Source organism: Lampetra planeri, chromosome 58 (assembly GCF_965212315.1).
Source record: "Lampetra planeri chromosome 58, kcLamPlan1.2.h2, whole genome shotgun sequence".
NCBI classification, from domain to species: domain Eukaryota; kingdom Metazoa; phylum Chordata; class Hyperoartia; order Petromyzontiformes; family Petromyzontidae; genus Lampetra; species Lampetra planeri.
The window spans coordinates 4,184,311-4,323,577 of NC_136164.1; the positions used below are offsets into that span (position 1 = coordinate 4,184,311).

Sequence of the window (139,267 nt, forward strand, 5' to 3'; positions counted from 1 at the left end):
TTTACACTATGAGACCTTCTTTACCAGTGGCAAAATATAGTAATAGGTTTTTACCCTTTCAACTGGTACAAAAACTGACACCTTTATACAAGGCATCATGTTTGCAATAACCACAACACAAGCAGTCAAAATGCAAACAAAAAGAAACAACTCTGATAATGATATGCACTGTCCTTGAAGTTGATTGGTCCACACCCGAGACAGCTTTTCTTAGAGCCTAGTCTCCATTGGTGTTGGTCCAGATGACGCCAAAAGGTGTACAACTCAAAAACAGCGCACTATCAGAGTATTGAGAGCTCGGGGTAAGCATTTACACTATGAGACCTTCTTTACCAGTGGCAAAATATAGCAATAGGTTTTTACCCTTTCAACTGGTACAAAAACTGACACCTTTATACAAGGCATCATGCTTTCTTCCGCACCGTACGTAGCCAACCGTACGGGGGGAGGGACAAGAAACGAAACACACAAAGCAGTTCTATAGAAATTCGTTTTCGATCTGATGATTTAAAAGTGCACAGCCCCCTAATAGCACCAGCCGATCTCCAGTATGGGGCCGTTCGTAAATGACGTCACGCACCTAGGGGGGGGGGGGGGTCAGACATTTGTGACGATGTGTGACGAGGGGGCGGGGTTGAGAAATGTGACGTCACGTAAAAATGTGCAACTTTGAATAAATATAGACAACACGTTCTACTTAATTAAATAGACTTTTTAATAAATGTTTTCTCCTACAACATCAGAGTGCAGCGCCACATTAAATACGCACTACAATGACAATAGTTTAACGCGATTTTGGAAGATTTTTTACCCCCCCCCTTCGTCACAAAAAGTCAGACCCCCCAAATATGACGTCACAAAGCTCTGCCCCCCCTCCCAAAAAAAAACATGCTTCAAATCGCTTTAAACTATGATGGGACTTTTTAGGATGAACACTATACTACTATATCTTGACGTAAAGCTTTCGTGACTGCAGGAATTCATATTCTTTGGTTCTTTCGGTAAAGTGCCGTAGATAGGTTCAAAGAACATAACAAAAAACTACGACGTTTCGATAGCAAAGCAAGCCGTCGAAACGATACACTACATTATACACTACACGACGAAACAACACACTGCAATATAACTGTCAAACCACACGGTTTACCCCGTATTCGTGTACATGTAAATTGAGATTTCAGGTCCATGTGGCGGCGTGCAGCCGTTTCATGATGGAACTTTGTAGGATGAACGTTGATATTTAGAAGGGCACCACGGGGTGACCAATACGGTCTGAATGGGTCTGTAATAAGGTAGGGCCACTGATAAGGGGCTGACAGCTGATTCCATCGTCACACCCCCAAGGCAATCTAGAGCCGTGCCCTGGCTGTGACGGTCCCACCTGATGATGGAGACTTGTGTTGCCTCCGAAACGTCGTGATTTTTAAATCCTTTATATTAAGTTCACTTGCGCGCTTGCTTAGGACCGTGCAAATCTTTTGGGCGTTGTTTAACCCCCTTCCCGTGATCCAATCGAGCTGACATTTTCCACACAGACTCGTTGTGCGTGACAATTAATGTTCGTGAAATTTTTTTCTCCAAAATTTTACACTTTTAAGACAAAAATATTATATTTAATGACCAATTTCTTAATGCTGCCATGCAACCATCTGACCCATAGGTGGCAGCCATCTCAAGCCAGAGGACGAGAGGACTCTAGCCGTCACGCATATAAAAGATTTATAGTGAAAAACGTTGTTTTTCCGGGTTATACTTGTTATTGTTTTATTTTTATTAATTTTAATTTCATTTTTTACCTACGTGACTTTACCGAAAGAACTAAGAGTGTGGGGGGGGGGGGGTTCTGACATGTGGCCGCTAACAAAACAAAACTCGGGCATCTCCCCCCCCAACTGCTCACTCCACGTTCCTCCTTCCCGCACCGATCGTTGAGAGTTCCCAAACCGAGCGGGCCTCTTGTTGAGAAATGATTTCGTGTTTGGTTTGTTGTCCTTCCCCACACCCACCCCACCCGCACCTCCGATTAGCACGGTTGGCTACGTACGGTGCGAAAGAAGTTCAACATCCGTACGTACCCCAGAGGAGAGGAGGTGGGGGGGGGGGGTCGTGGCCAACACCATGTCCGGCCGCCTTTGCCTCCCCCGTAACGATGTTTACACACCACACCAAGTCATCATTTAGGGCTGAGTCGACCTAGGGGAGGCCCACTACAGGTTCAATTATTCGCCATTTGTGGTCATGGGTGGGAATTCAACTCGAGCCGCCTGATTCGCAGTGCGCCAACCACGACACCACTGCTGCCCATTTCACCTGTGGATATACACCAGGTGCTCATTTAAGGCTGAATCGATCTAGAGGAGACCGGTTCAGACAATCACTGGGCGTGAGCTGGGTACACGCACGCACATTTATGTGTGGATCAGCGTTCACGCAGCTGAAACAAGCTGGCAGGCCACGACATTAAATGAGCCTCAGCTTGGACTGCAGCTGAAACAAGCTAGCAAGCCTCTACATTAAGGGAGCCTCAGCTTGCAATGCAGCTGAAACAAGCTGGCAAGCCTCTACATTAAGGGAGCCTCAGCTTGCAATGCAGCTGAAACAAGCTGGCAAGCCACTGCATTAAGGGAGCCTCAGCTTGCAATGCAGCTGAAACAAGCTGGCAAGCCTCTACATTAAGGGAGCCTCAGCTTGCAATGCAGTTGAAACAAGCTGGCAAGCCACTACATTACGGAAGCCTCAGCTCGCAATGCAGTTGAAACAAGCCGGCAAGCCACTACATTACGGGAGCCTCAGCTTGCAATGCAGTTGAAACAAGCCGGCAAGCCACTACATTACGGAAGCCTCAGCTCGCAATGCAGTTGAAACAAGCCGGCAAGCCACTACATTACGGGAGCCTCAGCTCGCAATGCAGCTGAAACAAGCTGGCAAGCCACGACATTAAGGAAGCCTCAGCTCGCAATGCAGTTGAAACAAGCCGGCAAGCCACTACATTACGGGAGCCTCAGCTCGCAATGCAGCTGAAACAAGCTGGCAAGCCACGACATTAAGGGAGCCTCCTCTGCACAAGGACGTGTGATCGCGTGTCGCGCATCGTACTGCGCGCGTATTTTGGCTACGGTGAGTCTGCCTGTACACGGGTGTGTTGCGATGTCTCTCTGTCTCAGTACTGCGTAGCGTGAGTTGACTGCGCACACACACAGGCTACAGACACTCCCACGCGAACACAAAGACAAAGATTGCCCAGCACCAGCCTTCAACGGGACTGTCGGGGCAAGTGCTGCTAGCGAGCACCGAAGAAGCCGTCCATAAATGACGTCACGCGATTTTGGACGATTTTTGACCCCCCCTCCCCTCGTCACACGGCGTCACAAAAAGTCAGACCCCCCCTCAAATATGACGTCTCAAAGCTCTGCCCCCCCCTCCCCAAACCATATTTCCATTTTGAAAATTAAACATGCTTCAAATCGCTTTAAACTATCGTCATTGTAGTGCGTATTTAATGTGGCGCTGCATTCTGATGTTGTAGGAGTGTTGTTATAACAATTAGTGTTGTTATAACAATCCTATATTTATTTAAAGTTGCGCATTTTTACGTGATGTCACATTTCTCAACCCCTCCCCCCCTCGTCACAAATCATCACAAATGTCTGACCTCCCCCCCCGCTAGGTGCGTGACGTCATCTATGCCTCCGAAACGTCGTGATTTTTATTTTATTTTACTTTCATTAATTAAATTTTTTTACCTACGTGACTTTAACCGAAAAAACCTAAGAATATGGCCCCAAAGAACCCATGAGCGTCGTGACCTAAGCGCGCGTTCCAACACCCACCCACCCACCGATGGGTGCGTTCTAACGGCGCCTGGAAATCAAGCCGAGTGTTCGCTCCTAGAGGAACGCTTCCTCGAGACGATTCGCCGCCAATGTCCCCCAAATGAAAAACGACACCGATCCGTGCGACGCTGCTGGTGACGAGCAGCTGGACATCTGTGACAACTACTGGACATCTGTGAACACTACCGGACATCTGTGAAAAATAAGATTCATAGCTCATCGTTTTTCTCCGGGGTAAATAAACATTCTGATCGCTGAGTCGTGCGAGAACGTTTTGGCCGATAACAACCTTCATACATAGAGGAGCGGCAGCGCTTGAGCAAAGTTGCTGTCGGCTGATCGCCACGTGGTTACTGCTGCTGCCTTCCCTGACCCTCTGTGGTTCAATCCACCACGAGGTTCCGAGTCTTCATCTCTCTCTGTCTCGCTACGAGAGCGATGAACGACCTCTGTGCCACGCCGCGTTACGAGTTGACAACATGCTCTCGTCGTCGATATTATTACAAAGAGGAGAGCCAGGGAAATCCCCCAAGGGCTCCCCCCATCAATTTGCATTCTGGATGTAAACTACTATTCAAACTAACTTTTTGTTACTCTTTGGTTCTTTGGGTAAAGTCACGTAGGTATAAAATAAAATACATCACGACGTGTCGTGATTTTATTTTCGAATTTTTTTCTTGCTGTGGGTTTCCCACCTGATGACGATTGCTTGTGTTGCAATCGAAACGTCGTGATTGAATTTATTTTATTTGATACCTACGTGACTTTACCGAAAGAACTTCAACTCTAGATTCAAATCTAGATTATATTTTTGTTATTTTATTTTAGCAGGTAAGGGCCCCACCACTGAGCCACGTCGCACTTTTTCAGAAGCGACCTGGCTGCCACGAAAAATAGCTCGAGGTAGTGGGCTTATTATCACGTGGACATTGATAGCAGCAGCCACATACTCTAAACGCGTGACGTCCATTCTAAATTTGGAAGGAAAAAACAGAGGACCCGGAGAAAAATCCTCACCACCACGGGAAGAGAGAGAGAGAGAGACGCCAACTCCAAATATAACAGCAGGCATCGTCAGGGTTGGGATCGAACCCACGACCTCCTGTATACCAGGCGAGGTAGTTAACATCTCCTAGCCACCGTGATGATGATAAGAGAGAGAGACACGCAAACTCCAAATATACAGCAGGCATCGTCAGGGTCGGGATCGAACCCACGACCTCCTGCACACCAGGCGAGGTAGTTAACATCTCCTAGGCACCGTAATGATGATAAGAGAGAGAGACACGCAAACTCCAAATATACAGCAGGCATCGTCAGGGTCGGGATCGAACCCACGACCTCCTGCAGACCTGGGAAGGCAGTTAACATATCACCACAGTGGATGTACAAACAGACGGACGGACGGGCACGTGAAGGCATTTGTAGTTCGCGTGTAAAGTCTCGTCAGACGCAATGGACGGACAGATGGACAGAGGGACCGGTGGTGCAGGTAGCGTCCATCGCAATGCACGGTGATGGCACGGAGCAGCCAATCAGCAGCCAGAATAAAACGCCACGTTCAAATGGCACTGGAAAAAAACGGCTGCGAGGCGCCAAGTCCCCCCATGAGTTGGGAGCAACTCAAAAATTATTCTTGGTAGGACGACCCCTGTGGTGTCCTGTCCGACCCGTGGGCCCCGCCTGGCCAGTGGGCCACGGTTGCAGCGTTGCCGCCTGAACAGCTGACATCTCCACCAACGTGGGATTCACGCGTCCGGTGTGAGCCCTGTGCGGTGGGGATCGAAATGCGGGCCACGTGGAGAACCGCTTTTGCGGTTTTACCGTAAAAAAAATAAGAATTCGCTTTTCCAACAAGCGTGTCAATCCTTTTGGCGTCATCTGGTCCAACACCATGTGAGACTAGGCTCTAAGAAAAGCTGTCTCGGGTGTGGACCAATCAATTTCAAGGACAGTGCATACATGATCAGAGTTGTGTTTTTTGTTTGCATTCCGACCGCAGGTATTGTGGTCAATGCAAACATGACTCCTTGTCGAAAAACGGTGTCAGTTTTGTTGCCAGATAAAAGGGTAAAAAAACCAATTATCATATTTTGCTACTGGAAAAAGGAGGTTCCAATGGCGTGTCAATCCCTTCGGACAATTCCTTCACAATCTTTAGAATCGCCCCGAGACGTAACACGTCGTAAAGGCTCAGCACACTGCGAATTCTCTCTGCCGGAAGGGCCCTCTGCTAGAGGGAGCTCCAGAGAGCCCCCCCTCTACCCCCCGCCCCCACCTACTCACCCGCCCCCCCGTCCAGGAGAGGGCGTTGTCAATCTGTACCCTGGGCTGACCTCACCGCGAGATTTGTCGCGCGAGCGATGGTGGTGGTGGTGGGGTAGGGGGCTCAAGCCGCTGGGATTGCTGAGTTGCATCGTATGACATTCATAGGCGCGGCCGCCTATGAATGTCAGAATCAGGAATGTTATTAATTTATACGCTGCAGGAGGAATCTGATGAGCTATCAAGCTCTCCCCACCACAGAATGTCCAGTAAGAGGGGGACCGGGTTCAGAACGTTACAAGGGTGTCACGGTGGCTAGGAGATGTTAACTACCTCGCCTGGTATGCGGAAGGTCGTGGATTTGAAACCGACCCTGACGCCTGCTGCTGTATATTTGGAGTTTGCGTGTCTCTCTCTCTCTCATCATCATCACAGTGGCTAGGAGATGTTAACTACCTCGCCTGGTGTACAGGTCGTGGATTCGATCCCGACCCTGACACCTGCTGTATATTTGGAGTTTGCGTGTCTTTCTCTCTCATCATCAACACGGTGGCTAGGAGATGTTAACTACCTCGCCTGGTATGCAGGAGGCCGTGGATTTGACACCGATCCTGACGCATGCTGTATATTTGTAGTTTGCGTGTCTCTCTCTCATTGTCAACACATTATCAACACAAAGACAGAGGTGCGGTGTTTACGATGCGGTCGATGGTTTGGGAAACAAATCACGTAAAATAATATACGAATAAAACTAAACACAAAATTTGTTTCGGTATCATATCATGTAAAGCCCACGGGGCTATGAGCTTCTTCAATTTTCAGAAGTGACCTGGCTATCAGAAATGATAGCTCAACGAAGTGGGTCATCATCGCGTGGACAGTTATCGCAGCAAAATCATCTAAATACGCTAAACGCACGATTCTAAACGGGGAGGAAAAAAATCGCAGGACCCGGAAAATTTGTATACGGTACGTTGAACTTCTTTCGCACCGTACGTAGCCAGCGGTGCTAATCGGAATGTACTAATTAGCTAAGAACGTCAGTGTTAGTCGTGTGGTGGAGGCGGCTAATTGCCGAGCCGTGATCAAATTACCATGTCGCAAAAAATTTTACCCAAAGTAACAGTGAACCCATTCGCGATGTACCGGTGAACGCGTATGCAAAGTAACTGAACTCATACGCAAAGTGACAGCGAACCGGTCATATAAAAGTAGGCATGGAAATGACACAAGTTCAATGTTAAACACAGTACTGTCACGGCGAGGAAAAAAAACACGTGATGTGTGTAAGTCTCCCACACTTCACGATCATTGCAATGGCAGCTCTGATTAGCACTGTCGGCGACGTGCGGTGCGAAAGAAGTTCAACGCACGCACTGTACACACACGTGGTCTATAGGGTGTTGATACGGAACGTTTTGCCGGCACCGCTGCTGCTGCTGCCTCCGTTAAGGGACACTCGGGACCCGGGATAGGGCGGATGAGACAGGGCATCTAACATTACCGTGAGGTTTCTGCGTAAGGCGAGAAAACAGATATTTCTGTTTTGTAATTAACAAAAAAAAATCATCAGGTAAGGGCCCACCACTGAGCGATATTTCTATTTGTTTGCAGAAGCGACCTGGTCATCACAAATGACAGCTCAACGAAACGGCGGCTTATGATCATCATCATCGTGTGGAAATTGATAGCAGCAAGCAAATACTCTGAACGCGTGACGTCGCTTCTAAATGTGGAGGGAAAAAAACCGGAGGACCCGGAGAGAAAAATCCACGCGACCACGGAGAGAGAGAGACACCGCAAACTCAAAATATACAGCAGCAGGCGTCAGAGTCGGGATTAAAACCCATACGCGAACCCACAACCTCCTCCTGTAAATCAGGCAAAAGGCAGACATCTCACTTCGCCGTGGCCGGGAAACAAACTCGGGGTGGTGGTGCTGCTGGTAGTGGGAGGGGGGTCAGAATCAGAATCGTAAATATTTCTATAGATTTCGATTTAAAGCTTTCGTGACTGCAGGGATTCCTCTTCTTGGTTCTTTCGGTAAAGTCACGTAGAAGGGAAATAATAAAATAATAAAAATAAAACATAATGAAATAATTCTCACGACGAACCAAGAAGATATTTCTATAGACTGAAGGAATCCGATGAGCTACAAAGCCCCGTGCTTTTTCCCCCCACACAGATGTGGGTCGTGACCGCCGCCTCTCCCCGCAACAATCGGCACGCGCGTGGCCTCGCAACGCGATCCCCCACCACCCCCCAACCACCACCACCACCACGACCACGACGACTCCGTATCTCGAGACTCACGAGTGCGTGAAGGAGGAGGAGGCGGAGGACGCGTCCACCGTCGAATCCGCGAGTATTCTGAGCTGTGCTGGGCTGGCCATCGCTGCGCTCACCACACCATAGCAGTGGGCAGGCCGGACGCGCACTCACTCGCTCCCTCGCTCGCTCGCTCGCTCGCCCACACAGCGAACACCGATGAACCTGACCAAACTAATCTCTGTCTTCTCGATCACCGCGCGTAATCGCCACCGCGTGCAACAGCAGCAGCAGCAGTCCCGTCGGATGAACGCGCAGCGCACAGCTCTGGTGTCAGTCTGTCGTTCCCCCTCCTACCCGAGCGGGCGAGCCAGCCCAACGCTCCTGCGTGGATTTCCGCCCATTCGTAAGCTCCCCTTATTTTGGTTGACAAGGGGTAAGTGTGTGTGTGTGTGTGGGGAGGGGGGGGGCATCTTAATATTATTTTTTTTCCCGTAAAAAAAAAAAAACCTCCCACCAACAATCCCCAAGCCCCACTTCCCCCCGTACTTACTGGGCGTCCAAATAGTCGTCCGACTTCCTTCCTAAGCCCAGGCGGAGGCGGGCCGAGCCCGCGGGAGGCAGAGCCAGCACGAGGCTGCCCAGGAGCGACGTGCCGCCGTTCCGAACGCCGCGCGAGCCGGCGTCCTCCGTCAGGACGGTGGCAGCCGTGCGCATGGTCGTGGGGGGTGGCTCCCCACTCCACCCCAACTCCACCCCAACTCCACCCAACCCACTCACTCACTTAACCACTCCACGACCTTCCTCCCCCCCCCGCCGCCGCACAGATGATAGGAGATCTGAGCGAGGGTTCTCGGACCGTCGGCCTCACGTGCGATGGAGAGCCATTGACGATCGTCCGCTCGGGGTAGCGGTCAGCAGCATATCCCGGTAGCGGCTGAACCACCGTGGGATGGCACGCTTGCTCGCGTAAAGTGGAATAAGAACTAAACGAAACTATATCAACAACAATAACAACAACAACAAAATCCGGAGCTCTTCGCCGAAGTTTCGCTGCTCTCAATCGCTTTCGTGGGAGATGGAAGAAAAAATTCCCACGGCCAGTGGCGTCGGCTCGGAGTGTAAATTCTCGCCGGTCCGCTTTGGGCGGCGGCGGCGGAGCGAGCGACCGCCCGGCTCCTCGGCACGCGGAGAGGCGAGCGGAGGGCCCCGAAGTTCGCGGCCAAAATAATGACAGCTGCAAAAAAAGGGGGCTCGCTGCGGCAGCCCCCCCCCCACACAACCACCCACCCACACCCCCCCACACCCACCCACCCACCACTACCCCCACAGCTTGTTGTGCCCGCCCCACGCTCATCAGCCTAGTGCCCTACGCTTCGCCTCGGCTCAGCGTGACCTCTGGAAATTGATAGCAGTCAGCGGCGCGGTTGTGAAGGGTGGTGGCGGTGGTGTTGGTGGTGATGGTGGCGGCGGTGGTGGTGATGGTGGCGGTGGTGATTGTGGTGGCGGTGGCTGTTTTCTGCATTACGGAGTTCGCGTTTTGTCAACCGGAATGTAATGACGACGGCAACAGCAGCGAGAGCAAAAAAACAAACGTCGCTCGGAACGAGATCCGCTGAGCAGCGGCAATGCAGGGCTGTTGGTCGTCCGTTTTTAATCGCGATGGGACGGTGAGAGAAGAGGGGACGGGGAGAGAAAGAGAGGAGGGAGAGATCTGGCGAGAGCGGTCAGGAGGGGAGTGAGGGGGGGGGAGACGGAGAGGGAGGGTCGGGCGAGGGAGCAGGGGGTGGTGGATCGTGCAGTGTGGAGATCCAGAGATTCCAACGAGAGATCAGTTCACCCCCCACACCATACCAACCCCATCACCCCCCCCCAACACTGTCAACCCGACTCACTGCACTCTCCCTCCACCACCACCGTCCCCCACCCACCCACCCACCCCCATACAAAGACAAAGATCCCCCGTATAGCCTGCAACAGACTGTTAGGGCAAGTGCTGTTAGCGAGTAGCAGCACCTATGAAGGCCGGCTACGGCACACGAGGGGGGTGGGTGGCCAGCACCACGCCCGACCGCCTTTGTCTTCCCAGTGGCGATGTTCACACACCGCACCGGGTACTCATTTGAGGCTGAGTCGACCTAGGGGAGGCCCAGGACCGGTTTTAGATAATCGTCACTGGGTGTTGGGGGGGCCGTGAACGGGAATCGAACTCGGTTCTCTGCCGGGTTCGGAGGACAACGTAGCGCTAACCGATATCCCACCGCTCCCACCAACCCCCCTCCACCCAGTGCTGAATGAAGCTGGTGCCGGGGCCTGTAGCATGATGTCATAAAGGGTCCCTGAATTGAAAAAAAACACGTAAATATTAAAACACGTGATTTTTTACTTGCATAGCAAAGTAATTGTATTTTTCATTTGCTATACAGGCCAGATAATACGACAAAATCGCTAACCTTAAACACCCGGTTGTTCGTAAAAGTCGAAGGCGGTATAGTACTATAGTAATAGAGCAAGTGCAGAATTACTGAACCGGAGTTGATAGCTTGAAAGCATTTAGCGCGGGGACTCTTTAAAGTGCGGGGCCCGTAGCTACTACAAATGTAGTAGCTACTACAAATGTAGTAGCTACTACAAATGTAGTAGCTACACATGCAGCTACTACACGTGCAGCTACTACATGTGTGGTAGCTACTACTTGTGTAGCTACTACACATGTAGCTACTACACGTGTAGCTACTGCACATGTAGCTACTACACATGCAGCTACTACACATGCAGCTACTACACATGTAGCTACTACACATACAGCTACTACGTGTGGTAGCTACTACTTGTGTAGCTACTACTTATGTAGCTACTACACATGTAGCTACTTTTGCTACGAGGATAATCGGGCACTGCCACCAGCGCACCCCAACCACCATCTACCCCCCCACCACCACCGCACCACCACCACCTACAGTCCATCCCTCCCACAAAGTGCCTGGAATACCAAAGTCGTGACCCGCCTGTATACGGGGCACAAACGCACGCTGGAAACGCACGCGTCACTCATTTGCCCCGCCACTCCGGCCGGCTGACGCCGAGAGAGGTTAGAGAGTGAGTGGATCGTGGGAGCGAGGCTGTAATGTATTGCACGCATGTTGGATTTCTTTCGTACCGTACGTAATCCGAAATGCTGATCCGAGGCGCGGGGGGGGGAAGGGGCCGTCCATAAATGACGTCACGCGATTTTGGACGATTTTTGACCCCCCCCCCCTCTTGTCACACGGCGTCACAAAAAGTCAGACCCCCCCCTCAAATATGACGTCACAACGCTCTGCCCCCCCCCAAATAAACATGCTTCAAATCGCTTTAAATTATTGTCATTGTAGTGCGTATTTAATGTGGCGCTGCATTCTGATGTTGTAGGAGAAAACATTTATTAAAAAGTCTATTTAATTAAGTGGAACGTGTTGTCTATATTTATTTAAAGTTGCGCATTTTTATGTGACGTCACATTTCTCAAGCCCGCCCCTCGTCACACATCGTCACAAATGCCTGACCCCCCCCCCCCCCCCTAGGTGCGTGACGTCATTTATGGACTGCCCCAAAGACAACAAAATAAACAACAACAACAACAAAAGCAGTTCCAAAGAAATGAGTTTTCCATCTAGGTGCTTTAAAAGTGCATAGCTCCCAGCGGTTAACTAATATCGCATGGAAGAGCGTTCCAGACGGCCGCAGAAATCGCATCCGAAAGCGCGCCGCGCGGTGCGGTGACCGTACTTTGTTCGACGGCTTAGCCAAAAGCCACCGCCGCTGCCGATGTTTGCTAGCCGCTGCTGCTGCGAGGGTGACCGGCGTGAAAGCCTCAACCCCCAAATTAACAACATTGTGGGAGATGTTGGCTGTCCGGGGCCGCGCTGAGTCACGGAGCGAAGGGGAGCGGACGTGGAGGTGGGTGGGGGGGAAGAGCGCTTCGCACGAGAACGCAGCGAGAGACGCAAATAGCAAGCGGCACGTCGCGAACAATTTGTGGCGTTGCACACAAAGACAGCAATTCCCCCGTGTAGGCTCAACAGGCTGTTGGGGCAAGTGCTGTGAGCGAGTAGCACCTGTGAAGGCCGGAGCGGTACAACGAGGGGGTGGGTTTGCCAGCACCACGCCCGACCGTCTTTGTCTCCCCAGTGGCGATGTTTACAACGCCGCACCGGGTACTCCTTTGAGGCTGAGCCGACCTAGGGGAGGCCCAGGACCGGTTCAGATAATCGTCACTGGTGGTGTTCATTCTAGATTTGAAGCTTTCGTGACTGCAAGGATTCATACTCTTAGGTTTTTTCGGTAAAGTCACGTAGGCAAAAATAAAAAGAAATAAATAAAAATAATAGAAATAATTATTTTATTTGTATTATTATTTCTATTGTTTATCTACGTGACTTTACTGGTGGTGTTGGCCGTGAGCGGGAATCGAACCCGGGTAGCCGGGTTCGTAGCGCAGCGTAGCGCTAACTGCTAGACCACCGCTCCCCACCACACACACGCGCACACAGTAGGGGGCAGTGGAATAGGCGGGCAGAAGAGAGGGGGGGGTGGTGTGTGACCGGGCAGGGCATTTACTTCCGTAAAATGACGACTGCATTTGTCACCAACTTCTCAGACGTCAAAGCAGCATTTGGCTCGTTAGTCAATTGCCCGTGAGTTCATGGCCAAATGGTGCGGACTGTATTTTTGCTCACCACGGCTCTGTTTGAGTGGGTCACGGGGGCTGACACTATTCAGAGCAATGAGTCGGGACGGCTGCGATGCTGGAGTTTGATGCTGGGTTTCGGCCGCCCGTGGTTCATGAACAATAACAATCATGCCCTTTGTCTACCCAGGATAGCTTTACTGAGGCTCATAAAAATACACATTTTACTGGTAGGAACCTCCTGGTTACACCAGCCCACAAGGGATTATTGTGTCCGTCGTGCAGGTTGGGGCTGGGTGGGGAGGGAGGGGCTGGGTGGGGAGGGGCTGGGTGGGGAGGGTGGGGCTGGGTGGGGGTGGGAGGGGTGGGCTGGGTGGGGAGGGGCTGGTCACTCCATGGTGCCCTTATAAAACTCAACGTTTAACCTGCTCACGCCGGCTTTTGCCCGCCCTCACAGTCGGGCATATTTGCGGAATACACCACGCCGCCGTTGACCCTAGCCATTGACCGAGCAACCCAACGTTCCTACCAGCTCCCTCCGCAGGAATGTTTGGCAGTAGGGGACGTCATTGGGATGTTTGTCCAATTGGATTAATGAAAGTTTGGCTCCATTTCGGCAGCAAACCAGAGTACCCAGAGGGTCTAACACCGAAGGCTCTGTGCGGTGGTGAGATGTTAACGACCTCGCCTGGTATACAAGGAGCTCGTGGGTTCGATACCAAACCGGACGTCTGTATTTTTGGAGTTTGCATGCTCTCCCCGTGGTCGCGTGGAATTTTTCCCTGGGTCCTTTGGGTTTCCCCCCTCCACATTTAGAAACAACGTGCGTTTAGAGTTGTTTTGGCTGCTAAAAATGTCCACACGATGATAAGCCACTTCGTGGAGCAATCATTTGTGATGGCCGCTTCTGAAAAAGAACTACGCGGCTCAGTGGCAGGCCTTACTTGGTTGGCTTAAAAAATAGTTACAAAAATAAAAACGACTTGCCGCAATTGCCATCATACTCACCGCCCTGCAGGGTTATCAAGTGTGGCGAGCTACAGTAAATATTAACTTCGCAAGAGGGCAGTCGTTTTACACGATACGAAATAAAAACTTGAGCTCGATTGACGTGTGGCTGTACACTCTCTGCAGATTATGCAACAGGCGTGGGCCTGAGTGTGGGTGGAGGCCTCATCAAAGTAGTAACCTCAGAAGCAACCCTGTGGCATCATCATCATCATCTTCTTACAGTTAGGTTTTTTCGGTAAAGTCACGTAGGTAAAAAGAAATAATAAAAATGATAAAAATGATAATAGAAATAAAATAATAAATCACGACGTTTCGGAGGCAACACACGTCTCCGTCATCAGGTGGGACCGTCACAGCTAGATTTGCTGTATCAAGTGAGGAAAAAATCCAAGAGGCAAGTTCTTAAATACAAGTTAAGTGGGAGGGGGGGAGGGACTTATCTGAATGTGAATGGAACAGTGGGGGGGCGGAGCTTGGAGTTGCGGCCGATTGTTTGCTGGCAACTAAAAAATACAAATAGCAGTACTGTTAAACGCTGGGGATGTCAACACTCGGTAAAATAGAAAAGTACCTGTCAAAAAATAAGGTACAAATATGCGTAGTTAAATATTTTTTACATGGTTAATAGCATCTTTCCAATGATTACTCAGTTTGTACCCATAATCACGGTTGAAGTTATGTCTGTGTTTGTATATCTGGATGGCCTCGTGTACAAACCTTTGATGGCAGCCAGAAGGTTTGCAGAGCACCTTGGTCTCGGAAAAGACAATATCATGAGAAGCTTCAAATCTAGAATCTTCTTACAGGGCTGCTCGTTGCCACAGGGTGGTGCGCTGCTTACTCACCAGGAATTTCAATCGGAGTATCTCCATCTAACGATGAAGAAATGAAAGAGGGTGTTTTTTCGTCGTTGTTTTGGCTCGACGTGCCCCATCAAGACTGATGCTAACAGCTGTAGAATGGTATTGGGATGCAGACTATGAAGGGATTAGTTGTGTTTGTTTAAAATATCAACTCGGAGCAAGCTGAACCCTGCGCCGTGTGTCACCGCTGATCAAGGTCAAGAAGCCATCATTGGGCGAAGCTGCTGATGCCAACGCATGGAACTAGATGATGTTTAACGCGGATTTCAGACGCTCTTCAACGCAGCGCTGAGCTGAAACGACGATACGATTGAGATAGTTTTTTTTGGGTCAGATCGCATCGTGAGTACAATGTGTGTTGTACACCCTCCGCCACCTGACACGGCCAGTTATTTTTTGAAAGTTTACTTTTGTTTTACCAGGTAAGGCTCACTGAGCTATGTAGCTCTTTTTTAGAAGCGGCCTGACCACAAATGATGGCTCATCGAATTGGCTTATCGTCACGTAGGGAATGTATAGCAGCCAAATAGTCTAAATGCACGTTGATTCTAAATGTGGAGAGGAAAACCGGAGCACCCAGAGAAAAAAAAAATCCATGCGGCCACGGAGGGAGAGAGAGTCACGCAAACTCCAAATATACAGCAGGCATCAGGGTTGGGATCGAACCCACCACCTCCTGTATACCGGGCGAGGTAGTTAACATCTCCTAGCCACCGTGATGATGATGAGAGAGACACGCAACTCCAAATATACAGCAGGAGGCGTCAGGGTTGGGATCGAACCCACGACCGCCTGTATACCCGGCGTGGTAGTTAACTTTTCGCCACCGTGGCACCCTAATCAGGTTAATCAAGTTGTTACGTGCCGAGCAAATGTGGCCAATTTATTACAGCTTCAGCAGCACCATCGGTTTACAGAATTATAAAAACATCCTTCAGTCTTGAGCCTTAAATAGGTGGCGTGATGGCGTGGTCGTTACGCGCTTGCACGCGTGACATTTTATTTTGTTTGGCCGTGTCGGGTGGTGGGGGGCTCTAAAGGAGATGAACATTTGTTCAGATCATCACGCGACCTAACCCAAAAAGATCACTTACGAATCAAACGTGGTCGAGAATTTGAGCAAAAGTCAATGTTAAAAGTCATGCAATTTGTCAGCTGCTGTGGAGTTATGCTGGGATAAAGGGTTGTGATGTGTGGAATTGGATAATTATGCATTTTAAGAATTTGGCAGCACAACTTTTTCTCCTGTATGTAAGGGAAAAAAATCCACGAGTTATGAATTTGTCAATATCTCAGTTAATCCGCAAATCAGATACATCGCATGCTGATATTCGTGTCTGCTGTACATTAACATTATTTTTTTGGTGTCACCTTTGATCCCAATCGCAATTATGGCAACGGGTTATTTATTTATTTCTAATTCAACTTACAATTTTTTTTTTTTCACAAATCAACAGCACTCGCTCCAATAAACAAAATATTAACGTGAATTGGAAACGAACAGGATACCGCGTGTTTCTCACACGGCTCGCGCGAGATGGCAATCGTGGGTGAGTGCTGCCACCTTCTGGCCTAACCAACTTACTGGCAAAGTTGTCACTAAACTAAACTATAATACTGGTAGGAACCTCCTGGTTACACCAGCCCACAGGGGATTATTGTGTCCGTCCGTCCGTCGTGAAGGGAGGGGCACACAGACACACTGATACACAGACAGACATACTGACAAACTGACACACACATACATACTGACACACACAGACACACACACACTGACACACACACATAAATACTGACACACAGACACATAGACACACTAACACAGACACACTAACACAGAGACACAACAACAACAACCGCCATTCGCCACTAAGTGGCGGTGACGTCACCACGACGCTTGTGCCAGGCCATGTGCACCTTGAGGCTACCACGTGAAGTGTCGAACGCCCTTTGGCAGGAGGTCACGTGGCAGACCCAGGTGCCACGGGTCGACTGACTGAGATGACCGAGATGACTGGCTGATGCACCACCTGTGCCCCCTACTGTGCCAACTTGCCACCCGGCACACAGACACACACACAGACACACACACAGACACACGTGGGTGAGTTCCCTACAGACGCCACCAACCCCCACCACCAACCCCACCACCACCACCAACCCCACCACCAAAGCTATTCACCGCGTAACGTTATTCACGGACGACGGTTGGTGGTCGTTGGTGGTGGTGGTTGTTGTTCGTGGTTGATGGTTGTTGTTGTTGGTGATTGTTGTTGGTTGTTATTAGTTGTGGTTGATGGTTGTTGTTGTTGGTTGTTGGTGATTGTTGTTGGTGGTTATTAGTGCTGGTTGTTGTTGTTCGTGGTTGATGGTTATTGTTGTTGTTGTTGGTGATTGTTGTTGGTGGTTGTTGTAGTAAGTGGTGGTGGTGGTTATTGCTAGTGGTGGCGGTTGGTAGTGGTAGTTGGTAGTTGTTGGTGGTGGTTGGTCGTTGTCGTTGACTGTTGGTGATTGGTGGAAGTTTGTAGGTGGTGGTGGTGGGGGGTGGGGGGGGGGTTGCCCGTTGCCATAGCGACTCGCCCGTGAACACAACCCCAGTCGCATGCAACAACCCCCACCACGCACAACCCCCTCAGGCGGACCGCCTCTGCTGCCGTTGCCTAGGCCACGGCTGATACAACAACGCTCACTCCAACCACAACCACCACCACAACCACCACCACCACTACCACGGCTCCTGGAGAAGAAGTTGTTCAGGTGGGAAGCTGCTTGCTGATGCTGGCTACTCGCTAACAGCACTTGCCCCTAATAGTCTGTAAGGCTGTATGGGGGATCTTTGTCTTTGTGTGTGCTACTCGCTAACAGCACTTGCCCCTAACAGTCTGTAAGGCTGTATGGGGGATCTTTGTCTTTGTGTGCTACTCGCTCACAGCACTTTCCCCTAACAGCCTGTAAGGCTGTAGGGGAATCTTTGTCTTTGTGTGTGCTACTCGCTAACAACACTTGCCCCTAACAGTCTGTAAGACTGTATAGGGGATCTTTGTCTTTGTGTGGTGCTACTCGCTAACAGCACTTGCCCCTAACAGCCTGTAAGGCTGTAGGGGAATCTTTGTCTTGTGTGTGCTACTCGCTCACAGCACTTGCCCCTAACAGTCTGTGAGGCTGTAGGGGGATCTTTGTCTTTGTGTGCTACTCGCTCACAGCACTTGCCCCTAACAGTCTGTGAGGCTGTAGGGGGATCTTTGTCTTTGTGTGCTACTCGCTCACAGCACTTGCCCCAACAATCTAGCTAAGACTCTACATTAGCCCTAGCTAGTACTCTACATTAGCCCTAGCTAAGACTCTACATCAGCCCTAGCTAAGACTCTACATTAGCCCTAGCTAAGACTCTACATTAGCCCTAGCTAAGCCTCTACATTAGCCCTAGCTAGGACTCTACATTAGCCCTAGCTAAGACTCTACATCAGCCCTAGCTAAGCCTCTACATTAGCCCTAGCTAGGACTCTACATTAGCCCTAGCTAAGACTCTACATCAGCCCTAGCTAAGACTCTACATCAGCCCTAGCTAAGACTCTACATTAGCCCTAGCTAAGACTCTACATTAGCCCTAGCTAAGCCTCTACATTAGCCCTAGCTAGGACTCTACATTAGCCCTAGCTAAGACTCTACATCAGCCCTAGCTAAGCCTCTACATTAGCCCTAGCTAGGACTCTACATTAGCCCTAGCTAAGACTCTACATTAGCCCTAGCTAAGACTCTACATCAGCCCTAGCTAGGACTCTACATCAGCCCTAGCTAGGACTCTACATCAGCCCTAGCTAAGACTCTACATCAGCCCTAGCTAGGACTCTACATTAGCCCTAGCTAAGACTCTACATCAGCCCTAGCTAGGACTCTACATCAGCCCTAGCTAGGACTCTACATTAGCCCTAGCTAAGACTCTACATCAGCCCTAGCTAAGACTCTACATTAGCCCTAGCTAAGACTCTACATCAGCCCTAGCTAAGACTCTACATTAGCCCTAGCTAAGACTCTACATCAGCCCTAGCTAAGACTCTACATCAGCCCTAGCTAAGACTCTACATTAGCCCTAGCTAAGACTCTACATCAGCCCTAGCTAAGCCTCTACATTAGCCCTAGCTAAGACTCTTCATTAGCCCTAGCTAAGCCTCTACATTAGCCCTAGCTAAGACTCTACATTAGCCCTAGCTAAGACTCTACATTAGCCCTAGCTATGACTCTACATCAGCCCTAGCTAGGACTCTACATTAGCCCTAGCTAAGACTCTACATTAGCCCTAGCTAAGCCTCTACATTAGCCCTAGCTAGGACTCTACATTAGCCCTAGCTAAGACTCTACATTAGCCCTAGCTAAGACTCTACATTAGCCTTAGCTAAGCCTCTACATTAGCCCTAGCTAGTACTCTACATTAGCCCTAGCTAGTACTCTACATTCGCCCTAGCTAGGACTCTACATTAGCCCTAGCTAAGACTCTTCATTAGCCCTAGCTAAGCCTCTACATTAGCCCTAGCTAAGACTCTACATTAGCCCTAGCTAAGACTCTACATTAGCCCTAGCTAAGACTCTACATTAGCCCTAGCTAAGACTCTACATTAGCCCTAGCTAAGCCTCTACATTAGCCCTAGCTAAGACTCTACATCAGCCCTAGCTAGTACTCTACATTAGCCCTAGCTAAGCCTCTACATTAGCCCTAGCTAAGACTCTACATTAGCCCTAGCTAAGACTCTACATCAGCCCTAGCTAAGACTCTACATTAGCCCTAGCTAGTACTCTACATTAGCCCTAGCTAAGACTCTACATCAGCCCTAGCTAAGACTCTACATCAGCCCTAGCTAAGACTCTACATTAGCCCTAGCTAAGACTCTACATCAGCCCTAGCTAAGACTCTACATCAGCCCTAGCTAAGACTCTACATTAGCCCTAGCTAAGACTCTACACCAGGGGTGGGCAAACTTTTTCACTCGAGGGCCACAATGGGTTCTAAAATTTGACAGAGGGGCCGGGCCAGGAACAGATGGATGGAGTGTTTGTGTGAACTAATATAAATGAATTACACAAAGTGCGCCATCTAATGGGAAAATGGGGGCATTACAGGAGGAAGGTAAAATTTAATTTAATAATAATATTTCGCCAAGTTCGGCGGGCTGGATTAAAAAGCCCAACGGGTCGTATACGGCCCGCGGGCCGTACTTTGCCCATGTCTGCTCTACACTCTACATTAGCGCGCGTGCCAGGCTAGGTGCACCTCGACGCCAAGCGCCCTGGAGCGCGTTCGTAAGTCTCACTTTGTTGTTGTTGTTTGTTTGTCAATGTTTTGAAGACATCAACCGGTCGACAACACCCCCCCCTCCGCCCCCGAAACAAGCACGTAAGGCGAGAACGATGGAGGACAGCTCCGGCGACGCCCGCCTGGCGTTCCTCGAGGCGTACACCCTCAAGACGTTCCGCATCAAGGCGGACCGGTGGCAGAAGTGCGTGGCCGTCGAGGACTGCCGGCGTCTCCTCCTCGACTTCCTCGACAACCGAGGAGCCGACCACTCGCCCCTGCTGGTCATCTCGCTCACGCCCGCGGGGATACTGCAGCCCTCGTTGGGATTCCCACCGCCGTCGGGGGCAGCGGCCAAGACGGCTGGGGCCAGCAGCGCTGCGAAGGCGGTCTTCTTCGCCAAGAAGTCGGCGGACACGTCCGGTGGTGGCGGTGGTGTCTTACCACCCATCTCCGCCGAGACGATCCGCAAGGCGCTGCTGTGCGGAGACCTCAGCTACGCGCCGCTGGAGCAGTTTGCCGCCCTGGTGGAGGAGGTGAGGGGCGAAACGTCGTCCGCTACGTCCGCTCCGCGCGGATCGTTCGGCGTCGATTGTGGTTTTTTTGTGCTACTTGCGGGTTTGGTTTTCGCGTCGTTGTTAACTCTTTTATTAGTAAACACCCCCCTACCCACAAATTCAGACCCGGTTGGTCACCCCCCGTGCCCCTTTAAACATCGCAACGTTCATCCTGCAAAGTGCCCATCACAAGCGAGAATCACAAATATAAATGTTTTTTGCCATATTGAAATGGTTGTAGTACTCCGTATGAATCTGGAAACTGAATTTCCCTGTACAAGAATGCGTGTAAACCGTGTGGCTTGACAGGTTTGAGTTCGACGGTTAAAGCCCCCCTCCCCATCTCTCTTACCCCCCCCCCCCCCACGGCGTGATACCTTACCCCGTATTCTTGTACAGGGAAATTGAGTTTCAGGTCCATACGGCGTGCAGCCGTTTCATGATGGGACTTTGTAGGATGAACGCTAAGATTTATAGGGGGCACGGGGCGACCAATAATGTCTGAATTGGTCTGTAATAAGATAGGCACTGACAAGGGGTTGACAGGTTTCATATACACTACACTATACACTACTATACACTATACTACCACAACGTGTCAACCCACACGGTTTAACCCCGTAGTCTTGTACAGGAGAATTGAGCCGTCAGTTCCATACGGCGTACAGCCGTTTCAATACGGGCAAAAAAATAATAATTGTGTCTATTTGTTTGTGTTTCTCCCTTGTGATGGCACTTTGTAGGATGAACGTTGAGATGTATAACGGGCACGGGGTGACCAATAAGGTCCGGTTTGGTCTGTAATAAGGTAGGGGCACTGATAAGGGGTTGACAGGTTTGCGTAACGAGGATAAATAACAACAAAAAAGTTAACGAGGTAGTCTGGGGTGTGGATATAACTCCCCGAGGGCCTGTAGGTGGTTTTTTTGTTCCACTGAAAGTTGGCGGAGTCCGCTTACTGGTTGCCTTGGACCACCCTCACCGCCGAATTCATTTTGTGGGGGTGTTTGGGGAGAGGTCACCGGGTGAAGGTGGCAGCACCTTGAATGTGCCTATCGCTCCAATGCCACCGCCGGCCGAAAGACGTCCGCGCCTCTGATTAGTACGGTGCGAAATAAGTCAAACGCGGTACTAACTGGAGATGCCACTGTAGCTACTCCGAAGCCACTGGAGCTATTCGGAAGCTAATGGAGTTATGCACTCGTGACCCAATTCAGTTCGGAAAAGCGGACCGATTTTGATTGATTGATTGCGTACAAATACCATTGGAACCTCATTTGCCAGTAAAAAAAAAGATAATTGGTTTTTTACCCTTCTATCTGGCAACAAAACTGACACCTTTTTTTACAAGGAGTCATGTTTGCATAGACCACAATACCTGCAGTCATAATGCAAACAAAAAACATAACTCTGATAATATATGCACTGTCCTTGAAGTTGATTGGTCCACACCCGAGACAGCTTTCCTTAGAGCCTAGTCTCACATGGGTTGGACCAGATAAGAAGGGTAAAAAACCAATTATCATGCGTACAAATAGATTGTGCGAGTACTTTATGTCTATACACTGCTGTTATTGTGGTGATTGTTGGTCATGTAGATCTCACCAGAATGGGTCACAGTGCTTGGTGTATTGGCCAGCAATGCACTCGAATGACCTTTGGAGAGGGCCCTCTAGATGGCATTTAATATCACGGTTTAAAAAGAAAAAGTAAGGTTTTTGCTGTCCTCTGCCGAACAATATCTCCTGCAGGTATTTTGTCCGCTCAACTTGCTTTTAAGGGATTACATCTTGAATCATTGCCTCACTTGATGCAGCTAATCTGGCTGTGACGGTCCCACCTGATGACGGAGACTTGTGTTGCCTCCGAAACGTCGTGATTTTTATTTTATTTTATTTTTATTAATTTTGATGTTTTACCTACGTGACTTTACCGAAAAAACCTAAGAATATGGGAGAAATGTGCAACAGCTGATGTAAAGAGATAGAATTGTGTGATCGTCAGCCCGATGTCTGCAGCTGTAGCCATTATCTGCGTGGGTGTCACATGTCATTAAAATAGTAATGCACATTTACATATGAATCAGCTCTATCAGCCCAATTGTTTCGTCTGCCACCAGTAACACTTTTGATGCATCGTATTAACTTACTGGCTACATTATTTGTGCACTTGGTCCCTTTGATGAACATACAGCCGTGTTGAATGGCTAAAGTATTAAGTTGGCACCCACATAAAGTTTGCCAGTTTAGCAAACGCACAGAACCGTTTCTTTTTCCCCTGCATGTCTCCATCCGTTCACCGAATCAACATCTTCCTATTGGCTCGACGATACATTTGTTAGAGTATACCCCCTCCACCACCCACAAACCTGGTGTTCTCCACCCTTGTGACTGTGACCGTGTTTTGTGGCGGCGGAGCGAGAGGCTAGCTTTCGGGTTGAGCCGCGCGTTGTCCGGGCACGGCGGTCCGGCGTTTGCCTCCGCGTGCTGGTTCTTTCCTCGTTCGATCTCCTGAAGCTCCCAAGCGAGTGGCAACGAAACATTCGGACCTCGTGCCGGAGAGGCTCAACGGCGGCGCAACCGCGACAACCGCATCCCCAGGAGTAAATCTCCGACGTCGGCGCGCGCAGGTGATCGTGCCGATCCTGGGCAACGAGAAGAATCACGGAGGGTGGCCGGCGGTGGTGGCGCAGGACCTGCGGCGGCACCTGGGCAGCCTGCAGAGCAGCGTGTTCGTCGTGTCGGGGCAGGTCAAGGGCAAGACGCTGCTGCCCATCCCGGCCGGTGCCGAGCGTGTGGTTGACGCCGACCGTCCGCTCAAAGAGTGAGTTTCGGATAAAAACAAAAAACCAGCAACGTGCTTAAGTAATGCCCGAGCAACTCAGAGTTGCATGCGTCACTTCTCGTCTCAACCGTTCCAGTGCCCTGCTTTTTGGACTTTAGTTTGTTGTCCTTCCACCCACCTCCGATTGAGCACGGTTGGCTACGTACGGTGCGAAAAAAGTTCAACATACATACATACATACGACTGTACACTGCATTACTATACACTACTCCAGACTCCGATTACTACGGTTGGCTACGTACGGTGCGAAAGAAGTTTAACGTGCTCACGTACATACGGGTGAGTCAGCGGTAGAGCAATCCTGGTTGGGGGTTTGACTCAGCCAATCATCCTTCTGGGGTCGATAAAGTGAGTGCCGCTTTGTGGGGGACTCGCTCCCGTCATAGGAATGTGCTCACAGGGCTGTGAGCAGGGGATGTGAGCACCAATGCCTCATTTGAGCAGGATTACACTTTGGCTTGACTAACTTGAGGCCCTTATACCCTGTTCAGTTCCAGGTTCAACGCCTCCCTCCGTCGATCAGAGCGTTGAGGCTGAGATGCTGGGTTTTGAACACGACGTGATTAAAGCGGCTTTTTCAAAGTGCAGCCGGGAATATTGGCTTAGCTCGGTCACCGACGATTGCATAGAAAAGAACCTCATCATAATGAAGTGGTCTTTTTCACTTAATTACGGATAGATTTCACCACTGATAATGCAAACATATTCTGTTTGACGGCCGCAACGTTGTTGTAAAAATAGCAGGCCATATTTGTTGGCGTCACGATTCATATTTTTCCAACCATGAAAAGTACTGCACTTGCAAATGTACTATTAACATGATGCCAAATAGTAACATTACCCCCTCCCAGTGCCACGTTATCCTAGTAGCAAAAGTAGCAAATGCTACGGGCCCCGCACTTTCAAGGGCCTCGCGCTAAATGCTTTCAAGCTATCAACTCCGGTTCGGTGATTCTGCACTTGCTCTATTACTATAGTACTATAACACCGTCAACTTTTATGAACGACCGGGTGTTTAAGGTGAGCGATTTGTCGTATTATCCGGCTGTATAGCAAATGAAAAAATACAATTACTTTACTGTGCAAGTTAAACATTTGTGTTTTAATATTTACGTTTTTTTTTTATTTACGGCCCCTTTATAACATCATGCTACAGGCCCCGCACTAGGTTAATCCGGCACTGCCCCCTCCTGTGCAACGACTGCAGAATGTAAACTCCGGTGAAACATAACTCCCTTTGCGTTAGCCTTGCTAGCCATTCCCCATTCAATCCATTTATCATCATCATCGTCATTATTTACCGTCATCAATTTTGCTTTCACCGATTTCACGCATCATCACAGATTCACCCATTGGTCCCTCTCATCTATTTCATTCATATGTTGTTGTACCGCTGTTAATTCTTCGTAAAGCGCCTTGGTTTAGGCGCCATATCAATGCCGTTCAGATAAGATAAGAATGGCGCGAACACCAAGCGTGCTGAACGATTGCCATTTGTTGAACCTTAGCCAGCCAAGTTTGTAAAAAAAATCACACGGCGGGTCACGGGCGGTGCCGCGTGCGCAGTGAGGACAGCGTGGACCGCTCAGTGGTGCACGCCATCGAGTCGGTGGTCATCGAGTGGAGCCACCAGATCCAGGAGGTGCTGAAGAAGGACTCATCCAGGCCTCTGATGGAGGGACTCAACCCCAACCCCAGCGCCGAGCTGGAGTTCTGGCAAAGCAGGCGAGTCCAGCGCTCGCCGCGTGATTGCTAGCGAATGTAAAGGGGTGAAGGAGCCGCCCTGCAATTCCCTGCTTATGCCACTGCTGCCGGAAGGGCAGAGTTCGCAACTGGGTACCCGATACCCGTATCCTACCCGATACCTGGCTACCCGTACCCGGCCGGGTACGGGTACGGGTAGCCGTTTGCGACCCTGGTGCGGCCGGATACGGGTACGGGTAGGCCGTGAGTCACTGGTGATTAACTGTTTGTCACTCATTTCGGGTAGGGTACGGGTACGGGTAGGGAACGGCTACCCGTACCCGGCCGGGTACGGGTACAGGTACCCATTTGCGACCCTGGTGCGGCCGGGTACGGGTACGGGTAAGGAATCAAAACCCGTTTGCGACCTCTGCGGAAGGACCTCCACAACCGTGAAAAAACCTTCACGGTAAAATGAACGTCCGCTTGCCGACTGCACTCCACCAGATACGCGGACCTGGAGTGCATCCACGAGCAGCTGCAGTCCCGGCGCGTGTGCTCCATGGGCGACCTCTTGGAGAAGACACAAAGCACCTACTTCCCGGCCTTCAAGGCCATGATACAGGACGTGGTCACAGGTGGGAGTCCTGGGTTACATGTAGCCGCGGTGGCGAGATGTTAACTACCTCGCCTGTTATACAGGAGGTCGTGGGTTTGATCCCGACTCTGATGCCTGCTGTGTATTTGAAGTTTGCTGTCTCTCTCTCTCTCTCCGTGGTCACGTGGATTTTTCTTGGGGTCTTCCGGTTTTCCTTCCATATTTAGAATCACTGTGTTTCGAATATTTGGCTGCTGTAAATGTCTACATGATGATAAGCCATCTTCTTGGTTCTTTCGGTAAAGTCACGTAGAAGGGAAATAATAAAATAATAAAAATAAAACATAATAAAATAATTCTCACGACGTTTCGGCCACAACGGAAGCAGCCGTCCTCAGGTGAAGACCAGGTCTGTCGGGGAGACAGCGTCAACCCTAACCCTAACCCGCTGTCTCCCCGACAGACCTGGTCGTCACCTGAGGACGGCTGTTTGCGTTGTGGCCGAAACGTCATGAGAATTATTTCATTATGTTTTATTTTTATTATTTTATTACTTCCCTTCTACGTGACTTTACCGAAAGAACCAAGAAGATGAATCCCTGCAGTCACGAAAGCTTTAAATCGAGATGGATAAGCCACTTCGTTGAGCTATAATTTGTTACGGCCAGGTCGCTGGGCCTTACCTGGTAAAATAAAAACGACAGTTTATCGTTTTGAAAGTTTTCTTCTCCTCCTGCCCACAGCTCTGGAGGAGGCGCGCAACATCAACAGCAACCTGAAGCCACTGAAGCGCACGATGGAGGATGTGGAGGGTGCCGAGCTGAACGAGGCCGGGCCACTGCTGGCTCCGCTGTTGCGCGTCGTCGCCCTCGTGTGGCGCAACTCACGTTTCTACCGCACGCCCGAGCGCATCGTGGTGCTGCTGCAGGAGATCTGCAACCTCCTCATCCAGCAGGTGGGGCGTGGGGACGTGGGGCAGGACCCTCCCCACAACCCCCCACCCCTCCACCGCGGATATTACTGCGTTCCTTCAGGGGAGGCAACGGTTGTTTCCGCCGGCGAACGTTTGCTGCGTTAGGCTTCATGGGTGTAGGGGTTGATCTTTTTGTTTCTTTCGGTAAAGTCACGTAGAAGGGAAATAATAAAGTAATAAAAATAAACATAATGAAATACAGACAGACCTGTTCTTCACCTGAGGACGGCTGCTTGCATTGTGGCCGAAACGTCGTGAGAATTATTTTATTATGTTTTATTGTTATTATTTTATTATTTCCCTTCTACGTGACTTTACCGAAAGAACCAAGAAGATGAATCCCTGCAGTCACGAAAGCTTTAAATCGAAATTTAGGGTAGGGGTTGGTTTTGGGGCGCCACGGTGGCGAGATGTTTACTACCTCGCCTGGCATGCAAGGAGGTCGCGGGTTCCATCCAGACCCTGACGCCTGCTGTATATTTGAAGTTTGCGTGTCTCTCTCCCCGCGGTCGCGTGTGTTTCGAGTACTTGCCTGCAATGGCATTTCCACGCAAATAAGCCACTTCGTTGGCCTATCACTTGCGACAGGCAGATCGCTGCTGAAAAAGAGCTATACGGCTCAGCAGGCCCTACCTGTTTTATTTTTATTATTTTATTACTTCCCTTCTACGTGACTTTACCGAAAGAACCAAGAAGATGAGGCCCTACCTGGTAAAATAAAAAGTAGTTTATAGCTTTAGCTTAAGCGGTGAACGGCGCAGAGGGTGACGTACCAGCAGGGGCCTTACCTGGTGAAACGAAAAACAACAACAACAAGATATCACTGCGCGCAGGCCCGCACGTTCATCAACGCTGAGGAGGTGCTGAAGGGCGAGGCGGAGGAGAACCTGGCCCGAGTGCGCGAGGCCCTCTCCATCCTGCGCCTCTTCCGCTCCGTCTACGAGGAGGAGAGGGCGGCCCTGCCCTCCCTGCGCAAGGGCAGCGATGACGGTGGCGACGACGACGATGGCGGCGGCGACGACGGCTGGGATTTCCCGCCCAACGCCGTCTTCTCACGCCTCGACCGCTTCACGGAGAGAGTCACCGACGTGGAGGTGAGATTCCAACCTTCCCGTCCTCTCCACCGCCCCCGACTTCTCCCGGTGGCGGTGAGAGCCGAGCGCCCAAATCCACGGCGCAAGTGAGCGGATGCCTGGGGTGGGTCCTGGCAGTCGCCGTGTCGTTATTGTGGGGGTAGTTGGGGCTACAGGCGGCGGTGATGGTGGTAGTAGTTGGTAACGGGAAACATCTGTAGCTGCGGACTTGCCTCCTCCACAACAGATCGGCGTCTGTTGTGGAGGAGGCTCGTGAAGGACGCTACTGGGCAGCTGGATGCAATGGTGTGTGTACGTATGTTGAACTTCTTTCGCGCCGTACGTAGCCAACCGTGCGGGGGAAGGACAACCAGCTAAACATAAAAAGCCGTTGATTTTGTGGTTGTGGCGGTCGTGTTGGCGAGAGTGAGCATGGTGGTATGTGTGGGGGAGTGGTAGTGTAACGGTTTATGGCGCTGCCCTACGAACCCGGCTACCTGAGTACCATTCCCACTCGCGGCCAACACCAAGTGACCATTATCTGAACCGGTCCTGGGCCTCCCCAAGGTCAACTCAGCCTCAAATGAGTACCTGGTGCGGAGTGTAAATATCGCCACTGGGGAGACAAAGGCGGCCGGGCGTGGTGCTGGCCATCCACCCTCTCGTGTGCCGTGCAGGCCTTCATAGGTGCGACTCGCTAACAGCACTTGCCCCAACAGTCTTTGTCTTGGTGGTATGCGTGCGGATGTGTCGATGGTGCACCCACCCCGTCCATTTCCCCGCCACCCTGACAGGAGCTGCTGGTGACGGCCGTGGACATGTTCAAGCTGGAGAAGATTGAGATCGGGGGCCTCCGTGGCCGAGTGTTGAGCCAGCGCGTCTGCGACATCCACCAGCAGTTCCAGGAGCTGTTTGGGCAGTTTGCCGAGAAAACTTACGACTCTTTGGACGTGACAAACCAGGTTTGCGAATCCGTGGTGGTAGGGAGATGTTAACTACCTCGCCTGGCATGCAGGAGGTCGTGGGTTCGATCCTGACCCTGACGCCTGCTGCTGTATATTTGGAGTTTGCGTGTCTCTCTCATCATCATCATGGTGGTTTAGGAGATGTTAACTACCTCGCCTGGTATGCAGGAGGTCGTGGGTTCGATCCTGACTCTGACGCCTGCTGCTGTATATTTGGAGTTTGCGTGTCTCTCTCATCATCATCACGGTGGTTTAGGAGATGTTAACTACCTCGCCTGGTATGCGGGAGGTCGTGGGTTCGATCCCGACCCTGGCGCCTGCTGCTGTATATTTGGAGTTTGCGTGTCTCTCTCTCTCATCATCATCACGGTGGCTTAGGAGATGTTAACTACCTCGCCTGGTATGCAGGAGGTCGTGGGTTCTATCCTGACTCTGACGCCTGCTGCTGTATATTTGGAGTTTGCGTGTCTCTCTCATCATCATCACGGTGGTTTAGGAGATGTTAACTACCTCGCCTGGTATGCGGGAGGTCGTGGGTTCGATCCCGACCCTGGCGCCTGCTGCTGTATATTTGGAGTTTGCGTGTCTCTCTCTCTCATCATCATCACGGTGGTTAGGAGATGTTAACTACCTCACCTGGTGTACAGGAGGTCGTGGATTTGACACCGACCCTGACGCATGCTGTATATTTGGAGTTTGCGTGTATCTCTCTCTCATCATCAATATGGTGACTAGGATATGTTAACTACCTCGCCTGGTATGCGGGAGGCCGTGGATTCGATCCCGACGTGGACACCAGCTGTATATTTGGAGTTTGCGTGTCTCTCTTTCTCATCATCATCACCATCACGGTGGCTAGGAGATGTTAACTACCTCGCCTGGTATGCAGGAGGTCGTGGGTTCGATCCTGACCCTGACGCCTGCTGCTGTATATTTGGAGTTTGCGTGTTCTTCTTGTGGTCACGTGCACTTTTCTCTGGGTCCTCCAGTCTTTTTCCCTATACATTTTAGAAAGAACACGCATTTTAGAGTTTTTGGCTGCTATAAATTGTCACGTGATAAGCCACTTGGTTGAGCTATCGTTTGTGGCCAGGCCGCTTCTGAAAAAGAGCTATAAAGCTCAGTGGGCCTTACCTGGTGAAATAAAAAAAAGTTTTAAGTTTAATTCTGGTATTGTTTGTGAGACTTAACGGCGAGCTGAAACGTATGTATGTTGAAGTTCTTTCGCACCGTACGTAGCCAACCATGCTAATCTGAGGTGCGGGGGAAGGACAACAAACTAAACACAAAAAATCAGTTCTAAGGAAATGAGTTTTCAATCGAGATAATTTAAAAGTGCACAGCTCCTAGTGACTTCCTGATATCAGAAGGAAGAGTGTTCCAGACGGCCGCAGAAGTGCATATGAAATGATCGCAAATGGCGTGCTAAACAACGCCTGTGCACGTGACGATTTAATTTACTTAGCCGTACCGAGGGTGGTGGAGGGGTCTTCACACAAACCTGGCCCCACCCTTTGGCCGTGACAACCTACGTGTTTTCAGTTAGACCAGTGTTCTTCACTAATTTTCAGAGGGGGTGGGGGGGGTGGGGCACTTTTGCCGATAAGACATCATCGGTGTGTGCGGGCCACCACACATTTGAAACCATTGGGGGTTTGACAGCACGACCACGATGATGATAGGGGGCATAATGCACGGGCATGATATGACTTTAAACCCCCCGCCCACCTCCTACGCATTTCACAAGTAGTACTAATCCCATATCTGCATTTCCCATAAATATGCTAAATTCCTCTTGATATGCAAATTATTTTGTCAAGGCACTCTTCCCCCTCCAACCCAGCTTAAATAGACGCTCCAAGCCTGGGGTGTTTCATTCAGACTCTGTCTTCTCGACAGACCTGTTCTTCACCTGAGGACGGCTGCTTGCGTTGTGGCCGAAACGTCGTGAGAATTATCCATTCTACGTGACTTTACCGAAAGAACCGAGAAGATGATAGGGGGCGTTTTCACATTTGTGTATAGTTGGGGGTGTCGCACTAAAGGCCACCAGAGAGCCGTCAGTGGCCCGCGGACCTTGCAACGAAGGACCCTGTGTTAGATGTTGTCTCTGACCACGCTGTCCTTGCGCAGGAGTTTGAAAAGGACGTACGGAACTTCAAGATTCAGGTTGAAGACAGCGACCGGCAGCTCGGAGCGATTTTCTGCCAAGCTTTCGCCGACGCGCTGAGCGTGGAGCACGCCTTCAAGGTATCTGGCGCACACGCAGCGCCCCGTTTGTCGATCCGCTGCTGGATGGCGAGGGCCTCTGCGCGCCGTGCGCCTGTGACCTCTCACCATGACCTCCAGGAGCTCTCTTTGGGCAGATTGCCGACAAAAACCCTACGGCAGCTCGGACGTCAAACGAGACGTACATTTTATTTCATGCCACCCTCCCCCGCCCGCCTGCTCTGATGAGTCCGGTGTGCCTGCTGGTACCGTCGATGCCCATGCTACTGCCGCCCGGAAGGGCAGAATGTTGCAATGTACGATGTGATGATGAAAAATGACACGTGAAAAAAATACATTTCATGTCAAGTACTTTGACCTTGGGCGTTGTTTCCCCGTGCAGCTCATGGACATGTTCGGCTCTCTGCTGGAGAGGCCTCTGATTGCGGACGACGCCAACGTGCACCTGCCGCGCCTCGTGACCATGTTCGACCACGACCTGGACAGCGCCAAGGTCATCTACAACCGACACATCGCCACGGAGAAGGACCTGGGTGCGTGCTCCTTGCTCTGCCTGGCGGGCCTTGTGTGCCTCGCCGGCCTCAACAGGCGCTCGCTAACAGCGCTCGTAAAACACAGTTTACGTTTGCGCGATCCTGAGAGACGGCAACAGCTTGGTGTCGTTCCATCCAGCAGTGGATTGAGGCGACAGAGAGCACTTGCCCCGGCCGGTCCGTAACAGCTGTGAGGGTGATATTTGTCTTTCGTTGCGTCCGTGCCCTCTGATGCGCTCCAGTCTTTCTCTCGCTGCTGTTCAGTCACTGCCTTGTTTCTCTTTGAACGCTGCCACCGTGGTCGTCGCTCTGGTGAACCTTCGCGCCTTTATAACTCCCGGCCACACTGCGTTCAGCCACCACGCGGCGGGACAAAACGCATCTCCTGCTGCCTCGTTTCTCTTAACTGCTCGAATTTGCAACTCCCTCCCGTCCGTTATCCCTTATCCCCCAAGTGTCCCTAACCTTTCTGCGGTCAAGAAACGCGTTGGTTCTCGCCCGCTACACAACGATTAGCGCTCTAAGTTTCTCGCCACTTTGCGTCTTGGACGGAGCACGAGCGAGCGCGCAGCCGTAGCGGATGGCGCCCGTCACGCAGTGCGATCTATCTTCATTGTGTGCATTTGGGTTTTTGCCTTGTGGGTTGTATTTTTGTGTTTTCCTTCAATTAGAAATGAAATCAACACACTCGTGAATAACAATGGCCCTTCCTCACAGCACAGAGAGAGAGGGCTGGAGTGAATAGGAGTTGTTTAAAGTACTTAATACACCTCAAGACAAAGACAAAGATCCCCGTATAGCCTTGAACAGACGGTTGGGGCAAGTGCTGTTCGCGAGTGGCACCTATGAAAGCTGGCACGGCACACGAGCGGGTGGGTGACCAGCACCACGCCCGGCCGCCTTTGTCTCTATGGTGGCGATGTTTGCGCACTGCACCAGGTACTAATTTTAGGCTGAGTCGACCTAGGGAAGGCCCAGGACTGGTTCAGATAATCGTCACTTGCTTTTGGCCGTGAGCGGGAATGGAACTCTGGTTCATAGGGCAGCGCGCTTACAGCTCGGGGCCTTTATATACCTCGGAACTGTATACACACACACACTCAGATATATATTAAAAAAAAGTTGACTTCTATTTTATTGTAGCGTGTCCCTCGCGAAACGAAACGTGATCGAATGAACCCCTCCGACGTTGCGCACGCAGGCCGGCCGCCCGTCAGTAAGAACATGCCCTACGTGGCGGGAGGCCTGCGTTGGGCCCAGCTGCTGGAAGGGAGGATCGAGGTTCCCTACAGGAATTTCAAGCACTTCTCCCACCGGTACGTCACCCTCTGCTCCAGTTCACAGCCTAAACGAAAACTTTCGATTTAAAGCTTTCGTGACTGCAGGGATTCATCTTCTTGGTTCTTTCGGTAAAGTCACGTAGAAGGGAAATAATAAAATAATAAAAATTAAACATAATAAATGTATTTTATTCCCTTCTACGTGACTTTACCGAAAGAACCAAGAAGATAAACGAAAGCTGTAAACTATTTTTTTTATTTTACCAGGTAAGGCCCGCTGAGCCGTATAGCTCTTCTTCAGAAGCGACACGGCTATCACAAATGATAGCTCATCGAAGTGGCTTATCATCACGTGGAAATGTATGGCAGCCGAATAATCTAAAAGCACGTTCATTCTAAACATAGAGGGAAAAACCAAGGGACCCGCTGAAAAATCCACGTGACCACGGGGAGAGAGAGAAAGAGATGTGCGTGGCGGCGGTTGCCGCTGTCCATTTAGCCCCACCACACACGTGGCCTTCAAATCGGCTAACCGTGGGTGTACCCATTTCAACGCCTAAAGTGCCTTGCAGAAATGCGCTTTTTAAAGTCTTAGGTTGTTTATTAGCAGGAGATCATCATGCTTGGGTATAAAGGTAAAGGTGCAGCCCTGCAATTGCTTGATCACGCCACTGCTGAGTGACGGGCGTCCACTGCGAGGGAACTCTAGAGGGTGTGTGACCCACTCGTTCTGCTGCGCTGGCCAAATGACTTGGAGGGAGGTGAGAGTTACCCACGCTTTACCCCACCACACGTAACTTGCCGACTGGCTGACGGCGGCGAGCCCATTTCTACCGCTGGGTGGACAGAAGCAGCGCTGCGGTGGGGTGGGTGGGGGGGGTGCGATATAAGAAAAATGCTTCCAACCCCTCCTCCATCGTATCAAGTGCCGCACCAGGGTATGGAATCTACTGGACATCTGTGAAACTGCTGAAAGTCTTTTGAAAAAGAGTGTCATGGCTCACCGGATCCCTCCAGTATAAACGAATATTCTGAAAAAAATGTATATTTTGAAAAAATTCTGAGATGGAATCGAACCGGTGGCACTCTGGGCAGCTGGTCCCCCCCCCACCCCCCCCCCCACCCCCCCCACCCCCCCCCCCCCACCCCCCCCCACCCCCCACCCCCCCCCGCCCCCCCCCCCGTCACTGGATGTAAGTCTGACTTGCGGTTCGCTGCCTTGTGCCCCGTTACGCCGGTGCCGGTGCAGGTGCATGGAGACGGTCGAGGCGCACAGCATGATGCAGAAGTACGAGGAGATGATCGAGCTGCTCAATAGGTGAGAGGTGAAATGGGCGTCAACGGCCATGCGGGCCACTTTTTTGTGCCTTGGCAGCGGAGGTGGAGAACAAACCGGGAGGAATGGCCGTGTATTGAGATTACTCAACTATGAACTTTTTTTTCTACTTGAGAAGTGAAACTGGTCACAAATTATACAGCTCCGTGAAGTGGCTTATTTCTAGATTTGAAGTTTTCGTGACTGCAAGGATCCATGCTCTTTGGTTCTGTCGGTAAAGTCACGTAGGTGAAAAATAAAAATAATAAAATGAAAACAACTAAATTAAATCACGACGTTTCGGAGGCAACACAAGCCTCCGTCATCAGGTGGAACCGTCACAGCAAAATTTGATTTAATTTATTTTAATTTTTTACCTACGTGACTTTACCGAAAAAACCAAACAGTATGAATCCTTGCAGTCACGAAAACTTCAAATCTAGAATTGACCATTTCACCTCGTCCACTCTGTGTTCAACCACCACCACCAACACCACCGCCACCACCACCACCGCCACCGCCACCACCACCACCACCACCGCCACCACCGCCACCGCCACCACCACCGCCACCACCACCACCACCACGGACGCCACCTTGTAGGTCACCCTGACATCTCTTTCTGCGTCGTTCATTCCACTTCTCCCCTTTTTAAATTCCCTCTCCCATTGTCTCTGTTGCTCAGTCAAAACGATTTACACCTTCAACGGTGCTGTTTGCGGCCTTGCGTTTTTTTTTCTTTCCCCGCCTTCGGGCCTGCCATCGGCAAAAACTGTCATCTCGAAACTGAGCGTGCTCGCTCGATTCCCGTTCCGTCGCTTGCCCTTCCGATGTTGGCACGGTACGCCCCCCGCTGTGCAGCTGTTGAGCCGAAGGAGTTTCGAGCCGATGGTGTCTGTCCGCGCGCGCGACTCAGGTACAAGGAGCGCCTCTTTGCCGAGTGGGCCCAGTCCGTGGGCGAGAGGTCGGAATTCAACCTGTCCCAGCCGCTCATCTGCCGGGACCCCGAGACTCGCCTCATATCGGTCAACTTCAACCCTCAGGCATGTGATCCCACACCAGCATGATTGAAAAGAAAATGAGCAAACAAGCGATCGATCTGCCAAGCCAGGCCGTTAAGGGAGCCTCCGTTTTGTGAGTGGGGGGGGGGCACCCTCAGTGGCAGCCGTCTCTGCGCAGTACAAGGCGAACGCAGCTGCGGGAATTAATTGGCAAGTAGGGAGCAATGTTGCCATGTGGCTTTGCCCGATTAAGTAATCTTTTAGGTCATAATTGATCACATTCGGCAAATTATGGCTCGTTCCGAGCTGGTGTCTTCCGCTTGGAAGCAGGCGGTGCGGGGTACTTCATCGTTAACCAGGGCGGCCGCTTGGGCTCGAACCCGCGAGCCTCTACCGGCAGGGCGGCAGGAACGCGACCGCTGGGGTCGCGTCGCCGCCCCTCGCAGAGTGTTGTTGAGGCCCTGCCTCCATTCCGCAGCATAAACAAATGGTGCTTTTTCTGGAAGATTTTTATCGTTTTTGTAGGGGATGTTTCAATTTGCGTACAGTCAATTTTAAATGTATCTTGTAATTTTATTGTTTGTTGCGGTTGCACCCGAATCAAGAGCCGAATGGCTCACAGGGTTATTCCAAATAACTGAAACGGAAAAACTGAAACTGTGTGCCTCCACAGCTGGTGGCCGTGCTGCGGGAGGTGCGGTACCTGGAGTTGTTGGCCCGTGGCGGTGGCGGCGGCGGTGGCGGCGGCGGCGGCGCTGGCAGCGCCGGTGGTAGTTTGGCAGGGGAGCAAGATTTTGGCGGACTCAAGTCGGTGCCGGAGGAGGCGCAGAGACTGTACGCGGGGCGGGAGGATTTGCGGCGGTGAGTGGCGGCCCGATGCCTGTCCAGCGACAGCAAAGAGAAAGATCCCCCGTGTAGCCTCGTCAGACTGTTGGGGAAAGTGTTGTCCGCGAGCGGCACCTATGAAGGCCGGCACGGCACACGAGTTGAGATGTGTGGTTAGCAGCATCATGCCCGGCCGCCTTTGTCTCCCGAGTGGCGATGTTTACACACTGCACGAGGTACTCACTTGAGGCTGAGTCTACCTAACGGGCGAGTCAGGAACGGTTCAGATAATCGTGACTTGTGGTGGCCGTGAGCTGGAAATTGAACCTGGGTTTGCCAGGTTCTTCATGCAGCCCTCTAACTGCTGCACTACCGCTCCCTGCAACAGCATCGAATAGTCAACAAAAAGTCAAATGAGTATGGAGGCGGTGCCCGTCTCAGAACCAGTGGTGGCAATTCCACATTCCTGTGGTAGGGCGAGTCTACCCACAGGACAACCACTGTTCACCTCCCCACAGAGCGGGACTCATTTTGGAGGGACGATGAACTGGCGACCTTCAGACTATGAGCCGCTCGATCTACGGCTGAGCGGCCAGGCTGGTTAGCTGTAGAGCGGTCGTGGTGATCGGTGGGCGCGTCGATTTGCGGATCAATTTGCAGATATTTGGGGCAGCGCTAGAGGATAAAAGTGACCTCGAGGAAATAATGATGCCAATTATATTAACCTGGAAAAGCATCACCGGCGCACATGGTCCAGTTTTCAGGAGGTTCTGTCACTTGCAACCCAGGGGTTTCCACTTTGATTTTCCGGTGTGCCAGTTGAAGAAATTAGCGAGTTCATGAAACAACCCCCACCTCTTTCCATCCATTAGGATACACGGATGCACCGCATTTAGCCGCGGGTGGTGGGGTAAATTGTGGGTAACTGCCACATATTCTTCCGTTGGGATGCCTGGTCAACGTGGAAGAGGAGGCCAAAACACCCTCCAGCAAGCCTCTCTCGTGGCGGTCTTTCCGCCAGTAGTGGTGGCGGAAGGTCCACCACTGGTCAGCGTGGAAGAGTAGGCCAAAACACCCTCCAGCAAGCCTCTCTCGTGGCTTGCCGTAGTGGAGATCCTTCCTCCAGCAGCGGTGCGCGCAAGCACTTGCAGGGCCGCACCTTTACTCTGCCACGTTGGGACGCTCGGGGTGCAGGTGCGTGGAGAGCCTGGAGCTGACGGTCGGCTGGTACAACAAGGTGCTGCGCTCCGTGCTGGAGGTGGAGCTGCCTCTCGTTGCCGGGCAGCTCCAGGAGATGGACGACAAGTTGGAGCTGGCAGAGGGCATGCTCTGCTGGAAGAGTGAAGGTGCGGCGCCGGTCACGTTTGCGTTCCAGTCGCCGAGTAGGGGTGGCTGTGTGACGCAGGTGTTCATGAGCGCCGCGGTGGCGAGATGTTAACTACCTCGCCTGGAGGTCGTGGGTTCGATCCCAACCCTGACGCCTGCTCCATATTTGGAGTTTGCTTATTCTCTCTCCCCGTGGTCGTGTGGATTATTCTACGGTTCCTCCGGTTTTTCCCCTCCACATTTGGAAAGATACGTTGAGAGTATTTGCCTGCTATTAAAGTTTCACGTGATAAACCACTCTGTTGGGGCCATCATTTGCGGGCAGGTGGCTTCTGAAATAGTGCTACATAGCTCAGTGGGCCTTTCGTTGTGAAACAGAAATAGTAAAAAACCAATTTTGTTTATACTCTTTGGTTCTTTCGGTAAAGTCACGTAGTTGGAAATAAAATGAAACAAATCACGACGTTTCGATCGCAACGCAAGCAATCGTCATCAGGTGGGACAACTGCAGCAAGAAACAACTGCTGAAGAAGGCGAGAGAGCTGCCGTGGCACGAGGTTATGTAGACTGTATAGGTAGGGGAAATAGTCGGTATTTTAAATCACGGTTTCGGCCGCCCGTGATCAAACTGACGCCGCTCCTGTTGCTACGTGTCCACGCGCCGCCAGGCGTGTGGGAGTACATCCAGACGACGCGCGACCTCGTCAAGGGCCTGGAGAGTCGCACGCAGAGGGCCAAGGAGAACGTGGAGGTGGCTTGCGGCCTCATGAAGGCCTGGGTGTCGCCCGTCTTCGAGCGCAAGGAAGGCAAGAGGGAGACGCTCCTCAATCTGGACGATCGCAAGGAGCGGCTGGAGAAACGGTACCAGTCGCTGCGGGACTCGGGCCACAAGATTCACGAGCTCCTCAAGGTACGCGGGTTAACCGAAACTCAAGTGCAGCTTTTTTTTGTTATATTTTACCATGTAAGGCCCCGCTGAGCTAATCAGCAGAACCCCTGTTATCTACCACTGCTGTTAATGACTGATCGCTTAACAACGGGCCTCCATAGAGGCAGTGTATAGTAGCGTAGTGTATAGTAGTGTCGTGTATAGTAATGTAGTGTATAGTAGTGGATAGTGTAGTGTATAGTAGTGTAGTGTATAGCGTAGTGTAAAATGTAGTGTATAGTAGTGTAGTGTATAGTGTAGTGTATAGTAGTGCATAGTGTAGTGTATAGTAGTGTAGTGTATAGTGTAGTGTATAGTAGTGTATAGTGTAGTGTATAGTAGTGTAGTGTATAGCGTAGTGTAAAATGTAGTGTATAGTAGCGTAGTGTATAGTAGTGTCGTGTATAGTAATGTAGTGTATAGTAGTGGATAGTGTAGTGTATAGTAGTGTAGTGTATAGCGTAGTGTAAAATGTAGTGTATAGTAGTGTAGTGTATAGTGTAGTGTATAGTAGTGCATAGTGTAGTGTATAGTAGTGTAGTGTATAGTGTAGTGTATAGTAGTGTATAGTGTAGTGTATAGTAGTGTAGTGTATAGCGTAGTGTAAAATGTAGTGTATAGTAGTGTAGTGTATAGTGTAGTGTATAGTGGTGTTGTGCCTCCATAGAGCCCAATGTCTTTGCTTATTGACCATTGCCCTATTAACAGCTGGTTGTTGTCGGTACAGTAAATATTAATTGATGCATTGATTAACTATGTTTCTTTTAATGTTATGTGTTTACAATGTTGTTAGTATCATTATGTATTCATATCTATTTAAATTTAAAGTTTATTTTTTGGTTGATAAAGTGTAACTTTTGATGCTATCGGAACGAATTAATCCTTTGACGTGTATTTCCTATACTCGCTTAACGACCAAATCACCAAACGACCGGTTTCGTGGAGCCAATTACCGTCGTTAAGAGGGGTTCTATTGTGTGTATATAGAGAGCTCGTTTTTAGAAGCGTCCTGGCCATCACGAATGATAGCTCAACGAAGTGGCTTATCGTCGCGTGGGAATTTACAGCGGTAAAAAATACTCTCGAACGCACGTCGATTCTAAATGTGGAGGGAAAAACCCGGAGAAAAATCCACGCGACCAAGAGGAGAGAGAGAGAGACACGCAAACTCCAAATATACATGCGTCAGGGTTGGGTTCGAACCGACGACCTCCTGCACGCCAGGCGAGGCAGATAACAATGCTCAACGCATTAATTCAGCGTTTCGCTACATGCGGCCATTTATTTGGGCTTGGAGAAAGTGATTCGAAAACTGGGAGGGCCGCAAATTCAAATCGTGCCGTTCGTTCCACGGAGGCCGATGAAACGGATTCCTCCTTGCGCGAAGTCAACAGCCATGGGAATGTGGAATTCTCTCTGTGGGCTAAAGGCCGCGAATTAGGCCGGCGATTTTCCCACCTCCCGTGGAGTCCTGCGGAGCGCGCCGCTAAACGCCGATGTAGAGCGAGCGACGCCCGCCAACGGGACACACGGGTTTAACGGTGCCCTCCCGCTGCCCGGCCGTCGTGCCCGCGGGGGCCGCTGTCTCTCAGGAGAACCTGGAGCTGCTGCAAGCGGACGCGAGCTCGGAGGAGTGGCAGGCGTACGTGGAGTACGTGGACGAGATGGTGGTGGATGGGTTCTTCACGGCCATAGAGTGCTCGCTCAAGTTCCTCATCGAGAACATGGGTGAGAGAGACTGAAGCTATTCAACTATTGTTTCAAGTCACCAGTTAAGGCCCGCAGAGCTGGCCTCAAGCGATAGCTCAACGAAGTGGCTTGTCACGTGGAAATTTACTGCAGCCAGATACTCCAAACGTGTGATGTTGATTCTAAATGTGGAGGGAAAAACCGGAGGACCCGGAGAAAATCCACGCGACCACGGGGGTAGAGAGAGAAAGACACGCAAACTCCACATATACAGCACCAGGCGTCAGAGTCGGGATCAAACCCATGATCTCCTGTATACCAGGCGAGGTAGTTAACAGTTTAACACGTAGGCTTTCGCGACCAATATTATTCATAATAAACATTTTTGGGTTTAAAGTAGTGAACTATGTCTTTTTTCAACGTGACATTTTTTTGCTGATTGACCGTGTTGGGCGGTGGAGGGTTAAGACACATTTATAAATAACGCGATCTAACCCAAGAACGTTTATTATGAGGTAGTTAACATCTCGATTTGAAGCTTTCGTGACTGCAAGGATTCATACTCTTAGTTCTTTCGGTAAAGTCACGTAGATTTGCTGCATCAAGGCTTGATGCAGCTAATCTGGCTGTGATGGTCCCACCTGATGACGGAGACTTGTGTTGCCTCCGAAACGTCGTGATTTTCATTGTTGTATTATATTATTTTTTATTTCATTTTTTACCTACGTGACTTTACCGAAAGAACTAAGAGTATACTTAACATCTCACCACCGTGGTGCCCAATATATTGCACGACGATGTAGCATCACCACGTGGCGGTAGGCGGATTGACCCTTTTGTAAACGTTGCCACTTGTAAACGTTGTCGCGCAGATGCCCGGACGTGCGGCGCTCCGCTCTTCAAGGTGCGGCTGGAGCTGGTGGCGCCCGAGCTGGTGTTCAGCCCGTCGTTGGACGAGCAGGACAGCGGCGACGGCCTCGCGGACCTGGTGGAGGCGCTGGTGAACGACGTGTACCGCGTCTCGTCGCTGGTGCCGCGCCTCGCCGCGCACAGCAGCTTCCCGCACTACCAGGTGCGAGCAGCGTGGGGCGTCGCGCCGAAGACGTGTCCCCCTTTCCCCCACCCCCCTCCCCCGCCGCAGCGCACAAGCCCCGTCCGGCACCAGGGGCTTGAGCGGGCAATTGCGGTGCTGTGCCTTTATCTGTTTGTTTCTTCTTGCTACGCTCAGCACAGTGTTCGCTTGCTCTTGAAGAGAGAGAGCGACGCAAAGGAAGCGTAAGCAAGCGAGAAGGCAGCCATGCAGTGAGCAGGTGCCAACGATTGCCCGCCCAAGCTCTGCTATCCTGGATTATTAAGATGTTATCGGCAAATTAATGAGTGTTTACGCGAGCACCTCCGATTGGCTCGGTTGGCTACGTACCGTGCAAAATAAGTTCAACATACGTGCATACATGTGGGAGGAAACCGGCTCACCCGGAGAAAACACACACGTGCGAGGGGGAAACGCTCTATGACATATGGACAGAAGTTGGGCGTCCACACTTTTGGCCGTACCGCCTTGTCCTGGCGAGCCGCGGCAAGGCGCCTCCTCGACGCCCACCCGTGGGGGGAAGGGAGTTTCACGACCCTCGTGCGGCGATCCACCAACCCTCACCGCTGTCACCAAAGCGGCGTAAGCCACCGCCGCCGCTGCCCCGGTTGACGATGGGGGTGGGGGGCCTCTGCCTTTGTCGTCGACAGGCGGACATGGAGGACATGGTCGACCTTGCTGACATGCGGGACGAGCTGATGCGGCGCGTGCGCACCGCGGCGGCCCGCTGCCTGGAGTACCGCGCGACGCTGGCGACGTACGCGCACCTCTGGGCCGACGACCGGCACGAATACCTGCGCCAGTTCCTGCTCTACGGCCACGCGCTCACCCCCGAGGAGGTGGAGATGCTCGCCACGGCACACACGTGAGTCGACGAGGGTTTGGCGGCGGGCGGGCGGGATCGTTTACGCGCCGGGGCGACCGTCGCTCGGCCAGGTGCGACGGGAGCGACGATTCGCGCGCAGGTCCACGGACGGCGGTGCGTGGACCTGCGCGTGTAACAATATTGCGTCACCTCTCGACGTTTAAACACTCGGCCCTCCGCTGTGTGCGGATCAACCAAAGCTCACTTGAAGGGACTTCGGAGGTAGCTCTGTTGTCATCCGCTTCCGTGGGCCGCTGCCCTGCGAAAGATCCGGTTGGAACCCACGTCTCGAGACACCAGACTGACATCTTGCACGGGAGGCGGCACGGTAGAAACACTACGCGATGACGACGGACGACGACGCTGAGGAATTGTTGCCGCCGTGGCGCCCCCCCCCCTCTTCCCCGCCCCCCGCCACTCGCGCGGCAGGACGGCGGATGACGACGAGGGGCACGCAGCGGGCGTGATGGAGCAGCCCCCGACGCTGGCGCAGTTCCGCGAGCAGGTGGACAGCTACGAGCGGCTGCACGAGGAGGCGTCGCGGCTCGAGCCGTCCACCACGGCGGAGGGGTGGCTGCGCGTGGACGCCCGCCCCTTCAAGGCGTCGCTGCTCAACATCATCAAGCGCTGGAGCCTCATGTTCAAGCAGCACCTGGTCGACCACGTCACCAACAGGTGGGTGGAGACGTTGCTTGGCTGTGGCCCCCCGGTGGCCTTGAGTTTGGCGGTGGCGGTGGTGGTAGCGGCGATATGTGTTTGTACGGGGATCGGTAGGGCAGCGGTTATCGTGCTACGAACCCGGCGGCACGGGTTCGATTGCCGCTCACGGCCAACGCCGGCGATGATTATCTGAACCGGTCCTCGGCCTCTCCTAGGTCGACTCAGCCTCAAATGAGTACCTGGTGCGGTGTGTAAACATTGCCACAGGGGAGACAAAGGCGGCCGGGCGTGGTGTTGACCACCCACCCGCTCGTGTGCCATGTCGGCCTTCATAGGTGCTCGCTAACATCACTTGCCCCAACAGTCTGTTAAGGCTACTCGGGGGATCTTTGTATGTTGAACTTCTTTCGCACCGTATGTAGCCAACCGTGCAAATCAGAAATTCAGAGGCGGGACAACAAACTTAACACCAAAAAGCAGTTCGAAAGAAATTCGTTTTAAATCTAGATGATTTAAAAGTGCACAACTCCAGTGGCTTCTCCAGTACGTATGTTGAACTTGTTCTTCTCCGTACGTAGCCGACCGCGCTAATCGGCGGTGCGGGAGAACCTGCGTTGGAATCCGGGGTTGGACCGGCCAACCGGAACGAGACTGGGTTCTCGAACGCTGCCTACTACCCCCCCCCACCCCTTCTCGTCGCAGCCTCCTGGGCCTGGAGCAGTTTGTGCAGGAGAAGGAGGAGGGCCTGGGCCAGAAGATAAAGGAGGGCGACTACCACGCCTTGGTGGACGTCATGGGCCACCTGATGGCCGTCAAGGAGCGGCAGGCGAGCACGGACGCAATGTTCGAGCCGCTCAAGGAGACCATCGAACTCCTCAAGTCGTACGACCAGGAGCTTCCAGACGACGTCTACAGGCAGCTCGAGGTATCGGAAGCGGAATATTTATTTAGACCGCGTGAGGAATCCGGTGAGCTATGAAGCTCTTTCTCACAGGTGTCCAGTCGGGGCCTAGGGGTCAGAGCGTCAATAACGGCAATATCAGCGCCGATAGACCCGTGGCCGTGGTGTGGCGCTTAACGCTTTCCCTTTCCGAGACTGTCCTCTGAATCTGGGAACGTGCGAGCGGTTCAGCGTAGTGGCGTCGTTGTTTTTAAAGACATTATGCTCACCGCAGAGAACTGTAGCGACACGACCGCGCTCTATGATAGCTGGCGCAAATTTGTGCCCCCGCGCCCTCACGCATGGCCTTGTGGGAGCCTCGGTACCAATAAAGTTATTGTACTTTTTCTTTCGATTCCGTTCCGACGACGTACAAATTCGTCGACGTACTTATACGACGACGTACGAATCAGAATAAAAAACTGATGACGTACGTGCACGTACACGTACGTCGTCGGAATGGGAAATAGGGTTCATCGTGCACCCAGCGGTTTTGTGTTCCCGGTGACGGATGCGCGTCGCGTTATATAGTTGTGCATCTGGCAGTTTTTGTTTTACGAGCTCCCAGAGGAGTCCGGAGTGCAGTCCTCGGCCACCGAGGAGATTAATTGGTAGGCGACAGAGGGGCGACACTTCGCAGCACATCAGCTGAGGTGCCCCAGGCTGCTCTGCAAGTTTCCGTAGCCACTAACAACGACCACTTCCCCACCGCTCTCTCTGTGTCTCCCTCCCTCTGCGTGTGCGTGCGTACCGCGCGTCGGCCGCAGGAGCTGCCGGAGAAGTGGACGAACCTGAAGAAGGGCGCGGTGGCCATGAAGCAGCAGGTGGCGCCGCTGCAGGCCGCCGAGGTGGCCGTGCTGCGCAGGAAGTGCGCCGCCTTCGACGTGGAGCAGCACCGCTTCCGCGAGCGCTTCCGAGCGAAGGCGCCGTTCTGGTGAGCGATGGAGGGGGGGGGGTGGATTCTTCGTCCTAATACTGAAACTAAACTTTTTATTTTACTGGGTAAGTATACTCTTAGTTTTTTCGGTAAAGTCACGTAGGTAAAAAAAGGGAAATTTAAATTAATAAAAATAAAATAATAAAAATCACGACGTTTCGGAGGCAACACAAGTCTCCGTCATCAGGTGGGACCGTCACAGCCAGATTTGCTGCATCAAGTGAGGCAGGGATTCCAAGATGCAAGTTCTTAAATACAAGTTAAGGGGGAGGAGGGGGGAGGAGCTTATCAGAATGTGGTAGCCAATGAATGGAACGTATTGGGAGGGGGGGCGGGGCTAAAAGAGAGGCGACCTGGCCGTCACAAATGATAGCTCAACTAAGCGGCTCGTCACAGCATGGACATTTATAGCGGAGGCCAAATACTTTTCGATTTAAAGCTTTCGTGACTGCAGGGATTCATCTTCTTGGTTCTTTCGGTAAAGTCACGTAGAAGGGAAATAATAAAATAATAAAAATAAAACATAAAAAAATAAAATGTTATTATTTTTATTATTTCATTATTTCCCTTCTACGTGACTTTACCGAAAGAACCAAGAAGAGGCCAAATACTCTAAACGATTCTAAATGTGGAATGAAAAACCGGAGGACCCGGAGAAAAAATCCACACGACCCTACGGGGCAAAACATGCAACCTCCAAATATACAGCAGTCGTTCATGGCCGGGATCGAACCAACGACTTCTTGTATACCAGGCGAGGGAGTTAACATCTTGCCACCGCGTTACTTCTGAGTCGGAGATTGAGCGCTGTCGAGCACGCGAAACGCAAACTTGGTTCCGCCGCATCGCGCCGATCCGAGCCGCGACCCTCAAATCCCTGCCCACCCACCCACAGCTATGACTGCGCCAAGCCCTATCCGCTGCTGGACACCTGGAACCGCGACCTGTCCTCCATGGAGGCGTCGTTGGCCAGCCTGGCCGAGTCGGCCGGCCTCTTCGAGGTGGCTGTGCCGGACGCGCGGCAGCTGCGGCAGTGCCGCCGCGAGGCTCGCGCCCTCCGGGAGCTGTGGGACGTGACGGCGCTGGTGCGGTCAAGCGTGGGCGACTGGCGCGACACCAGGTGGCGGCAGCTGGACGTGGACGCGATGGACGCCGAGTGCAAGCGGTTCGCGCGCGACCTCCGTGCGCTCGACAAGGAGACGCGCGCATGGGACGCCTTCTCGGGCCTCGACTCGGAGGTGAAGAACATGATGACGTCGCTGCGAGCCGTCGCCGAGCTGCAGAACCCAGCGATTCGCGAGCGGCACTGGCAGCAGCTCATGCAGGTGGGTGCGGCTGGGCACTTGGCTATGCAAACATGACTCCTTGTAAAAAGGTGTCAGTTTTGTTGCCAGATAGAAGGGTAAAGAACCAATTATCAACTACCGCACAGTTTGCTGGTACATTCATATTGTTAACTACCTCGCCTGGTATACAGTCCATAAATGACGTCACGCAACTAGGGGGGGGGGGTCAGATATTTGTGACGATGTGTGACAAGGGGGGGGGGAGTTGCGAAATGTGACGTCATGTAAAAATGCGCAACTTTAAATAAATATAGACGAAACGTTCTACTTAATTAAATCGACTTTTTGTTTACTTTACCTTCTTCTTGGTTCTTTTGGTAAAGTCACGTAGAAGGGAAATAATAAAATAATAAAAATAAAACATAATAAAATACAATTCTCACGACGTTTCGGCCACAACGGAAGCAGCCGTCCTCAGGTGAAGAACAGATCTGTTGGAAAGACAGCGTCGTGAGAATTGTATTTTATTATGTTTTATTCTTATCATTTTATTATTTCCCTTCTACGTGACTTTACCGAAAGAACCGAGAAGATGAATCCCTGCAGTCACGAAAGCTTTAAATCGAAATTTACTTTACCTTGTCACGTGTTGTCACATCTCATTTGCCTTTCGATTTAAAGCTTTCGTGACTGCAGGGATTCATCTTGTTGGTTCTTTCGGTAAAGTCATGTAGAAGGGAAATAATAAAATAAAAAAAACATAATAAAATAATTCTCACGACGTTTCGGCCACAACGCAAGCAGCCGTCTTCAGGTCTGTCAAGTAGACACATTCAGACTCTGTCTACTTGACAGACCTGTTCTCCACCTGAAGACGGCTGCTTAAGTTGTGGCCGAAACGTCGTGAGAATTATTTTATTATGTTTTTATTATTTTATTATTTCCCTTCTACGTGACTTTATCGAAAGAACCAAGAAGATCTCATTTGCCTTTTACTTTCACCCATCCCGTCCGTACGTAACTTCTCCGCCCGCGTCACCTCACCCCCCCCCACCTCCCACCGTCTCGCGCGTCGCGCGGCCCCCAGGCGACGGGCGTGCGCTTCTCGATGGACGAAGACACCACGCTGGCCGACCTGCTGCAGCTGAACCTGCACTCGTTTGAGGACGAGGTGCGCTCCATCGTGGACAAGGCGGTGAAGGAGATGGGCATGGAGAAGGTGCTCCGTGAGCTGCGCTCCACCTGGGGCCAGATGAGCTTCGGCTACGAGCCGCACCCGCGCACCGCCGTGCCGCTGCTGCGCTCCGACGAGGAGCTCATCGAGACGCTGGAGGAGAACCAGGTGGGGGGGGGGGAGGGGGGGAGGGGCGTTCGTGCGATCGATCGATCGCCCTTTGGTGTTTATCGACGACTTCGCGAATCGTCTTCGCTCGCACGGTTGCTGAAGAGCGATGGACGGGCAGTACAGATGGTGAACACGGGACGGGCAGTACAGATGGTAAACACGGCACGGGCAGTGCAGATGGTAAACACGGCACGGGCAGTGCAGATGGTGAACACGGCACGGGCAGTGCAGATGGTAAACACGGCACGGGCAGTACAGATGGTAAACACGGCACGGGCAGTACAGATGGTGAACACGGCACGGGCAGTACAGATGGTAAACACGGGACGGGCAGTACAGATGGTAAACACGGCACGGGCAGTACAGATGGTAAACACGGGACGGGCAGTACAGATGGTAAACACGGCACGGGCAGTACAGATGGTAAACACGGGACGGGCAGTACAGATGGTAAACACGGCACGGGCAGTACAGATGGTGAACACGATATGGGCAGTGCAGATGGTAAACACGGCACGGGCAGTACAGATGGTAAACACGGCACGGGCAGTACAGATGGTAAACACGGCACGGGCAGTGCAGATGGTAAACACGGCACGGGCAGTGCAGATGGTAAACACGGCACGGGCAGTACAGATGGTAAACACGGCACGGGCAGTACAGATGGTGAACACGATATGGGCAGTGCAGATGGTAAACACGGCACGGGCAGTACAGATGGTAAACACGGCACGGGCAGTACAGATGGTAAACACGGCACGGGCAGTACAGATGGTAAACACGGCACGGGCAGTGCAGATGGTAAACACGGCACGGGCAGTGCAGATGGTAAACACGGCACGGGCAGTACAGATGGTAAACACGGCACGGGCAGTACAGATGGTGAACACGATATGGGCAGTACAGATGGTAAACACGGCACGGGCAGTACAGATGGTAAACACGATATGGGCAGTGCAGATGGTAAACACGGCACGGGCAGTACAGACGGTGAACACGACACGGGCAGTACAGACGGTGAACACGGCACGGGCAGTACAGATGGTGAACACGGGACGGGCAGTGCAGACGGTGAACACGGCACGGGCAGTACAGATGGTGAACACGGCACGGGCAGTACAGATGGTAAACACGGCACGGGCAGTGCAGATGGTAAACACGGCACGGGCAGTGCAGATGGTAAACACGGCACGGGCAGTACAGATGGTAAACACGGGATGGGCAGTGCAGACGGTGAACACGGCACGGGCAGTGCAGACGGTGAACACGGCACGGGCAGTACAGATGGTAAACACGGCACGGGCAGTGCAGATGGTAAACACGGCACGGGCAGTGCAGATGGTGAACACGGCACGGGCAGTACAGATGGTAAACACGGCACGGGCAGTACAGATGGTAAACACGGCACGGGCAGTGCAGATGGTAAACACGGCACGGGCAGTACAGATGGTAAACACGGCATGGGCAGTGCAGATGGTAAACACGGCACGGGCAGTACAGATGGTAAACACGGCATGGGCAGTGCAGATGGTGAACACGGCACGGGCAGTACAGATGGTAAACACGGCACGGGCAGTACAGATGGTAAACACGGCACGGGCAGTACAGATGGTAAACACGGCACGGGCAGTACAGATGGTAAACACGGCATGGGCAGTGCAGATGGTAAACACGGCACGGGCAGTACAGATGGTAAACACGGCACGGGCAGTACAGATGGTAAACACGGCACAGGCAGTGCAGATGGTAAACACGGCACGGGCAGTGCAGATGGTAAACACGGCACGGGCAGTGCAGATGGTAAACACGGCACGGGCAGTACAGATGGTAAACACGGCACGGGCAGTGCAGATGGTAAACACGGCACGGGCAGTGCAGATGGTAAACACGGCACGGGCAGTACAGATGGTAAACACGGCACGGGCAGTACAGATGGTAAACACGGCACGGGCAGTACAGATGGTAAACACGGCACGGGCAGTGCAGATGGTAAACACGGCACGGGCAGTACAGATGGTAAACACGGCACGGGCAGTACAGATGGTAAACACGGCACGGGCAGTACAGATGGTAAACACGGCACGGGCAGTACAGATGGTAAACACGGCACGGGCAGTGCAGATGGTAAACACGGCACGGGCAGTGCAGATGGTAAACACGGCACGGGCAGTACAGATGGTAAACACGGCACGGGCAGTGCAGATGGTAAACACGGCACGGGCAGTGCAGATGGTAAACACGGCACGGGCAGTACAGATGGTAAACACGGCACGGGCAGTGCAGATGGTAAACACAGCACGGGCAGTACAGATGGTAAACACGGCACGGGCAGTGCAGATGGTAAACACGGCACGGGCAGTGCAGATGGTAAACACAGCACGGGCAGTACAGATGGTAAACACGGCACGGGCAGTACAGATGGTAAACACAGCACGGGCAGTACAGATGGTAAACACGGCACGGGCAGTACAGATGGTAAACACGGCACGGGCAGTACAGATGGTAAACACGGCACGGGCAGTACAGATGGTAAACACAGCACGGGCAGTACAGATGGTAAACACAGCACGGGCAGTACAGATGGTGAACACGGCACGGGCAGTGCAGATGGTGAACACGGCACGGGCAGTACAGATGGTAAACACGGCACGGGCAGTACAGATGGTAAACACAGCACGGGCAGTACAGATGGTAAACACAGCACGGGCAGTACAGATGGTAAACACGGCACGGGCAGTACAGATGGTAAACACGGCACGGGCAGTACAGATGGTAAACACGGCACGGGCAGTACAGATGGTAAACACGGCACGGGCAGTGCAGATGGTAAACACGGCACGGGCAGTGCAGATGGTAAACACGGCACGGGCAGTGCAGATGGTAAACACGGCACGGGCAGTACAGATGGTAAACACGGCACGGGCAGTGCAGATGGTAAACACGGCACGGGCAGTGCAGATGGTAAACACGGCACGGGCAGTACAGATGGTAAACACGGCACGGGCAGTACAGATGGTAAACACGGCACGGGCAGTGCAGATGGTGAACACGGCACGGGCAGTACAGATGGTAAACACGGCACGGGCAGTGCAGATGGTGAACACGGCACGGGCAGTACAGATGGTAAACACGGCACGGGCAGTACAGATGGTAAACACGGCACGGGCAGTGCAGATGGTGAACACGGCACGGGCAGTACAGATGGTAAACACGGCACGGGCAGTACAGATGGTGAACACGGGACGGGCAGTGCAGACGGTGAACACGGCACGGGCAGTACAGATGGTAAACACGGGATGGGCAGTGCAGACGGTGCACACGGCACGGGCAGTACAGATGGTGAACACGGCACGGGCAGTACAGATGGTAAACACGGGACGGGCAGTGCAGATGGTGAACGGGACGGGCAGTGCAGATGGTAAAAACGGCACGGGCAGTACAGACGGTAAACACGGCACGGGCAGTACAGATGGTGAACACGGCACGGGCAGTACAGATGGTGAACACGGCACGGGCAGTGCAGATGGTAAACACGGCACGGGCAGTACAGATGGTGAACACGGCACGGACAGTACAGATGGTGAACACGGGACGGGCAGTGCAGACGGTAAACACGGCACGGGCAGTGCAGATGGTGAACACGGCACGGGCAGTACAGATGGTGAACACGGCACGGGCAGTGCAGATGGTAAACACGGCACGGGCAGTGCAGATGGTAAACACGGCACGGGCAGTACAGATGGTAAACACGGCACGGGCAGTACAGATGGTGAACACGGGACGGGCAGTGCAGACGGTAAACACGGCACGGGCAGTACAGATGGTACACACGGCACGGGCAGTGCAGATGGTGAACACGGCACGGGCAGTACAGATGGTGAACACGGCACGGGCAGTGCAGATGGTAAACACGGCACGGGCAGTGCAGATGGTAAACACGGCACGGGCAGTACAGATGGTAAACACGGCACGGGCAGTACAGATGGTAAACACGGCACGGGCAGTGCAGATGGTAAACACGGCACGGGCAGTGCAGATGGTGAACACGGCACGGGCAGTGCAGATGGTAAACACGGCACGGGCAGTACAGATGGTAAACACGGCACGGGCAGTGCAGATGGTAAACACGGCACGGGCAGTACAGATGGTAAACACGGCACGGGCAGTGCAGATGGTGAACACGGCACGGGCAGTGCAGATGGTAAACACGGCACGGGCAGTACAGATGGTAAACACGGCACGGGCAGTGCAGATGGTAAACACGGCACGGGCAGTACAGATGGTAAACACGGCACGGGCAGTGCAGATGGTAAACACGGCACGGGCAGTGCAGATGGTAAACACGGCACGGGCAGTACAGACGGTGAACACGGCACGGGCAGTACAGATGGTGAACACGGGACGGGCAGTGCAGACGGTGAACACGGCACGGGCAGTACAGATGGTAAACATGGGATGGGCAGTGCAGACGGTGCACACGGCACGGGCAGTGCAGATGGTGAACGGGACGGGCAGTGCAGATGGTAAAAACGGCACGGGCAGTACAGACGGTGAACACGGCACGGGCAGTACAGATGGTAAACACGGCACGGGCAGTACAGACGAGTCATTATAAACATGACTATAGAGTCAGTTATGTTTTTAAATCATGATCCAGAGTCGTAGCATTCAATGCGGTGGTTGTTTAGCGTGGCGTTGACCGCTACTTGCCGACTCTGGACACGGAAGGCCTCCATCACCACCCGACACAGCGAGGCACAAGCGTGTACAAGCAATTAACGAGCGATTGACGAGCAATTAACTATCGATGAACGAGCAATTAATGGGCAATTAGGGAGCAATTAACAGGTAATTAGGGAGTGATTATGGACAAATGAACGAGCAATTAACGAGCAAATAGGGAGTAATTATGGAACAATTAACCGGCAATTAACGCACCACTTATTGTTGTTTCAGCCCAGGGGGAACAATCCTTGCGACGAATTGTAGTGGCTAGATACGCGGCAATTCGCTTGGGACTGCATCAAGCATCCCTAAGGAAGTGGGAATTAAAATCCGGGCTGTCCACCTTGGCTGGGTGATGCGTGGGACAGTCGCAAGCGGAACCTCGCAGCCGATTGCTAAACGGAATCAAGAGAAGCGTCGAGTTTCTCCAAAGCTCAGGAAGGCACCGCTCGGACCGAAACGAAGGCCGCGGCGCGACCGCCCACACGCCTCCTCCGCCTGCCCCCGCCGTTCCTTTCTCGCCCCGCAGGTGCAGCTGCAGAACCTGATGACGTCCAAGTACGTGGCGTTCTTCCTGGAGGAGGTGTCGAGCTGGCAGCGGCGCCTCTCCACGGCCGACTCGGTCATCTCCATCTGGCTGGAGGTGCAGCGCACGTGGTCCCACCTCGAGAGCATCTTCATCGGCTCCGAGGACATCCGCTCGCAGCTGCCCGAGGTGTGTGCCTGTTGCGTGCGCGCCTTTGGTTGGGGTTTGGTGGTGTCTGTAGGGAACTCGCCCGCGTGTGTGTCTGTGTGTCTGTGTGTGTCAGTGTGTCAGTGTGTGTCTGTGTGTGTCTGTGTGTCTGTGTGTCAGTGTGTCAGTGTGTCAGTGTGTCTGTGTGTCTGTGTGTCAGTGTGTCAGTGTGTCAGTGTGTCTGTGTGGCTGTGTGTCTGTGTGTCAGTGTGTCAGTGTGTCTGTGCCTCTGTGTGTCAGTGTGTCTGTGTGTCTGTGTCTCAGTGTGTCTGTGCCTCTGTGTGTCAGTGCGTCTGTGTCTCAGTGTGTCAGTGTGTCTGTGTGTCAGTGTCTCTGTGTGTCAGTGTGTCTTTGTGTGATGGGGAGCGGTAGTGTAGCGGTTAGCGCTACGAACCTGGCGACCCGAGTTCGATTCCCGCTCACAGCCAACGTCAGTGACAAATATCTGAACCGGTCCTGGGCCTCCCGTAGGTCGACTCAGTCTCAAATGAGTACCTGGTGCGACGTGTAAACGTCGCCACTAGGTGAGACAAAGGCGGCCGGGCGTGGTGCTGGCCGCCCACCCCCTCGTGTGCCGTGCCGGCCTTTCATAGGTGCTCGCTAACAGCACTTGCCCCAAGAGTCTGTTAAAGTCTTTGTCCTTGTGGTAAGTCTATACGGGGAGGGGGGGGGGTCGCTGTGGTTTAATGCCGGAGTTCAGAGCAGTCCCAGCTCCAGCTCCTCGTCTGCGGATCGCCGCTCCTTCGCAGCGACGCGGTTCCACTATAACCGAATCTCTCTCCGGCCCCCGATCGCAGGACAGCAAGCGCTTCGAGGGGATCGACGCGGACTTCCGCGAGCGGGCGTACGACACAGAGAAGACCCCCAACGTGGTGGAAGCCACCAACAAGCCGGGGCTGTATGAACAGCTGGAGGACATTCAGGGCAGGTGCGTGCGCGTGCGTGTGCGTGCGTGTGATTGTGGAGGTAGTGTAGCGGTCAGCGCGCTGCGTTACGAACAGAGGTCGCAAACGGGTTTTGATTCCTTACCCGTACCCGGCCGCACCAGGGTCGCAAACGGGTACCCGTACCCGTACCCGGCCGTACCCGTACCCTACCCGTACCCGGCTGGGTACGGGTAGGGTACGGGTATCGGGTACCTGATTGCGACCTCTGGGATGAAGCCATGTTGCAGGCGCGGGTGGGTTGATTCTAGGAACTTGAATTGTGAGAAGAGACAAGACGTTGGGAAATGAGTGACAAACGGTGACTCACCAGTGACTCACGGTCTACCCGTACCCGTACCCGGCCGCACCAGGGTCGCAAACGGCTACCCGTACCCGGCCGGGTACGGGTAGCCGGGTATCGGGTAGGGTACGGGTATCGGGTACCCGGTTGCGACCTCTGCTGAGTACGCATCTCACGCGTTATCGCCGACTATGCTTTACTCCACATTGTATATTATCCGTTACAACGCGATTTTTCCACGACGCGGTGTTCTTCAGGAGCGCAACTACTACCGCCGCTTCATAGGGGAACAGAACGTAACTTTGTCGCTGGGCCAGGCCCCGCAGCAACGTCGTTCGCTGCAGCGGCGTCGCACTCAGACCGCCGACGTTCAGCTCGGTTGTCGTCCGTCCTCGCACCACGGCCACGGTCCGATCGCGAGGCCGAGTTGTTGACGACGAATCGGGGGGGGGGGGAGGGTGGGCGATCGCGCTCGCTCGTCTCGTTTGCCGTGGCTTTGACCGCAGGCTGGCGCTGTGCGAGAAGGCTCTGGCCGAGTACCTGGACACCAAGCGCCTCGCCTTCCCTCGCTTCTACTTCATCTCGTCGGCCGACCTCTTGGACATTCTCTCCAACGGCACCAACCCTCAGCTGGTGGGAGAGCCCAGCAGACCTCCGTAGCCGACCCACGTATAAATGATAATCATGAATCAAGTGCGATTTTTAGTCCACCGTGCCGATATTGTTCAGCGGCGTTTGTTGAAAGCGAGCAAACTCTGCGCCGGTTTCAGGCCTCTGGGTCTCATCAGCAGGGCGAGGCTTGTTGAACGAACGCCGCTGCTTTACCAGATGTTGTTGGCAAGAGGCAATTTCGCCTGTAAGTTAGTTTGTCTCTACGCGAGTCAGTCTGTAGGTCACTGGAGTAGTTCGTAAGGCCGACCGGCTGGAACCAGGGGCCTATGGTGTTGATGATGAATTTTGTACGACTTTGGCTAAAATGGTCCAGCAGTGGCACGTTCACCACTTGAGGTTCACGATTCGAATCCGTTAGGCCGCCCTGGTTATTGCTGCGGCGTGTGTATTAACCATGCGATACGCTCCGTCTGCTTCCCAGTGGACGTTAAAGACCCACCGGGACGTCAATTCGATAAAGAGCCAGGCCATATTCTGTGCCGGCCGTCACGCTCCAAATTTTAATAATATAATCACTCAAGTGGGATGACACCCAGCAGTAACATTTTCCCGTAAGGGTCCCCTCTACTTACAAACGTGTTAGGTTCCAGAGGTCTGTTCGTAAGGCGATTTGTTCGTGAGTCCAACTTTACTCCCTTCGATTCGAAACATGTTGTACGGCGTATACACTAAACACGGGGGAATAGCTTTAAAAGGTGTATAATCAACTGTAGATGTAGACGCCACTGGTTCTTCGTGTTCTGCAGATGTAGATGCCACTGGTTCTTCGTGTTCTGCAGATGTAGATGCCACTGTTTCTTCACGTTCTGCATGTGTAGATGCCACTGGTTCTTCACATTCTGTAGATGTAGATGCCACTGGTTCTTCATGTTCTGCAGATGTAGATGCCACTGGTTCTTCATGTTCTGCAGATGTAGATGCCACTGGTTCTTCACATTCTGTAGATGTAGATGCCACTGGTTCTTCATGTTCTGCAGATGTAGATGCCACTGGTTCTTCACGTTCTGCATGTGTAGATGCCACTGGTTCTTCACATTCTGTAGATGTAGATGCCACTGGTTCTTCATGTTCTGCAGATGTAGATGCCACTGGTTCTTCACGTTCTGCATGTGTAGATGCCACTGGTTCTTCACGTTCTGTAGATGTAGATGCCACTGGTTCTTCATGTTCTGCAGATGTAGATGCCACTGGTTCTTCACGTTCTGCAGATGTAGATGCCACTGGTTCTTCATGTTCTGTATATGTAGATGCCACTGGTTCTTCATGTTCTGCAGATGTAGATGCCACTGGTTCTTCACGTTCTGCAGATGTAGATGCCACTGGTTCTTCACATTCTGTAGATGTAGATGCCACTGGTTCTTCATGTTCTGCAGATGTAGATGCCACTGGTTCTTCGTGTTCTGCAGATGTAGATGCCACTGGTTCTTCGTGTTCTGCAGATGTAGATGCCACTGTTTCTTCACGTTCTGCATGTGTAGACGCCACTGGTTCTTCACGTTCTGTAGATGTAGATGCCACTGGTTATTCATGTTCTACAGATGTAGATGCCACTGGTTCTTCACGTTCTGCATGTGTAGACGCCACTGGTTCTTAACGTTCTGTAGATGTAGATGCCACTGGTTATTCATGTGCTACAGATGTAGATGCCACTGGTTCTTCACGTTCTGCATGTGTAGACGCCACTGGTTCTTAACGTTCTGTAGATGTAGATGCCATTTGATTTTCATGTTCTGTAGATGTAGATGCCGCTGGTTATTCATGTTCTGCAGATTTAGAAACCACCACCGCCATCTATTGCGCGGCGGTTGAACTTACGACTCTCGGTCCGAACAGGCAACTGGACGTACAGGACAGCTTTGTTTGTATCTCTGCAAGTTCGTAAGTCGAATTTTCGTAAGTAGAGGGAATCCCTGCACTACGAAACGGCCGCAGGACTGTGTCTGTGAAAAAACCCCGGCACCTACCTTCGTGCCGATAGCGCCGGGCTTACGAGAACGAAAAGCGGGCAAATTCCAAAAGTGCTTTGGATTTGTTGTGACTGCGATGAACCTCGCGCTCACGCATGCAACGCACCACCGCAGGTCCAGCGCCACTTGTCGAAGCTCTTTGACAACATGGCCAAGATGGAGTTCGAGAAGGGCCCAGGCGACACGGAGACGAAGATCGGGCTCGGCATGTACAGCAAGGAGGGAGAGTTCGTAGCCTTCAACGCGCCGTGCGACTGCAGTGGCCCGGTACGACACGCTCGCACCTCGCGGCGACAAGGAGCCTGGGTTCGATTCCCGGCTCGGTTACCTTTCTTGTGTTCATGGTTCTTTCGGTAAAGTCACGTAGAAGGGAAATAATAAAATAAAATAATTGTTGATAATTGTTTTTTTACCATTCTATCTGGCAACAAAACTGACACATTTTTACGAGGAGTCATGTTTGCATAGACCCCAATACCTGCAGTCATAATGCAAACAAACAACATAACTCTGATAATGTGCACTGTCCTTGTTTGCATTATGACTGCAGGTATTGTGGTCTATGCAAACATGACTCCTTGTAAAATGATGTCAGTTTTGTTGCCAGATAGAAGGGTAAAAAAACAATTATCATATTTTTACTGGCAAATGAGGTTCCAATGGTGAAAATAATTGTTTTTTATATTAATATTATTTTATTATTTCCCTTCTACGTGACTTTACCGAAAGAACCATGAATATGAATCCCTGCAGTCACGAAAGCTTTAAATCAAAATTTAATTACCTTTCTCGTGTATGCAGTTTGCTTGTTCTCCCCGTGCTCTACGTGGGTTTCCTCCTATAGCTCAAATAAAAACCGCACAATGTAACCGTACGTATCTATGTTGAACTTCTTTCGCGCCGTACGTAGCAAACCGTGCTATTCCGAGTGTGCGGGTGAAAGACAACAAACTAAACACAAGAAGCCATTTGAAAGAAATTAGTTTTCAATTTAGATAATTTAAAAATGCATTTCCCCATTGGCTTCCTCGTATCGGAAGGAAGGGCGTTCCAGATGGCTGCAGAAGCGCTTCTGAACGCGCGCGATTGAGCGAGCGTCTTTGTTGGATGGCTTGCAAAATGTAACTATGTATGTATGAACGTTGAACTTCTTTCGCACTGTACGTAGCCAACTTCTATTCGGAGGTGCGGCGGAAAGACAAAATACTAAACACAAAAAGCAGTTCTAAAGAAATGAGTTTTCAATCTGGTGTTTGTCAAATATCCAAATTGTAGGACCAGTATCTGAAAACTACCCGATTGGGATCAAACAGAGCAGCAGCATCGTTCCCTCTACTGCGGAAGATCTGCAGGACCATCCTGAGGCTTTCCTGGCTAAGCAAGCCTATTAAGCTAAGCAGGCCTATTAAGCTAAGCAAGCCTATTAAGCTAAGCAGGCCTATTAAGCTAAGCAGGCCTATTAAGAAAGTGCCGTGGGACTCTCTTCTTGCAGGTGGAGGTCTGGCTGAACAGGCTGCTGGACAGCATGAGAGACACGGTGCGAAACGAGATGATGGAGGCAGTGGTGGCTTACGAGGAGAAGCCAAGAGAACAGTGGCTCTTCGATTATCCGGCCCAGGTGAGAAACAGTGACTTGCTTCTGATGCAGGTGAGATGCTGTGACTTGCTTCTGATGCGGGTGAGATGCAGTGACTGTCTTCTGATGCAGGTGAGATGCTGTGACTTGCTTCTGATGCGGGTGAGATGCAGTGACTATCTTCTGATGCAGGTGAGATGCTGTGACTTCTAATGCAGGTGAGAAACAGTCACTTCCTTCTGATGCAGGTGAGATGCTGTGACTTGCTTCTGATCCAGGTGAGACTCAGTCACTTCCTTCTGATCCAGGTGAGACGCTGTGACTTCCTTCTGATGCGGGTGAGATAGCTGTGACTTCTGATGCGGGTGAGATTCGTTGGTGTCCGACGCGTTGGTTCTGCCCGTGCGTTGTCTCCGCCGGGCCAGGTGGCTCTCACGTGCACGCAGATCTGGTGGACGACGGAGGTGGGCATCTCGTTTGCTCGCCTGGAGGAGGGCTACGAGGGCGCACTCAAGGAGTACTTCAAGAAGCAGGTGGCGCAGCTCAACACCCTCATCTCCATGCTCATCGGGCAGCTGACGCCCGGGGACCGCCAGAAGATCATGACCATCTGCACCATCGATGTGCACGCACGCGACGTCGTCACCAAGATGATCGCGCAGAAGGTCGGGGATTCCTTCTTTTTCTTCCTCTTCCTCCTCCCTCCCTCCTCCTCCCCCCTCCTCCTCCTCCCCCCTCCTCCTTCCCCCTCCTCCCCCCTCCTCCTCCTCCTCCTCCTCCTCTTCCTCCTCCTCCTCCTCCTCCTCCTCCTCTTCCTCCCTCCTCCTCCCCCCTCCTCCTCCTCCTCCTCCCTCCTCCTCCCCCCTCCTCCTCCCTCCTCCTCCCTCCTCCTCCTCCTCCTCCTCCTCCTCCTCCCTCCTCCTCCTCCTCCCTCTTCCTCCTCCTCCTCCTCCTCCTCCTCTTCCTCCCTCCTCCTCCCCCCTCCTCCCCCTCCTCCTCCCTCCTCCTCCCCCCTCCTCCTCCTCCTCCTCCCTCCTCCTCCCCCCTCCTCCTCCTCCCTCCTCCCTCTTCCTCCTCCTCTTCCTCCTCCGCTTTCTCCTCCTCCTTCACCGTCCTCTTCCCCCCTCCTTCTCCTCCCTCCTCCTTTTCCTCCTCCTCCCCCTCCTCCTCCTCCCTCCTCCTCTTCCTCCCCCCTCCTCCTCCTCCCTCCTCCTGCCCAAGCTCTGTGGTCCTATATCTGATGTTTTGCAGACCCCGTGAGGGTTTGTGAACGGACGGACGGACGGGGTGGTGCGAACGCTGAACCCCGCACAGGCGGAAATGAACCCACTTGCTGTGCTGCCATTGTACCCTGACTATAAGCCAGGGTATGGCCACTTTAATGCCCATGATCACAAGTTTGACCCCCTGCAGCTGCTATGCAAGAAGAGGAATAATTCTTGATTAATTAAAGCTGAATATTTTAAGCGATTGCATTGATAATTCTTTATGCTAATTCCATATGTGTGTGTGTGTGGCGTGTGGAGCGGTGGTGTAGGTAGAGATTAGCGCGCTGCGCTACGAACCCGGCGACCTGAGTTCGACTCCCGCTCACGGCCAACACCAGTGACGATTATCTTAACTGGTCTTGGGCCTCCTCTAGGTCGACTCAGCCTCAAATTAGTGTCTGGTGTGTAAATATCACCACTGGGGAGACAAAGGCGGCCGGGCGTGGTGCTGGCCAGCCACCCCCCCTCGTGTGCCGTGCCGGCCTTTCACAGGTGCTCGCTAACAGCACTTGGCGTGGTGGGGGGGGGGTCTTTGTGCGGTGTGCGCAGGTGGAGAACTCGCAGGCGTTCATTTGGCTGTCCCAGCTGCGTCACCGCTGGGACGACGAGAGGAAGCACTGCTACGCCAACATCTGCGACGCGCAGTTCCTCTACTCCTATGAGTACCTGGGCAACACGCCGCGCCTCGTCATCACACCGCTCACCGACCGGTACGACTCACCGGCATCAAGCCACTGCACAGTTCACCGATCGGTATGAATCACCAGTGTCTAGTCATCGCACCGCTCACCGATCGGTACGAATCACCAGTTTCTAGTCATCGCACAGCTCACCGATCGGTATACATCACCAGTGTGTAGTCATCGCACAGCTCACCGACCGGTATGAATCACCAGTGTCTATTCATCGCACCGCTCACCGACAGGTACGACTCACCGGCAAAAAAAAATAGATTCAATGTAACCGGCGTTTGAAATATGACCTGCAAATGACTTGAAAAATCTTGGCAGGACCCCCTTGACAAACGAGTCTTGAGACTCGGTGAGGTTTTCTACCCGAGTAAACAAACGTCCCATTTTGCCTCTGCGTGTGACCCCCCCACCCCCTCCCCCCACCTCGCTGTCAAAGGTGCTACATCACGCTGACCCAGTCGCTACACTTGACCATGAGCGGAGCGCCAGCGGGGCCGGCCGGCACCGGCAAGACTGAGACCACCAAGGACTTGGGCCGGGCCCTGGGAATCATGGTCTACGTGTTCAACTGCTCCGAACAGATGGACTACAAGGCGAGTGGGCAGCGAGCGTCGCGTCACCGTCGTTTTAAATTCGAGCGCTGACGCAAACGGTTTATTTCGCCCGCGAGAATCATTCCGGAGCGGTTGCGAGCGTGTTGGTTCGTGCGAGTAACTTTTCGTCCCGCCGTGCGTCCGATTTGTCATCATGCTAAAGTCGACGGAGGGCTCACGCTGCTCGAAGAAGGAAGCTGGGGGGGGGGGGGTGGGGCCCCCCTTTTTGGTGTCTGGGATGAGCTTGGGGCCGGTGACGCGGCCAAGCGGTAGCGTCCTTGCCGCCAGTCGTAAGGGGTTCTCGGTTCAATCTTGGCGGCCGCCCTGGTTGTTATTATTGTTATTGCTACTGTGGGTATTAACAACAAGGAGGTAGAATTTCGATTGAAAGCTTTCGTGAGTGCAGGGATTCATATTCTTGGTTCCTTCGGTAAAGTCATCACGTAGAAGGGAAATAATAAAATAATAAAAGTAAAACAATATAATTCTCACGACGTTTCGATTGCAACACAAGCAATCATCATCAGGTGTGAAAACCACGGCAAGAACATTTGAAAAAAGTGGCGTTTTTTTCTTAACGTCAGCCCCACGGACAGCAACTGGAATACTGTTAAGAAAAAAACGTGGTGAGATGTTAACTCCCTCGCCCGCTGTACAGGAGGTCGTGGGTTCGAGCCTGACCCTGACGCCTGCTGCTGTATATTTGGAGTTTGCGTGTCTCTCTTTCTCTCTCTTCCCGTGGTCGCGTGGAATTTTCTCCAGCTGCTCCGGTTTTTCCCTCCACATTTAGAATCAACGTCACACGCTGAGAGTTTTTGGCTGCAATGCATTCCCCACGCGATGATGATGATGAGCCACTTTGTTGGGCAATCATTAGCGATCGCCAGGATGCTTCTCAAAAAGAACTATACAGCTCAGTTGGGGCCTCACCTGGTTAAATAAAAAAATAGTTTAAAGTAGTTTTATAGATGAGACGCGTGATGCGAGGCGCTTTGAGTTAATAATAATAAAATACAATTTTCGAAAGCGCAATCAAGTAAGTGCCCAGCGGCACAATGCAAATCCATTTTGATTCCTGAAATGTGTGTTTGTTGTTGTTGTCATTGTCGTCGTTGTTGTCGTTGTTGTTGTTGTTGTCGTTCACAATAATTCCTTGCCCCGCGTGTTCCCGCGTGCAGTCGTGCGGGAGCATCTACAAGGGGCTGGCTCAGACGGGGGCGTGGGGGTGCTTTGACGAGTTCAACCGCATCTCGGTGGAGGTGCTTTCTGTGGTGGCCGTGCAGGTGAGTGCTCCGGGTTCACTAACTAACTCTCTAACTCACTAACTAACTAACTAACGATCTAACTAAACACATTCCTGCGGAGGGAGCTGGTAGGAACGTTGGGTTGCTCGGTCAATGGCCAGGGTCAACGGCGGTGTGGTGTTTTCCGCAAATATGCCCGATTGTGAGGGCGGGCACAAGCCGGCATGAGTAGGTTAAACGTTGAGTTTTATAAGGGCACCACGGGGTGACCAACCCCTCCCCACCCAGCCCCACCCCTCCCACCCCCCACCCAGCCCCACCCTCCCCACCCAGCCCATCCCTACCCTCCCCACCCAGCCCCTCCTCACCCTCCCCACCCAGCCCCTCCCCACCCTCCCCTCCCCACCCAGCCCCACCCTCCCCACCCAGCCCCTCCCCACCCTCCCCTCCCCACCCAGCCCCTCCTTCCCCACCCAGCCCCTCCCTGTACGACAGACACAATAATCCCCTGTGGGCTGGTGTAACCAGGAGGTTCCTACCAGTACTGTCTAACTAACTCACTAACTAACCATCACGCAAACTGCGGTCATCCTGGCATCAGCGGCGGCGGCTTTCGGTGACTGCATCGCGCGTGCTTTGAGATGCGCTTCTGCGGCCGTCTGGAATGCTCTTTTCCTTCTGATATCAGGAAGTCAAATGGGAGCTACGCAACTTTTAAATAATCATCTAGAGTAATTAGCACGGTTGGCTACGTACGTTACGAAAAAAAGTTCAACATGGGCTATTACCTGTTTGTCCACAAATGGTAGCTCAACAAAGTGGCTTGTCGCTTGGAAATTTATCGTAGCCAAATCCTCTCAATGCACGTTTCTAAATGTGGAGGGAAAAACCCGGAGGACCCGGAGAAAAAATCCACGTGACCACGGGGAGAGAGAGACATGCAAACTCCAAGCAGGCGTCAGGGTAGGGATCGAACCCACGACCTTCTAGTGTTAGAGAATGCCTCGCAGAAGTGGATTTCACAGAGCTACCCTCGAGTGGCATGAAGGTGCAGCCCTGCCATTGCTCGCTCACGCCAACGCTGATGGAAGGGCCCCCGTTTGAGCGAACTTCAGAGGGGGCATTGGGTCTATCCTTTCACTTCTTTCTAGATTTGAAGCTTTCGTGACTGCAAGGATTCATATTCTTAGGTTTTTTCGGTAAAGTCACGTAGGTAAAAAATAAAAATCACGACGTTTCCACCTGAAGATGGAAGCTTGTGTTGCCTTCGAAACGTCGTGATTTTTATTTTATTTTTATTTTACTTTTATTAATTTAAATTAAAAAAAATTACCTACGTGACTTTACCGAAAAAACCTAAGAATATGAATATCTATCCTTTCACGTTTGACGAGACTTGTTAGAGATCGAGTGCAGGGACCCACAGTTTACCCCACCACACGCGGCCCTGCCGATCGACTTTACCGTGCCGTTATTTCGACAACTGCCAGGAGATGGAGTCAAACCGGTGTCCTCTGGATTGCGAGTCCAGTGCTCTGCTGAGCCGCTACACCACTTTGGCAGTTCCTCGAGAATAATAGCAACAGAGTTATTAAAAAAATAAATAGCTATCACAGAGTTATTACGCACGTCATGCGGGAGGGGCGTGTGGCAGAGGTCGCAAACGGGTTTTGATTCCTTACCCGTACCCGTACCCGGCCGGGTACGGGTAGCCGGGTATCGGGTAGGGTACGGGTATCGGGCACCCGGTTGCGACCTCTGGCGTGTGGCACAGTTTTGCGCCAGCTGTCGTGGAGTGCGGCGGTCTTGTCGCTACAGTTTTCTACGTTGAGTAACGACGTCTTTAAAAACGACGGCGCTGCTACGCCTCTAAATAAAATGAATGCCGAGCCGCTCGTGCGTTCCGAGATTCAGCGGTGAACGGGACAGACACACCCTGCGACTCGCTGCAGATGTCTCGGAACGGGAGAGGGTTAAGCCCACCGTTGGTCAGGCCACGCGTAAATGAATTCACACGCAGTGGAGCGTGGCAGTCGCAGCGCGAGTCCGGCGACAGGCGACAAGGTCGAGTCCGTTCCCGCTGCTGTTTCCCACCACCTCCGATTAGCACGGTTGGCTACGTACGGTGTGAAGGAAGTTCAGCGTACACACATGCAAGCATTTAGACACATATTCTTTCTCCAGTCGCATTTGTTCAAACAGCCGGTTCAGACTTTGTAGGTATGTATGTTGAACTTCTTTCACACCATACGGAGCCAACAGTGCTAATCGGAGGTTGCTGGGGAAGGACAATAAACTAAACACAAAAATCAGTTGAAAAGAAATGAGTTTTCAATCTAGATTATTTAAAATTCGCAACGGCAGAGTTCAGCGTAACAAAACCAAAAAATAAAATATAAATTACATTTCCTGCACAAATGTTTGTCACGAAAATGTTGGTTTTCCAATTTTTCCAGATGTCTAATTTACAAGCATAGAATCGACTACAATTTGTACCAAAGTTCAGCTCTCTAGCCCGTCTACAACATCGTTCCTTTGTACAAGTCACTATACATATGCCAGACAATCCATCACCGGTGTGGAGCCAAAGCAAAAGGGAAGAAAGACCTTTCGCTCGTTTATTTCGTGTACATCAAAGCAACCGAGTCGGATCAGCGACGACCGTTCGTGCGCGTGCGGGGGGCTCAGGTTCGCCCGCGCGAGCACGACGGTCGGAGAGAAAGTCAAGTGAACTCAACAAGTGCACCCTGTCCCTTTGAGACCGGCACGAGCGGGTGCCAACTCAAGTGGCTTGCCAAGCGGTGCCTCTCCGTGCCTCCTTTGTTCGCTGTGGGGGAGCTTGGAGGAGGGCGGCTGTTGCTGCTGCTGCGTAGGCAGGGCGAGTGCGAGGCACGCTGTGGGGGGGGGGGGGGATAATGTTTGGAGAAGTGACAGAGAGCGGCAGGTCCGGGCAAGTCGAACGGCCCGGCAGCTGCCTGGTAACGGCACTGAGGACATAAAATCCATTCAGGTCTCTCGCCAAACTTGAGAAGGGCCCGCGGAAGTGGATGTCACCGAGCTGCCTCTGAAAATCACTTCAAGTTGACCTCTGGAGAGGGCACAGGGACTGGTGTTTAAACACCACTCCGGCTCCGCATATGAGAGAAATATTCTTCGCGTGACGGTCAAACTGATATATTAATTCTCAGAGCTGGAGTATAGCCAAATTAGCCAAACCAAGGTTAATGTTGTTTCGATACTGTTACTGGTGACCTGAGAGTGCCCATCACCCCGTACGTATATATGTTGAACTTCTTTCGCACCATACGTAGTCAACTGTGCTAATCGGGCGGGTGCGGGGGAAGGACAACAACCTAAACACAGAAAGCAGTTCTGAAGGAATGAGTTTTCAAACTAGATGATTTAAAAGTGCACAGCTCCAGTGGCGTCCTAATATCGGAAGGGAAGAGCGTTCCAGACGGCTGCAGAAGCGCATGTGAAAGCGCCGCGCGATGCGGTGACCTCACAACACTTTAAGCAATGTTGGTTAAAACCCAGACTCGAACCCAGGTTTTCAGTGGTGCTGGTTCATTGCTCCGAGCCATGAGCTACCCCCGCCTCCTCTCTCTTGAAGGCTGACGATGCCCTGTGCCCAAAGCGTTCACTTGGACACGGCTGGCAGCGACGGTGACAAGAATGACGCGATGGAAAATTATATTCGTTGTCCGCCCCCCCCGTCCTTTTTAAGAGCAGCAATTTTTACGTCTCAGTAAGCATTCAAATAACTTTGATTGTCGTGAAAGATGATAATGCTTCTCCGTTAAGCCGGGGTTTCTCAAGCGTAGCGAGCGAGCGCGTGGATGGTCTGAGGCAGGTGGCCAATGACTACATGAAAGAAAGTTCACGTTTCAGTGTTTAGTTTGCTTTAGCAGGCAGGGCCGTATTCAAGAGGCACAGTGGGCATTTCTTCGTAGGCCCCTAGGCCCTTTACTTAGGCCCAAGGCCCCTTTAGTTTTCATAGTTTTTGCAAACTAAAGGGCCAACGAAAAAAAAGTGTTGACCACGTTCTTTTTTTGTACGATCAAAAATGTAACCAAGATTGAATAAATACATTTACATAGCAAGGATAGGCACAGCGTTTAAAATAAAATCCGCTTACCCGCGGCACACGGCGCGCTCCCATCGAATGAGGGCACAGACGAAACAATGGAGCGTATCAGCAGTAACAAAATCTATCCGGCGGCTGGACGAAGTACCGTGGTGAAGCAAGCGGAGTGACAGTGGCGGCAGTCGTGACTGGGGCAGCAGCACCAACTGTAGGAAGTTATCGCTAGAGGCCTACGCAACAGAAGTGCCTAGGGGCCTACAATAACCTTAATCCGGCCCTGTTAGAGAACTTAAGTGACCAGGAGTTGTAGAATTTGGAGTAGCTACTTGGTGCATTAGTTTGCCAGTGGAGGGCAGTGATTGCAGTGGGGCTTTGTCTGGTCGGATGGTGTCGATTTATTTGTGTGTGTCTAGGTGATTTGTTTACTTCTCATGTACTTTGCACTCCTATCGTGTTTGTGTATTGTTTGTTGTTCTGACGTTCTGACCCCGTGCCCTTACTGAAGATCTGTGTCAAAGAGCTTTATTGCTCATCAGATTCCTCCAGTCTAAAGAATCCCGATTGAATAATTTGCAGGTAATTTTTCAGAATTCGGATGTTTGGCCAATGCCAGTTACATTGTATGTTTGTTTTAGCTATGGGAGGAAGCCGGGGGACCCAGAGAAAACCCATGCAGAACAGGGGGAGAGAGAGAGAACGTACAAACTCCATACGGGAATGCACCCGAGACAGGAATTGAACCCAGGGCCTTCTTGCTACAAGGCGCGAGCCTTACCACTGCGCCACCGCCCTGGCGGTCTGATGCCAGGGCCGGGTGCGTGACGCATGCAGGGCACGGTGATGCCACGTTACGAGAGCATCCGTGCTCGTACGTACGTACGCACGTGCGTTGAACTTATTTTCGCGCCGTGCGCACGCAAGCCAGCCGCGCTAACCAGAGGTGCGGCTCGCAGGTGAAATGCATTCAAGACGCTATTCGGGACAAGAAGAAGAGGTTCAACTTCCAAGGCGAAGAGATCAACCTGGTGCCATCGGTCGGCATCTTCATCACCATGAACCCGGGCTACGCCGGCCGCACCGAGCTGCCCGAGAACCTCAAGGCCCTCTTCAGGTGACCGTGGGAACGGCTGTTGGGCCCCCCCTCGTGTGACCAGGAGAGTCTCAGTGGGCGAGGGCCAGGCCCCCGGACTGGGCCATCGGAGCAGCAGACCGTAGGGCAAATGCCCATTCCGAGGGACGGTAGGGGGGCCGGACTGCGTGGGGAAATTACTTTCCCAATATTTTGTCAGCTCTAACGTGTGCGCTTCATTGCTTTTTGACGTTCTCGGTTGGCCTTAAGTCCCATCCACATATTCGTCAGCCCCCTTAAGAAGAATCCTCGTCACCGGCGACCCCATTTGTGTTTTTTGGACCCAGCCCCGAACGGGCCCAGTGAGGATCGCATGGCAAAATCACGCTAACACGTCGTCACAGATCGAAATGTCAAGCTCGTTTGCAGTTTGTCATCGCACAACCCACAAAGTAAAATTAAAAAAAATCAGTCGTGGACAAAGAGACGGTGAAAAAACGAAAAGGGGAGGCCGCCCTGTGTGCCATGCCGGCCTTCATAGGTGTCTACTCGCTAACAGCCCCAACAGTCCATTAAAGGCTACACGGGGGGGGGGGCGATCTTTGTTCTTTGGGCGGTTGTGTGCAGGCCGTGCGCGATGGTGGTGCCGGACTTCGAGCTCATCTGTGAGATCATGCTGGTGGCCGAGGGCTTCATCGAGGCGCGGCTGCTGGCACGCAAGTTCATCACGCTCTACCAGTTGTGCAAGGAGCTGCTCTCCAAGCAGGTGGGCTTCCCGGTCGCGGAACATTGCGGCCATTCATGCGATGTAAACTATTGTACTGGTAGGAACCTCCTGGTTACACCAGCCCACAGGGAATTATTGTGTCCGTCCGTCCGTTGTGCAGGGAGGGGCTGGGTGGGGAGGGAGGGTATGGGTGGGGCTGGGTGGGGAGGGTGGGGCTGGGTGGGGAGGGGCTGGTCACCCCGTGGTGCCCTTATAAAACTCAACGTTTCACCTACTCACGCCGGCTTGTGCCCGCCCTGACAGTCGGGCATATTTGCGGAATACACCACGCCGCCGTTGACCCTGGCCATTGACCGAGCAACCCAACGTTCCTACCAGCTCCTTCCGCAAGAATGTGCTGTTAGCGAGCGAAAAAACAAAGATACCCCCGTAAAGCAATTACATATTAATCTAGATTTGAAGTTTTCTTGGCTGCAGGGATCCATACTCTTTGGTTCTTTCGGTAAAGTTGCGTAGGTATAAAATAAAATAAATTACATCACGACGTTTCGATTGCAACACAAGCAATCATCAACAGGTGGGAAAACCACAACAAGAAAAATATTTTTTTTTCTGCTGAAGTGGGAGAGAGATGCCGTAGTAAGAGGTTATATATGTGTTCCGTTACATATTGTTGGGGCAAGTGGTGTTAGCGAGCACCCACGCAAAACGCACGCACCTATTTCTCCGTCTCCCGCTCGCTGTCTCCCAGGACCACTACGACTGGGGCCTGCGCGCGATCAAGTCCGTGCTGGTGGTGGCCGGCTCGCTCAAGCGCAGCGACCCGGACCGCCCCGAGGACCAGGTGCTCATGAGGGCCCTGCGCGACTTCAACGTCCCCAAGATCGTGACGGACGACCTGCCCGTCTTCATGGGCCTCATCGGAGACCTCTTCCCCGCTCTGGACGTCCCTCGCAAGCGCGACCCCGAGTTCGAGCGAGCCGTCAAGGAGTCGGTGCTCGACCTGAAACTTCAGGCGGAGGACAACTTTGTTCTCAAGGTAGCGAGCGGAGTTTATTGATTGTTGTTCTTACTCTGCTTGTTTGCCCCGTAAGGCCTCGCTGAATCTCAGCAGGGAGCAATATTAAGCGATTTTTATTTTACCAGGTAAGGCCCCACTGAGCTATGTAGATTTTTTTTTGAAGCCACCTGGCTGTCACAAATGAAAGCCCAACGAAGTGGTTTATTATCACGTGGAAATTGATAGCAGCCAAATACTCTACACGCGCGTCGAAGTCAAATGGGAGCTACGCAACTTTTAAATCATCGTCTAGATTGACAAACTCATTTGTTTAGAACTTCTTTTTGTGTTTAGTTTGTTGTCCTTTCCCCAAACCTCTGATTACCACGGTTGGCTACGTACGGTACGAAAGAAGTTCAACATGGGCTATTACCTGTTTTTCCACAAATGGTAGCTCAACAAAGTGGCTTGTCGCTTGGAACTTTATCGCATCCAAATACTCTCAAGGCACGTTTCTAAATGTGGAGGGAAAAACTGGAGGACCCGGAGAAAAATATACCTGACCACGGGGAGAGAGAGAGAGAGAGAGACGCAATCTCCAAATATACAGCAGCAGGCGTCATGGTCGGGATCGAACCCACGACCTCCTGTATACCAGGCGACGTAGCTAATAATAATTATAATTGACAATGTTCATTCCATCCCAGGATCGCAATGTGCAAAGCATGAAAAGTAGGAAACAAAAATCAGAACCAGGGGTCCAACCGACCAAACTAGAGAGAGGGAAGGCCACTTTAAAGAGATGGCTTTTCAAAGCAGACTTGAACATCATCAGTTTCATCTTCTTGGTTCTTTCGGTAAAGTCACGTAGAAGGAAAATAATAAAATAATAAAAATAAAACATACTAAAATAATTCTTACGACGTTTCGGCCACAACGCAAGCAGTCGTCCTCAGGTGAAGAATGAAACACCACCAAGCTTGGAGCGTATATTTAAGCTGGGTTGGAGGTGGAGGCGGAAGAAGAGCACCTCCAACCCAGCTTAAATATACGCTCCAAGCTTGGTGGTGTTTCATTCTTCACCTGAGGACGGCTGCTTGCGTTGTAGCCGAAACGTCGTGATAATTATTTTAGTATGTTTTATTTTTATTATTTTATTATTTCCCTTCTACGTGACTTTACCGAAAGAACCAAGAAGATGAATCCCTGCAGTCACGAAAGCTTTAAATCGAAATAAAATCATCAGTTTCATTCTCGCCACCGCGGCACCCCCAGATTAAACCGCGACCACCTCCCCGCGTGCGCCCACCCGCAGGTGGTGCAGCTGGAGGAGCTGCTGGCAGTGCGGCATTCGGTGTTCGTGGTGGGCGGCGCCGGCACGGGCAAGTCGCAGGTGCTGCGCTCGCTGTACCGCACTTACCAGTTGGCGCGGCGACGTCCCGTCTGGGCCGACCTCAACCCCAAGGCGGTCACCAACGATGAGCTGTTTGGCATCATCAATCCGGCGACCCGCGAGTGGAAAGACGGTACGGGGGGGGGGGGGGGGTTGATGTCGAAGGTCAAAAATGATCTCGTCGCTTTTGAGTAACCTCTTTGTAACATCAGCGGTCGAACACACAATCTTACCCCGCACCTCCGATGAGCACGGTTGGTTATGTGCGTTGCGAAAGAAGTTCGTGAGCTGAACCAATGGCTTGACAATGTGTCGAGGTAATAGGTTTTTACCCCTTTCAACTGGTACAAAACTGACACCTTTATACAAGGCATCATGTTTGCAATAACCACAACACAAGCAGTAAAAATGCAAACAAAAAGAAACAACTTTGATGATGATAATGATATGCACTGTCCTTGAAGTTGATTGGTCCACACCCGAGACAGCTTTTCTTAGAGCCTAGTCTCCATTGGTGTTGGACCAGATGACGCCAAAAGGCGTACAACTCAAAGACAATGCACCATCAGAGTATTGAGAGCTCGGGGTAAGCATTTACACTATGAGATAACGTGGCACGCGATTATAGGCGTGCTTCGCGAATGTGAGAACAGATTTGCACGCCGGGGCCCTGACATGAAACCCCCTTGTGTTTTGTCGCGCGTAGCCAAACAGGCTCAGTGGCCGTGAGGCCGCGTGGTTCCGGGAGACGGAGGCACGGCAACGGGCGGTGCGGTCCACAGATAGATTCGATCCACTCACCGGACTGAGCCTTTGGATGACATCTATCTGTGTGGAGCTTTTTCGGTGTTGTTCCCCTCGCCGACGTGGTGTTTTCTTTTGGGTGCTCCTGGTTTTCTCGCACGTGGAGCCAAACGCTCATGAATCGAATTGGTCAAACACGGGAAGGTAGCAGGGCCCTCCTGAACAAGGATGGCACGGTGGCGAGATGTTAACTTCCTCGCCTGGTATACAGGAGGTCGTGGGTTCGATCCCGACCGTGACACCTGTATATTTGGAGTTTGCATGTTCTCTCTCTCTCCTCGTGGTCGTGTGGGGTTTTCTCCGGGTCTTCCGGGATTTCCCACCGCATTTAGAATCATGTTTTTAAGAGTATTTGGCTGCTATAAATGTCCACATGATGATAAGCCATTTCGTTGAGCTATCATTTGTGGCCAGGTCGCTTCTGAAAAAGGGCTGTTACGGCTCAGTGGGCCTTACCTGGTAAAATATACAGCAGACGTCAGGGTCGGGGTCGAACTCACGACCTCCTGTATACCAGGCGAGGTAGTTAACATCTCGCCACCGCGGTACATTCTTGGCTGCCGCTTCCGCCTCCCTCCCCCAGGCCTCTTCTCAACGATCATGCGCGACCTGGCCAACATCTCGCACGACGGGCCCAAGTGGATCGTCCTGGATGGAGACATCGACCCCATGTGGATCGAGTCCCTCAACACGGTGATGGATGACAACAAGGTGAGGCGAGGCCGGACGTGGCGGCTCTGATCGGCTCGGTTTATTTGCACGTATGTACGTCGAACCGTTTTTGCACAGTACATATGATGTCATTTTATTTTAGTCATCGGCCGATGAATGAGTGTGACGGCCACGTGTCCTCGCTTGACCGCCAGGTGCTGACGCTGGCCAGCAACGAGCGGATCCCTCTCAACCCCACGATGCGACTCCTGTTTGAGATCAGCCACCTCCGCACGGCGACGCCAGCCACCGTCTCCAGAGCCGGTGTGTGTCTGTGTGTGCGCGTGTGTATGTGTAGTGGGCTCGAATTAGGTGCACACACACACAGCTTGGAGGCAACACTATTTATTAAACGGTAAGTAATATAACACTGTACATGAGGTGGTGACCACCTTCCTCAACTCACTAACACTCTGGAACACGACACAGAGTGGACCAGGCAGGCTGCGGGCTGCCTGGCCCAGGACGACGACCCGGGACTTGAGGACCGATGATGTCGTCTTCACTTCGGAGTACAACCACCTCGCTCTGCATCCACACCCCGCTTATATCCGCTCTGGCGTGGCCGGCTCCGCCCAGGCGTGGCCGGCTCTGCCCAGGCCACGCCTCCCTTCCCAGGCCACGCTTCCCTTCCCCCACCTCACGGGAAGGTCCGGGTCCCTCCACCACGTGACCCCCCAGGCACCCCCTTGGGGCCCCTAGCCCTCGTACGGGCCGACACAGTAGTGACGTCCTATGTCACTACATATGTACGTGGGAGTGGCGGTGTAACGGTTAGCGTTACGTTGCGCTACGAAATTGGCCAACAACAGTGACGATTATCTGAACCGGTCCTGGGACTCCCCTAGGTCGACTCAGCCTCAAATGAGTACCTGGTGCGGTGCGTAAAAACATCGCCACCAGGGAGACAAAGGCGGCTGGGTGTGGTGCTGGCCACCCACCCCCTCGTGCAACGTTCTGGCCTTCATAGGTGCTCGCTAACACCACTTGCCCCGACAGTCTGTCAAGTCTATACGGGGGATCTTTGTCTTTGTCTTGTATTTACGTGTGTATGTTGAACTTCTTTCGCACCATACGTAGCCAACCGCGCTGAACGAAGGTGCCACATGGGCTCTCACCCGGTCGCAACATCCACCCGCCCCTCCCCGTCCGGCGACTCTTTGTGGGCTAATGTCGCCTTGTGACCCTTGCAGGAATCCTCTACATCAACCAGGCGGACCTGGGGTGGAACCCGCCGGTGAGCAGCTGGGTGGACGGGCGGGAGGTGCAGTCTGAGCGGGCCAACCTCAGCATCCTCTTCGACAAATACCTGCCCATGTGCCTGGACACGCTACGCACGCGGTAACAAACTAAACAAAGACAGAGATCTCCTCCCCCCACCGCCCCGTATAGCCTCAGTAGAATTTTGGAGAAAGTGGTGTTAGCGAGTAGCACGTATGATGATGATGACGACGACGACGGGGATGAGGGCTGTGGTGGATTTGTGCCCCACGTGAGTTAGTGAGTTGAGCGTCGGTCAACATGGGTTCCTGCAGGACGAACAGGTCTCCCATCGGCACTTCTGACACCTCTGCGTCGACCGCTGGCATGCGTGCGTGCGTGACCCCACGTATTTGCAGGTTCAAGAAGATCATTCCCATTCCGGAGCAGAGCATGGTGCAGATGCTGTGCCACCTGCTGGAGTGCCTTCTCACGCCCACCAACGCGCCGCCCGACAGCCCCAAGGAGCTGTACGAGCTCTACTTCGTCTTTGCCACCGTGTGGGCCTTCGGCGGAGCAATGTTTCAGGACCAGGTGAGTTGGGCGTGCCGGGGGTGGGGGGCGGGGCAAGTGAAACGATTGCACTCGCGTCGGCGCGGGGGCAACGATCCGCAATTCATCGATGCAACGAATGAAGTAGATTCTTTAAAAGATAAAAACAAATTTCGTCTTTCCCCCCCAATGTTATTTATTTTTCGTGACTCGTATGTACGTTGAACTTCTTTCGCCCCGTATGCAGCCACCCACGCTAATCGGCGGTGCGGGGGAAGGTCAATGCAGTTGAAGTTAAAGATCCCAAGACGTTGTTCACGGAAGAGCCGGCGCCACGGTCCAAAATTTGACAAATTATGAAATGTCCTCGCAAATTATTCAATTGGGATCAGACAGAGACACGGATCCCCCCCGTACAGCACCTATGTAGCACTTCTATGAATGCCGGCACGGCACACAAGGGGGTGGGTGGCCAACACCACGCTCGGCCTCTCTCCAGTGGTGATGTTTACTACACACTGCACCAGGTACTCATTTGAGGCTAGGGAAGTCCCGTGACCGGTTCAGACGATCGGTTTAGACAATCGTCACCGGTGTTGGTGGCCGTGGGAATCGAACTCGGGTCGCCGGGGTTCGTAGCGCAAGCGCGCCATCCGCCGCACCACCTGCCCCTCTCCCACTCAGCAGCAGCAGCAACAACATTGCTCTCCCTCTCGTGTCGAACCGCGGTGTCCGTGAAACGTCGGCGACGATCACCCCTGAGGCTGCGACGAGCGACCGCGCCCAGTGCCCGGACGTTACCAAGCTGACCTCCCCGAACCCTGCCCCCCCGCAGCTCGTTGACTACCGCACGGAGTTCAGCAAGTGGTGGGTGACCGAGTTCAAGACCATCAAGTTCCCGTCGCAGGGCACCGTCTTCGACTACTACATTGACCCCGAGAGCAAAAAGTTCGAGCAGTGGACAAAACTCATCCCCAAGTTCGAGCTGGATCCGGAGATTCCCCTTCAGGTGAGGCACGACGGTCGGTCGGTCAGCAGGTCGCGTGTCGGTACTCCCGCTGCTTGCAAAACGTCTGGCCGCCGTGGGGAGTAGGCCAAAGTTCCCTATTTGGGGGGGGGGGGCCCTCGAGAAACCTCTCATTCAATTATTTCAACTACCAACTACCTCGCCTGGTATGCAGGAGGTCGTGGGTCCGATCCCGACCCTGACGCCTGTTGTTTATATGTTCTCACCGTCGTCGCGTGGATTTTTTTCCGTGTCCTCCGGTTTTCCCCCTCCACTTTTGGAATCGACGTCACGCGTTCAAAGTATTTGGGCTGCCGCGCATTTCCGCACGACGATAAGCCACTTGCTTGGGCTATCATTTGTGATGGCCATGTGCGCTTCTACACAGCTCAGGGGGGCCTTACCTGTTAACGTAAAAAAATGGTCGAGTGTGCTCGGCGGATAAGGAGAAATGTGTCGCTGTTGGTCCGTCGCCGACGCGTCTCGCAGGCGTGCATGGTGCACACGATGGAGACGATGCGCGTGCGCTTCCTCATGGACCTGCTGATGGAGCGCCGGCGGCCCGTCATGCTGGTGGGTGGCGCCGGCACGGGCAAGTCGGTGCTGGTGGGCGACAAGCTGTCGGCGCTGGACGGAGACGCCTACGCGGTGAAGAACGTGCCCTTCAACTACTACACCACCTCCGCCATGCTGCAGGGTAAGGAGCCCGGGGCTTCTGCTCCTTTTCCACTGGCACACCCGAGCCGTGCCAAGCCCGGGGCCGTCGTGGTACCGGGGCGGGGGGTTGCCGCTGAGCGGTTGCCGTGCCGAGCCGGAGCCAAACCACGAAACGCCGGCCGAATCTTGCTGGAGGCCAAGCAGGGCCAGGGGCGTGGCTAATGGATTGACAGAAGGCTCTTGCGTGCACATTTTTAGTCACCCTGAGATTAACACGTAGGCTTTTGCGACCAATATTATTCATAATCAACGTTTTTGGGGTTGATCGCGTTATTTATAAATGTGTCGTAACCCTCCACCACCCGACACGGCCAATCAGTAAAAAAGTGTCACGTTGACAAAAGACAAATAGTTCATGCTTCAACACACCGGTGTGTTGAAGCGTGAACTATTTGTGGAAGGTTACGACACAAAAACGTTGATTATGAATCACCCTGAGATGTTGATATGCGATGTCGTTCACCCACACTGTCAAACTGTAATTGTTGCTCTGCATGTAAATCAGCCATAGGGAGGAAGAAGATTTACCTCCGTATGTATGTTGAGCTTATTTTCGCAACATACGTCGCCAACCATTCCATTCTATAAATATAATATATATATATTAATGTTATTTTATTATTTCCCTTCTACCTGACTTTACCGAAAGAACCAAGAATATTAATCCCGGCAGTTACGAAAGCTTTAAATCAAAATTCATTCTATTCTAATCGGAGGTGCGAGGACAACAAAATAGATTATTTAAAAGTAAATAGCTCCAGTGGCTTCCTAACATCGGAAGGAACAGCATTCCAGATGGCCGCAGAAGCGCATCTGAAAGTGCGCGATGCGGTGCCCACCGTCTTTGTTTCGACGGGTAACCAAAAGCTGCTGCTGCTGCTGCCGCCGCTGCCGCCGCTGCTGCTGCTGCTGCAAGGATGACCGGTGGCCGTATGATGGATTATGCTCCTTGACCAGATCAGCGAGGTGTTGCGGTTCATTTGTGGCAAGCGCTTTGTGTGTAATGATCATATTTGTGTTTGGGCTGCACGGCACGATAGCTTTATGTACGTATGTATGTTGAAGTTCTTTCACAATGTACGTGGCCAACTGCGCTAATGTAAGTGTGTATGCTGAACTTCTTTCGCACCGTACGTAGCCAACCGGGCGAATCGGAGGTGCGGGGGGAAGGACAACAAACTTGTAGCGCTCTTAAGACGCCCCGGCGTAAAGGAGGGGCGGCTCTAGCAAACACAAACTAACGTTCGTTGTTATTGTTATTATCGTTATTACTCTTTGGTTATTTCGGTAAAGTCACGTAGGTATAAAATAAAAATAAACCACGACGTTTCGGGCGCAACACAAGAATCCGTCATCAGGTGGGAAAGCGTGGTCTGCTGCTGAGGCAGACTGTTTTAAAGGTTTGAAATGGGTGTAGCCCAAGGGTCATAAAGAAGTGGCCAGGGCTGGTGATGTTAATGTGAGAAATTAGCATGCAACTGTAAGATAGGAGGAGAGTGGCCTCCTGGACGAGGGCACGGAAGTGGCTATGTTAATGTGAGAGATTAGCATGATGCTAATGTGAGAAATTAGCATGATGTTAATGTGAGAGATTAGCGTGATGTTAATGTGAGAGATTAGCGTGATGTTAATGTGAGAAATTAGCATGTAACTGTAAGATAGGAGGAGAGCGGCTTCCTCGACGAGGGAGTGCAACCCAGCGAGTGCAATAAAGAGGACATGTGAGCACGAGAGTGACACGGCCGTGGCTGCCCGCTGCCCCCCAGCCGTGCTGGAGAAGCCGCTGGAGAAGAAAGCGGGCCGCAACTACGGACCGCCGGGCACCAAGAGGCTGGTCTACTTTGTGGACGACATGAACATGCCCGAGGTGGACGCCTACGGCACGGTGCAACCGCACACGCTCATCCGCCAGCACCTGGACTACAACCACTGGTGAGCGGGAGGGGGGGGAGGTGGAGGTGGAACAGCAGCGGCGCTCCCGGCCCCTGCGGATTTCGAGCCGGGCCGTTGGGGCTCGCGACGCCGTGGCGCTAGGGTTTGCCGCCTGTTTGCTGGTTCTGTTCCCAGGTAGTCTCTTTCGTGGAAGCAAATCTATAAGTCATCCCGGGACATTAAAGACGCTGTCTTTCTGACAGACCTGTTCTTCACCTGAGGACGGCTGCTTGCGTTGTGGCCGAAACGTCGTGAGAATTATTTTATTATGTGTTATTTTTATTATTTTATTATTTCCATTCTACGTGACTTTACCGAAAGAACCAAGAAGATTAAAAGTTATCTTTTCAATTGATAGTAAAAAAAAAGTTTTGTTTGTAAAATAATTTCTTATCATTATTATTATTATTCATCATCACCACCATCACAATCACGATCCATGGGGCAGATAGCACGTGAGGTTTCCTCTGTCTCGTGCCGATATGCTGAAGTAGTGCACCACATCCTTCTAGCACCTGATGTCTCTGTTAGGTCTTCCTCTCCTGCCGGTTCCTTCCATTTTCCCGAACAACGCGCTTTGCATTTTTCGTTTTGATCTCCCATCGCGCCGGGAGATCAAAACGAACCGGTAGGACGTGGGGGGGGGGGGGGTGGGTCATCTGCGTCGCAAGTTCAGCGTTGCCAACCGTTCCACCACCGTGGCGGCACCCTCCCGCACCGTGTTCCACGCGCGCCGCCGATCACCGCTGCGTCGCGAGCGTGACGACGGCACGTGACGCGTGCGTCTGCCCCCCGTGCGCAGGTACGACCGTCAGAAGCTGAGCCTCAAGGAGATTCACAACGTGCAGTACGTGGCCTGCATGAATCCCACCGCCGGTAGCTTCACCATCAACTCGCGTCTCCAGGTGCCGTTCCCCCCCCTCCACCCCGACACTACCCCCCTACCAACCCAATCCCCCCTCCCAATCGCAGACGCTTCTGCCTTAGGCAGGGAGAATTGACGTTTGATCGATGCGCCGAGTAGAGTAGATTCTTGAAAGGAGATATTATTTTTTAACTTTTCCCCCCAATGTTATTTATTTTTAGTGACTTGTACGTATCTTGAACATTTTTTGCACCTTTCGATTTAAAGCTTTCGTGACTGCAGGGATTCATCTTCTTGGTTCTTTCGGTAAAGTCACGTAGAAGGGAGGTAATAAAATAATAAAAATAAAACATAATAAAATAATAATAAAATAATTCTAGATTTATTTTATTATGTTTTATTTTTTATTATTTTATTACCTCCCTTCTACGTGACTTTACCGAAAGAACCAAGAAGATCTTTTGCACCGTATGTAGCCAGCCGTGCTAATCGGAGGTGCGGGGGAAGGACAACAAACTAAACATACAAAGCAGTTCTAAGGAAATGAGTTTTCAATCTGGATTGAATAGTGCATAGTCTCGGTGTCTTCCCAACGCCAATCTTTCCTGTACTTTGCACTCCTGTTGTTGTGTAGCTTCTTGTGTAACGTTCCCACCCCCGTGCCCCGAATGGACATTCGTGGTAAAAGAGCTTTACAGATCGTCGGATTCTTCCAGTCTAAAGATTCCCGATTCTAGATTTGAAGTTTTCGTGACTGCAAGGATCCATTACTCTTTGGTTCTGTCGGTAAAGTCACGTAGGTGAAAAATTTAAATAAATTAAATCACGACGTTTTGGAGGCAACACAAGCGCTCTCCATCAGGTGGGACCACCACAGGCAGAAGCAACTGCTGGAATGAGTAAGAGAGCTGCAGAGAGCTAGATTTAATTATTTTTATTTTTATTTTTGTACCTTTTATTATTTCTTTCCTACGTGACTTTACCGAAAGAACTAAAGAGTATAGATTCCCGATTCCTGCTTCTGTTATCCCCGATCGTGCAATCGGCGTCGCGTGGTGAGGCGAGGAAAGTCGTGTGTAGAATCTCGCGGAGCGGCGAGTCGGCCTGTGGTGCTGGGGAGAGGGGCGGTATGCTGGACGTCGCCTTGCCGTCACGCGCCAGTTTCGTCCTCCAGACGATGCGGTTTAAAACGTCACCGCTGTGGCTCGCTGAGTCTCGGGACTCTCTCTCTCTCGTCGCTAGAGTCCCGCTGAATTGTGATGTTTGGACCACTGCCGTGAATGAGTGAGTGAGTGCGTGTGTGTCCGTGGGCGGCTTCATCAATCGCTGTGTTCTCCCTGTTCCCTGGAGGAACCCCCGAGAGGGAGGGTTCATTCTAGCTCTGCCAGATGGAGTTTGGCCAGAAGGCGTCATAAACGCCTGTCCCTCTGGGGTCTCTAGAGGAGCGATGATCACAACAACGAGCGAAACCCTATTTGGCACAGTAGGGGGTACAGCTGGTGCGTCTGCCAGTCATCTCAGTCAGTCAACCCATGGCACCTGGGTCCGTCCCGTAACTTCCTGTCGGCGAGCCTTCGACACTTCACGTGGCCTCAAGGTTCACCTGGCCTGGCACAGGCGTCACGGTGACGTCACCGTCACTTAGTGGTGAATGGCGGGTATTGGTTTTGCCTTCATCAATGGGGGGGAGCGGTGGCACAGCGGTTAGCGCGCTGCTGCGCTGCAAACCCGACAGAGACCCGAGTTCAATTCCTGCTCACGGCCACACGATAAATCTGAACCGGTCCTGGGCCTCCCCTCGGTCGACTCAGCCTCAAATGATGTCCTGGTGCAGTGGTGTGTAAACATCGATGGGATAAACGAGGGAACACCGCACGTCCTCCCGTCATTGTCCCCCCCACCTCCCGCCTACCTCCCGCAGCGCCACTTCTGCGTATTTGCGCTCTCCTTCCCGGGCTCCGAGGCTCTGTCCAGCATCTACAGCTCCATCCTGGGGCAGCACTTGCGTGGCAGCAGCTTCCCTGCGGCCGTGCAGAAGACGGTGCCGGCGCTGGTGGGCCTGGCGCTAGCGCTGCACCAGAAGGTGTCCTCGGCCTTCCTGCCGACGGCCGTCAAGTTCCACTACATCTTCAACCTGCGCGACCTCTCCAACGTTTTCCAGGTGCGCCACGGTTGGCGAGGTGTTAACTTCCTCGCCTGGTATACAGGAGGTCGCGGGTTCGATCCCGACCCCGCTGAGGCCTGTTGTATATTTCTAGTTTGCGTGTCTCTCTCTCTCCCCGTGGTCGCGTGGTTTTTTTCTCCGGGTCCCTCCAGTTTTTTCCCCTTCCACATTTAGAATAAACAATGTGCGCAGTGGCGAGCTGTTAACTACCTTGCCTGGGAAACAGGAGGTTGCGGGTTCGATCTCGACCCCGCTGAGGCCTGCTGTATATTTCGAGTGTGTGTGCCTTTCTCCCCGTGGTCGCGTGGGTTTTTTTTCCCCCTCCACATTTAGAATCGACGTCACGCGTTCGGAGTTATTTGGCTGCTAGAAATGTCCACGTGATGATGATGAGCCCACTTGGTTGGCTTATCATCTGTGATGGCCAGGTCGCATCTGAAACAGAGAGCTACATAGCTCAGTGTGGCCTTTACCTGCTAAAATAAACAAAAATAGTTTAGTAGTTTTAGTATCCACTCCTGAGCCCCACTGGGCCACGTCTTGCGTAATCGATCTGTTTGCCATGTCCGTGTCGCCAGGGCATCCTATTCTCCACGCCCGAGTGCATCAAGGTGCCCCAGGACCTGATGAAGCTCTACCTGCACGAGTCGAACCGCGTCTACCGGGACAAGATGCTGGACGAGAAGGACTTCCAGAACTTTGACAAGATCCAGGTCGACACCGTCAAGAGGTTCTACGATGTGAGTCGCCGACGGGCGGAAAGTGCTCACCGTCGCGGCCGTCGCGTGGCGGTCACTCTTTACTGCGAACATTTCGGTGGCGAAATGTTGACTACCTCGCCTGGTATACGGTCGTGGGTTCGATCCCGACCATGACGCCTGCTGCATATTTGAAGTTTGCACGTCCTTTCTCCCCGTGGTCGCGTGGATTTTTCTCCGGGTCCTCCAGTTTTTCCCTATACATTTAGAATCAATGTGCGTTTAGAGTATTTGGGCACTGTAAATTTCCACACGAGAAGCCACTTTGTTGAGCTATTATCTGTGGCCAGGTCGCTTCTGGGCCTTACCTGGTAAAATTTAAAATAGTTTACTTTAGTTTGGCTCTGCACACGTGTGCAATGCGGGGGGGTCGTGCTGACTCTCGTAAAGGTGATCCAATGGGAATGAAACTTCAGTCTAAAGTTGTGGTGCTGTTAGGGACTCACCCTGTTGGAAAGTGGCCACGCTGATCAAAGCGTCCATCGCCACAAACTTACGCATAAAGCGAATGTCCCAACGCGTTTTCTGCCGACACACGCGCATCGGCTCCCGTACCGCCGATCGATACTTCAATATTCGTTTTCATTTTTTTTTGTGCTCGTAGTTCCTGAAAGTTGGTAAACGGTGAAGCGGGCGCGCGTGCCCTACTTTAGATCGGCTCTTGAGCGCGTGGCTCGCTCGCAAACGCTACGAGACGACAGAGATCGGTGCGGCGGTGGCTCCGCAAACGCCACCGTGCGTGCCATTCGCCCACCACTCGCCCTCACGTGAAAGTTGAAAAGTATCTTCTTGGTTTTTTCGGTAAAGTCACGTTGAATGGAAATAATAAAATAATAAAAATAAAACATAATAAAATAATTCTCACGACGTCTCGGCCACAACGCACGCAGCCGTCCTCAGGTGAAGAACAGGTCTGTCGATAAGACAAGAACAGGTCTGTCGATAAGACAGAGTCGACAGACCTGTTCTTCACCTGAGGACGGCTGCTTGCGTTGTGGCCGAAACGTCGTGAGAATTATTTTATGATGTTTTATTTTTATTATTTTATTATTTCCATTCTACGTGACTTTACCGAAAAAACCAAGAAGATGAATCCCTGCAGTCACGAAAGCTTTAAATCGAAAGTAAAAAAGTAATAAATTAATTACAAATACGACACCGTTTTCAATTCCCGCGCTGCCCTCCAGGACATAGACGAGACCCTGGCGCAGGCGCAGCAGATGAACATCTTCTGCCACTTTGCGAGCGGCGTGGGCGAGCCCAAGTACCTGCCGGCGGCCAGCTGGGAGTCCCTGAACCGCATCCTCGTGGAGGCCCTGGACAACTACAACGAAACCAACGCCGTCATGAGCCTGGTGCTCTTCGAGGACGCCATGGCCCACATGTACGTGCGTGCGAGTGCGCGTGTCTTTGTGAGCGTGGCCGCATGTGCGTGCGCACGTGCGTGTGTTTGCACGCGCGTGTGTATCTTTGCGTGCGTGCGAGTGCGCGTGTCTTTGTGAGCGTGGCCGCATGTGCGTGCGCACGTGCATGTGCTTGCATGCGCGTGTGTATCTTTGCGTGAGTGAGTGCGTGCGTGTACACGTGTCTTTGTGAGCGTGACCGCATGTGCATGCGCACGTGCGTGTGTTTGCACGCGCGTGTGTATCTTTGCGTGCGTGCGAGTGCGCATGTCTTTGTGAGCGTGGCCGCATGTGCGTGCAAACACACGCACGTGTGTATCTTTGCATGCGTACTTGCGAGTGTCTTTGTCATGCTTGCGCGCGTGTATTTTCACGCGCGCATGTCTTTGCGAGCGTGCTTGTGTACGCGTGCGCCCGTGTGTTTGCTGTGTGGGGAGCGGTGGTCTAGTAGAGGCTTGCGCGGTGTGCTGCGAACCCGGCGACCCGAGTTTGATTCCAGCTCACGGCCACCAGCACCAGTGACGATTATCTAAACCGGTCCTCGGCCTCCCCAAGCTCGACTCAGCCTAAATCATTACCTGGTGCAGTGTGTAAACATCGTCACTAGGGAGACAAAGGCGGCCAGGGGTCGTGCTGGCCACCCACCCTCTCGTCTGCCATGCCGGCCTTCATAGGTGCTACTTATTAACAGCACTTGCCTCAACAGTTTGTTAAGCCTATACGGGGAGATCTTTGGACGCGCGGTTCAGTCAGGGGATTTATTTTGTTTTTTAGATCGATCGTGCAAATTTAAATGTGTCGTTCAACCCGCGACCACCCGGCGCAGCCAATTAGACAGGTTTTGCCACGTAAACAAAAGTGCCAGTTACTAGTTCAGCCACACTGGCGTGTTGGAGAGTAAACCCTCGACGTTCACAATTCGGCCTGTTTTGGTTTACCACCCCCTGTCCCCCGCCTGCCTGTTGGGTCATGTACCCGGTCCACCCAAACCCTCCCCGCGCCACCACACGACTCGCATCGGGTAGGTTATTTTGCCGCGGACGTGAAGAGCCCTCGCCGCCGGATTAATGGGCCCTGCGCATTGATGGTGAACCGCTCAGAATTCAGGGCTTTGTGATGGCGCCGTGATTAGACCACCTGGGCCCTCGGGTGTTGATTTGTGTTGATTGTCCGGCCACCACTGACCAGCTCTGAGAATTCAAATGATCAGTTTGACTCGGGGCAGGTGGGCAGTTCTGGCCCGTTTACCCTGTGAACAAGACGTCACTTGAAGGGATCTCGAAAGTAGTTCAATGATATCCGCTTCCACGGGCACTTTTTGCACCCAATGGGTTGCATTGCTTCGCAAGAGTTTCCCGAATGGATCCTTGGTCTCGCATGACGTGACGCCGATCGCAGGATCAGGATGAAACATTGGGGGAATAACAAACACCACACCAACAATTCGAAGCTGTTTTTGTGCTCTCGCGCGGTGGACGGGGGGGAGCAGCTGCCGCATAAACCGCATCCTGGAGTCGCCGCGCGGAAACGCGCTGCTGGTCGGCGTCGGGGGCAGCGGGAAGCAGAGCCTCACCCGCCTGGCCGCGTTCATCAGCTCCATCGAGGTCTTCCAGATCACGCTCAAGAAGGGCTACGGCATCCCTGACCTTAAGGTGAGGCTTGCTTCCGCTGGGCCGCCGCCGTTACATCTTTTTCTCAACCTTGCAGCCGGGACGCGCCGGGGCTTTGCCGAGCCAGCCCCGGCACGGCTCAGGAGATGCCCGCTCGGTTATCGTGGCGTGCAATTAACCCCCTTGCCGTTCCGAGGCTGCCCGCCAGTCGCAGGGTGGGGTGGGTGTCCCCGTTCGCCGCCGAATCTCGGAACGCGCGAGCGGCTCGCTCGGAGAGGAGGAAGCGGCGGCGCCGCCGTTGCTTTTTGAAGACGTCGTTACTCGCCGCAATGAACCGTAGCGGCACGGGTGATCACCGGTGTATTAAAAACACGCATCATGGGACCTCCTTTGCCAGTACCAAAATATGAGAATAGGTTTTCCTCTTTTATATGGCAACAAAACAGGTGTGTTGAGATGTTAAAACACCAAACTGAAACCTTTTACAAGGAATCATGTCTGCATTAACCACAATACTTGTGGTCAGAATGCAAACAAAAAACATACTCTGATAATATATGTTTTGTCTTTAAAACTGAAAGCTGTCTCTGGTGTGGACCAATCAGTTTCAAAGACAGTGCATATATTATCAAAGTATGTTTTCTGCTTGGATTCTGACCACAAGAATTGTGATTAATGCAGACATGATTCCTTGTATAAAGGTTTCAGTTTTGTTGCCAGAAAAAAGGGGAAAAACCCCTATTATTATATTTTGGTACTGGCAAAGGAGGTGAAATGATTCAGATTCTCGTTTGCTGTGTGGGTCCTTTCCCGTCCCCTGTAGGCCGACCTCGCGAACCTCTACATCAAGGCTGGCGTGAAGAGCCTGAGCACCTTGCTACTGATGACGGATGCCCAGGTGGCCGATGAGAAGTTCCTGGTTCTGGTCAACGACCTCCTGGCCTCGGGTGAGCCTGGGTGACGAGGCCCGACGAATTGCAACTCGCAGCTCTACGGCACGCCTGGCAAAACACATGAGCAGGCTGCAGCGTGTGCAGCGTTCTCTGTCACGTGACGGTGATGGGGCACTGCAAGATCCGACGCCGTGTACGTCCGGTGCTCGCCGAGCTGCATTGGCTTCCGTTTGCCGAACGATTACGTGAAAGTAGAGGTTTTTTTTTTTTGGGTTAGATCGCGTAAATATATAAATGTGTCATCAGCAATATGGAGATTTTGTCAGGTGCTCTCAGTGTTGCCTTGTGGTGATGTCACGGTTGTTGTGGTGGAAGTGATGATGTGATGTTTTTTGTGGTGGTGATGATGTGACGGTTGTTGTGGCGGTGATGTGACGGTTGTTGTGGTGGTGGAGGCGATGATGTGATGGTTGTTGTGGTGGTGGTGATGTGTTGGTTGTTGTGGTGGTGTAGGCGATGATGTAACGGTTATTGCGGTGGCGATGATCTGACGGTTGTTGCGGTGGAGGTGGTGATGTGACGGTTCGTTGTTGTTGTTGCGGCGGCGGTGGCGGTGGTGGTGGTGGGGCCTGCCTCGCACGTACGCAGGCGAGATCCCGGACCTGTTCCCCGACGACGAGGTGGAGAACGTCATCAGCAGCGTGCGCAACGAGGTGAAGGCTGCCGGCCTCATGGACACGCGCGAGACCTGCTGGAGGTTCTTCATCGACCGCGTGCGCAGGAACCTCAAGGTGACGGGATGCGGTGGAGTAGCAAGGCTGGTTGTAGGAGGCAGCGCAGGCAATATGGGCGGCAGGGTGGTGACGCACTGTCAACGCTCGTGCCTCACAGCGAGAAGCGCTCAGGGTTCGACACCTGACTTGGGGCGCCTTTTCCTATTTGGAGGTGCGGGATCGGACGCGCTTTCCTTTCATCGCTCAAAGAAAACGTAGAACGTAACCGACGGCCTCACTGGGGTGCCGCGGTGGCAAGAGGTTCACTACCTCGCCTGGTATACAGGAGGTCGTGCGTTCCATCTCGACCCTGACGCCTGCTGTGTATTTGGAGTTTTAATGTTTTCCCCGTGGTCGTGTGGATCTTTCTCCGGGTCCTCCGGTCCCCCCCCCCCCACATTTAGAATAAACGTGCATTTTAGAGTTTTTTGGCTGATATACATTTCCACGCGATGACGATAAGCCACTGCATTGGTGCTGTCATTTGCGATCGCCATGTCGCTTCTGAAAAAGAGCTATATAGCTCAGTGATGCCTTACTTGGTAAAATTAAAATAGTTTAGTTTATAGTTTTTTTATGAGTCTCAAGACCCCCCTTCCCTTGCCGCTCCCCCCCCCCCCGCACCACAGGTGGCGCTGTGCTTCTCTCCCGTGGGGAACAAGCTGCGTGTGCGCGCCCGCAAGTTCCCGGCCGTGGTCAACTGCACGGCCATCGACTGGTTCCACGAGTGGCCGCAGGTGGCACTGGAGTCGGTCAGCCTGCGCTTCCTGCAGGAGACGGAGAGCATCGAGGTGAGCGGAGGGTCCACGCGGAAAGCCCCCCGGGGATGTGGAGCGCCAGCGAGCGTCACACACAAGGGCAGGACACGGCCCCGCTGCTTGATTTTGGTTTTCGATTTGAAGCTTTCGTGACTGCAGGGATTCATCTTCTTGGTTCTTTCGGTAAAGTCACGTAGAAGGGAATGACGCTGTCTTTCCGACAGCCCTGTTCTTCACCTGAGGACGGCTGCTTGCGTTGTGGCCGAAACGTCGTGAGAATTGTATTTTATGATGTTTTATTTTTATTATTTTATTATCTCCCTTCTACGTGACTTTACCGAAAGAATCAAGAAGATGCTTCATTTTGGTTCGGCCCGCGGTGGCCGCAAAATTCGGACTTTTTCTCCCGGGTGGGGTGGGCAGCCTAATTTCCTTTTTTTTTTGACTGAATATATTTCCCGGGTCGCTTTCGGACAAGGAGCAGGCACCGTGGTTTGTGCCGCGGTTGCTGTAACGGAAAAAATATTTAAAAAAGTACACGCCGTCCACTTCGCCGTGGATGTTAAGGGTCCTGAGATTTTATTTCAGAAAGAGTAGTAGGCCACGTTTGCCGGTGTCACGTTCCCATTATGCCTAATTGATAAATTGCTCCCGAATCGGTAAAATGGGAAAGCCCGCATAGCGACGGCACCCTCCTCCTTTCGGCTGGCTAATCCCCACTTTTTGGCCGACGCTGCGTTCACCTTGCGCCGTGGCCACTGAGGGTCTCCTAGGCTGGCCGCGGTGATTAGATGGTAACTCCCTCGCCTGGTGTATAGGAGGTCGTGGGTTTTATCCCCGACCCTGATGTTTTTTGTATAATTTGGAGCTTACATGTTTTCTCTCTCCCCGTGGTCGCGTGGATTTTTCACCGGGTCCTCCGGTTTTTCCCGTCCACATTTCAAATCGACGCGCGTTTGGTGTATTGGGCTACCGCTATGAATTTCCACGTGATGATGATGATGAGCCACTTCGTTGAGCTATCATTTGTGACAACCAGAACGAGCTACGTAGCTCAGTGGGGCCTTAACAGTCAAATAAAAAATAGTTTAGTTTAGACCGCAGCGGGGCGTCGGAACGGTCTAAGATGAGACACGATACCAGCTGCTGTGATTCACCGAGGCATTTGAGCGAGCGCCCTCCAAATCCTTATCGTTGCCCTCTCGCCTTCCTCCCTCCTTCTCCGTGTCTCTCCAGCCGAGCGTGCGTGAGTCGGTGAGTAAGTTCATGTCGTTCGTCCACACGAGCGTGAACGAGATGTCGCGGCAGTACCTGGCCAACGAGCGGCGGTACAACTACACGACGCCCAAGTCCTTCCTGGAGCAGATCAAGCTGTACCAGAGCCTGCTGGCGAGCAAGCGGGCGGAGCTCACCGCCAAGATGGAGCGTCTGGAGAATGGCCTGCAGAAGTTGCAGAGCACCTCGGCGCAGGTGCGACTCCTCTCCGTGACGCTTGTGGACACACGGCCGGCTTCGTGAAACCATTTTACCACCTTCTTGGTTCTTTCGGCAAAGTCACATAGAATGGAAATAATAAAATAATAAAAATAAAACATAATAAAATAATTCTCACGACGTTTCGGCCACAACGCTAGCAGCGTCTGTCGGGGAGACAGCGTCTGAATGAAAAAACACCATGCTTGGCGCGTATATTTAAGCTGGGTTGGAAGGTGGGAAGGTGCGCCTTGACAAAATAATTTGCATATCAAGAGGAATTTAGCATATTTATGGGAAATGCAGGTATGTGATTAGTACTACTTGTGAAATGCGTAGGAGGTGGGCGGGGGGGTTTCAAAGGCATATTATGCCCGTGCATTATGCAGGATTAGCAGCATCATCAGTATACTAAATATACTCTCCAATAAGCTGAGCTACTAACAGTAAGTAATACATTACAATTCTATGTCGCAAAAAATATAATATGCTTCCAGCTACACTTTTTTCCTTACATCACACGGGACTACCCCGTACTATATGCTGCCATAGACAAACCCAACATAAAATTATATACTGTATTACTATACACCATCCTATACATTTTACCACCGGTTTCTTTTAAATCAACAACCAACACGACCACGGGGGGAGTGAGAGAGAGAGAGACAGACAGACACTCGCAAACTCCAAATATACAACAGGCGCCGTCAGGGTCGGGACCAGGCGAGGTAGTTGACAACGCACCTGCCCTTCTTGGTGGTTTCTCTGCCGAGCAGCGGCCCCGGCACGGGGTCCACTGACATCTCGCCACCGTGGCGCAAAGCGTTTGGGGGAGGAGGGGGGGGGAAACGGTCTCGCCTCTCTTGCCACGCTCGCTCGCTCGCTCGCTCGGAGTTGCGGAGCGATCCCGCCGTCTGAACTTGATCGACCGCCCCCTCTCCTCCCCTCGACCCCTCTCCCTCCGCCTCGCCCGCGCACGCAGGTGGACGACCTGAAGGCCAAGCTGGCGTCGCAGGAGGTGGAGCTGAAGCAGAAGAACGAGGACGCCGACAAGCTGATCCAGGTGGTGGGCGTCGAGACGGAGAAGGTGTCCCGCGAGAAGGAGATCGCCGACGGCGAGGAGGCCAAGGTGGCCGTGTTCGCCGAGGAGGTGGGCAAGCAGCAACGCGACTGCGCCGAGGACCTGGCCAAGGCCGAGCCGGCGCTGATCGCCGCGCAGGATGCCCTCAACACCCTCAACAAGGTGCGGCGTCACCGGGGTTTCTTTTTCAGTGAGCGGTTCGGCGCGTTGATGGGCGCTCGGCTTAATCCCGGGGCGCCACGGTGGCGAGATGTTAACTAACTCGCCCGGTATGCAGTCGGTCGTGGGTTCGATCGCGACCCTTGACACCTGTATATTTGGAGTTTTCGTTTCTCTCTCTCTCTCTTTCCTCGTGGCCGCCTGGATTTCTCTCCGGGTCCTCCGATTTTTCCCTCCGCATTTAGAATCGACGTTCGTACCGCCATACATTTCCACGTGATGATAAGCCACTTCGTTGGGCTATTATTTGTGATGGCCAGGTCACTTGGTAGGGCTCAGTAGGCCCTACCTGGTGAAATAAAAACAGCATATAGTTGTTAGTGTTTGTAATCGGCGGACGCTCGGACGAACGAACGAGTCATTTCAATGAGTGATTTGGCTGATGAACGAGTGATTTGGCTGATGGATAGTTGGAATCATCGAAGGGCAGTTGGGCATCGTCGCCTGTTATATATATTTTTTCCATTTAAAGAAATACGTGTGATTGACGAGCGTGCCGTTCCTTCGAGGGGCTCGCGCTGCGAGCGCCGGGCCCTCTCGCTAACGCCCACGCGGTAAGGTGCGGTGCGGAAACGCAGCCTCTTGAGACCGGTGAACTTTGACCGTCGCTCGCCCCCCGCACCCCCCCCCCCCCCCCCGGGTCATCCCCCCCCCCCCCATCCCCCCCATCTCGCAGAACAACCTGACGGAGCTGAAATCGTTCGGCTCCCCGCCCCCGGCCGTGATCAACGTGACGGCGGCCGTGATGGTGCTCATGGCTCCCGGCGGGCGTATCCCCAAGGACCGCAGCTGGAAGGCGGGGAAGATCATGATGGCGAAGGTGGACCAGTTCCTGGACTCGCTCATCCACTTCAACAAGGAGAACATTCATGAGAACTGCCTCAAGGCCATAAGGCCCTACCTGCAGGTGCCCCGTGCACGCGCGCCGTGACCTCCACCCACCACCCCCGTGCACAGACACCGTGACCTCCACCCACCACCCCCATACACACAGACACCGTGACCTCTACCCACCACCCCCATACACACACACACACGGTGACCTCCACCCACCACCCCCATACACACACACACACGGTGACCTCCACCCACCACCCCCATACACACAGACACCGTGACCTCCACCCACCACCCCCATACACACACACACACGGTGACCTCCACCCACCACCCCCATACACACACACACACGGTGACCTCCACCCACCACCCCCATACACACAGACACCGTGACCTCCACCCACCACCCCCATACACACACACACACGGTGACCTCCACCCACCACCCCCATACACACACACACACGGTGACCTCCACCCACCACCCCCATACACACAGACACCGTGACCTCCACCCACCACCCCCATACACACACACACGGTGACCTCCACCAACCACCCCCATACACACACAGACACGGTGACCTCCACCCACCACCCCCATACACACACACACCGTGACCTCCACCCACCACCCCCATACACACACACGCGCACAACGCTTCGTAAAAGTTGGAATCCCTCTCTCTGTCAGGATCCGGCGTTCAATCCCGAGATGATCCAGGCCAAGTCGCTGGCGGCCGGAGGCCTCTGCTCGTGGGTGGTGAACATCGTCCGCTTCTACGAGGTCTACTGCGAGGTGGAGCCCAAGCGACAGGCACTGGGCAAGGCCAACTCTGACCTCGCCGCCGCCCAGGACAAGCTGACGAGCATCAAGGCGAAGATCACCGTGAGTGCCTCCCTCCGCTCTGCCGGCGGCGAAAGGGGCACGGAGGGAGCCCCGGTGTTGCAATGTTGTCTTGGGGGTCGGGGGGGGGAGGGGTTAAATGATGACTACAGTAGAACCGCTCTTAACGACCACCCCTGTGTATAGTAGTATAGTGTATAGTAGTATAGTGTAGTGTATAATAGTGTAGTGTATAGTAGTGTCACGTAGGTAAAAAATGAAATTGAAATTGATAAAAATAAAATAATAAAATAATAAAAATCACGACGTTTCGGAGGCAACACAAGTCTCCGTCATCAGGTGGGACCGTCACAGCCAGATTTGCTGTCACAGGCAGATTTGCTGTATCAATGATACAGATTTGCTGTATCAATCAATGATACAGCAAATCAATGATACAGCAAATCTGGCTGTGACAGTCCCACCTGATGACGGAGACTTGTGTTGCCTCCGAAACGTCGTGATTTTTATTATTTTATTTTTATTAATTTTAATTTCATTTTTTACCTACGTGACTTTACCGAAAAAACTAAGAGATGAAGAGAGATTCGTTTTGAAAACCATGCAGAGTCAAGTAGAGTCGCAGAACTCAAGACTCGAACTCGGGGCACAGCTCTCCGCCCGCGTTTTCGCGTCACGCCGGGGCGTTGGTTCGGCCCGACGTCCGACGTTTCGCTCCACGTGCCGCTGGGAGGCTTCTTTGGATCCCCACGTGCGGAGCGGAAGGTGGCAGGTTGGCGGGGGTGGCTCAGAGGTCAGAACCCTGAGCGACCGCGCCGCCCGGAATTGTTGTGTCTCACAACGCAACCCCTACGTGAAACAGAGCAACAGAGGGCAACCGAGTTCACGGTGTAGCCAACATCGTGGCAAGGCGGGCTCGCACGTACACGTTTGAGGTTTGCCGCAGAGCCGTCCGACGTTATTAGGGCCCGGTAACGCACGACGATGGGGCATGGCGTCCGACGCTTTCACGGCACGCGTGCTCGGGTGGGAGGGTCGTGAATTCACTTCCCTAACGGTTGCTCCCGGCGCGCGGGGCGAAACGTGGGCGGACGTCGTGCCGAGCGGGCGCGACCTGCACGCGCGCGTCGGGAGAGGCCGCTGCCGCGAGCGGGATGGTGCCTTTCGGCCAGGCGGGTGCCGGGCGGGCTCCGGGCGGGCGCTAACTCGCGTCCGCCGCCTCCCTCCGCAGGAGCTGAACACGAACCTGGCGAAGCTGACGGCGCAGTTCGAGAAGGCGACGGACGAGAAGCTCAAGTGCCAGGCGGAGGCGGAGAGCACGGCGCTCACCATCTCGCTCGCCAACCGCCTGGTGAGCGGGCGGACGCACGCACGCGCGCGTGGGCGCCCCGCGTTCCGCGTTCGGTTCGTCGCCCTCCACCCCCCGAGGAACGCAATGACACCCGTGGGCCTGCTGGCGCGCAGGTCGGTGGCCTGGCCTCGGAGAACGTGCGCTGGGCGGAGGCCGTGGGCTCCTTCCGGCGCCAGGAGCACACGCTGTGCGGGGACGTGCTGCTCGTCACCGCCTTCGTCTCTTACTTTGGCTACTTCACGCGCCGCTACCGCCACGAGCTGATGGAGGGCCAGTGGAAGCCCTTCCTCAGCCAGCTGAAGGTGACGGGGGGCTGGAGACACGGAATATGTATTTGCATTCTATATTTGAAGCTTTCGTGACTGCAAGGATTCATATTCTTAGGTTTTTTACGGTAAAGTCACGTAGGTAATAAATTGAAATTAATAAAAGTAAAATAAAAATTAAATAAAAATCACGACGTTTGTGTTGCCTCCGCGACGTCGTGATTTATATTTTATTTTTATTTTACTTTTATTAATTTTAATTTTTTACCTACGTGACTTTACCGAAAGAACCTAAGAATATTTATTTGCACTTGCGGGAGTAATTCCGATGAGCCTACGAAGATCTTTTTTTGCACAGATGTCCAGTAGGGGGGAGCAGGTCAGAACGTTACATACAACAAAGAGGACGATAACAAGATATTAGTGCAAATGATTAAGCAAGGTAATCAAATCGCTTAAAAATGTATACATATAAAACTGAGCTATTTTTTTATCTTACGAGGTTAAGCACAGCCTGGGGCGGTGGGCGTGGGTTGCCACCTGTGCTGGTTTAACCGGGATAATTCCTCTTGATTGAGGTGGCTGCCAGCATGTTTAGTACATCAGAGGGTGGCAACTCTAGCTGTGGGGTAGTCTTAGATGGGCCATCTCCGGGTTCATAATTGATATTTGGGTCAGAACGACGTGTAAGTTAAATGTGCGCATGTATGTTGAACTTCTTTCGCACCGTGCGTAGCCAGCCGTGCGAATCGGAGGTGCGGGGGAAGGACAACAAACTCAACACAAACAAGCAGTTCGAAAGAAATTAGTTTTAAATCTAGATTTAAAAGTGCATTGCTCCAGCGGCTTCCTTATATCGGAAAGGAAGAGCGTTCCAGACGGCCGCAGAAGCGCATTTGAAAGCGCGCGATGCAGTGACAATCTATGCTCGATGGCTAGCCAAAAGCCGCTGCTGCGAGGATGACCGGAGTGTGTGTTGCAAATGTGTGTTGTATGCCCTCCTCCACCTGACACAGCCAATTCATGAAGTTGCAACAGTTGTCAGCAATCTACCTGACGATGCTTGTTGTAACTACCGGCGAAACGTCGCACTACCAAATCGTAAAACGCCTGTCGATTGCTCTCAAACACCGGTAGTGCTGCAGCAGCAGTAATGCATTTGGCACATTTTTTCATCACTTGACACGTTTATTAATTGGCCCTGTTGGGTGGAGGAGGTTGTATGACACACAACTTACTTACGCGGCGATCTGACCCCAAATTCAAATATTGATCATAACAGAACGCCTGCACCGTGTTAAAGGGGCACCACGGTGGCGAGATGTTAACTACCTCGCCTGGTATACAGGAGGTCGTCGCTTCGATCTCGACACTGATGCCTGTATATTTGGAGTTTGCATGTTCTCTCACCCCGTGGTCGCGTGTGTTTTTCTCCGGGTCCTCCGGCTTTCCCCCTCCACGTTTGAAGTAGTTGGCTGCTTTAAATTTGATGATAAGCCACTTCGTTGGACTATCATTTGTGATGGCCAGGTACGTTCTGAAAAACAGCTATAAAAATAAATCTTGATTTAAAGCTTTCGTGACTGCTGCAATTCATACTCTTTGGGTATTTCGGTAAAGGCACCTAGATAGCGAAATAATAGATCACGACGTTTCGATCGCAACACTGGCAATCGTCTTCTTTACCGAAAGACCCAAAGAGTAGCTATATATATAGTTCAGTGGGCCTCCTTACCTGGGTGAATAAAAAAAAAATAGTTTGATGGCAACGTAAAAAACGATTTCCTTGCATCTGAGCGGCCAGGTTCCCATCCCGATCACGGAGGGTCTCGACCCGTTGTCGATGCTGACGGACGACGCCGACATCGCGGCGTGGCAGAACGAAGGCCTGCCGGCCGACCGCATGTCCACCGAGAACGCGACGGTGCTCACGGGCACGCAGCGCTGGCCCCTCATGGTCGACCCGCAGCTGCAGGGCAGCAAGTGGATCCGCAACAAGTACGGCGACGGCCTGCGGATCGTCCGCATCGGCCAGAGGGGGTGAGTGACCGCGGCCCCAGTAACGACCGCCACGGTGGCTAGGAGATGTTAACTACCTCGCCCGGTGTGCAGGAGGTCGTGGGTTCGATCCCGACCCTGACGCCTGCTGCTGTATATTTGGACTTTGCATCTCTCTCTCCGTGGTGAGATGTTAACTACCTCGCCCGGTGTGCAGGAGGTCGTGGGTTCGATCCCGACCCTGACGCCTGCTGCTGTATATTTGGAGTTTGCGGCTCTCTCCGTGGTGAGATGTTAACTACCTCGCCCGGTGTGCAGGAGGTCGTGGGTTCGATCCCGACCCTGACGATGCCTGCTGCTGTATATTTGGAGTTTGCGGCTCTCTCCGTGGTGAGATGTTAACTACCTCGCCTGGTGTGCAGGAGGTCATGGGTTCGATCCCGATCCCGACCCTGACGATGCCTGCTGTATATTTGGACTTTGCGTGTCTCTCTCTCTCTCCCCGTGGTCGCGTGGGTTTTTCTCCGGGTCTTCCGGGTTTTTCCTCCACATTTTAGAATCAACATAAGCCACTCCGATTAGCGTGGTTGGCTACGTATGGTGCGAAAGAAGTTCAACATACATACACACTTCATCGAGCTATGAATTGTGATCGCCAGGCCTCTTATGAAAACACATTCCTGCAGAGGGAGCTGGTAGGAACGTTGGGTTGCTCGGTCAATGGCCAGGGTCAACGGCAGCATGGTGTATTCCGCAAATATGCCTGACTGTGAGGGCGGGCACAAGTCGGCGTGATTAGGTTAGACGTTGAGTTTTATAAGGGCACCACGGAGTGACCAGCCCCTCCCCACCCAGCCTCACCCCTCCCACCCCCCACCCAGTTCCACCCTCCCCACCCAGCCCCTCCCCACCCCCCCCCACCCAGCCCCTCTCCACCCTCCCATCCCCACCCAGCCCCACCCTCCCCACCCAGCCCCTCCCCTCCCCACCCAGCCCCTCCCTCCCCACCCAGCCCCTCCCTGCGTGTCGGACGGACACAATAATCCCCTGTGGGCTGGTGTAACCAGGAGGTTCCTTCCAGTAAAACAGCTGTATAGCTCAGTGGGCCTTACCTGGTAAATAAAACAATAGTTTAGTTTATAGTTTAGTTTAGACCACGGCTGCGCACGACCGTGGCTGCGAACACCGAACCGTGAGCCACATAGCCACCTCGTGCTGCCCCCGAATATATTTCACTTTGTGCGAGTTGACGGATCGTTCAGAGAGTCGCGTGCGCGTAGCCACGGCATTGTCCGAGCGATGCGGGATCGAGGTTGGCGGATCGCACAGACGACGAGCACCGCTGTCGGCGCGCACGCGTCTGCACGCCGGCGGCGCTGTCGGCGCGGCCGTGACGCGGGCGACGTCACGACGCCCGTTGCCGCTGCCGCCGCTGCCGCAGGTACCTGGACGTGATCGAGATGGCGCTGTCGGCCGGAGACACGGTGCTCATCGAGAACCTGGAGGAGGCGGTGGACCCCGTGCTGGGGCCGCTGATCGGCAGAGAGACCATCAAGAAGGGCAGGTGCGTTGTTGACTATCTCGCCTCGTGTGCGGGGGGTCGTGGATTCCATCACGCGGTCTATGGCTCGTGGGCCTCATCCTTACTTCAGCTTGAGCCATTTGTGTTTTTGGAAGAGAATGGCTCGTCCCTGGATACCTCTGCGCAACGTAAGTTACTTGAAGTCTCCACTGGAGGGAGGGCTGGCACTGTTTGTGTCAAGGTCGTGTGCATCGTGATCTTTTTGTGGCTCTTAACAGTCGCGCTCATTGCTGTGCGTGTTGCGGTGGGGGACGGTGGCGCAGCAGTTAGCGTGCTGAGCTAGAAACCCGCTCATGGCCACCGACAGTGACGGTTATCTGAAACCAGGTCCTGGGCCCTTCCTCTAGGCTGAATCAGCCTTAAAATTAATACCTGGTGTGTAAACCTCAGCACCGGGGAGACAAAGGCGGCCAGGTGTGCTGCTGAATACATAGCTCCAGCGGCTTACTAATATCGGAAGGAAGAGCGTTCCAGACGGCCGCCGAAGTCCACCTCAAAGAGCGCGACGTGGCGACCGTCTTTGTTCGACAACTTCAGCCAAAAGCCGCCGCCGCTGCTGCTGCTGCTGCTGCGAGGGTGAGAGCACGGGTGACTGAAACCCGGCTCTGAACTCACATCCTCAGTGGTGCCAGCTCAGTTGCTCCACGATGATGAGTTTCCCTCCTCGGTCATCGGTGACCGGAGCGCGACGGTCATCGCCGGTTCGCCTGACGGCGTCGGGGCGTCAACCGCGGGGCCTCCGAGTGACGTCGGCTTTCGAACGGCGCAGTTTTATCAGCGCGGCGCCGGCCCCCGGCGGTCACCCGCCTGTGGGGCAACCGCCCCTTGCACCTCCCGTCCACTCGCAGGTACATAAAGATCGGCGACAAGGAGTGCGAGTACAACGCCAGCTTCCGGCTCATCCTGCACACGAAGCTGGCCAACCCGCACTACCAGCCCGAGATGCAGGCGCAGTGCACGCTCATCAACTTCACGGTGACGCGCGACGGCCTTGAGGACCAGCTGCTGGCCGCCGTCGTCAGCATGGAGCGGCCCGACCTGGAGGAGCTGAAGGTGAGGCCGGCGGCGTCATGACGACGGACGGTGACGACGGCGGTGGCGGCGGTGGTGACGGTGATCGGTGGGGGGGGGCTGTCGGTACGGATGCTGCTGCTGCAACAACTCTGCTCCCCTCTGCCGCTCCCCCGCGCCTTCGCCAACCCGCACTGACCATCGTTGCGAAAGTGCAGTATCGGAATATTAATTTTATAAAGCTCTATTTCGCAGATGGGAGGAATTCGATGGGCTATTAAAGTTTACACTATGAGACATCTCCTTTACCAGTGGCAAAATATAGTAATAGGTTTTTACCCTTTCAACTGGTACAAAAACTGACGCCTTTATACAAGGCATCATGTTTGCAATAACCACAACACAAGCAGTCAAAATGCAAACAAAAAGAAACAACTCTGATGATGATAATGATATGCACTGTCCTTGAAGTTGATTGGTCCACACCCGAGACAGCTTTTCCTAGAGCCTAGTCTAACATGGTGTTGGACCAGATGACGCATTTTGGCGTCATCTGGCTGCTTGTGTTGTGGTTATTGCAAACATGATGCCTTGTATAAAGGTGTCAGTTTTTGTACCAGTTGAAAGGGTAAAAACCTATTACTCTATTAAGGTCTACTTCACAGATGCGCAGTAGGGCGCATGGGGGGGGGGGTCAGAACCTTACAACAACAAACACAATACAAAAGCACGAAAGGAGTGCAACGGTGTGGGACAGGCAAGCCGTGCTAATCCGCGGATGGACGAAACTCTGTACCCACGCGGTTAGCAAATCGGTATGCCGAAGGAAAACCGTGGACACATAAATACCGCAGGTGCGAATAACGCGGTTAGTGAGGGATTGCTGTATATTGAAATAACCGCCGTATTGTTTTCATTTGTCCTGATTTCTCTTGGCTTCATCGCTGTGCTTTATATATTTTTTATTTTTGTCACCTTGGTATAACCCTGGCTCAGAGTCGCGCAAATGTGACTCTTCTCCTGGTCCCTTGAGACTGCCTCACTTTCTGAGCCCGTGCCCCTACTGGAGATCTGTGAGAAAGAGCTTCATAGCTTGTCGGATTCCTCCAGGATAAGTAAAGATTGTGATTCTGGTTGAACGTGTGTATGTATGTTGAACTTGTTTCACAACATAGGTAGCCGACCATGCTAATCGGAAGGTGCGGGGCAAGGACAATAAACTAAACACAAAAAGCAGTTGTATGTACGTACGTATGTTGAACTTCTTATGCACCGTACGTAGCCAACCGTGCTAATCGGAGGTGGCGGGGGAAGGACAATAAACTAAACACAAAAAGCAGTTTTTGTATGTACGTATGTTTAACTTCTTATGCACCATACGTAGCCAACCGTGCTAATCGGAGGTGTGGGGCAAGGACAACAGCAGTTCTAAGAAACTAGTTTTTCGATCCAGGATAAACGAAGCTTCTCATTCGGGTTGAACTAAACCAACTTGGCGCTGGACCGACACGCGCAGCGGTGGATTGTCGCGTGGGCGCGCTCCGTCTCTCCTCCCCGCAGTCGAACCTGACCAAGCAGCAGAACGACTTCAAGATCACCCTGAAGAACCTGGAGGACAACCTCCTGTCGCGCCTGTCGGCCGCCTCGGGCAACTTCCTGGGCGACACGGCGCTCGTGGAGAACCTGGAGACCACCAAGCGCACGGCGGCCGAGATCGAGGAGAAGGCACGGCCACGCCGCGGCGCACCGCGATCGATTCACGCGCGGCGTCTGCGCGTGGCAGCGTACTCGAGATGCTACGCGCGGCCGGCGGGTCCCCGCGTTGGAGCCTTTCCATGGCAGTCGTAGGCACAGGAGGAGGAGGGGATGGCAGAGGTCGCAAATGGGTTTTGATTCCTTACCCGTACCTGGCCGCACCAGGGTCGCAAACGGGTACCCGTACCCTACTCGATACCCGGCTACCCGTACACGTACCCTAACCATACCTGGCCGGGTACGGGTAGGGTACGGGTACGGGTACCCGATTGCGACCTCTGGGATGAAGCCACGTTGCAGGCGCGGGTGGGTTGATTCTAGGAACTTGAATTGTGAGACAAGACGTTGGGAAATGAGTGACAAACGGTTACTCACCAGTGACTCACGGCCTACCCGTACCCGGCCGCAGCAGGGTCGCAAACTGGTACCCGTACCCGGCCGGGTACGGGTAGCCGGGTATCGGGTAGGGTACGGGTATCGGGTACCCGGTTGCGACCTCTGGGGGACGGTTGAGTAGCGCGGCGTCTGCGCGTAGCAGCGTACTGATGCCGTTGTTAGGCAGACAGCGGGCCCGCGTTGGAGCCTACCGAGGCAGTTGTAGGCACAGGAGGAGGAGGGGACGGTTGCGTAGCGCTGCGTCTGCGCGTAGCAGCGTACTGATGCCGCTGTTAGGCAGACAGCAGCCTTGCTTTGCATTCTACGGAGGCAGTCGTAGGCACAGGACAGTCGAGGGCCCGGGCTTACATGGGGGCACGGACGGCTGGGGGGAAGGCACGATAGACATGAGGGAGATTCATTGGATTGTCACCGTCGAGATTATATCGTCACGCTCATAAAGATTCGAATTCGAGCCGATGCTTGATGCAGCCCGATTTATTTTCGTGAACCAAGGGAGCACCTTGAGCTGCTTTTGGGACCGTGAACTATTGCTTTGCTTTGCTCATACCGAGCTGTACCCCCCCCCTCCCCCCGCTCTCTCCTCCACACCTCTTCATCATCATCATCATTGTGATGATCGTCGCGATCGACGTGACAGGTCAAGGAGGCCAAGGTGACGGAATTGAAGATCAACGAGGCGCGCGAGCACTACCGCCCGGCAGCGGCGCGGGCTTCCCTCCTCTACTTCATCATGAACGACCTCAACAAGATCCACCCAATGTACCAGTTCTCGCTGAAGGTGAGTTCCCTTGCACTCACTCGAGGTGAGGTCTCACTCCAGGTGAGGTCTCATTCAATGTGAGGTCACACGCAAGTTGAGGTCACACTCAATTCCCTTCCTAACGTACATGTTGTTTACGTCGTTCATTGTGAACATTCGGTCACAGTTCCAAAGACCTGCACTGTTTCATTGCTTTATGGCTTTATTTTGGTGATTTTCGAAAAGTTTTTTGGTTTGGCCATGTTTGTTTGTTGTAGTACAGAGTTAGACTGATGGCCTTAATCTAAGTTGTCTTGTGGTTGTTGTTGTTTGACTTGCATCCCACTGGGATTTTTGCACACAGCGTCGGTGTACGGTGATTTTTCTGCAATATTTTTCTGTCTTTTCTTGGATTTTCTGTTTGCACTCAGTTACATAGTCACTTTAAGATGTTTTCTTGTTCATGTTTTTGTTTTTTGTTTGTTGCGGTTGCACCCGATTTAAGAGCCGAATGGCTCACAGGACTATACCTAATAAATTAAACTTTGAAACTTTGAAAACTTTGTTTTAGGGCTACGATTTTGGCTTAGGTTTTGTGTCCTGTTAAATGGGCTTTGAGGTGTCATTCCCTGGCTCACCAGGAGCAGGCAGTACGGGACAGACTGTTTCCCCTTCGCACGCACGGGGGGATATCTCCGGGAGCTCCGGTTTCCTCCACGTATAAGCACTCATTAATTGGCCGACATCACCTTACTTACTAGAGGACCGCAGGAGCTTGGGCAATCATTGGCGCTGGCTCGGTGTCTTCGAGAGCGAGCCAATGCCGGGCAACGTAAGACGTCGACATTGTGATGATGACATTTAACCCTTTCCCGTACCGTTCACCGCTGAATCTGGAAACGCGCGGTTGGTTCAGCGTTAATTTTATTTAGAGAGGCGTAGTAGGACCGTTGTTACTCTTAGGTTTTTTCGGTAAAGTCACGTAAGTAAAAATAAATAATAAAAATAATATAAATAATAATAGAAATTAAATAATAAATCACGACGTTTCGGAGGCAACACAAGTCTCCGTCATCAGGTGGGACCGTCACAGCTAAATTTACTGTAGCAAGTGAGGCAAAATTCCAAGAGACGAGCTCTTAAATACAAGTTGAGGGGGAGGGGGGGAGGGGCTTATCTGAATGTGGTGGCCAATGAATGGAACGTGTTGGGGGGGGTGGGCGGGGCTATAAGAGAACAATAGGTGCACTTGGGGTTGTAACCGGTGTTGGCTGACAATCCAAATACAAAAAAGGCAGTACAGTTAAACGCTGGGGATGTCAACACTCGGTAAAGTAGGGCCGTTGTTTTTAAAGACGTTGTTACCGCAGAGAACCGTAGCGACACAACCGTACTCTGTGACGGCTGGCGTACGTGTACACCAGCGGAACGGAATGGAAGTAAAAACCGATGACGTATGTACACGTACGTCATCGGAATGGGAAAGGGTTCACATGACGTTGGTGACGATGACGATGATGACGATTTTCTGTACGGGGAAAGCCTCGCCGAGTCTCAACGAGACGGACGGCGAGCACAGGACAGTGAGCACAGGACAGTGAGGAGCCAGTTGTCAACTCCGTAGGCGACCCACCGATGGTGATGCTTTTGATTGCTTTTGATTGGGCGACGGCCAGAGGTCGCAACCGGGTACCCGATACCCGTACCCTACCCGATACCCGGCTACCCGTACCCGGCCGGGTACGGGTACCCGTTTGCGACCCTGGTGCGGCCGGGTACGGGTAGGCCGTGAGTCACTGGTGAGTAACCGTTTGTCACTCATTTGCGACCTGGTGCGGCCGGGTACGGGTACGGGTAAGGAATCAAAACCCGTTTTCGACCTCTGGCGACGGCTCGTGACGCGGGCCTAACGTCGAACCGCGTGCTTGCGCGTGCGCGTGTGCCCCCCGGCGCAGGCGTTCAGCGTGGTGTTCCAGATGGCGGTGCAGCGGGCGGCGCCGGACGAGACGCTGAAGCAGCGCGTGGCCAACCTCATGGACAGCATCACCTTCTCCATTTTCCAATACACAACTCGGGGGCTCTTCGAGTGCGACAAGCTGACCTTCACGGCGCAGGTCGCCTTCCAGGTGAGGACCCCCGGCGCGTCGGCGAGACGTTAACTACCTCGCCCGGTGTGCAGGAGGTCGCGGGTTCGATCCCAAACCTGGCGAGATGTTAACTACCTCGCCCGGTGTGCAGGAGGTCGTGGGTTCGATCCCAACCCTGGCGAGATGTTAACTACCTCGCCCGGTGTGCAGGAGGTTGTGGGTTCGATCCCAACCCTGGCGAGATGTTAACTACCTCGCCCGGTGTGCAGGAGGTCGTGGGTTCGATCCCAACCCTGGCGAGATGTTAACTACCTCGCCCGGTGTGCAGGAGGTCGTGGGTTCGATCCCAACCCTGGCGAGATGTTAACTACCTCGCCCGGTGTGCAGGAGGTCGTGGGTTCGATCCCAACCCTGGCGAGATGTTAACTACCTCGCCCGGTGTGCAGGAGGTCGTGGGTTCGATCCCAACCCTGGCGACGCCTGTTATATATTTGGAGTTTGCGTGTCACTCTCCCTCTCTCCCCCGTGGAATCAGCATCACACATGCCTGCCAGTAGCACCCCTATAACGCTGTACGTAAATTTTATATAAAGGACAAAATCCCACATACAGCCACCACCAAGCAAACGAAAACCCTACTACTACCACCACTACCACCAAGCAAAATAAAAAATGAATGAACAAATTTAAGGAATGGATGTTTCCGCGTGGGTTTCCTCCATCATCACCGTGATTCCGTCCAGTGTCGATATGTCCGTGTATTTCCTCTCTTCCCGTAGCTATGATGTCACCGGTTTTAGCACAAAGCATCCCAATTCTTAAAATAAATGCTGCCAACTACTAAATTGGGACTACGCGTGACAACATCATCCCCTTCTCTGCGAAAGCTTGGCAGGACCCTCCCGAAAAAGGAGTCTTGAGAATCGGCGAGGCTTTGGCCTACTCTTCCACACTGGTCAGATTCCTTGGACGAGGCCGGAGTGCCCACACTTTACGCCGCCACCCTGATTTGTGCCATCGTTGTCCGCCCACAGGTGCTGCTTACGAACCGTGAGATCATCCCGCAGGAGCTTGACTTCCTCCTGAGATTCCCAGCTCAGCCGGGAGTGACCAGTCCCGTGGACTTCCTGTCAAACCAGTCGTGGGGCGGAATCAAGGTTCGTGTGCGGAGCATTTGTACTGTCGGTATCCGCCCGCGACTAAACCGGGTCCTAAGAGTTGATGGGTCTTCGGCCCAGTGAAACCCAATGACTGCACAAAAAGAACGGTCACATTACATGCTCTTTGGTTTTTGTCGGTAAAGTCACGTAGGTGAGAATAAAAATAAATATTTAAAAAACATAAAAAAAATATTAAAGATAAAATATTCTCACCGACGTGACTTTACCGAAAAAACCAAAGAGTATGGATCCTTGCAGTCACGAAAACTTCAAATCTAGAATTGGTCACATTACATTCGGCTTTTCACTTGTACGTTCTCGTGGATTGCGATGCGGGTATTGCGTCGACCGCACGGCATGCCCAACCACCACGACGCCAAAGTCCCCCCGATGAACGGGTGACGGTCGCGAACCGGCTGGCCGTCAAGTCCGTGCCCACGGGTGACGACCCTCTGCGGTTAGGGGTCGTGAGAGCGAACATTCTTATCGACCAAACTCTTGCCGACTCGCGGTCGGAAACTTGGGACCGTGTTGTCATCATCGTCGTCGCCATCATCGTCAGGAATAATTTACGTAAAAAACCCCAAGGGAGTTCGTTGAGGCTAATGCCACGTTTGCATGAGCCACACGACTCAAAGTAGAATCAGAAAATGTAATTATCCTGGAGGAATCCAGATGAGCTATGAAGCCCTTTTTCACGGATTTCCTATAAACTCGAGCGTCCGTCGAGGAGCATAGATGCAGTGCAGGACAACGGTGAATTCGGAGGCGCTGCCCTCTGCCTGCAACGTAGCTCGGAAGCGCGCGGCTGCAACCGACGAAGCGGCGTGCTAAATTTCGATTTAAAGCTTTCGTGACTGCAGGGATTCATCGTCTTGGTTCTTTCGTTAAAGTCACGTAGAAGGAAAATAATAAAATAATAAAAATAAAACATAATAAAATAATTCTCACGACGTTTTATTTTATTATGTTTTATTTTTATTATTTTATTATTTTCCTTCTACGTGACTTTACCGAAAGAACCAAGACGATGAAGTGGCGTGCGCACCGTCCGCCTGCCCTGGCGATGACCAAGCTGTCCCGAGATGGGGCGCGTTGCGGCTGATGTGGTCAAATGCGTGGGCATTAACCACGATCGTTTCCGTGACGTAATTATCTGTTTCATTGAATATTACCACGTTGTTTAGATGGAATAATTCGTATAAATAAAAGGCATTGATTCTTATACGCGCGATTCAGTGCACGTACTTTTATCCTTCAGAGTCAAAGTTGACACGCGCGCTTGCTCCTGTGTGAGTGTGTGTATGGCACAAGCGTCGTGGTGACGTCACCGTCACTTAGTGGCGAATGGCGGTTGTTGTTGTTGTGGGGGGCGGTAGTGTAGCGGTTAGCGCTACGCTGCGCTACGAACCTGGCGACCCAGGTTCGATTCCCGCTCACGGCCAACACCCAGTGACGATTATCTGAACCGGTCCTGGGCCTCCCCTAGGTGGACTCGGCCTCAAAATGAGTACCTGGTGCGGTGTGTAAACATCGCCACTGGGGAGACAAAGGCGGTCGGGCATGGTGCTGGCCACCCACCCCCTCGTGTACCGTTACGGCCTTCATAGGTGCTCGCTAACAGCACTTGCCCCTACAGTCTGTGAAGGCTATACAGGGGATCTTTGTCTTTGTGGGGGGCGGTAGTGTAGTGGTTTGTGCTCTTCGTTACGAACCGAATGCTTGAACTGGTTTCTAGGCCTCCCCTAGGTCGACTCAGCCTAAATGAAGTACGTGGTGCATTGTGTAAACATCAGCACTGGGGAGACAGAGGCGGCCGGGCGTGGCGTTGACTACACCATGCCTTCGTGCGCCGTACCTGATCTGGCGAGCAATCGAAACGAAGACAGCCACAGCATTTGCGTGTGATCAGATGCGCTTCTGCGGCCGTCTGGAACACTCTTCCTTCCGATATTAGGAAGCCACTGGAGCGATGCACTTTTAAATCATCTAGATTGAAAACAAATTTTTTTTGAACTACTTTTTGTGTTTAATTTGTTTTTTCCTTACCCCACACCTCCGATTAGCATGGTTGGCTACATCCGGTGCGAAAGAATTTCAACATACATGCACACCTGCCTTCATAGGCACTGCTAGCTAGCAGCACTCGTCCCAACGTGGACAATCTTTATGCACCGTCCGTGCGCGTGCTCAGGCCCTGTCAAACATGGAGGCGTTCCAGAACCTGGACCGGGACATCGAGGGATCGGCCAAGCGCTGGAAGAAGTTCGTGGAGTCGGAGGCGCCCGAGAAGGAAAAGTTCCCGCAGGAGTGGAAGAACAAGACTGCGCTGCAGCGTCTGTGCATGATGCGCGCGCTACGCCCCGACCGCATGACCTACGCCGTGCGGTGAGGGCGCCACCACCGGGAACCCCCCCCCCCCCTCACTACTCCGAGTGTTAAGCGCGCAGGCGGCAAAGCTGGATGACCGAGTAGCCCCGAGGGCTTGTGCCGGGTCCGCAGGGCTACGGCGAGGAGGAGTGGGACCTATCGACTCGTATAGACATCCGCGGATTGCATGGAGACCCATAGACTTACGTAGAGACCCGCAGACTGAAATGAAGACCCGTAGACTTACGTAGAGACCCATGACATTTTTTCGATTTAAAGCTTTCGTGACTGCAGGGATTCATCTTCTTGGTTCTTTCGGTAAAGTCACGTAGAAGGGAAATAATAAAATAATACAAATAAAATCATTCTCACGACGTTTCGGCCACAACGCAAGCAGCCGTCCTCAGGTGAAGAACAGGTCTGTCGGAAAGACAGCATCTGAATGAACACCACCAGGCTTGGCAGCGTATATTTAAGCTGGGTTGGAGGGGGAAGAGCGCCTTGACAACCCAGCTTAAATATACGCTGCCAAGCCTGGTGGTGTTCATTCAGACGCTGTCTTTCCGACAGACCTGTTCTTCACCTGAGAATGGCTGCTTGCGTTGTGGCCGAGACGTCGTGAGAATTATTTTATTATGTTTTATTTATAGTATTTTATTATTTCCCTTCTATGTGATTTTACCGAAAGAACCAAGAAGATGAGACCCATAACAATTCCAGTCTGTCGAGACTAACACGGGGTGGGGGGGGGGGACCCTTTGTTTGCTCGCTACTCGGCACAGGGACTTTGTGGAGGAGAAACTTGGCAACAAGTACGTGGCCGGGCGCTCGCTCGACTTTGCCGCCTCCTTCGAGGAGTCGGGTCCGGCCATCCCCATGTTCTTCATCCTCTCACCGGGCGTGGACCCGCTCAAGGACGTGGAGCGGCACGGTGGGTTGCGCACGTGACTTGGTCGGCGGGGGGGGCACAGCGGGGCCGCTCGTGCCCCCCCTTTGCGAGATTCCCTACTCGCACGGCTCCCCGTGCGGAGTTTGTTTGTTTCTGTCTTCACACTCATCTTCTTGGTTGTTTCGGTAAAGTCATCACGTAGAAGGGAAATAATAAAATAATAAAAATGAAACATTTCATAATTCTCACGACGTTTCGGCCACAACGCAAGCAGCCGTCCTCAGGTGAAGAACAGGTCTGTCGGAAAGACAGCGTCTGAATGAAACACCACCAACCCAGCTTAAATATACGCTCCAACCCTGGTGGCAAGGTAATTAACATCGCGTGGAAATCTATAGTCGCAGCCAATTAATCTAAATAACCTCAACTTAAATTTCGATTTCAAGCTTTCGGGACTGCAGGGAATTCATATTGTTGGTTCTTTCGGTAAAGTCACGTAGAAGGGAAATAACAAAATAATAAAAATTAAACATAACAAAATTAAATTCTCACGACGTTTCGGCCACAACGCAAGCAGCCATCCTCAGGTGTCTTTCCGACAGCTCTGTTTCTTCACCTGAGGACAGCTGCTTGCGTTGTGGCCGAAACGTCGTGAGAATTTCATTTTATCATGTTTTATTTTAATTATTTTATTATTTCCCTTCTACGTGACTTTACCGAAAGAATCAAGAATATGACTTCAACTTGTCAGCAACCTCCTGAAACAGACTCTTGAGACAACAGCGCGTGGCTCGTCCCGCAAGTCTGGACATCTGTGAGAAAGAACTTTACGGCTCATCGGATTCCTCCTCCAGCGCAAATAAACATTCCGATTCTGAGAATCGGCACCTCGGCGCTCCGTCTTCGTGCGCGCGTGCAGGGAAGAAGTTGGGGATCACGTTTGACCAGGGCAACTTCCACAACGTCTCGCTGGGCCAGGGCCAGGAGGTGGTGGCCGAACAGGCGCTGGACCTGGCCGCCAGGGAAGGCCACTGGGTCATCCTGCAGGTGAGGGCATGCGCGTGGACGGGCCGGGAGGGCTCGCGGTTGTGTGTTATCTTCTTGGTTCTTTCGGTAAAGTCACGTAGAAGGGAAGTAATAAAATAATAAAAATAAAACACAATAAAATAATTCTCACGACGTTTCGGCTACAACGCAAGCAGCCGTCTTCAGGTGAAGAATGAGACACTGCCAAGCTAGGAGCTTATACATAAGCTGAGTTGGAGGTGGAAGAAGAGCGCCTTAACAAAAGAATGTGCATATCAAGAGGAATTTAGCATATTCATGGGTTGTGTGTTATTTGAGGTGGCCGGGTGGCTCGGAGGTCGGGCAGCTGAGCCAGAACTTCTGAGGTCCCGGGTTTGAATCTGGGTCTCAGCCACCTTTGGGGTGCCGTGGTGGCTATGAGATGTTAACTACCTCGCCCCGTTCTCCCGCCGGCAGAACATCCACCTGGTGGCCAAGTGGCTGGGCACGCTGGAGAAGAAGCTGGAGCAGCTGGGGGGCGAGTCGAGCTCGCCCATCTTCCGCGTCTTTGTGAGCGCCGAGCCGGCCTCCTCGGCCGACTCGCACATCATCCCGCAGGGCATCCTGGAGACCTCCATCAAGATCACCAACGAGCCGCCCTCTGGCATGCACGCCAACCTGCACAAGGCCCTGGACAACTTCAACCAGGTGACCGCGACCCCTCCCGTTCCACGGCGGGCTCTCTTTCGAACGGCATGGCGGGATCGCCACCCCCGCGGGTGTTAACTAGGGTGGCCGACGGGCTCGAACCGCGACGAGCGGAAAAAAAAAAACCGCACGGACTTCCCCGGGCCACGCCGAACGCCCACGTGGTGCCGCCGATCCGATGAATTCTAGATTGAAAACTGATTTCTTGAGAACTGATTTATTGCGTTTCGTCTGTTGTCCTTCCCACATACGTCCGATTAGCTTGGTTGGCTACGTACGGTGCGAAAGAAGTTGAACACACACACATACATATGATTGCCTCGATCCGGGGCTGCGGTTGAATTTAAACGCCAGCCAGTTTGTCACCGGGGGTGCCTTGCCTCGGCCTCGGCGTCACACGGAAGCGGTGGCGCCAACCGATAACCTCCGGTTGGCGCACTTCAGTCGGCGGTCGACAATCGACGCGGGCTGTGACCCCCCTCCCCGTGGTCGACCCCCGCCTCCCCCCCCCCCCCGCGATCCGTGGATCAAACAAATCACGGCAGCCAAGAGCGGCTCACGCGAACGCTGTCGCGAGAGTTCGCGCGTTCCGGCACGCGGGACGGCCCCGCCGCCGCCGGCTAGCGAGCGAGCGAACGAACGGCCGTCGCTGGCGCAGAAGCGCGGGCGGCCCGGGGCGCTAACCGCGTGCGTGCGGGCGGCGCCGTCGTTTCCGTCGCTTCCCCTCACAGGACACCCTGGAGATGTGCGCGCGGGAAAACGAGTTCAAGAGCATCCTGTTTGCGCTGTGCTACTTCCACGCGGTGGTGGCGGAGCGGCGCAAGTTCGGCGCGCAGGGCTGGAACCGCAGCTACCCGTTCAACACGGGTGACCTCACCATCTCCGTGAACGTCCTCTACAACTACCTGGAGGCCAACGCCAAGGTGGGGCCTTTGTCGCACGGCGGCGGCGGCGGCCAGCGCGCGCCGTCGTTCGCTCCGCTCGTTCGTTCCAGGGAAACCCGCGCGGAGTCTCCAGGCTCTCCTTTTTGTCCAGGAGGGGTCCTGCCAGGATTACCGCAGTAGGGGGTGGGGGTGGAGGGGGCGACGTTTCCACTGCGTGCGATTCCATTGGAGTAATTTATTTGTTCTAAAAATTTTTTTTTTTACCAGGGATGGCCTCACTGAGCTATGTAGCACCGAAGTGGCTTATCACCGTCATGTGGAAATTTCTCTGGGTCCCTCCGGTTTTTCCCTCCACATTTGGAATCAACGTCACGCGTTCAGAGCACTTGGCCACTATACATTTCCACGTGGCCACAAGCCACACTTCGTTGAGCTGTCATTTGTGAAGGCCGGTTCGCTTCTGAAAAAAAGCTACCTAGCTCGGTGGGGCCTTACCTGCTAAAATAAAAATAGTAAATTGTTTAGTTAGTATCAATGGCGTAGTGACTACACGATCAGCTCAGAGGGGTGCGGCAATTTGTTAGGTGCCACCCCCCCCCCCCCCCCCCCAATATTTGATTTGCGCAATTTGCGGAAGCCGAACGTCGCTTCTGAAAAGGAGCCGTACAAGCTCAGCAGGGCCTTACCTGGTAAAAAAAAAAAAAAATTATCGTGAGACGAGGAAGCACCCTCGCGCCGGGCAGCGTTACGCACATCCCACGCCTGAGCCCGATTCATTCCTTGCCCGTGCCGCTGGTTTCCTCCCGCCACCGCCCCCCGTCGCAGGTGCCCTGGGACGACCTGCGCTACCTGTTTGGGGAGATCATGTACGGCGGCCACATCACCGACGACTGGGACCGGCGTCTGTGCCGCACCTACCTGGAGGAGTACATCCAGCCCGGCATGCTGGACGGCGAGCTGTACCTGGCCCCCGGCTTCCCCATCCCGCCCAACTCCGACTACAACGCCTACCACCAGGTGCGCCGCCCTCTTCACCTGCCGCCCGCCCGCCCGCCCGCCCGCCCCCCCTGTCCACCAGGTGTCGTCAATCTGATTGGTCACCCACTTTCCTGTCTGATGGGCCTCACGTGTACGTGTACGTATGTCTGCGCGTTGACCTTCTACCGCACCGTGCGTAGCGCAACCGTGCTCATCGGAGGTGCGATCAATTCTACAAAGTGCGATGCGAATCGTAATTCACCGAAAGAGTAACAACTTCTTCGGGGTAATTTTCTTTCCCCCGATGTTGTCCGCGTTCGCGTCACGTGACGGAGCGTTTGTGCGGATCTCCCGCAGAGTGGAGCAACTTTCTGCGTCAGAAAACGGCCCGCGGAAGTGGCTAACGCAGGGCCACCTCTGAGATCCCTCGAAGTGTCGTCTACAGCACTCGCCGCTCGCTCTTGTGTTACGTGCAAAATCTTTTTGTTGTTGTTGTTATCGGAATCAGAATATTTATTTATACCGCAGGACGGAATCCGGTGAGCTATGAAGCTCTTTTGCGACAGATGCCCAGTCGGGGCACGGGGGTCTGGAAGTTACAACAACAAGCTCAGCGAAGCGGTTTTTCACGTGCAAATTTATAGCGGCCAAATAATCGATATAATATAAACGCACGTTGATAATAAATGTTGAAGGAAAAAACTGGAGGACCCGAGATCGAACCCACGACCTCCTGCATACCAGGCGAGGTAGTTAACATCTCCTAGCCACCGTGATGATGATGAGAGAGAGAGACACGCAAACTCCAAATATGCAGCAGGCATCGTCAGGGTCGGGATCGAACCCACCACCTCCTCCATACCAGGCGAGGTAGTTAACATCTCCTAGCCACCATGATGATGATGAGAGAGAGAGACACGCAAACTCCAAATATACAGCAGGCATCAGGGTCGGGATCGAACCCACGACCTCCTGCATACCAGGCGAGGTAGTTAATATCTCCTAGCCACCGTGATGATGATGAGAGAGAGAGACACGCAAACTCCAAATATACAGCAGACTTCAGGGGCGGGGTCGAACCCCTGACCTCCTGCATACCAGGCGAGGGAGATGACATCTCCTAGCCACCGTGGATTCCTCCTTCACGAATGAATCCTTCCGCTGCTTCGGTTCCCCCGACCCCCTCCCTGCTCCGTGCGCACCGCCGCGCCCTCCTCAGTACATTGACGACACGCTGCCGCCCGAGTCCCCCTACCTCTACGGGCTGCACCCCAACGCCGAGTTCGGCTTCCTGACGCAGACGTCGGAGAAGCTCTTCAAGACGGTGCTCGAGATGCAGCCCAGGGACAGCAGCGGCTCGGAGGGGGGCGGCTCCACCCGCGAGGAGAAGGCACGCACGGCACACACACATGACATACACGCACGGCACACACGGCACACACACATGGCACACACACACACACGGCACACACACACACGGCACACACACACACGACACACACACACACACAGCACACACACACACACACACGGCACACACACACACACGGCACACACACACACACACACGCACGGCACACGGCACACATTTGACACACACACGGCACACATGGCACACACACACGGCACACACACACGGCACAGAAACACGGCGCACGGCACACACACACGGCACACACACACGGCACACACACACGGCACACACACACGGCACACACACACGGCACACACACACGGCACAGAAACACGGCGCACGGCACACACACACGGCACACACACACGGCACACACACACGGCACACACACACGGCACACACACACGGCACACACACACGGCACAGAAACACGGCGCACGGCACACACACACGGCACACACACACGGCACACACACACGGCACACACACACGGCACACACACACGGCACACACGAGACAAAGATCCCTCTGATAGCCTTACGCACCGTTGGGGCAAGTGATGTTAGCGAGCAGTGCCTATGACGGCCATCACGGCACACAAGGAGGCGGGTGGCCAGCATCAGGCCCGGCCGCCTTTGTCTCACCAGTGGCGATATTTACACACCCACATCAGCTACTCGTTTAAGGCTGAGTCGACCTAGGGGAGGCCCAGGCCCGGTTCAGATATGTAAGCCATGAGCAGGAATCGAACTCGGATCATCGGGTTTAAAACACGGTGCGCTAACCAATGCGCCACCGCTCCCTACATTCACACATACACACACACACACGTGTACAAAGATAAAGATCCCCCAGTATAGCCTCAACAGATTATTGGGGCAAGTGCTATTAGCGAGCACCTATGAAGGCCGAAACGACACACGAGCGGGTGGGTGGTCAGAACTATGCCCGGCCACTTTTGTCTCCCTTGTGCAGATGTTTACACACCGCACCAGGTACTAATTTGAGGCCGAGTCGACCTAGGGGAGGCCCAGGACCGGTTCAGATACTCGTCACCGGTGTTGGCCGTGAGCGGGAATCATCGAACTCGGGTCGTCGGGTTCGTAGCGCAGCGTGGCGCTGTAACCGCGATGCCACCGTGCAGTGCCCGCTTCCACAGAGTTCCCCAAAGCAGGTAGCGAGGGTCGACCCGGCGCAGCGGGAGAGAATTAAAAAGGACGATACAAATATATAAAAATATACAAGCGAGCAGAGGAGGGGGGGAGTAAACTGGCACGCGTGCACGCACTTACCCTCGTAACGCACGTCTCATCCGCGTGTGTGTGTGCCGTGTGTGTGTGTGCCGTGTGTGTTCCGTGTGTGTCTGTGTTCCGTGTGTGTGTGCCGTGTGTGTGCCATGTGTATGTGTATCGTGTGAATCTGTGCCGTGTGTGTGTGTGCCGTGTGTGTGTTCCGTGTGTGTGCCATGTGTGTGTGTGTCGTGTGAATCTGTGCAATGTGTGTGTGCGCCGTGTGTGTGTGTGTGTTTCGTGTGTGTGTGCGCCGTGTGTGTGTGTGCGCCGTGTGTGTGCGCCGTGTGTGTGCCGCGTGTGTGTGTTCTGTGTCGTGTATGTATGCCGTGTGTGTGTGCCGTGTGTGTGTGCGCTGTGTGTGTGTTCCGTGTGTGTGTGTGTGCCATGTGTGTGTGTGCCGTGTGTGTGTGCGTGCCACGTGCGTGTGTGCAGGTGAAGGCCGTGCTGGACGAGATCCTGGAGCGCATGCCGGAGGAGTTTGGCATGACGGAGCTGCTGGCGCGCGCCGAGGACCGCACGCCGTACGTGGTGGTGGCGCTGCAGGAGTGCGAGCGCATGAACCTGCTGACGCGCGAGATCCGCCGCTCGCTACGCGAGCTCGACCTGGGCCTCAAGGTGAAGGGAGGGGGGGGCCGGGGGGGATTTGTAGTCCGCCGCCTTCGCCGGGTCAGAGGTCGTAGGAGACCCAGCAAGGGTGACCCCGGTGTATTTAAAAAAAAAAATTAGGTTGAAAATTAATTTCATTTAGAACTGCTTTTTGTGTGTTTAGTTTTTTTGTCCTTCCCCCTCCCCCCGCACCTCCCATTAGCAGGGTTGGCTACGTACGGTGCGAAAGAAGTTCAACATGTATACATACGGAAGTTCAACATACATACAAACATTCTAGAGATCCCAAACTATGGACCATTTCATGAGAGCTGCATTTTGCATTTAGTTTGTTGTCCTTCCCAACCGCCGTGATGGAGAGTTACGACCTCACCACGACTCACCCCCCCACCCTCCCACCCCTCTCCCATTCACTTAAGACTTACCACCCATTTACGAGCCGCAATCAGAGCCCGTCAGATTTACGAGAAATTTCCAGAATCATTTTCCGCCCTCGGAGCTCCAGAACCTCTGCGGTGCCTGCCCAGCGCTTTGGCCGCCCCGCCCCACAACGAGCCGCGCATGGGTTTGACTCGTTCCCGTGTCCCCCCTCCCCGCCCCCCCTCGTGCGTACGCGCGCACGCGTCTTCCGTCCCGCAGGGCGAGCTGACGATGACGGGCGACATGGAGGCGCTGCTGACGTCGCTGTTCTTCGACCAAGTGCCCGAGGGGTGGACCCGGCGTGCCTACCCGTCCATGCTGGGCCTGGCGGCGTGGTTCATCGACATGCTGCAGCGCGCGCGCGAGCTCGAGGCGTGGACGAGCGACTTCGCGCTGCCGTCGGCCGTGTGGCTCACGGGGTTCTTCAACCCCCAGTCGTTCCTCACGGCCATCATGCAGTCGGCGGCGCGGCGCAACGAGTGGCCGCTGGACCGCATGGCGCTGAGCTGCGACGTCACGAAGAAGGCGAGGGAGGAGCTGGGCGGGCCGCCTCGCGAGGGCGCCTACATCCACGGCCTCTTCATGGAGGGCGCTCGCTGGGACACGCAGGTGCGTGTGAAGCGCGTGCGAAGTGCGTGTGTGTGCGCGTGCGTGCGTGCGCGCGTCTGGAGCGTAGCGATCAGCGCACTGCGCTACGAACCCAGCGACCCGAGTTTGATTTCCGCTCACGGCTACCAACACCGGTGAGGATTATCTGAACCGGTCCTCGGCCTCCCCTAGGTCGACTCGGCCTCAAATTAGTACCGTTGTGCGGTGTCTAAACTTCGCCACGAGGGAGACGAAGGCGGCCGGGCGTTGTGCTGGCCACCCACCCCCTCGTGCGCCGTATCGGCCTTCATAGGTGCTCCTCGCTAACAGCACTTGGCCCAACAGTCCGTTGAGGCTATACGGGGGATATTTGTCTTGTCTGAAGTGTGGGGATCCCTCCTGAAGGGACATCTGTACCAGAATGCGAATCGTAATATTTATGTACACTGGAGGAATCCGATGAGCTTTCAAGATCTTTTTCACAGATGTCCAGCTGGGGCACGGGGTCAGATCATGTATACTTAAGTGATCTAACATGAAAAAAAAATCAGTCATGAATCATAATTTTGGTCGCAAAAGTCTCCTGCACGTTAAACGTAACTGATATTGGCCGGACGTTTCAATCGTTCAAAATGTGCTTGCAATTGGCGCAAGTCGCAAACGTCCGATGCTGACGCGAGTCGCTGGGTTCACTGCGCCGCTCACCCTCCCCTCTCTCTCCCCCCGTGACCCGTCCTGTGCCCTCCGACCTCCCCCGAAGACGGGGATGATAGCGGACGCCCGTCTGAAGGAGCTCCTGCCGCCGCTGCCCGTGGTGTTCCTGCGCGCGGTGCCCAGCGACAAGCAGGACACGCGCAGCGCGTACGCGTGCCCCGTGTACAAGACGCGCCAGCGCGGCCCCACCTTCGTCTGGACCTTCCACCTCAAGACCAGAGACAGTCCCGCCAAGTGGACTTTGGCTGGAGTGGCCCTGCTGCTGCAGTCTTAGCTCGGGAGCTCGGCTTCCCCGGCTAATAGAGATCCCACCCGCCCAATCAGCACCTTATCCACCGAACCACCCACCTGACCCGATTACCCAACCACCAAATCACCCACCCACCCAATCACCCACTCACCCAATCAGCACCTTACCCACCGACCGACCGACCGACCCACCAACCAACCCACCCAATCACCCACCCACCAAATCACCCACCTACCCACCGACCGACCCACCAACCCACCCACCCCATTACCCAACCAATCGCCCACCCACCCAACAACCGAACCACCCACAAAATCACCTACCCAACCACCAAATCACCTTCCCAACCACCAAATCACCCACCCAATCACCCACCTACCCATCGACCTACCCACCAACCCAGCAACCCACCCAATCGCCCAACCAACCACCAAATCACCCACCCACCAACCCAACCAACCACCCAATCACCCACCCAATTATATACCCACCGACCCACCAACCCAATCACCCACCAACTGACCCACCCACACAATCACCCGCCCACTCTTCGCCCATGATTGGCAGCGGCACACAAGCAAGTAAGCAAAATAAGCCTAGGGTTGCCCCAACGTGTTACGTTCAACATTTTAAGTTGCCGTTGCGATTGGCCGTGGGGGGGGGGCTCTAGGTGTAAGCAAGATTAGCCAAAGATTAGGGGGGGCCACGTAGCTCACGAAGAGGCGGGCGGGGGGGTGGGGTGGGGTGTGCCAAAACCAGCTCAAATTCAGATCTTTGTGAAGAAATTTTAAAAAAATTATCGCAGCCCTAGCAGCACTCTTCGAGCAAATGTCATTGCGAGAAGTTCATTGACTTCACTGCTCGACGACGATGACCGTGGTAGGAGTTCGCCGGTGGCGGCGCGCCCATCGCGCGACGTTTGTCGCCGTCACCCTGACGGTCCGGCAGGCGTGGCCGCAAAGTGGCGACATCCCCCCACCGAGGGATTTGTTTAAACAACGTGGGAAAGTCTCGTAAAATCCTCCGCCTGTGTCCATCCAGCAGCGTGGATGAACACGCCACCGCCGCCACCGCCGCCGCCGCCGCGATGGTTAGTCGATCCGGCATGGTCGCGTGCGGTGGGGTAAAGTGTGGATAAATCCTCCCACACCTGTGGCCCGTGTAGAACAGCTGGGGGGAGGGAGGGCTCGCTCTGCTCGCCTCCTCATCGTTCGCGATTTGGGGTTGCGGTACGATTCACGATTTGCGTTGTTGTTGTTGTTGTGAATCTCGCGCCCGTAGTGGCCGCACGGGCCATGTTTTGCCGACCGCCTTGCAACGTATCGGGTGAACAGTGGCGGGCGTTTGTCACGCTGCTATTGGTCGGTCTTGGTGGTCGTTTGACCGTACTTCACCACGCTGGTCAGCACGCGTTGCTGTATGGGAGGGGTGCCCAGGACCGGATGAGATATTTCTCACCCCTGACGCGGTGGGGCCCGTGGTCGGGAATTGAACTCAGGTGTGCTGGGTTCATGGCGCTAATTGCTTAGCCACCACTCCGGGCTCCCTCTACCACGGCATGCAACGCGAACGAAAACTTTCGTTACTTTTTTACGCACTCGATTCGGCGAATGTATCTCGAGAATAACAATCATCGACTGCGATCGATGGAGCTAAAAAAGCAAGGAGCGCAGTGTAACGGGTATTGGCAAACATTTAAAAATGCTGAAATATGAACACTGAAAAATTACTTAATTGGGATCAAAGACAAAGATCCCCCTCCCCCTCCCTCGTGTGTAGCCTGTAACAGACTGTTGGCGCTGTTGCTGTTAGCGAGCACCTATTAAGGCCGGCACGGCACGCGATGGGGTGGTTGGTGATGTTTTTTTGCGCACCGCACCAGGTATTCATTTGAGGCGGAGTCGACCTAGGGGAGGCCCAGGACTGGTGAAAACAATCGTCACCGGTGTTGGCCGTGAGCGGGAATTATCGAACGCGTAGCGCTGTAATCGCTGCGCTACTGCCGCTCCCCACAATTTGAGATCACCACACGGCAAAAAATTACTCAGTTGGGAATCACACAGCAGCAAAATCGCGAAACACCTGGCAGGACCCTCCTGCAACAGAAAAAAGAGTCTTGAGACTCAATGTGCCTTTCCTGGGTAAAAAAAAAACCCAGCATGATGGTGTAATCGTGGATCATTTACAAAAAAAAGTCGATGTCTCGTCGTGAGATCCACATGGCTGTGGAATGTACCACTGTGCCAAGGGAGAAAGGGGGGGGGGGGGTGTTTTTGGGGGGGTTGATTTTTTGTTGTTGTTGGCTCAAGCCGCGTTGTGTGTACGTCGCATTAGAGAGAGGTTGTTTTTGCTGCGTTTGTATTCCAGCCGGAGGTGGTCTGCGCAACGCGTTGCCACGTCCAGCGTGTTTCTGCGAAATAAAACGTAATATATTTTACCTGTTCAGTGTCCTTCATTGATGTGACCGCTGCACTTAGCTGACTCGGATTTCAATCCAGGGAGGTCACTGGTTCGGTTCGATCTTCCGATGCCGAAGTTGAAACTCTGATGCATGTTTCTCAAATCACCTCCTGCCCCCCCCCGAAATGGTTACGCCGCAGTCAGAACCGGCCCTAGACCTTTGGGGGCCCTAAGCAAAATTTGGTTGGAGGCCCCTTTGATGTATGATTTTTTTCACCCACTAGCTAGCAGTGACTCTAGGGGGCCCTCTGCTGGCCACGGGGCCCTTTGCAATTGCAAGGGTCGCTTAGTGGCTGGGCCGGCTCTAGCCGCAGTTGAGATGATGGGCACGTCGTAAGGAAGGCCCCACTGAACTCGTAGCTTCTTGATTTGAAGCTTTCGTGACTGCAAGGATTCATATTCTTAGGTTTTTTCGGTAAAGTCACGTAGGTGAAAAATTAAAATTAATAAAAAGTAAAATAAAAATCACGACGTTTCGGAGGCAACAGACGGAAGCTTGTGTTGCCTCCGAAACGTCGTGATTTTTATTTTATATTTATTTTACTTTTATTTATTTTAATTTTTCACCTACGTGACTTTACCGAAAAAACCCAAGAATATCGCAGCTTCTTTTTCAGAAGCGACCTGGCTAGCACAAATGATAGCTCAACGCAGGACAACTGTCATCACGTGGAAACTCATAGCAGCCAAATAACTCTGAACGCGTGGTGAAGTTTATTCTAAATGTGGAGGGGGGAAAACCGGAGCACCCGGAGAAAAAAAATTCCACGGCGATCATGGGGAGAGAGACACGCAAACCCCAAATATACAACAGCAGGCGTCAAGGCCGGGATCGAAACCCACGACCTCCTGTACACCAGGCGAGGTCGTTAACATCTCACCACGGAGAGACACGCAAACCTCAAATATACAGCAGCAGGCGTCATGGTCGGGATAGAACCCACGACCTCCTGTACACCAGGCGAAGTAGTTAACATCTCACCATGGAGAGAGCCGCAAACTCCAAATATACAGCAGCAGGCGTCATAGTCGGGATAGAACCCACGACCTCCTGCACACCAGGCGAGGTAGTTAACATCTCACCGCACGGTGTGTGAAACCTCAGCGCTGGGGAAAAAAAGGTGACCAGGTATGGTTCTGGGCAACACCACCACCATCGTCTTGTGTGTGCACCAGTGCCGGATGAAGCGAGTGCGGGGCCTGTAGTATGATGTTATAAAGGGGCCATAAATAAATAAATATTCATATTAAAATACACATTTTTTTACTTGCAGAGTAAAGTAATTGCATCTTATCATTTGCTATACAGCCAGATAATACGACAAATCGCTAACCGTAAAAACCCAGTCGTTCCTAGAAGTTGAAGGGCGGTATAGTACTATAGTAATAGAGCAAGTGCAGAATCATTGAACAGGAATTGATAGTTTGAAAGCATTTATCGCGGGAGCCCTTGAAAGTGCGGGGCTCGTAGCATATGTAGTTGCTACTTATATAGCAACTACATATGTGTGTAGTACATATGTAGTACATATGTAGCTACTACATATGTAGTACATATGTAGCTACTACACATGTAGCTACATCTGTAGCTATTTTTGCCACTACGATAATCAGACAACGGACTGTGCACGCCACGCTGGCCTTAATAGACGCTTGCGAAAAGCAGTCTGTGTGGCTGCCTGGTGCGTTTGTCGGCACAGTGTTGGATCTATGATGTACTCTGCACAATGAAGCGTTGGCACGGAGGTATCATAAACCCCGATACGTGTACTCTGCCTGATTGCGATGTTGCTTTGCTGATCTAGTTAGGGGCTCGCGACCACGCGCTTAATGGACTCGATGGGGTTCAGCGAATTTCTTTAAATCTCGTGTCATTTGAATCAGTGCAAGTGCCGGCTCAAGCATTGTGAGCAAGTTGGCGGGGGGGGGGACACCACGCACGTGCATGGAATTGTTTAATCGTTGGGGGGGCCCCTTTGACCGATCTTGACCACGCTAGTCAGGAGCAGTAGGAGCATGAGTAGCAGCAGCAGGAGTAGCAGCAGTAGCAGCAGGATGAGTAGCAGCAGCAGGATGAGTAGCAGCAGTAGCAGCAGGAGTAGCAGGAGGGGTATTGCGTCCCGTGTCCAGCCAGCGAGGCTCGTTTCGGCCACGGCGCTTTCCACACGAGTCAGCAGACGCGGGAGCCATCGCTCACCCAACCACGGCTACTGCGAATGACCTCCCCGTTTCTTTATCCTCGTCGTTATTAATATTCTGCTGGGTTACCCTGGGAAGCCGCGGCCAGCCTCAAGACTGCTTCCTTTTTTTGCTTTTTCAGGAGGGTCCTGCGAGATGTTAACTACCTCGCCTGGGATACAGGAGGTCGTGGGTTCGATCCCGACCCTGACACCTGGATATTTGGAGTCTGCGCGTCGCGCTCTCTCTCTCCTCGTGTTCGCGTGGATTTTTTCTCCGGGTCGTCCGGTATTTTCCGTCCATATTGAGAATCCACACCACGCGTTTAAGAGTATCTGGCTGCTATGAATGTCCACGTGATGATGATCAGCCCACTTGGTTGAGCTGTCATTTGTGATAGCCAGGTCACTTCTGAAAAAAAGCTGCATAGCTCAGTGGGGGCCTTACCTGCTAAAATAAAAAATAGTTTATAGTACTGGTAGGAACCACCTGGTTCCACCAGCCCACAGGGGATTATTGTGTCCGTCCGTCCGTCGTGCATCCAAAAATGGGAGGGGTCGGGATGGGTGGAGAGGGGAGGGTGGGGAGGGGCTGGGTTGGGAGGGTGGAGAGGGGCTGGGTGGGGAGGGTGGGGCTGGGTGGGGAGGGGAGGGTGGGGAGGGGCTGGGTGGGGTGGGGAGGGGAGGGTGGGGAGGGGCTGGGTGGGGAGGGTCGGGTGGGGCTGGGTGGGGGGTGGGGGGTGGGTGGGAGGGGTGGGGCTGGGTGGGGAGGGGCTGGTCACCCCGTGGTGCCCTTATAAAACTCAACGTTTAACCTACTCACGCCGGCTTGTGCCCGCCCTCACAGTCGGGCATATTTGCGGAATACACCACGCCGCCGTTGACCCTGGCCATTGACCGAACAACCCAACGTTCCTACCAGCTCCCTCCGCAGGAATGTGTTTAGTATCAGTGGTGTAGTGACTACATGATCAGCTCAGGGAGGGGGGGGGGGCAATCGGTCAGCTGCCCCCCCCCCCACAATATTTGATTTGCGAAATTTGCGGAAGCTCAAATGTCGTTGACTCAAATTAAATTCAAACATAACACGTGGAACGCAAATGAAAGCGTTCTCAGTCAGGAGGACATTAACTTTAGCCCGCGTTTTAAATAAGTCCTGTTGTTTTGTTTTATTATCAACAGAGGTGTGGACTCGAGTCATGTGACTTGGACTCGAGTCAGACTCGAGTCATGAATTTGATGACTTGCGACTCGACTTGGACTTGCATAACAATGACTTTGTCCCACCTATGAGATGTGGACTCGAGTCATGTGACTTGGACTCGAGTCAGACTCGAGTCATGAATTTGATGACTTGCGACTCGACTTGGACTTGCATAACAATGACTTTGTCCCACCTCTGATTATCAACACTGTTGTCAAGGGGGGGGGGGGGGCAGCAACTCGTAGCTTTGTTCATCCAGAGGGGGTGGGGTAGGGGGCCAAGGCACCCCTTGCCTGCCCCCCCTCCCACCTACGAGTTGATGAGTTGTTGTTGTTGTTGTTGTTTGCGGAGGGTGGGCATGGAGAGGTCGGAGAGCAGGGTGGTGGAATAATAATACTACAGATCTAATAATCATACTAACACTACTACTACCAGAGGTGGGACAAAGTCATTGTTATGCAAGTCCAAGTCGAGTCGCAAGTCATCAAATTCATGACTCGAGTCTGACTCGAGTCCAAGTCACATGACTCGAGTCCACACCTCTGACTACTACTAATATAATCATACCAATTATAATATTAATAATACTAATAAAAATACTACTAATAATACCAATTATAATATTAATAATACTACTAATACTAATGCTAAGAATACTACCGATAATACGAATAATCATACCAATGATAATATTAATAATACTAATAAAAATGCTAATAATACTACAAATAATACCAATAATACTATAATAATAATACCAATAATGCTATAATAATACTTCTAATAATACAACAATAATAATACTATTATTATTAATAATACAACTAATACTACTTGCCCAGCCTCGACGCAGCCCGGGTTTTCAGTGGCGTGCGGACGGGGCGAGATCGTGAAACAAAAAGTTGGAGGGGGAGGAGGAGGGGCAGGAAGAGGTGAAGGAAGCGGAGGGAGACGAGGGGGATGAGGAGGGGGAGGAGGAGGGGGAGGAGGAAGGAGAGGAGGAGGGGCAGGAAGAGGTGAAGGAAGCGGAGGGAGACGAGGGGGATGAGGAGGGGGAGGAGGAGGGGGAGGAGGAAGGAGAGGAGGAGGGGCAGGAAGAGGTGAAGGAAGCGGAGGGAGACGAGGGGGATGAGGAGGGGGAGGAGGGGGAGGAGGAGAGAGAGGAGGGAGAGGAGGGGGAGGATGAAAAGGAGAAAAACAGGAAGACGCTGCCGATCATTTTGATTTCATTGCCCCTTTATTACATATCTTAAATAATATTCATACGCAATCATAGTAAGTGTAATCATAATGGTAATAGAACCTAAAAAAAGGGATTCGGTAGCAACACACATCTCATGAGCGGCTATTATTATTAATATTATAATATTTTTTTTTTGGCGTTACAGGCCTTGTGGCAGGCCGGGGCAGGGTGAACGTGGCGAGAAGATACCACGACGGAGCGAGACCTCAAACACGACGCCCGCCGCCACCCCCCGCACCGCACGGCAAGCTCCGAGCCGACGGATTCACGCAGCGGACAAATCGTGAGCGCGGATCACGGTGACCGCCACCTCCACCACCGTTGCCTGCCTGACGAAGTTTTGAGTCTCGGTTCCCTGGGTAGGTGGGTGGGTAGGTGGGTAGGTACGTGGGTGGGTAGGTGGGTGGGTGGGTAGGTAGGTGAGTGGGTACGTGGGTAGGTGGGTGGGTAGGCGGGTGGGTACGTGGGTGGGTAGGTGGGTGGGCATTTGGGTAGGTGGGTGAGTAGGTCGGTTGGCACGTGGGTTACGTGAGTAGGTGGGTACGTGGGTGGGTAGGTGGGTGGGTAGGTAGTTGGGTGGGTACGTAGGAAGGTGGGTGCGTAGGTGTGTAGGTGGTTGGGTAGGTGGGTGGGTGGATACGTGGGTGGGTAGGTGGGTGGGTAGGTGGGTGGGTAGGTAGGTGGGTGGGTACGTGTGCAGGTGGGTATGTGTCAATATACGGTACAACGTCTTCTTCTGCAAAGTATACGGGTATCGGGTAGGGTACGGGTATCGGGTACCCGGTTGCGACCTCTGCTTCCGAAACTGGGGTGGTGGGGGGCGCGTTCGGGGTGACCTGGCTTTGGGCAGGGAAGAGCGGCAACCGCACGCAACCAACCGCTGACCCCCCCCCCCCCCCGACGGGATGCGAGCCGATGCCACGCGGCGCAGCGTCCGCCGTAAGTGCCCAGACGTTGCACCCGAGTCAAGAGCTGCGTGGCTCACAGGGCTATGCCTAATAAATGAAACACAATGAAATAAATGTCTCCTCCGCCGCTCATTGCGCGTGGCGAGCGGCCAGTCACTTGACGGGTGCACCGCAGTGCGAACGCCGTTGCCGTGGGGCATTTGGCAGATATACGCTCCATTATAAAGGTTTTTGGGTGAGATCGCGTAAGTGTAAATTCGTCGCAACCCTTCACCATCCGGCACGGCCAATCGGTAAAAAAAAAATGTGTCACGTTGACAAAACGACAATTGGTTACTTCTTCAGCCCACCAGTGTGTTTGAAGAGTAAATCCACAGCATTTAGAATTTGAGTACGACGTTTCGCTGGTAATTAAGTCCAGCATCTTCGGGCAATTTGCCAGAATCACCCGGGTGGTGGAGGGTTCCGACACGTTTAAACTTACGCGATCTAACCCGAAAACCTTTGATTTGAAGCTTTCGTGATTGCAGGAATCCATACTCTTTGGTTCTTTGGGTAAAGTCACGTAGGTATAAAATTAATAGATCAAATAATAATCGTGATCTATTATTTTTCTTACCTACGTGACTTTACCGATGAAAACCATAGAGTAGCGAAAACACGTAGGTATAAAATGAAGTAAATCACGACGTTTCGGGCGCAACACAAGCGTCCGTCGTCAGGTGGAGTATGGATTCCTGCAGTCGCGAAAACTTCAAATCAAGATAGTACCAAAAACCTTTATTGTGAATAATACTGGTCGCGAAAGCCTACGTGTTAAAACAGATTTACGCTGCTCGCGTTAAAAAAAAATAAAAATCCAAATTATCGTCGGTCTTGTGTGCAGAATGCAATTTTTGGATATTTGCGAAACAACGGGGGGGATTGTTAAATAAAAACGAACAACCCTCAATTGCGAATAAAATTAAAGCCACCAAATTTCTGGGAGGCTCAACCAGGACGCGTGGCAGCTGACAGCTCCGCCCACTTCTACACCACTGGCCCGCCCACTCAGGTAGCTTCGTCCAATCAGGTAGCTCCGCCTGCTCGGGTAGATCCGCCCAATCAGGCAGCTCCGCCCACTCAGGTAGCCCCGCCCACTCAGGTAGCCCCGCCCACTCAGGTAGCCCCGCCTGCTCGGGTAGCTCCACCCACTCAGGTAGCTCCGCCCAATCAGGTAGCTCCGCCTACTCAGGTAGCTCCGCCCACTCAGGTAGCCCCGCCCACTCAGGTAGCCCCGCCCACTCAGGTAGCTCCGCCTACTCAGGTAGCTCCGCCTGCTCGGGTAGCTCCGCCCACTCAGGTAGCTCCGCCCACTCAGGTATCTCCGCCTACTCAGGTAGCTCCGCCAACTCGGGTAGCTCCGCCTACTCAGGTAGCTCCGCCCACTCAGGTAGCTCCGGCTACTCAGGTAGCTCCGCCCACTCAGGTAGCTCCGCCCACTCAGGTAGCCCCACCCCACAGCACCGCATCATGAGCTTAGCACGAGGCCAGAACATTTTGGGGACGAAGTCTCAATTTTCGCAACGACTTCATGGGGTTGAGGGAGCGGTGTTGGCGGGGTGGCACAGGGATGGCCTGTATGGAACGACTGGTTCTGTCCAGGCCAAACCTGCGCATCGGGTGGCTTTCGTATAAAGCGGCCGAAGGCTTTGACGAGCGTGCCTTTTGGGTCAAGATCGGTCTGCGGGAATCAAACTCCGGGAAAGGGTTTTGAGCATCCTCCTCTCGACCCTCGCCACTCCGGAAGCCGCCCACCGCTGACGAACGAACGTGCTGCGTTTTTACCACGTCAGAGGCTCCGACTCCCCCTTCTTTTCCCACTGGCACATCCGAGCCGAGACAGCGCGGGTTCCCGCACGGTACGGGGGGCGGTTTTCCACTGGCCGTTTTTGCCGTGCCGAGCCGCCCGTTCGCTCGCTCGCGACGCCCGCACGCGCGTGCGGGCCTCCGCTCGTTCGACCGCGCGCGCCGCGAGACGTCTCGGCTCGGCTCGGATTCCGTGGCAGTGGAAAATCAACCGGGCGCCGCCATCCCGAGGCCGGGTGCTCGGCTCACCCATTCAGCCGCGCCGCCAATTTCCCTCTGCCCTGGGTCGAGGAGGCTTTCCCAAAATTGGCGTAGGTGGGGAAGGGAGGGGGGAGGGGGGTGTATTTAATATAAAGCAAATTCTTGATTAATATTCATATATATGTACGTATTAATGTATATATTTATATATGAATAATGCCTTATACGTATGCTTGCATGTATCCCGATGAGTGTTCGGCGTGCCAGCTTCAACGGCGGTGTTCGGCGAAGCCGCGCGTGGCATTTAGCCCGTCGCCAGGTCGCTCTGTAACTAAAACAACGTACGCGCCTTTACCACCCCCCCCCCCCGGATAGAGTAAGGGGGGGGGGGCGGTGATGAGAGAGTTTTAAATGTACAACGAATGAGCAACGCGGGGGTGGGGAGGTAGTAGGGGGGGGGGGAGGGTGCCGTGGATGGGTGGGAAAGCGGTGGGGTTGGAACGCACTCGGACCGCGATGGCTTTTTATTTTTTTTCTCTCCCCCAACCCCCACCTCTCTCTCTCGATTTTTCGGGGGGATTTTACAAACGAGAGGGTAGAGAGAGAGGGGGGGGGAGAGGCGGGGGGAGGGTGCCCCGAGTTCTCCTCGTTGGGAGAGTGCGAGAGTCGAAGGTTGTCTTCCCGCACCTCGACTCAAAGGGAAGGACACACGAGGGGAGGGGCACGACAACAGATCGAAGCATCGGTTACGGTCCGTCGGAGCGAGAGGCCTCGGATGGCGTGGACGCGGTTGTTCAGTGGCCCGGGTTCGCAACGACGCTAGGTTGGGGACCCCCAAAATCTGACAGCGAAAAAAACACGCAAAAACCCCCCTTTAAAATACACGCGCGGATTTGATTTTTTTTTGTACTTTTTTTTCCCCCGTCAATAAATATTTTTTCGTTTCTAAATAGGTTTTTTTTTGTTGTAAAGCAAATATGTTTGAGTAGTAATAATAATAAGAATAATAATTATTATTTTGTTGAAAATATAAAACATTTCATGGCATGAACACGCCAAAGTAGGGAGATAATAAGAGTTAATGCTGAGATGAGACTTTGTACATCGGTAATATATATTTTTTCAGTATTTTTTTGGGTTTTTTTTCCAATAGTTTTTATTTACTTTCCAGGTGTGTGACGTAGATGAGAGGCGGTAAACATTAATCTACTTCACAGCTGTCACGTTGGCTCCATTCCAGCGGCAGGTTGCACGCACACACACTCACAGACTCCTACATAACACACAGACTCCTACACACACTCACAGACTCCTACATACACACACTCACAGACTCCTACACACACTCACAGACTCCTACACACACTCACAGACTCGTACATACACACACTCACAGACTCCTACATACACACTCACAGACTCCTACAAACACACACTCACAGACTCCTACATACACACACAGACTCCTACACACACTCACAGACTCCTACACACACACACACTCACAGACTCCTACATACACACACTCACAGACTCCTACACACTCACACACAGACTCCTACATACACACACTCACAGACTCCTACATACACACACTCACAGACTCCTACACACACTCACAGACTCCTACACACACACACACTCACAGACTCCTACATACACACACTCACAGAATTCTACACACACACAGACTCCTACACACACTCACAGACTCCTACACACACACACTCACAGACTCCTACATACACACACTCACAGACTCCTACACACACTCACACACAGACTCCTACATACACACACTCCTACATACACACACACAGACTCCTACATACACAAACTCACAGACTCCTACACACACTCACACACTCACAGACTCCTACATACACACACTCACAGACTCCTACATACACACACTCACAGACTACTACATACACACACACTCACATACTCCTACATACACACACACTCACAGACTCCTACATACACACACTCACAGAATTCTACACACACACAGACTCCTACACACACTCACAGACTCCTACACACACACACTCACAGACTCCTACATACACACACTCACAGACTCCTACACACACTCACAGACTCCTACATACACACACTCACACACTCCTACATACACACACTCACAGACTCCTACACACACTCACACACAGACTCCTACATACATACACACACACAGACTCATACATACACACACTCACAGACTCCTACACACACTCACACACTCACAGACTCCTACATACACACTCACAGACTCCTACATACACACACTCACAGACTACTACATACACACACACTCACAGACTCCTACATACACACACACTCACAGACTCCTACATACACTCACTCACAGACTCCTACACACACTCACTCACAGACTCCTACATACACACACTCACAGACTCCTACACACACTCACAGACTCACACACACTCACAGACTCCTACATACACTCACTCACAGACTCCTACACACACACACTCACAGACTCCTACATACACACACAGACTCCTACATACACACACAGACTGCTACATACACACACTCACAGACTCCTACATACACACACTCACAGACTCCTACATACACACACACTCACAGACTCCTACATACACACACTCACAGACTCCTACATACACACACACTCACAGACTCCTACATACACACACTCACAAACTCCTACACACACTCACACACTCACTCACAGACTCCTACACACACTCACAGACTCCTACACACACTCACCCACTCACTCACTCACAGACTCCTACATACATACACTCACCGACTCCTACATATACACACACACACACAGACTCCTACACACACACACTCCGAGGGCTCCACGATCGTCAAGGTGGGGGAGGGGGGGGCTCGCTCTCCAACTCTAAGCTCACTATCCCACTCTAAGCTCACCACTCCTCCAACTCTGAGCTCACTCCTCTCCAACTCTGAGCTCACTCTCCAACTCTGAGCTCACTACTCTCTAAGTCTGAGCCCCCAGCCCCCACCCCCCTCCTCCCCACAGGTCTATTGTGACGTCACCTTCCACCGGAATGGCGCCGCCGCCTTGACAGGCACGGCGACTCGATAAAAAGAAGCGACTTAAAGGTTGAAACTGGATAAAGTTCACGATATCACCGGTAACTAAAATTAATCTTAAACTCACCCACCCATCCCTTCCCTGACCATCCCCCCCCACCACCACCCACCCTCCCCAGTCCCCCCCCTCCCCATCCCCCAACCCCTCCCCCTACATCACCCTCCTGCCCGCTCCCCACCCTCCCCTCCCCATCGACCGTCTTTAAATTGCACAACGCTGCCGATGGTAATGCAGGACACGGGCGCGCGATACCTTGTATTTTACTTCTGTTTTGGCAGAATCCTCTGAGTTCACACGACGGAGGAGGCCAGGGGGGGATCGCGAGCGCACGCTCCAGTGTCGCTGCCACCGCCACCACCATCGTTGTGCTTCCTTGGAAGACTTCTCCGGAGTGCCGTTCACCGCTCGCACTGGACGGGAACGGGATACCCGGGACGGAAAGGACGCGTTTGGGGTCCCCAACCGCCGCGGCGTCGATCGGAGCAGCAGCAGTGCAAGGTGGACGGACGCTGGCGTCGTGCGAAACCTCGTCCGTTGTGCGATCGTCGGGTTTCCGATCGACGGTCGTTGTCGTCAGCCTTTCCGCGCGGCGGGGCGTTGAGGGGTTCACCTCCCTCCCCCGGAGACGGTTACCCCCGGAGACGGTTGCCCCTGGAGACGGTTCCCCCCAGAGACGGTTGCCCCTGGAGATGGTTCCTCCCGGAGACGGTTGCCCCTGGAGACGGTTCCCCCCAGAGACGGTTGCCCCTGGAGACAGTTCCCCCCGGAGACGGTTGCCCCTGGAGACGGTTCCCCCCAGAGACGGTTTCCCCTGGAGACAGTTCCCCCCGGAGACGGTTGCCCCTGGAGATGGTTCCCCCCGGAGACGGTTTCCCCGGAGACGGTTACCCCTGGATTCTGTTCCCCTGGAGACGGATCCGCAGCAGGAAAACCGCCGTCCCTGAAGGACCGTGTTTCGATAATTTGCATTTAGATAATTCCCGTTGTGTTTTTTTATTTCTTTGTTGCTGTTTGTTCGGCGTTATATTTTTTGTTTGTTCGACGGCATTTGCGACCACCCCCCCCCCCCCACTATGCCCCCCCCCCCACGCTCCCCCCCCGCCCCTCCCCATGCCCCCCCCCCCCATTCTGCCCAAACGAGGCCCTGTAAGGCTGCAGGCAGGCGACGCGTTCATAGAAAAAATAATGATTGTTTTACATTTTTCCCTTCCCCCGTTTGTCTCCTCATATAATTGTCTGTCCGCGCTGTTCTCAAACACCTCTTGACCTCTGTGCTTTGGTCAGATGTACAAATTTCCTCCTCAATTTGTGTTTATTTATTATATCCACCCTCCCCCACCCACCCCATTACCCATTACCCGACTCCCACATCCCACCCCCCAAAAACCCATTCCTTTTCCTATTTTTTCTTTAAATATTCACATTCTTTAGTGCAATTTTGAGGTTGGATGAAGCACTTTGAGAAAGAAAACACGAGATAGAGAGAGGGAGAGAGAATTTACATCGGGTGTGTGGGGGGGATGGGGATCAAAACAGGGAACCCCACTCAGCTCCACTCTACACCCCCCCCCCACCTCCCCCCCCTCCCCCCCCCTCTCCCCACACGAGGTGAAGGCAGTCCCTCTTGTGATGCACCGACAAATGTAAAACTCTCCGCGCTGCTGGGACGACGTTTCGACTCCGAGAGGGTCACGGGACGAGCACCCGGGGCCGCAGATAACGCCCCGGGCCGGGATGAGGCAATGATCCTGACGCCGTAGATCTCCTCTCTCCCCTCTCACCTCTCACCTCTTCCTCTCTCGCCCTCTCTCTCTCACCACCCGGCCACCACCGCCGCGGCGGGGCGCTCACAAGGCCGACGGTGCGGCTGCTGTGCCCTCTGCGCTAGCGGCCTCCCTCCTGCCGCCGCTGCCTCCTCCCCCCTCCTCCTCTTCTTCCTCCTCCGCCGCGTTCACCGCGCTGGGGGGGGGGGGGGGGTTTCATTTTTTGGCAATTTGCGCCGATTCCGCCCCCCCCCCCGCACCCGCGGAGGCCGTGGCTGGGGAGAGGTTTTTCTTTTTGTGCGCGAATCCAACCCGGACGGCGCTCTCTCTCCGACGCGTGCCGTCCGGCTGCGGTGTCCGACGTTTCGTTTCGCTCCCGCGTTGCTTGTGGCGGGTGGCTTCTTCGTGACCTGATTTGGCCACGCAGCAGGGTTTGCCCGCCGCCGTTGGTGTCGTTGATTGTTGACGATCCTTGTTGTTGCTGTTGCTGTTGCTTTTCTCAGGCGGGGAACCCAGCCGATTTCCCGGAGAGTCTCCCAGCAGCAGCAGCAAGCAGCAAGCAGCACGTGGAGCGAAACGTCAGACATCGTGCAACCCGAAATCGGACGGAGAGAAAGAGAGAGAGAGAGAGCTCAAAGCAAGGGGCGGATTCGTTTCTCTGTTTTCTTTCTGCGGCGCACGATGGATGCGATGAAGATGCCGTTAGTCACAGTGCAACGTAATCTTTGAAGGAGGTCGATCGCTCGCCCGCTCGCGCGCCCGCCAGCCCCCGTGCTCGGCCGACGTGACCCCACATGTCCCCCCGTTGCTGCTGGTGGAGGGGGGCAGGGGGGGGGCTCCTCCTCCGCGCCCCTCACTCCAACAGAATTTCCAGCCCCCCCCCCCCTCCATTCGGGTCTCGTACGCGCGCACGCACGATATCGGCGCCCCCTCCGCTTTGCGTTCCCAGCTCTGCGCGCAACTCCCGCTCACCGCCGGGGAGCGGCGTCGGCTGTCGGCAGACGGTGGTGGCGGTGGCACCGGCGTTGGCTTCCGCCCGTGCCGCGACGGGAGGGCGGCGGGGCCGCGCTTGGCTAATGCGCAGCCGCGGATTCGGTACCACCGCCACCACCGCCGCTCCACCCCCCCTCCTCCCGTGTGTACAAGACGATAAAATAAACTCCCAGCAAGAGGTAGCTTACTCTGACATCCAATGGATTGGCACGTTCCCCCTCTACTACCACTACATGGCGGTGGTTGTGGTGGTGGTCTCCATCAACCCCGTAACACCTGGGCCTGTCCCGTGACCTCCGAAAGCCTCCCACCGCACTTCGCGTGGCCTCGAGGTGCATCTCGCCTGGCACAAGCGCCACTTAGTGGCGAACGGCGGTCGTTGTTTGTTGGTGGTTGTCGGGGGGGGTGGGGCGTGGGGGCGTGGTGACGTGGCGTGCGAGCGCGTCACAGTGCGGTGAACGCCACTAGTTCCGGTCGCGGTCGACGTCCGGGCTAGGCGGTGCCAGCCCTTTGCCGTCGCTGTTTTCTTTTTCAAAACTCCCGCCCCCTCGACGCGGTCGAATCCCCTGCGGGGATTCTCGCGAATGCCAGGGGGAGGAAGTGATGCGGGTTGGGGTGGATTGTGGGGGGCGGGGGCAGTTGGGAGGGGGGGAGGGGCATGAGAGGCCGCGGCGTTTCCTGTCGATTTCGCGTGGCACGTGGGGAGAAACGTGCGGCCCGACCGGGATTAAATCGCGGTTCGTGGGAAGGAGAAAATATAAATATATATATCAACACGCTGAGCTCGTGGGAAACGAGACGCCTCTACACATTAATCATTGGTTTTCATTTCGTCGCCTCTTCGTCTGACCGCCTGCCGCACGGCCGTGGCGGAGTCGTTCGTCCGCTCTTCGCGAATCTCGTTCGTTCGCTCGCTCGCACGGACGCACGCCACCGCACGCCGCCGCCGCACGCCGCTGACCAATACCAAAAACCAAAACCAACGCTCCCCCCTCCTCCACCCAGATGGGGGTTGTAAGAGAGCGGACGGGGGAAAATTCTGCACTCGAAATATTCGAATGTTTAGCAGGCGCCGACGGATTCTCTTAGTCTTGCCGGGCAGCCAGGGCGGGGAGGGGGTAGGGGGTGATGGGTGGTGGGGGGGGCAGCGGGCTTTGTCAGCTAGGCCGTGCTCCCCCCCACTCCACCCGCCTACTCCCGCCCCCCCGGGAAGGCCGAACCAACGGGAACCGAATTACGTTAAAGCACCCGGGGGTGAGGATCTCGACAGTGGAGGGGGGGGGGGTTGGGGTGGCGGTGGTGGGGGGGGGGGGGGTGGCAGCGACCTCTTGACCTCCGGGTCGGCAAGTCAAGCCACCGCCGCCATGGCAAAGGCGCTTGTGCCGGTCCCAAATCTGCGTCGCTCGCTTTTTTGCATTTGTACCGTCGGCCAAAACAAGACAAAAAAGCGGGCCTGCAAGGGGAAAACCCAAACCAAATTACCTAGTGGCTAAACAGGCAGGTAAACTAGTCAGTGGAGGGGGGGGGGGTTTCTCTCGGTTTTAGTTCTTGAATAGCCGCTTACCTTTAGGTTCGCTAGGTAAAGCGAGAAATCCCCTCCCCCACCACCGGGCTTGGCATTCCGTTTCGCTATATTCCGTTTCGCTATATTCAAGATTGAACTGCGCACGCGTTCAGGCACGGGTCAGCGCCCCAAACTTTGAACTCTGAAGGCAGTTTGTAGACTGGTCGTTTGTTTGCCCTCCCTCCCTCTCTCTCGATCGCTCGCAATGTGTAGTAATAATAATGATGATGATGATGATAGTCCAGCGGCGATCAACGGATCCGCCGCCACCACCTAAACCGACCGCATTGCCGAACCGTCCAGGCCAGCGCCGTTTATATTTTTCGTGGCCCTGAAGTTTCGTTAAAGATTCCTTCATCGGCGCGGCCTCTATGGAAGTTGTTTGAGACGTCCTCTCCCAAAGTAAACCAGGCGTGGCGCGCTCATTTTTTTGTTTGTTAAAATAATTTCGAGTTTACCACGGGACGGAAGGGGGGGGGTGGTGGTACGGGGAGTGCCGCTCATCGTTCTACCCCCCCCCCACCCCTCCTCCCGGTAACCAACGGGATACGTCCGTACGTTTAGCGGCGAGCCCCGAAATGTAAAACGCGTAGGAAAGCACCCGCGACGGTCGGGGGAAGGAACGGAAAAAAAGAAAAACCCAAAAGCTCGCGTTCCCCCTCGGACGCGCTGCAACCTGAAAGTCCGAGCGTCCACTTCTGAAGGAATCGTTGGCGGAGTAATCTCATGCATTCAGTACGCCGGTCGGTCTGTGGGTGTATAGGAAAGACGAAAGACAAAATAAAGTCGTTCCGCAGACGTCGCTTCGCCCCCCACCTCCCGCCCTGTCGCGTCGGAGGCTCCACTGGGTCGGGGCGACGGCCACCCCGGTCGCGTTCCCGGGACTCGGGAGAATCCGCGCAGATTTAGGGCCGTGGCCGCCTCGCGGCCGGACGCTGGCGGCGTTGCGACGGAGGAACCCTGTCAGTGTCGGGAGAGAAAAAACCCCGTACAAAAGAAAACGAGCCGTCCCGGCCACGGCGAGCCAGGAGTAAAAAACGGTCGCGACCCGGCGAGGTCACACGGTGACCTCGTTGCGGCTCTTGGTGCCCGCGTGCGGCGGCGTCTGCCACTGCTGCTGCTGCTGCTGCAGCTTCTGCTGCGCCGCCGCGTAGTTCAGCTGCTCCAGCGTCAGGTGGCGGCGCCCGGCGAACGCCTGCCGCTTTGCCGTCGAGCTCGCCATGTTCCAAGTCCGCAGCGTCTCGGCCTGCGTCGGCGGCGGCGCCCGCGGCGGCGGCGGGCCCGGCGCGTCGCCGACGCCGCCCCCGAGGCTCTGCCGGCGCGCCAGCCGGTGGGCGGTCGGTGTGGAGCGCGGCGTGTAGGGCAGCGTTGCCGTGTCGTCCCGGTCGCCGCGCCGCACCCGCCCCGCCGCCCGGTCCGGCGTGGCGCTGTTCCCCCCGGCGGCCGAGGACGACCCCGACGAGATGACGGAGCGCGGCGGGAGCCGTGGCGGCAGCGCCGGCGGCGTGCCGACGCCGTCGCGCTCGTCCGGCGAGCGCCGCCGGTGGCAGTAGCCGCGGCGCGCCCCCTGCGGCGCCGGCGGGTACTCGTAGTCCTCCGACGAGTCGCCGGCGAGCAGGTGGTGGTCGCTGCGGTGGAGCGAGCGGCGGGACAGGCGCTTGCGGCCGAGTCCCGGCGTCGAGCCGCCGTAGCCGTCCGGCGTCTGCGGCATGCCGGAGCGGGAGGCCGTGCCGTAGCGGGGGTCGGGCCGCGGCAGGCCGCCGCCGCCGCCGGCCCCCGTGCGGCGAGCGCCGCCCGGCGTGCCGGGGAAGTCGCGCGGCGTGCGGCGGCCCCCCACGTGGTGCCGGTCGAGCGAGTCCTGCGTGGGGTAGTGCGGCAGACGCTGCGTCATCTGCCGCGGCTCCTTGTTGAGAGTGGGCGTCGAGCCGTAGATGTCCGTGTGGTACTTCCAGCCCTGGCGCGGACGCGGAGAGAGACGGAGACAGAGAGGGGCAGAGAGGGAGAGAGACAGAGAGGAAGAGAGACAGAGAGAGACAGAGAGGGACAGGGAAAGAGAAAGACAGAGAGGGAGAGAGACAGAGGGAGAGAGCGATGGAGAAAGTGAGGGGGAGAGACAGAGAGACAGGGAGAGAGATACAGAGAGAGAGAGAGACGATACATTACGATACCCTATACACTACAGGGCACACACCGCCGTGGCAAACCCCTCTGCTATACCGCGCCACGCCGGCGAAACCTGCCGCCGGGAAAGCCCACCTTCTCGGAGCCGGTGCGCCACGTGCCGTAGTGGTGGTAGTGGTGGTGCTGGTGGCGCGGCTGCGTGGAGAAGCCCCGCGGGTCCCTCTGCAGGAAGTCATGGAGGAGCCGCTGCTTGCCCGGGTAGCCGTCGGTCTGCCCGTTGGCCTCAAGGCCGCCGATGCCGACGTACGGCGCGAGAGCGACGTCGGCCAGCGTCGGCGTCGAGCCGTAGGTGCGCACGTGCGCAGCCGCCGCTGCCGCCGCCGCTGACGCCGGCCGCTGCTTGCGGTAGTCCCACTGCTCCCAGTGGTCGCGCTCGCGCTGCTCCCACTGCTGCTGCTGCTGCTCGCCGCCGCGTTGCTGTCGGTCGGGGTGCGGCACGCGCAGCGGCAGCGTGCCGCACGAGGCCATCTCCACCAGGTGGTGCTTCTTGGCGTAGTACTCGCTCAGCTCCTTGTCGGCTGCGGGCGGGGACGGGGGTGGGGGAGGTGGGGGAGGGAGGGGGTGGAGGAGGGGGAGGGGAGGGGGTGGGGGTGGGGGAGGAGAGGGAGGGGAGGAGGGGGAGGAGGGGAGGGGGAGGGGTGGGGAGTAGGGGGTAGGGTGGGGAGGAGAGGGAGGGGAGGAGGGGGGTGGGGAGGGGAGGAGGAGGAGGGGTGGGGAGGGGAGGAGGGGGTGGGGAGGAGGGGGTGGGGAGGAGGGGAGGGGTGGAGGGGGAGGGGAGGAGGGGGTGGGGACGAGGGGAGGGAGAAGGGGGTGGGGAGGAGGGGGAGGGGAAGGGGGAGTGGGGAGTCGGGGGTGGGGAGGAGGGGGAGGAGGGGGAGGGGAGTTCGACTTTGAAACGCGAGTGACGTTTGCGACCGCGATCCGCCGCTCGGCTCCGTGTGAGTCTCTGGGCCTGGCCAAGGAACCTCGCTGATTGGGGACTTCTCGTCGAGTTTTCAACTTTGTCGTTTTGTTGTCGTCCCCACAGCCCGGCCGCACCTCTGATTGAGCATCGATCGGCCACGTACGGTGGTGCCGAAAAAGAAATGTCTACATGCGCACAAAAGACAAAACAACGATCCCTCCGCGTAGACTTAACAGACTGTCGGGGCAAGTGCTGTTAGCGAGCAGCACCTACGTGGGTAGTGATGGTGATGGTGGTGATGGTGGTCGTGACGATGGTGGTGGTGATGCTGGTGGTTGTGGCGCTGGTGGTGGTGGCGGTGGTGGTGGTTGTGGTGGCGGTGGTTGTGATGGTGGTGGTGGTGATGGTGGTGGTGATGGCGGTGGTGGTCGTGGCGGTGGTGATGGTGGTGGTGATGCTGGTGGTGGTGGTGATGCTGGTGGTGATGGTGGTGGCGGTGGTTCTGGTGGGTCACGTGCCGAGCCTCTTGAGCGAGTTGAAGCGCGCCAGCTCTGACTTGGCGGCCGTGAATGACGGCGTGAGGTGCTGGTGCGACTCCGACGGAGCCAGCGGAGTCATGAGCGCCATCGTCATGTGGATGTTGTTGACGCGCGGTTTCTCTGCGGATCGGAGGACGGGGAAAGAGTGGAGAGAGGAGAGAGAGAGAGAGGAGAGGGGGGCACATAAAGCAAAGCGTTGAAAAAAAAAAAGAAATGATGAACGAAGCAAAGTGCCGACTACACCGAACATCTTCTTGTTTCCTCTGATCGTAAAAAAAAAGAGAGAGGAGAGAGAGAGGCGAGGGAGAGAGAGAGGAGAGGGAGACTTTTAAACAACTTTTATTGTCACCAGCAGCCACAACACTGGAGGCGATTTCGATACGAAATACACAAAGTCGCCAGCAACACAATGACACAATAAACACACGGGCGCTGTGGCGCTGGATGCGCCGCGCACAACACGAAAGAAAAGGCACGTGGTGGTGGTGGTGGTCATCGCGCACGCCACGGTGACGAGCGAGCGCTTCAGAAGGTGAACACGAGGGTGCCATTGCCGCTGGTACAGAGAGGGGCTTGTCTGGCTCCCCAGCGTTCGAAGAAGACGCGCACATCACCGACATGTGTGTGGTACGCGTGTTCCAGCCCGAGCCGCGCCTTGAGCAGGCCCCTGAACACTGGAAGCACAGGGCAGCCGTCAGTGTCACCTTGCAGAATATTTTTTCTCGTCTTGTACACCGCCATCTTCGCTTGAGCGCAGGCAAAGTTGGCGAGGTCATGGCGCTTGTTAGCCAGGTAAGGCACCACCCCCCATATACGAAGCTGCTGTTGTAGAAGGGCACCTCCAGTTTCCTGAAGATGTCCCCCAAAAGGCGGAACATTGGGTTGAGCCGCTGGCAGCGCAAGTACTGGTGGGGCAGATCCTCCCTGGCACCGCAGGAAATGCACAAGTCTGTTACCCCTGGCGAGATTCGGCTGAGCCACACGGCCGATGGATACATGCAGTGTGCCAACTTCCACTGGAGGTCACCGCAGCGTTTGGCTACGGGAGATATTTTCTGTTGCGCTGTTTGTTGCTGGACGCTCGGCGGTTCCGCGCCTTCGGGGACTGATCGCTATTGTTGCTCACAAACAGGGATACGATAAGTAAATTTGTAAAATGCCCGCAAAGCTGGAGGGGGGAAAACCACAGGCGCAGAAGGGGAGTCTAAAACTACGAACTAAACTTTTTTTTTGCAGGTAAGGCCGCAATGAAGATCTATAATTATTTTTTCAGAAGCGACCTGGCCATCACAGATGAAGGCTCGAACGAAGTGGGCTTATCGTCACCATCGCCGTGTGGGGATTTATAGCAGCAGCCAAATAACTCTGAACGCGTGACGTTGATTCTAAATGTGGAGGGGAAAGACCGGAGAAAAATGCACGCGACCACGCAGAGAGAAAGACACGCAAACTAAAAAAATACAGCAGCAGGCGTCAGGGTCGGAATTGAACCCACGACCTCCTGCACACCAGGCGAGGTAGTTAACATCTCACCACGGAGAGAGACCCAAACTCCAAATATACAGCAGCAGGCGTCAGGGTCGGGATCGCGATCGAACCCACGACCTCCTGCATACCAGGCGAGGTAGTTAACATCTCACCACGGAGAGACACGCAAACTCCAAATATACAGCAGCAGGCGTCAGGGTCCGAATCGAACCCACGACCTCCTGCATACCAGGCGAGGTAGTTAACATCTCACCACGGAGAGACACGCAAACTCCAAATATACAGCAGCAGGCGTCAGGGTCGGGATCGAATCCACGACCTCCTGCACACCAGGCGAGGTAGCTAACATCTCGAGGCGGGGGCCGCGTGTTCTTGGGGTGATCGCCCTGGTAATGTGACAATGACATTAAGGGCCCTTGCTGACAGTTTCACATTGCACGCGGAGTGGAGAGGCCGCGTGTATATATTCACACGTTTTAGATTTGAATGTCAAGCTTGTAATAGTTTAATTATCTCCCACACTTTTGTTCCCTTTTAAATATAACAAGATTGAATATCGTTTTTTTTTACACCACGCAAGAACGCTATGGAGCGTATATATATGAAGAAAAAAATTCCCATCATCGCGGGTTCCACGAAACGCCCGGCGTGTCTCGCCCCGCGCCGGGTGTCAGGGACGAAGAAGAACCGGGAAGGAAGACCACGCGTACACCATGAGCGTGCCGCAAGTGGCGCGGAGATGTTAACTACCTCGCCTGGCATGCAGGAGGTCGTGGGTTCGATCCCGACCCCGACACTTGCTGTATATTTGGAGTTTGCGTCTCGCTCCGTGGTGAGATGTTAACTACCTTGCCAGGTATGTGGGAGGTCGTGGGTTCGATCCCGATCCCGACCCTGACGCCTGCTGCTGTATAGTTGGAGTTTGCATCTCTCTCTCCGTGGTCGCGATGATTTTTTCCCCGGGTCCTTCGGTTTCCACTCCTCCACATTTAGAATCGACATTACGCGTTCAGAGTATTTGGCTGCTATACATTTGCCCCGCTCCGTTGAGCTGCTATCTTTCGTGATAGCCAGCTCGCTTCTGAAAAACAGCTCCGTAGCTCAGCGGGGCCTTTCCTGGTAAAATAAAATTTGAAAAACTTGTTCATATTTCGATTTAAAGCTTTCGTTACTGTAGGGATTCGTCTTCTTGGTTCTTTCGGTAAAGTCACGTAGAAGGGAAATAATAAAATAATAAAAATAAAACATAATAAAATAATTCTCACGACGTTTCGGCCACAACGCAAGCAGCCGTCCTCAGGTGAAAACCAGGTCTGTCGAGGCGACAGTGATGCTCGAACGGGGCCTTCCGTGTCCGTCTCGTCCCCACCGGCCTAGACTTTTTGCCGCTTCTGAACGGCGAGGGGGAGCGGGGAGGGCGGGGGGCGGTAGGGAGGGAGCCGTCCCACAGCGATCGAAAGCGTCGTGGTGCCGCCTGTCCCTGG

At 53.5% G+C, this 139,267-nt stretch overlaps 1 protein-coding gene across 1 annotated transcript; it reads left to right on the forward strand.

The window, feature by feature from the left end:
* Nucleotides 1-17,569: 17,569 nt before the first annotated feature.
* DNAH9 (dynein axonemal heavy chain 9) lies at nucleotides 17,570-115,877 on the forward strand. Its single transcript, XM_078618661.1, has 75 exons — nucleotides 17,570-17,666; nucleotides 20,251-20,732; nucleotides 23,383-23,576; nucleotides 25,164-25,322; nucleotides 25,788-25,918; nucleotides 26,622-26,833; nucleotides 27,685-27,945; nucleotides 28,719-28,886; nucleotides 31,023-31,139; nucleotides 31,501-31,651; nucleotides 32,853-32,967; nucleotides 34,181-34,249; nucleotides 35,163-35,289; nucleotides 35,921-36,108; nucleotides 37,267-37,418; nucleotides 38,067-38,308; nucleotides 39,919-40,054; nucleotides 40,888-41,087; nucleotides 41,756-41,970; nucleotides 42,400-42,645; nucleotides 43,333-43,555; nucleotides 44,338-44,504; nucleotides 45,403-45,832; nucleotides 46,881-47,135; nucleotides 52,393-52,578; nucleotides 53,394-53,524; nucleotides 54,330-54,456; nucleotides 56,577-56,729; nucleotides 57,955-58,080; nucleotides 58,464-58,703; nucleotides 59,856-60,016; nucleotides 60,435-60,591; nucleotides 61,770-61,874; nucleotides 66,876-67,033; nucleotides 67,619-67,757; nucleotides 68,470-68,757; nucleotides 70,034-70,244; nucleotides 71,499-71,626; nucleotides 71,782-71,890; nucleotides 72,820-72,967; nucleotides 73,246-73,420; nucleotides 74,214-74,387; nucleotides 74,874-75,081; nucleotides 76,868-77,033; nucleotides 77,836-77,938; nucleotides 79,820-80,059; nucleotides 80,641-80,802; nucleotides 82,008-82,204; nucleotides 83,713-83,875; nucleotides 84,657-84,780; nucleotides 85,375-85,517; nucleotides 86,129-86,290; nucleotides 87,494-87,727; nucleotides 88,716-88,976; nucleotides 89,710-89,940; nucleotides 90,568-90,762; nucleotides 91,952-92,071; nucleotides 92,185-92,373; nucleotides 94,142-94,377; nucleotides 95,777-95,899; nucleotides 96,766-96,970; nucleotides 98,489-98,653; nucleotides 99,720-99,860; nucleotides 101,777-101,947; nucleotides 102,943-103,065; nucleotides 105,263-105,456; nucleotides 106,221-106,369; nucleotides 107,247-107,374; nucleotides 107,810-108,040; nucleotides 108,772-108,963; nucleotides 109,750-109,941; nucleotides 111,122-111,292; nucleotides 113,041-113,223; nucleotides 113,854-114,243; nucleotides 114,983-115,877. Exons 2-75 carry the CDS (start codon nucleotides 20,313-20,315, stop codon nucleotides 115,208-115,210), a joined length of 13,614 nt encoding a protein of 4,537 aa, XP_078474787.1. The 5' UTR covers nucleotides 17,570-17,666; nucleotides 20,251-20,312; the 3' UTR covers nucleotides 115,211-115,877.
* Nucleotides 115,878-139,267: the final 23,390 nt, after the last annotated feature.

What these genes read in the sequence shown, in the direction of transcription:
- DNAH9 (XM_078618661.1), top strand. Translation starts at nt 20,313, where the DNA reads ATGGAGGACAGCTCCGGCGACGCCCGCCTGGCGTTCCTCGAGGCGTAC. An exon ending in TCTTCGATTATCCGGCCCAG is followed by an intron (nt 58,081 to 58,463) that starts GTGAGAAACAGT and finishes CCGCCGGGCCAG; the next exon opens with GTGGCTCTCACGTGCACGCA. An exon ending in AGGACAACTTTGTTCTCAAG is followed by an intron (nt 68,758 to 70,033) that starts GTAGCGAGCGGA and finishes GCCCACCCGCAG; the next exon opens with GTGGTGCAGCTGGAGGAGCT.